The 144,179-nt window shown below is 40.2% G+C and overlaps 1 protein-coding gene across 2 annotated transcripts; it reads left to right on the forward strand.

Moving 5' to 3' along the window:
- The first annotated feature begins 18,873 nt into the window (after positions 1–18,873).
- Positions 18,874–106,956, forward strand: RYBP (RING1 and YY1 binding protein). 2 transcript variants are annotated; one of them, XM_053654793.1, is made up of 6 exons: positions 18,874–18,997; positions 19,724–19,849; positions 49,541–49,624; positions 102,271–102,447; positions 102,542–102,640; positions 103,049–106,956. In XM_053654793.1, the coding sequence occupies exons 1-6, from the start codon at positions 18,972–18,974 to the stop codon at positions 103,299–103,301; spliced, it is 765 nt and encodes a 254-aa protein (XP_053510768.1). In that variant the 5' UTR covers positions 18,874–18,971; the 3' UTR covers positions 103,302–106,956. The 2 variants fall into 2 exon arrangements, with proteins under 2 accessions (XP_053510768.1, XP_037006141.1); XM_037150246.2 differs by lacking the exon at positions 49,541–49,624.
- The last annotated feature ends 37,223 nt before the right edge of the window (positions 106,957–144,179 follow it).

Below are 144,179 nucleotides of genomic sequence, written 5' to 3' on the forward strand. Positions count from 1 at the left end.
CATTTTCTTATCAACTCTTTCTAGCAGCCCTAGGAAGTAAGACTTAGTGGTTCCACTTTACAAACAAGGAAAGTGAGGCTCTGAATGATGAAGGGATCCTCACCCAGGTCATACTGCTAGCAAGTGGCAGAACTGGAATTCCCATCCACATGCATTTGAATTTAAAGTCATGTTCTCAGGTATTTCATTGTAATTTCTCTTCTTCCGGTAGCTCCTTAAATAAGAGTAATCTCTGGAGTTCTGTGTGGCCCCTTTTTCTTCTTTCTGCCCTTGTCCCTGTAGGTTTTCATCCCTCCTCTCATGTACCTCTTTGATATCTTCAGCCAAAATCTATCATCTGATCCTCAAATCCATCTGTTTCCAAGTTATCTCTATTTGTGCATACCACCATAACCTTGTCAACTCCCCCACTATCAGTCCTGATGATTGACCAAAACCATGAATGCTTAAGGAGTGGGCATGTGGCCCAATTCTGCCAGTCAGACATGATGGGGGAGACTGCTAGGAATATCTAGAAGAGCTTTTTCTCCTTCTTAAAAAGATACATTAAAGATAGTTTTATTTAGTCCTCTAGATGTTGTGATATTGGAGTGGTGACAACCATTTGCACCACTGAGGGTTAAGTTGAATGCAATCAGTGAAAGAACTTGGATCCCTAATGACAAGCTGGTTGTATCTTATCTGGAACAGGGCCTTCATATTATGTTAAATAATACATTTTTCATTTTCTTATGGGTTTTTATTTTGTAGTTGATCTTCCTTTCAGTCAAAAGCCTCCTAAATGACACATCAAATTCATCGTATCCACACCTCAACTCAACAATTCCTCTTTTAAACAGCCTCCCTTCTTATGACTCTGTATCTGTTAATGTTACTGTGATTGACTCAGAAACCTGGGCATCATTCTTGACTTGTTCCTTTGCCTCCCCACGGCTCAAGGTCCAATCATGAATTAAGTCCAAGAGATTCTACTATTCAAAATCTCTTGTCCTTTTTTTTTCCATGAACACTCTCCTTGTTCTTTGCAGTTCTTTGTCACTTTTACTGGTTTTCTGCCCCTATTCTCATTCTGACCCCAGCCACTACCATCTACATTGCTCCCAAAGATATTTTAAAAAGTCAATACTAATCCTGCAACTACCTTGATTAAACTGTGTCCATAAGCTACCTTTATCTTCAAGACAAAATTCGATAGATCCAAATGGTTTGTAAGCTGCTCTAAGACAGAGTTTACCTCTCCAGCCTCTCCCCTCCACAAATACGCTAAGTTTCAGCACACTGATATCCTTGTGGTCTAACAGCCACTGCTCCTTAATGTTACTGCAGGTGTGGTGCCCTGTGCCAGGGATGCCCTCACTGACTAGTCTCCCTAAACAATCCTGGCTGACCAGTGCTTTCCAATGCACCTTGGTTTGCCTCTGGTACAACATAGCAGGCGTAGATTTCAGGTATGCCAGAAATATCTTTCCTTATTTTTGTCTCCCTCCCCTTGATTTTTATTTTGAATTCCCTTCTCATTGCACAGTCAGTTTGGTGCGTCCCATTTCTCCAGTGGTGTATCTAAGTTCTAGTCTCTAGTGTCAGCTTGCTGAGGGCAGTGTCTGTCTGGTGTCAGAGCACCTCTTCATCACAGGTTGACATAGAATTGGTTTCCTTTTCACGGCTCCTTCAAGTCCAGGGATCATCTTGACAATGCCTATTCCATGCTGGGGCCCTGGAATCTCTGCAAGGCAACCGTGTCTTTTTTTTTAGATTTTATTTATTTTTAGAGAGAAGGGAAGGGAAGGAGAAAGAGAGGGAGTAAAACATCAATGTGTGGTTGCATTTTGCGCCACTCTACTGGGGTCCTGGCCCACAACCCAGACATGTGCCCTGACTGGCATAGAACCAGTGACCCTCTGGTTTGCAGGCCCATGCTCAATTCACTGAGCTACACCAGCCAGGGCATCTCATTACTCTTGCTTTGAGGTCTTGCCACCCTCCTCGGGCTCTATTTGCTGACAGACCACTCTGCTCTCTGTTCCTCAGCCCCTCTTTCTCAGTACCTCCTTGCTTTCTCACTGCCTCCGCCAGCAGCTGGGAAGACTTTTCTTGTTCAGAAAAAGCCCTCCCTTCTACTTCCTTCTTCCAAACATTCGTCTGTCCTCCACTTTCCCTAAGGAGAGGTTAGGGCGAGGCAAAGACTGAGAGGACTTTTTGATTCCATTCTAAAATGTTTCTTCCTTAAGACAGAGAACACAGGCCCAGTAAACTGCTTGGGAAAGAGAACAATACCAGGACACAAAAGAACATAGAGAAATGATTGCCATCCCCTGACCCTCAAGGCCCTCTCCACCCTGCTATCATTATCTGCTAATGTGCCCATTTCTACCAGACTGCATTCTAAAGGCCAAGGCCTACTGTGGTCTTTATGTTAGTATTGTCAGCACCTGGTATCTGGCACATAGTCAGTGGCCCACAAATAGCTCTCAAAATTAAAAATAAAAGTAAGAAAATAATGAACTTTGACCTGAATTCAAGGACACCTCAGTGAATACTGCCAAAACTGCCTTCCTGCCCTGCCTCGTGTGGCTCAGTGGATTGAGTACTGGCCTGCAAACCAAAGGGTTACTGGTTCGATTCCCAGTCAGGGCACAAATCTGGGTTGCAGGCCAAGTACCCAGTAGGGAGCACTCGAGAGGTAACCACACATTAATGTTTCTCTCCCTTTCTCCTTCCCTTCCTCTCTCTCTAAAAATAAATAAGTAAAATAAAAATCCTGCCTTCCTAGTTGTATGACCTGAGGCAACAGGAGGAAAGGTCCCCAGCATGAGAGGAGGGACACAGTGCCCCTCAGAGTTCTGTCATTCGTCCATTCCCCTTTTCCTACCCTTCCCAGGTTCTGGCTCAATTTCACCACCTCCCCTCACTCTTCAAGTGGCCCAACCTTCTATATCAGATGCCCCTGAAAACTCATTTTGTATAGACACAGATTTTTGCTCTTAGCTCTCCAGGTGGACCCCCTCCTTGCCTCCAATTAATAATTTTTTAGGATTCTTGAGTTCGAGGGATTCAGTATGTTATTAAGTACAAAGAACTTGAAATTATGGTTCTGCCCCACCCTGACTGTGGGATGTTGGACAACTATCTGAATCTCAGTTTCCTTATGTAAAAAATAGGAAAAACTAACTTTATTACATTTTTTTTAGAGAATGGGCTCAGGAGCCCAGGTCTCCTGGGTTTAAATTCCAGACCTGTCACTTTCATAATATGTAGCTCAGGGCAAGTAACATTTTTGGTCCTACTTTCCTTATTTATCAAAGAGAGCTCATTATAGAACCTACCTCACAGGGTTGGTTATTGTTTAGCATTCATTGAATTAAAACACCTAAAGTGTTTAGCAGTTTGCCCAAGTAAACATTCCATATATATTGGTTAGTACTCCACAGGTAATGTGTCCGTAGCTATACACAGATTGGGGATATGTGTATTAATTTGCTTGGGCTGCCCTAACAGAATACCACAGACTGGATGGCTTAAACAACAGAAATCTATTGTCTCATGGTTGTAAAGGCTGGAAGTCTAAGATCAAAGTGTTAGCAGGGTCAGTTTCTCCCAAGGCTTCTCTCCTTGGTATGCAGATGGCCACCTCCTTGCTGTGTCCTCACATGGCCTTTCCTATGTGCATATATAGCCCTGGTTTCTCTTCCTCTTCTTGTAAAGCCACAGTCAGACTGGATTAGGGCCCATCTTAGTGGCCTAATTTTAGCTTAGTCACCACTTTACAGGCTCTACTTCCAAATATAGTCACATTCTGAGTAACTGGGGGTTAGGCTTTAATCAATTTAAGGGGAATTCAGTCCATGACAACATTAGATATTCCTATAGGTGAGCCTCTTTCTTAATCTAACTCCTAATTAATGAATCCCAGGATGTTTGGGTTCCAGGGATTCTGTTTGTGGTAATAGTAGAAAAAGAATCTGGAATCAGAAAAGCAGGTTTTGAGCTCAGTTTTTAAGCCCAAGCTTCAAGCCTGCTCAGAGTTCTATGACCTTGGGCCAGTCACCTGCCCTGCTGGAGCCTCAGAAACTGTTCTCTTCCTGAGAAGGATATGGTCACTTAAAGCAACTGCGGCTGTGAAGATCATGAGCAACAAGTGTGTGAACGCATTCCATAATCATACCCCTGGGTTTTTGCCTCTGAACTCAAAGGATAAAACTAGATGAATTGTCTTGCCTCTCCTTTCCATCCTCCGCAAGTCTATGACTCTGATTCTAAGGGTGGAAATTCAAGTATCAAAAACCAGCTACTAGGTAAGGAATTTCTGGGCTTAAGGCATCAATAGGTATTATTGAGTCAATGAAAGAAATCATGCCATTATAGGAACCCTCCCCAACTCTTGTATATTCCTAAGGCCCAAACTGGAAAAATGGCCAAGTGTATCATTCATTCCCTGTGTTCTGCTATATGTGGTGTATCTACTTTGGCAAGAACTCACAGTACTATGGACTTATAAACTAGGTGTGTGAGAGCCAGTAAACCTCCCTATCTTTAAGAGGACCCTGGGATACTGTGTCAGAAAGGACCCCTTGAACTTCCCTGTCTGCTCGCCTTTCTCAGGCACGCTCCAAAACTGGCTGATTCCTTTTCAATAACAGTGTGCTTTAGAAGCAGCATAGTGAAGAGAGATATTAGGGATGAAGTTGGGAAGTCAGATGCTGAGAACGTATTCAGATTTTGACCCTGATTCTGGGCAAATGACTGCACTGATTCAGTTTCCTCATCTATCAAAGAGAGTAGGGTAACGAGTTTTACTCACTGAGTCATTTGGGGTAACATATGTAAAAATGCTTCATTCATTCTAGAAATAATTTTTGTGTTCCTGCTATGAGTAGGAACATTTACTATACTGCTCTATTTACTAGAGATATAGAATGGCACAAAACAAAATCACTGCCCTTACAGAAATTAAATTCTAGTGGAAAAGTCAGGCAAAAATAGTAATAATAATACTAATACATCACAAAATGCCAGGTCATGATACGAATATAAAGAAAAATAAAGTAGGATAAGGAATGGCACTGACTAGAGGTAATTCAACACAAAATGTCTTAGTCAGGAAGTTCTTCCCTGAAGAGGGGGTAGGTTAACAGATGCTTGGATGAGGAGAGAGATGTGGTCATGAGAATTTCTGGGGGAGAACAGGTGGAAAAACCCTAGGAATGGCCAGGCTTGGCAGAACATCACCCAAGGTCAGTGTGCCTGGAGTTGACTAGTGGATCTGGAAACTGAGGGTCAAGATTCTGAATTTTAATCTAAGTGTTATGAGAAGTCATTCAAGGATTTCATCCAGGGGGCTGATTTTTGTCACATACATCTTAAAAGGACCCCGTGACTGTATGAAGAAGAGATTTTTAAAGAATCATAGTAATAAGAAAACTGATGGCCAAATATTTCCAGCTCTCCAACTCCAGGGCATATGGTGGGCTACACTTTCTGTTGCCGAGTGGGGACATGTAACTTTGACCAATGATCTATGAGCAGAAGTCACAAGTGCCACTTCCAAGCCAAGCAGTTAATTGTCAATGTAAAGCAATCCCAAGCTCCTGCTTCTTGTGTCCCAGTTAATATTCAGGTGGAGGCTGCTCCTTCAGCCTGAGTATCATGGGGAGGAGATATGGGACAGAGCTGTACTTGGCCTGAAGTGAACATATCACTTCAGTGAGAATTCAGCCTCTTCAAGGAAAATCATGAAGATTTGGGAGTCATAACCATAACATAATCTAAAATATTCTATCAGGTTCAAGGAGCAGGAGAAGTGGGGAGGCCAGTTAGGAGACTGAAAGATGATCCTTACCTGGAATGGAGTGACAGCAACAGAGATGAAAAGAAGAGGTCAGATTCAGTGCACTCATGTATAGTGAAGGTCAAAAACAAAAGATTTACTGATGAACTAGTTGTAGGGTATAAGGGAAAGTGAAGAGCCATGGACTCCAAGATTCTTGACCTAAGTACTGAAAAGAACACTTAGAAAAGCACAGAATTATCCACAGTGCTGGAAACTAAAAAAATGCTAGCTCTTGTGGTTATTACTATTAAGAGAACAGGCAGTATAGAATGTAGAGTCTTGGGGACCTCTTCATCCAGAATGATTAAAAGCCATATTTATTAAAGTGTGATTTATATACAGTAAAATTTCCTCTTTGTGGCATATAGGTCCAAGTTTTGACAAATACATTTTGTCTTGTAATCACCTCTAAAATCAACATGTAAATTCTTCCATCATCTCCCAAAAGTCCCTTCTGCTGCTCCTTCCTTTGTAGTCAAAGCCTCTCTCCACCATCCCTCACCCCTAGAAACCACTGATCTGTTCTCCATCCCTATAGTTGTGCCTTTTCTAGAATGTCACATAATAGAATCACGAACTCTGTGACCTTTTAAGAGTGACTTCTCTCACTTAGGATAATGAATTTGAGACTAATGTGTGTTGCACATGTCAATAGTTTCCTCCTTTTTCTTCCATGGGGTAGACGGCCCAGTTGTTGTCTATCATTCACCAGCAGAAGGCCATTTGTGTTGTTTCCAGCCTTTGGTGGTTATAAATAAAATCATAAATATCTGAATACAGGCTTTTCTGTAAACATATGTCTTTATTTCTCTTCGTAAATTTCTAGAAGTCGGATTGCTGGTTCATGTGATAAGTACATGTTTAACTTTACAAGAAATGGCCAAACCATCTTCCCAGAGGAACTGTACAATATTGCATTCCCACCAGCATTGTGAGAGGGTGACTCCATATCCTTCCCAGTACCTGGGGTTGTCAGAATTTTTTTTAAAAGATTTTATTTATTTACTTTTAGAGAAAGGTGAAAGGAGGGAGAAAGAGAGGGAGAGAAACATCAATGTGCAAGAAACACATGAATCAGTTGCCTTTTGCACACCCCTAACTGGGCACCTGGCTCACAGTCTAGGCATGTGCCCTGACTGGGAATCAAACCAGCAACCTTTCAGTTCACAAGTTGGCACTCAGTGCAATGAGTCAAACCAGCCAGGGCAGGATTTTTTAATTTAAGCCATTCAAAAGTGCGGCGATATCTCACTGTGGTCTTAATCTGTATTTCCCTAATGAATAATGATGTTGAGCACATTTTCATTTGCTTATTAACTATTAATATATCTCTATTTTGTGAACAGTCTACTTAAATCTTTTGGTCATGTTTTCCTTAGATTGCTTATCTTCTTATATTCTAGATATGATTCCTTTATCAGATTTGCATAAATATTTTGCAAATATTTTCTCTTAGTTTTCACTTCTCTATTTCATTTTCTTAACAGTGTCCTCCAAAGAGCAGAAGTTTCTCATTTTGATAAAGTCCAAGCTACCAACTTTTTCTTTTTTAGATTATGGTTTTGATTGTTTAAGTCTTTGTTTACCCAAGGCTACAGAGGCTTTCTTCTATACTTTTTTTTCTAGAAGTGTCATAGTTTTAGGCTTTACATTCAGGTCTGTGATCTCTATTTTGAATTAATTTTTTAATGGTGTGAGTTATAACCCAGGAAAATTTTGATGGGTGATATTACCCACTGTGCAAGAAGCAGATCAATAAAACTTCACATCTCTGATAAGCATGTGCACAAGTGGCGTTGCAGCTGGTTGCAAAACCTGGTTAACATTCAAACCCAGATGGTCAAGGAAGCTCACCTCTCTTTGGCTCCAGGGCTGCTTCTTTATAAATGACTTCTATCTTTACTATCACTCTGCAGAAGTCTCCAGTGGCACTAATACAAACCTGTGCTAGTAACACTGATACTAGCACAAGCCAGGTTCTTCTTTTTTTATTTTTAAATCCTTTTTATTTTACAGTTATAGTTAACATGCATTATTATATTAGTTTCAAAAATACACCCCAGTGATTAGAAATTACATAACTTACCAAGTGATCATCCTGATAAATCTCCCACCCATCTGACATCATATATAACTATGGCATTATTGACTATATTCCCTATGCTGTACTTCACATCCCATGACTATTCTGTAACAACCAACTTGTACTTCTTAATCCTTTCACCTTTTTTTACCCATTCCCCAACCCCCCTCCTACCTGGCACCCCTCAAAATGTTCTCTGTATCTATGAGTCTATTCCTTAGTTTGTCTATTTTGATTTTTAGGTTTATTGATAGATATATAATTATTGCCATTTTATTGTTCATGTTTTCTCCTCCTCCTCATCCTCCACTGTCTTCTTCTTCTTGTTCAGGAAGAAATGTTAAAGGTTCATAAAGGTTTCATAAAGGTTTGGTGGTAATGAACTCTTTTAACTTTTTCTCATCTGGGAAGCTCTTTATATGTCCTTTGAGTCTAAATGATAGCTTGCTAGGTAGAGTAATGTTGATCGTAGGTCCTTGCTTTTCATCGTATTGAATATTTCTTGCCACTCCCTTGTGGCCTGCAAAGTTTCTGTTGACCCCATAAGCTGACAGTCTTATGGAAGTTCCCTTGTTGGTAACTGACTACATTTTTCTTGCTGCTTTTAAAATTCCTTTTTTTCCTTTAACCTTTTGGATTTTTATTATGATGTGTTTTGTATAGGCCTCTTTGGGTTCATTATGTTGGGGCTCTCCGTGCTTCTGGACTTATGTGTGTATTTCCTTCATCAGGTTAGGAAAATTTTCTGTCATTATTTTTTTAAATAGGTTTTCAATTTCTTGCTCTTTCTCTTCTTCTTCTTCTGGCAGCCCCATTATGTGAATGTTGGTATGCTTAAAGTTGTCCCAAAGGCTCCTTACAGTATCCTCATTTCTTTGGATTATTTTTTTCTTTTTGCTATTCTGGTGGGGTCTTTTTTGCTTTCTTATATTCCAAATCACTGTTTGATTCTCGGCTTTATCCACTCTATTATTGATGCCCTGTAAGTTATTCTTCATTTTAGTTAGTGTATCCTTCATTTCTAACTAGTCCTTTGTTATGCTGTTGAGTTTCTCACTATGCTCCTTGAACATCCTTATAAACAGTGTTCTGAACTCTGCATCTAGGAGATTGCTTTTTCTGGAGGTTTGTTCTGTTCTTTTATTTGAGCCATGTTTCTTTGTCTCCTCATTTTCACAGCCTCCCTATCTTTGTTTGTGTGTATTAGGTAGAGCTTCTGTGTCTCCCTGGCTTGGTAGAGTGGCCTAATATAGTAGGTATTCTGTAGGGTCCATAGCACAGCCTCCCCAATCACCAGAGCTGGGCACTTTAGTTGTGTCCCACCATGTGGGCTGTGTACAACCTCCTCTTACAGTTCAGCCTTGATTACTATTGGCATGTAAATGAGAGGATTTACCCCCAGGATGATCACCTGCAAGGACTGGCTTCAACCATGGAGCATTGACCTCTCACCACCCTGGAGGATTAGCTATGCAGAAGCCCAGCCCATGGAGCAGGGCTTATTTCAGTGAGGCTTTGGCACCTGCTTAGTCCACCCCTTGAGTATATCTCTTGTGGAGGTGGTTGGGTGGTGAAGCTTCCACATGGTGTGACGCTGTCCACAGGGTATGCTGGCTCTGGGGCCTCCCAGGAGGTACAGATCAAGGTTAGCTGCTACCTGTGTTCTGCCCAGGACCACCCAGCATGAGCTACAAAGTGGTATGCAGGTGGCTGCTACTTGTGCTGGGCTTATATGTGCCCAGGTGAGGCCAAACTATAAACCGAGGCCAGCTGCTGCTAGTGCTGGACCTAGGGCCACTTAGTGAGAGATCTGGGCACTCTGAGGTCAGATGCTGCTTGTTTTAGAGATTTTAGGAACATCTGAAGCATGAGCCAAGACGGGCCATTTATTTGGAAAAGCCATTGGAAACAGCCTGTGGTAGGGAATAAGTTGTGTAGGGACAAGCCTGATTGTTTAAGTGAAAATGACCTAGGTTCTCCCCAGTTCCTTAGATACTCCAGGTAGACAGTTGCTTCAAGAAACAATGTTCTCTCTTAAATCACTGAACTAACATTCAGTACAAAGCAGGGCATTAAATCTTAGCAATTAGAATCAAAATCTTAAAGATTCCTAGTTACTGTCCTTCTTGGGTGGCTTTTTTAGCCACCAAATGATAATATTTTTACCTTCCTCTTCCCCTCAATAACACTGGTTCTAATATTTAATTAAAATCATTTAGATCTTGGTTACTTAAAACTTGAAGAATAAAATTGGTAAGGTGAGAGAATGTGAGGAAGTCAACACAGAATTATCAATGTGTTGATAATGTCCAATTGAGTACAACTTAAAAAAGGCAACTACCATCTACTATTACCATCACTCCATTAAAAACATGGCATTTAAATTGCCCAACCATCTTGAGGGCTCTCTCTCTCTCTCTCTCTCTCTCTTTCTCATGCCTGTGCCTTTCCCCAGCCCTTTCTTTCCCCAGACACATTCTCTCTGGAGCACCTGCACCTTTCCCAATTTCCTTGCTCCAGGATGATTCTTTGCCTTCCTTTCTCCTAAGCTCCAAGAACCACACTTTCACCTCTGTAACTTGTTTCCTGAGTTCACACAGCTCAGCTGGCTCCTTTCTTCTATGGCTCACTTCTACCTCTGTGGCTTTCTAAATAAACTTTAACTTGTATTTGAAAAAAAATACATATACATATATAATTAAAAAAAATAAATTACCCAACCCTTGAAGAAAAGAAAATAATATGGAAGGATATAATCTCCAAATACAAGTATTTCCCAAGAATCAACTGTGGGTAATTTACTTGTATGTAGGAAAGTATTTATACAATTATCCATTAGTTTTCTCAATTTGTGCAGATTGGTACGAACCCCACCCCAAAGTACATTTTGGCACTCAGACCAAAAGAAGATGTAACACGGGTGGGGTGGTTAAGCCCTGAGCTATTTGGAGAAAGCTTTTTACTTGTTAACTTTATTGGGTTTTCCTAAAGTTCAAATCCAGGTCTTAGTGAGCATTTCTGTTTTCTGCCTGGAGTAGTACTTGCAAATTTAGAGTCAGGAGGAAGTTGAGCTGATAATGATCCACACCCTTATTTTGGAAGTCACCAGTAGGTTTTGCTTTCTTGAGTAAAATAAAAGAGGGAAGCCCATGCAAGCTGCACTTCCTGGTCCATTTCTCTGGCCAATGTAAAGGTCCTCTCATGACCTCCTCACTGCAAAAGGGCTGCATTCCCCAGCATCTCATTCATTAAGGAAGACCACAGACAGTCCAAAGTAGACAAATATTCTTAGGAAACTCATCAATGGTATGAAGGAAAAAGTGGTGTTGTAATAAATCATAAATTTCTAACTGGGCAGTCATACCCTAGGCCTATAATTTCTTAAATGAAAGGTTTTTAAAGCAGCCCTATCCATTTATTGTTCTGGAGCATCTAGTTTAACACACCTTTGAAATGTCAAAATACCCCTCAAGAATATATAATTTTAACTATCTTGTAATCCAATCCACATCTTGCTTTCTCTCACTTCCATGTAATCTTTCTTATGTTCTCACCTTAATTCCAAATGCATAAAAGAAACTGTAAACTGTTATCCTCCAGAGTATTTGAGATCTTGCTTCAAGCAACTGCTGTCATTTTGGGCTCAAATAAAGTCATAAAAATTCTCTACAGGTTTAGATGTTTCTTACTGACACAATGGCTTCCATGCATTCAGGATCAAGACTGAAGACCCAGCTAAGCCTACCCTCCCATACAGGATATAGTCTGAATGTACCTCTTCAGCTTTATATCTCCTCTCCTTCAGGGCTCTGGTTACAGCTACTTGCCTTCAGCTCTTCCCAAAACACCACATCTGGGAGCAATCTCCATTCCCTTCTCCTATGTGATCTTAACTTTTCCAAGGATCCTGCCATCCCTTACAACCCTTTTAGCAATTGTTACAATCATAATTAATTAATTGTATAAAGTTTGGTTTCTCAACTAGAATGTCGACTTCAAAAGAATCGGAATCAAGTCTGACTTGTTTATCTGATCTTCTAGTACCTAAAATGGCGCATTGCACCTAGTGCTACTCAATAAAGTGCTATTGTATTTTTAAATTACATTTTATTGATTACACTATTGCAATTGTCCCAATTTTTCCCCTTTATCTCCCTTTCACCCAGCTTCCCCCAACTCCCTAAGGCAATCTTCACACCATTATTTATGTACACAGGTCATAAGTATAAGTTCTTTGGCTATTCCATTTCCTATAATGTACTTTACAGCCACACGGCTATTCTGTAACCATGTATTCATACTTCTTAATCCCCTCACCTCTTCACACATTTCTCCACACCCCCCTCCTATCTGGCAGCCATCAAAACGCTCTCTGAATCCACGATTCTATCTCTGTTCTTCTTGTTTGCTTAATTTGTTTTTTAGATTCAATTGTTGCTGGATACCGTATTTTTAGAACTATAAGACACACTGAACCATAAGATATACCTAGGTTTTATAGGAGGAAAATAGAAAACAATTTTTTGAAGCAAAAACTGTGGTAAAATAAATAACCTGTGACCCTGCTCCACCACTGCACTCCACCCTCCCCCACACAGAGCAAGCCAGGTAAGCTACATTTGGACTATAAGATGCATCACCTTTCCTCCCAAATTTGGGGGGAAGGTGCATCTTATAGTCTGAAAAATGTGGTATGTATTTCTTGCCATTTTATTGTTCATACTTTTGATCTTTTTCTTTTTCTCAAATAACCACCTTTAACATTTCATATAATAATGGTTTGGTGATGATGAACTTCTTTAGTTTTTTCTTGTCTCTCAAGCTCCTTATCTGCCCATCAATTCTAAATGATATCTTTGCTGGATAGAGGAATGTTAGCTGTAGCTCCCTGCTTTTCATGACTTTGAATATTTTTTGCCAATTCCTTCTAACTTGCAACATTTCTTTTGAGAAATCAGCTGATAGTCTTACAGGAATTTCCCTGTAGAAAAATTCTTTTCTTTTGCTGCTTTTAAGATTCTCTATCTTTAACTTTTGGCATTTTAATTATGATGTGTCTTGGAGTGGGCTTCTTCACAGCCTTCTCGTTTGGGATCCTCTGTGCTTCTTGGACTTGCATGTCTATTTCCTTCACCAAATTAGGGAAATCTTCTTTCATTATTTTTTCAAATACATTTCTAATTTCTTGCTCTCCCTTTTCTCCTTCTGGCACCCTTATGATGCAAATATTAGAATGCTTAAAGTAAGTTGTCCCAGAGGCTACATCATCCTTGTTTTTTGGATTCTGTTTTTCTTCTTGTTGTTCTGATTAGTTGTTATTTGTGTCCTTATGTTTCATATCATTGATTTGATTCTCAGCTTTATCCACTCTACTGTTGTTTCCCTGTAAATTGTTCTTTATTTCAATTAGTGTATCCTTCATTTCTAACTGGATCTTTTTTATGCTGTTGAGGTCCTCACCGAGTTCCCTGAGCATCCTTATAACCAGTGTCTCAACTCTGCTCTGATAGATTGTTTATCTACATTTTGCTTAGTTCTTTTTTTTTCTTTTTGGAGTTTTGATCTGTTCTTTCATTTGGACCATGTTTCTTTGTCTCATCATTTTGGCAGTCTCCTGAGTTTGTTTCTGTGTATCAAGTTAAGCTGCTTTGACTCCCTGTCTTTGTAGTGTGCCCTAATATAAGTGTCTTACAGGGTCCAGTGGCATAGCCTCCCCTATAACCCAAGCTGAGTACTCAAGGTTCACCCTTCATGTGGGCTGAGTATGCCTTTCTCTTGTACTTGAGCATTGATTGCTATTGACAGGTCAGTGGGATGGATTTACCCAGGCCAGTCAACTGTAAGGAATGCCTGTGGCCACTGAGCACCAACCTCCACCCTCCATGGAGGATCAGTTATGCAGGGACAGGGTAGTGGTGCTCTGATGTGGTCTGTAGCTGTCCACCGGTTTTGCAGGCTCCAGGGTTTCCTGAGTAGTGCAGGCCAAGGACAGCACCCCATCTGTGTTCTGCCTGGGGCCACTCTATCTCAGCTATAAAGCAATCTGAGATAGCTACTACTTGTGCTGGACTCGGAGATTTCCAAGTGAGGTTAAGCTGTGAGTAGGGTAGCTACTGTAGTGCCTGGTCACCACACTTAGCAAGCAGTATGGGGATCTGGGGCTCACTGAGGCCAGCTGTTGCTTATTTGAGAGGATTAAGGAGATTGTGCAGCATGAACCAAGACCTGCCATTCATATGGAAAAGTCACTGTTAACAGTTTGGATGTTGCTGGTAAGCAGGCTGAGATGGAATCTCAGGGTAGGGTAAACAGTGTTAGCCAGGTCGATGGAGTCTCAGCTATGGTACCTACCTGACTGCTCCTTGGCTCTGTGGTGGGGAGTGTTTAAATAGAGGACAATGACTTCTGCTCACCTTTCTGTTTAGGAGAAAGCTGTCCCCCAGCTCTTGCCTTGATGCCAGATACTTCATTCAGTTCATCCCTGTATGCCACTGGTGCCTTTCAAGCTGCTACCCTGGTGCTGGAGCTCAGAGGGAATAAATCTCAGTAAGTCCATTGGTAGGTTTTTTAAAAAGGACTGCTTGGGATTCCAGCAGTTTCATCCTCTGACTCAGTCCCCGCTGGTTCTTGCAGCCAGGAGTTATGGGGACTTATCTTCCTGGCACTGGAATCCAGGGCTGGGGTGCCTGATGTGGAGCTGGCACTCTGCATTTCCGAGATGTCCCTCCCGAATTTTTATCCACCACACATGGTTGTGGGTCCAGCCTGTTCCGCATCTCTGACCCTTTTACCAGTCTGGATGGATGCGATTTCTTTAATTCTGCAGTTGTTGGATTTCCATTCAACTTGACTTCTGATGGTTCCTGGTGATGGTTGTTCTACATTTTAGTTGTGATTTTGATGTGGTTGTGTGAGGACATGAGCCATGTTTACCTATGCTGCCATATTGACTGGAAGTTCCTAAACTGCTATTGTGAAATAAAAATATTTCATTTTGGGGGAGGAATGAAAAGAGAAAAAAATCCTTGCCATGTATGTAGCTTATAATCTACTGGGGCAATTTTGCTAAACAATAAGTAAAGTACATGGTATGTCAGATGGTGATAACTGGTAAGGAGAAAAAAGTGAAGTAGTAAAGGGGGACATGAGGCATTAGGCTATGGGCTGATGCATGAAATTTTTATACTGGTTGACCAGGGCAACCACACTAAAAATGAGGCTTTTGAACAAAGACCTGAAGGAACTGAGGCAGGTAAAAAGGTGGTTATCTGGGGGGAAAGATCATTTCAGGCAGACACAACAGCCAAGTGTAAAGGCCTTGAGGTGGGAGAACAACAGTTTGAAGAATAGCAAAGAAGCCACTGTGACTAAAGTAGAGGGACTTGGACAGAATGTGGTCTTTAAAAAAAAAAGTTTTTATTTATTTTAACAAAGAGGGGAAGGGAGGGGAAAAGAGAGGGAGAGAAGCATCAGTGTATGGTTGCCTCTCCCGTGCCCCCTACTGGGGACCTCGCCCACACCCCAGGTATGTGCCCTGATTGGGAATCAAACCAGTGACCCTTTGGTTTGCAGGCCAGCACCGAATCCACTGAGCAACACCGGCCAGGGCAGAATGTGGTCTTTTAATCTGTGGTATGTATCAGTGGAATCATTCACATGAGACACTTCTTGGGTAGCACTTCTAACCAGCATCTGTTTTTAAACCATGGGTTTCAAATAACTTTTAAAGCAGTAGAAACCTGCCTTCAAATGAAACATGAAGTAGAAGTTCAAGATAGGATTCAGAGGAGCAGGGGCGGGCTCTCTGTCAACCCCCACTCATCTCTGCACAACACACTGGTTCAAGGCAACATTGTAGAGGAAGGTTTGCCCTCCTCCCCCAGCTCAGGTTGCAACCATGACTCTAAGAATCATAGTCTGCTGTTCTGCTTAGAGCCATGCTATTCTGCAGCACACTGCTTCAGAAGTAGTCTTGTCTGGCTCCTGTCACTAAAAGGAGACTTTCAGTAGATGATTTACCTCCAACATGCAAATGAAATTAAAGCCTCTACAGTTACAACCACATGGTAACATGTGGGTCCAATATGTTCCTAGAAATTAGTTCTCTATACTGGAACTTCTTTTTTTCCTTAAAAATGTTTTTTAAACTATGTCTTTCTTTGCAAAGGTAAAACAGGCCAAAGATTTAAAGACACACTAGAAAAGTCAACCTCCTCTAAATGAGTAAATTAGCTTGTATTTTAAATGGAATTCTAGACACTTAAACAAAAATGAACTAATGATGTGGACACAATATGGATAAATATCAGAATTATTACGTTGAAAAAAAGGTGCCAGCCTTATGAGTACATGTTATATGACCTGTGTATACAACATACAAGCAAGCAATGCTAGTCTTTGGTAATAGTTAAAATAGTGGTTACATGCAGAGAAGGGATAAAAGGATGAAAATGTTCTACATTTTGATCTAGGTTGTGGGTACCAAGGTGTAGTAGATACATATGAGCCCAGCACACATAATGCCCCATTTTTATTACAAAATATTTTATTACAAAATTATAAGCATGTAATTCTGTAACATAACAATATCACACTCAAGCACAACATGATATTTTAGGTGAAATGTTCAAATTAAAGCTATAAATTATCACACCCATATTATTACCTTACCAACCACATTCAAGCAGGCATTAGTTCTGCCAGACCCTGTATAGAAGCCCTGAGTAGCTCAGTTAGTCAGAGCATTGTCATGTTACGTCAAGGCTGCAGGTTTGATCCCTGGTCATGGCACATACAAGAACTAATCAATGAGTGCATAAATAAGTGGGACAACAAATTGATGTTTCTCTCTTAAGTCAATAAATAAAAATTGAAAAAAATTCATGGGCTTTGGCTGGTAGCTCACTTGGTTGGAGCTTTGTTCCATACACCAAAAAGGTCAAGGTTTGATCCCTGGTCAAGGGACATACCTAGGATGTAGTTTCCATCTCCCCTCTACTCCTGGTGCATCTGGGAGGCGACTGATGTTTCTCTCTCCCATGAATGTTCCTCTCTCTCTAAAATCATTAAACATAACCTCGAGTGAGGATAAAAAAATTCACAGAGCCTCAAATGATTTGTGCATTTTACTCTACATAAATAATAATAAAGTCAATCTTCTTCCCACTACCTGTGGCTCCCAGCTTCAGTTCCTCTCCCCAGAGGCCACTCCTAGAGCTGGGATTTTTTACCCCCCCTTTTATCTCAGTACCTTCACTTCAGGGGAGGCATCCTGGAAGCATGCCATGCAGCTACCAGAAGCCAACACTGTGGGCACTGGGGCCATGGCTTGTATGCATGCCCCTTGGCTTTCTCTGGCCCCTTTGGCCCTCTGCCCCTTGTCTGCTTCCTCTTCTTTCTCCTTTCCTCCCTCCCTTTCTGAGAAGACAAGTGGCAGAGAGAGTGTCCAGGGGGGCTTGTTGACCCTCACTAAATAGTGCTGTCCCTTCTGGCCCTCTAGGGTGTATCTGCTTAGAAAGGACAGCATGTGCTGATCAAGCTTAGAGTTGACACATTCCCTCCCTCTTTTTTTCTCTGGCTTCTGATCCTTGGACTGATCCTAGGACTTTCAGCTCCCTGGGCACTCAGTCTGAGTAAGCTTCCCACTTTACATTTGCATATGAAACACGCTTATCACAGTGAATGCTGAGGACTAGTTTTATCTTCCCTCTACATCTTTCTCCCTTCTCCTAACCTCAGGTAGCATTCTCTGACTCTGCCCCTACCCTCACTCAGGGCTTCACCTCAGCTAAGCCTTTTATCTTATCATCTGGGGTCCTGCTTCTACTAGGACTCCCCAGTGCCTAAGAGCAGAGGGACCTGAGCCACATTCATGTCAATTTAGCAAGCTTTCTTGGAGCAGGGCAGAAAGTAAAGGGAGCTGCACGTTCCTTGTCAAGAGTCTTCTAAAGTCGGGGAAATGGTGTACAACCCAAGCCATTGGGTTGGCAGTTCTCAACCTAGTATTTTGTATCGGTCCTTCTAAAGTGTCGTGCACTAACCCGCATGCTTTTCGTGCATTGTGTCTCCGAATTTTCCAGTCCTAGGAGAATTGTTTTGCAGATGCAGGAGCTGAGGCCCAAGGTTTTACTGCTGGCACGTGACTGCCAGGAATCCAACAACTACTTCCCTACAGAAACGCCCTATTTCGGCTCAGGGTGGGCTACAGAGGGCGTTGGCACGCGGGAGCTCAGGGTTCAGCCTTGGGAAACCTTTACTTGTGCTACGTCCCTCTGCACAGTTCCCTCTTGCGTCAGGGGCTAGGGTGGGGGCTTTGGACCTGAAGCAGGACTTAAGGAGAAGCAGATACAAAGCAGGGCATAGCAGAGGAGCTTAAGGGCGCATGCGAACACAGGCCAAGTGGGCCCTGCTGGCTCGCCTGGCACTGCAAACCTTGAGGCGTAGGAATCAGCGCGATTGTTGCAAGCCCTAGAAGCGCACGCAAACTGCTGGGACCTACTTCCCTGAGGCGACTTCAGGGTCCAGGCCCGGAGGGCAGCCACAGCAGGCCACCCTAAAGGTTTCAAAGCCCACCGCGAGCTCTCGGTCTTGGCCACGTGCGCCCGGCCAGACTCCCACGCTCCGCGGCGCGGGACAGCGGGAACGCTAGCAGAAACGCACGCCCCCGGCGTGCACACACTCCAGGGCACGCACAGACACAGCCCTGCCCAAGTCCACCACGCCCCGCCCTCACCCGCGCCCCGCCCATGCCCCGGCGACTCAAGCTGCCGCCCTTTCATTGGCCGCAAGGAGCGTGACGCGAGGCACCCGGCCCCGCCCCTCGTCAGTCACTCGGCGGAGGCGGCGCTGTTGGGGACTAGTCTTGTCCGGGGACTGGCGGCGGCGGCGACGGCGGCGGCGGCGGCGGCGGCGGCTGGAGCTTGAGCCCCAGCGGCTGAGGGCGGGTGCGCGCGGGGGAGGGAGGGGGGGGTCGGTCAGCGACGACTTCCCCAGACGGCGTTTCTCCTCGGAGCGGCGCCGGTTTCGACTTTGTGGGGGCGGGGGTCCAGCCCATCCCTGACCATGGGCGACAAGAAGAGCCCGACCAGGTACCTGCTGCGAGCCAGGAGGCGGAAGGGGAGGGAGGACTGAAGGCGGCGGGGGCCGACGACGACTAGGCCTCGGAGCAACCCGGGGCGGGGGTGGGGGAGGCGCTGCTAAGATGGAGATCTGGGGGCGGGGGTAGGCGGCCACCGCAGCGGCGGGAGGCGGTGTCGCCTCGCCTCGCGGCCCGCGGCCCTGCGCGCCGCAGCCATGGCGGCCCTCCTCTGCGGCCCTCCTCCGCGGCCCTCTGCCGCCGCCACTCCTCCCAGACAAAGGGAGATTTAACCAGGTGGGGAGGGGGGAGGGAGGGCGGGCGCGAGCCTGGGAGGGAAAGGGAAGAGAAGGGACCGGCCCAGTCACCCCGGCCGGCCTAGGCGGCCCCTGCGCGCCCCCTCCAGATCCGGCTGCGGCTCCTTCCCGGCCCCCCCAACTCCCCACAAGGCCCACGCTCTAGTCCACAAGTCCGCCCGCTTCCTGCGCCCGCCGCGGTCCTTCCCCAGGAGCCGCCACCGAAGGCCACGCGGCCCAGAGGTTTCGAAGGGCCGGTCGTGGCCCCAGTCCCTCTTCTAGTTACAGAAAAGGGTGGGTGGGTGGTCACCTGAGCGAAGTTTCCAGCCCTGCGAAATTAAGACGGCTCACCAGCGCTTGTGATTTGCTATCTCCCCCCTTTTTCCTGCTCCTGTCTCTTCCCTTCCCCTTTCTCCCTCTGCTCACTACCCACTCCTCCGAAGGCCAAAAAGACAAGCGAAACCTGCCGCAGATGAAGGCTTTTGGGATTGTAGCGTGTGCACCTTCAGAAACAGCGCGGAAGCCTTTAAATGCAGCATCTGTGATGTGAGGAAAGGCACCTCCACCAGGTACTGAAGATCTGTGTTACCTTTTGTTACAGGACTTTTCTTTTTCTTAGAGTGGGAGAGAGGGTTGCGGGCTATTCATTTTGCCCTCTTTCCCACTTGTTGATTATGGCTTTTTCTGCATTTCTGGGGTGGGTGATGTATGGTTTGGGTTGTATTTTGTGTTGGATGCAAAGCCTCATGTTGAATAAATGTGGGAGGGAATTTTTTTTCAGATTTTCGTCTTATTTCAGACAGATGCTGAGTTTATTTTATACTCGTGTCCATTGGCTCACTGGTATTGGCTCATAAAGAGGAAGCGCAGTACTTTTTGCTGTGAATAGTAGGACAGAAGACCTTTTTACCACGTGCAGAATGTTTTTAATTTGCCTGTCTTGAATTATTTTTCTCTTTTGAGAAATTTAGTGATGGTTGTATAGTAATACTGGTTGTGTTTTTCATGTCTTGAGCTGCAAATGTCTGTTACTTTCTTGCACTTGAAAATAAACGTTGAGCTTTGATTTTTTAAAAGTGCATTTTTTGGAAGGCTGAGCTGTTTGTTTTTTCTGATTATCTTATGGAAGGCGATTTTGCAAAAATGAAATGAATAGTGTGACTATTGAAGTTTGTGTTTAAAACTTTATTATAATGAAAACATTTCATTTTGGTGAAGGAAGTAAACTGCATTTGGTATCAAAATGAGTAGATATACTAGAGTAGTGTATGAAAGCTCATTTTGTAGTCTTCGAATCCTCTTAACATATCTTGAATTTGTTTCAGTGATGATAGAGTTCGAAGTTAAGCTATTCTTGATGTCATATAATGTTTAGATATTGGTGTGTGTAAGAGACAGAATGAGTAAATTCCTTGGTTTATCCTTGAATACTTAATTTTGATTGCTTAAAGTCTCATATCATCAGGTACTTACTTCTATTTGAATTGGTGGCATTTTAACATGGCTGTTAGTTTTAACTGGGTATTGTTCTTTGACTAAATGAATGTGACTATTAGGATATCATTGCTTTATTTATACCTGGGATTAAATATGATATTGGGCAACCTAAAGAATATAACTCAGATGAATTGGTTTAGTTACTGATGGAACAATTCTGTAAATTCCACTACCACTGTAAATAATGAGACTTGAATAAAAACACTCGAAAAGTGAAGATATTTCACCATAAATAATCTTTAAAGTAAATGCATGTCAATTTTTTTAAATTCCAGATTTACTTAGTTCAAATAACACTCATTGTGGCTTAATTGATTCTGTTTTGCTGTCCAAAACAGGGAATTCCATCAAATGGCATGAAAGTTTAGAAATGTATGTTATTAAAAGCAATAGCAGATATATTTTATTTATGAGTAATTTTTTGTTTTTACATGTAGAATCCCACAGAGGCCATAACTCTTTATTGTGGTTTTGCTTTGAGTGTTCCTGTGGCTAATGTTCAAGTAAATGACTATGAAACTCCTAAGAACTTGAAAACTTTACTGGTGAAAGGAAAGTTAGGTCAAATTCAAAAGTTACACATGATGTATTGCTGGGAACAATTATGTCACATAATGAAATGCATTTCAGTTTCTAAATGTATTAAAAATCTGACTCAACTTTTTGTAAGCACATGGTAGATTTTGACTTTAAAAACAATATGATGTTTAAAGTTTTTCAGAGTCTTATGATAGTGAAATTGTTTTTTAAGCAAACATTAAATGGTTTAATGAAAATATTTTAAAGTCTATTCAGAAACAGGATACTCAGGGTCTTTAAGAATCTTTTAATTATTTTTTGGTGTGTGGTGTTGAGTAGGTTTTGAACACAGATTTCAGAGTTCTGATGACTTAAACTCTTTATCAACTTATGATACCTAGACTAAATTTGTATCAACCTAAATTTGTTTTATTTTGGTTATTGCCAATATTTTGGTGTTTTGGTGTTTTGGAGCTATTCTAGAAGTCATCACTAGTTGAAAGGCAAATAACATTTGTACTTCATGCAGGAAGGTTACTTTCACAGGTTTCCATTTGTCTTATCCAGTCTATTGGTTAATTTCTCTGCTCCTAGTTACTGCTGTATTCTTTTCTTGGGCCCTTTTATAATTTCTGCTACCTCAAAGGTTTGACATTTTCTGCCTTGTATAATGTTTTAACGAGACTTGGTACTGATGGCAGTAGAAAAGCTTGTTTCTGGGTTTTGGATGGTGGATAATATGCAAAAATTTGTGATTTTTAGAATAATATCTAAATACTAAAAGGGTTGTTCTAACCTGTTGACTGGCATAGGAATTGGATTTTGTTTTTCTAAGCTGGTGTTTGGTTTTAGAATAGTGTAGCTGGTTGGCTACCCTGTGATCATTTTTGAGGTAGTTTATCATTCTTGTCATAATTGTTGCTATCATTTACCAGTCAACCAAAGAAGTCAGTGTTGAATTAGCGGTAGTCCAGTAGGACACAACTGTACTTACCCTCTGAGGATAGAATTAATATTCCTTAATTTGTTTAGGAAAATATTGCCGCCTATCCAGAGAACATTTTTAAGTTCCCAAGATGTTGAAAGCCACTGCTCAAGACATTGGGGAGGGAAAGAGGGTGTTCAAGGTTGGTAAATGTACCAGAATGATCATACTCCAAAGTTACAAAGTCCCTAGGAGACATATAAAGAGATGTGGGAGGTCGGCACAGTCTGGCTTGGGGATCAGTTAGGAGTCCCCTTCCCCTTATTTCTTCTGGACAGGACAATTGATTTCTACAGAATAACCTGCCAACCCTTCAGTACTATTGCCGTGTGTATGAAATATTTTTAATTCTATAGGTGGAATCATGAAAGTGATTCAGGAGGTATTCTTTTTGGAGCAGCAAAGCAAAATGAAAGGAAGGTCAGAAACCCTTAAAGAACATGTTAAAGGAAGGAGGGAATACTTAATAGGCTACTTGGAGGTTCAGGGGGAAGTAGAGATCTTATATTTTTGGATGTATTGTGTCAATTATGTATTAGGTCTCTACCTCTTGCTGTTTATATTTTTATAGCTTTATTAAGGTATAATTTATACACCATAAAATTCACCAATTGTAAATGTATAATTCAGTGATTTTTAGTAATTTTAAAGAGTTGTGCAACCATCCCTACAAATCACTTTAGAACATTTCCATCTCATCATGTGATTTCCTCTTGCCTGCTGTGTGATACACTTTTAAGTATTTTTAACAGCAGTACGTGGAGGAGTCACCTGCAGTTGGGAAGGTTGCCTCTACACATGCCCCTCCTCCCCAGGTTGCTCTACTCTATACCTTTCAAGCTAAAAATAAATAAATAAATAAATAAAGGAAGGAAGGAAGTGTGTATGCAGCGTGGTGTTAGGTGGGGGAAAAGAACTATCTCTTCCTGGGTAATAGCTAGTAGTATTTCCCAGCCCATTTTGCCAGTTTCATGAAAGAGGATACCAGCTTTTACAAGAAAAACAACCCACAAATTCATCACTTTATCTAATCATTGTTAAGTTGAAGTTCTGAGTATTGGGCAGAATAACTTTTACACTTGGTGATAAATATATTTTACTTTTGGCCTTGTAATTTCTTTGAATGCAGTGATGTCTTGATAAAAATTACCAAGATGTTGCTGATTAATGGTTCTTTGGTAATAGTGCTGCATCTTGACCTTCAGCTACTGCTTAAATCACACTCACTTGAAAAATTGGAGAAATTTTGCTTTGGGTAATTGCCATAGATTTAGAACTTGATTAATTTTCACCTTTAGATTTTAACATGGTGTGGAGTTGAAATCATGTTTTATTTAATCCCTGATTATTTGAATACTATTCTTCTGAAAAGTGGTCTCTTTTTAGAGATTTTCCAGACAAGTAAAAGTGAAGAATTTACTTTAGATGTATAATAAGTATAGCTTAATCGAAAAGTTGGTACCTAGGATGTTGAATTGGAAGTTGATAGTTGTTTTGTGTGGAAAGTATTTCCCTTGTTCCCTGATTCTTTGCAGTTGAACCTCTGGACTTTTTCTCCCCTTAAATTCACACACCTGTACTGACAACTTGAAAGTGTCTTTAGTCATGAAGTACTTTGGAAGTTATATGGGAAGACACACATAATTAGTGATAATGTCAAAGTTTGGATCTTTTCTGGGAACTTCAAAAGCACATCTTCCTGTAATACTTTTTAGATTAGGCAAAATCCTGGAAAGCAGAGGGAGAAGGCACCTAACCTGTAGCAGAGCCAGGCCTCTTCAAGGTCCTGGGTCATCTACCACTGTGCTTTTTTTTGGTCCTTTGGTCATAGTGATTTTGATTTATTTTAATACCCAGGGATACGTTTGTTTGTTTTTTGAGAGAGAGAGATGATGTGGGAAATATCGATGTGAGAAAGGAACATCAATTGGTTGTTTCCTGGATGTGCTTTGACTGGGGATTGAATCCATAACCTTTTTTTTTTTGGTGTAGGGAATTACGCTCTAACTAACTGAGACCCAGCCACACGTTCAGGGCCATATTGGTTGTGCTATAGTGTTTGTCTTTCATACAATTTCTTTATAAAAGACAGAAAATTACCTGGCTTGCAAAAGATCAAACCCTTCAGCCTCAAAGCTGTTACAAAAGCTGGACCAATTACTCTTACCCAGAAACAGGGCGATAATTTATTTTGTATTTGCTATTACATTGAACCTACTGATTTATTGGTACTGACTTGATCTTATGTATACTTGGTGACCTTAGAGTAAATTACCTGAGTAGTTGCGGTTATTTGACAAGTTTTTATTGAGCACACAGCCATGTGGGTTCTGGCTACAGTGGTATAAAGACAAGTAAGGTCTTGTTCTCACAGAGCTTGAAATGCTGTGGAGAGAAAGAAAATAAATGAGTAAACAAAAACAATAATTCCAGCTAGTGAAAAGTGTTACAAAGAATTTAGAGTAGTGTTGTGTTGGGGAACTGTAGAGTAATGAGAACTGGGTGGAGTGACTGCTTTATAGATTGTGGAGATACACGTTTGTCTTTTTAGGAAACGCTAATGCTGCTTTCTTTTGGAACAAGGGGATAGTTATTTCTGTAAGATTTTTACCTGTACCATTTAGCTTATTTGGTTGGGGACAGTTTGGAGCTGGATGGAACCTTTGTGCACAGGTGACTCAACTGTTTTTAGTTGTTTGTCACAGACTAAACCCAGGCCAGCTGACTTGCCAGTATATCTTATTAGTTTATCTTATTAGGGATGATTCAGTTACGTATTTTTTAATGTGACATACATTTACTGTGTGCTTCTGTCGATGTTGAAGAAATTTTAAGATGAATTATAAACTTCCTTAAGTAGCAATAGTTTACCAAAATAGTTATCAGCACTAATTCAATTCATTAGTACTTTAGGTAACTTGTAGGTCTTTAAATGTCTGCTTTCCAACTTGATCTAAAATATTCGGCAGTCTTTTTGGCTCTTATTTTCTGCTTTGCCCTATCACCAGGGACATCTTCTGGTTTGTGGAATCTTCCTTTATAGTCCTCATCACTGGTGCTCCCCTCCTCTTTTTTGCCTGGTGATATTTAAGTAAATGTTTTGAAATGTAGCATACTTACAGAGAAGTGTGTAAATTAATTGTAAGGCTTGAACTTTCACAAAGTGAGGGTTCATGTGTAACCAGCACCCAGATTAAGAAGCAGAATATCGTGAGAACCCCAGGACTCTGTAGTCAGCTACTCTGTAGTCAGCTACCCCAGCTACTCTCTTGACTTCTAACTGCAGAGATGAGTTTTGCTTGTTTTTAAACATTATGTAAGTAGAGTCATATGGCCTGTATACTTCTGGGTTGTAAGGTCTATCCCAATGTTGTTTTTGCTTATTTTACTAGGTCTGTTTAATCCTAAGAATATTTTAGAGCTCAGGTCTTTTCATGCAAACCCTTACAGGAGTGCATTCTAGAGATAGGGTCTCTTTTCAGTGTCTCTTAATCACCTGCATGCTTGGACAGGAAGGAACAAAACCTGGTGTGTAGAACTTTTTTCTAGAGTGCATAAATGGAGTAAACTTTGTTTCTCATTGGTAGTATTGTTCATTAGTCATTTTTATTTCAAGGTGTGTTGGTTAAATAGACAGAAAATTCCCACTTTCAAAGAACCTAACAAACTTGTTGAAAAGATAAGACCACAAAAAGATAACTAATGATGTAAAGCACTCAGTGATGTGAATGAATTTCACAGTACCCATGGAGTGAATGAGTACATGGTAGAGAACATAAGAGTCTTTTAGAAGAGGTAGAGACAGTCAGTCTGTGGGGGTGCGGGGTGCATTGAGGAACGCCTCACACAACCTAGGTTTTAAACTAGGCCTTTATGGTTCTTGGACGTAGGGTTTGCTCTAGTCTAATGGGTGTCCAGTCTGTGGCCCAGGATGGCTGTGAGTGTGGCCGAACACAAAATCGTAAATTTACTTAAAACTTTTTTTTTCTTAATCAGTTTTCATCCGTGTTTGTGTATTTAATGTGTGGCCCAAGACAGCTCTTCTTCCAGTATGGCCCAGAGACACCAAAAGGTTGTATATCCCTGCGATAAGCTGGTGCAAGTTAATTACTTCTTTGCTTCCTTGTACCTACTTATTAACTCTTCTCTCTTCAGATGTCATCTGCACTTATCTCCACAGACTGGCAATTCCCCAGTATTGTTTATTAACCACCTGTCAGCACCCCATGCACACATACACATGACAAAAATCTAATTGGCTCTTGGGCCTCTCCTCTTGGACAACTTAAATTTATCTCTTGGTTTTAATTGCCATTAGGATACAGTCCAAATCCTGATCATCACAATGGACTTCTGATTTGGTCCTTTGGAATTTCTGGTAGCAGCCTGCTATCACCCCATCTGCCCTCCATGTACAGTGTATGTGTCTTTCATGCCAAACTGCTTGGTGCTTTTGAGCCACTGACAAGGATGTATTGTTTCTATACCTTTACACATTCTGTTTTCTGGATTTTTTCTCAAATGCTTTTTCTTTCCTTTTGTGTCCTGGATGATTCCTGATTGTCCTTTTGGATGTCTCAGGGAGCCTTTCCATCATCGCCCTTGGTTTATACCTCATGACAGTTGAACTATATATTCACTGAATCACCTTTGCTGTTGAGGGCAGGACCTTTCCTTTCATAGCTTTATTTTGCTATGTCTGTTACTGTGTTTGGCACTTGGCAGTGGGTCAGTAAGTATATATAAAATAAATGAAGACTGGGGGGTTCAGTGGAGTCCCCTTTAAAACTATACTACTTAAGAGTTCTAATAAGTGTTTGTTCATATTAGGGCTTGTATCTTGTGTATGTGAATATTACTGGGTTAGAGAAAAGTTGTCTGTATGAAGTATGTCCTTAAAAGTAGTATTCCTTCCCTGGCTGGAATGGCTCTGTTAGGTGTTGTCCTGTAAACCCAAAGGTTGTGGGTTTGATTTTTGGTCAAGGCACATGCCTAGATTGCAGGTTCTGTTCCTGTTTGGGGTGCCTGTGAAAGGTCCCCTCTCTCTACCTCCTTCCCTAAAGTAGTAGTCCTGTTTTTCTGGTTTTGTTTTCTAAACATGTACTAGAAATTAAACACAGAACTAGAGCCTTGAAGGCTGTAGGCTGCAGGTGGCAAATACAGGCCCGCAGGCCGAATCTGGCCCTCCACCTTGTTTCTACCTGGCGGCATCACTGAACTCCTTGCCCCTAGTTAAGGAGTAGTTACATTTATACAGCCCTAAAATTACAATTGGCCCTTTGAAGGCAACTGCAAGGCTGATGTGGTCCCCGGTGAAAATGAGTTTGACACCCCTGTTGTAGGCAGTGCATTTCAGTACTTCTTGGAGTGGTTTCAGTTTTAGAGCTTTTAGCACACTCAGCTAAAAAACAGTAACTGTAAAATGCTTCTTAATTTCTTCTGTTTGCCCATTTGGTGGTTTAAGCAACCAAAAGTCATATTGAAAAGTCTGGTAATAAAGCAGAGGCTCATTTTGTTGTGCAAAACCAATTTTGAGGTGTAATAAGGAACTAGATGGTATATTTGTAAGCTGGCACCTAATGGCTGCAGAGCATTTTGAGTGTTAACAGTGTCATGCTGTCCACTTGTGTAAGCTCTTGTGTCGGTATACCCATAACTTGATAGTTGTACCTTGTACATAGTGTACATTACTATTTTGTTTAGTAATTTGGATGAATTACTTCTGTTAGGTTGAAATTGACTCATTCACGTTTTTCTTTATTTAGCTATAATTTCACTTCTATGCAGTAATTGACACAGAATGTGGTGTCAAAGGTGAATTCTCCATAAAGGCAACACAGATGAACTGTGTTACTCAGAAATCGTGAATAGTTGAAATCACAGGGTAAACAGTGAAATTTTAATTTTTAATAGGATTAGTATTTCCCCCCTTTATCAATTTAGAAAAATGTACTTAATTTTTCCTTTATTTGGGAAAAGAAACTGGTGGAAGGGATATGTAAAGTGTATCTTTAAACTTGTTCAAAAGATTTTTCTCTAAGAACATTAGGAATACAATTTAAGATGAAACTTGGATAGTCTTTGGGAGGGACAGGAAATTAAGGATGGTAGAGGATACCAGTTTCATTATCAAATTGGGTCTTAAAACACATCAAGTAAGTACATGGTGTTTGGTCAAAGGGAGAAAACAAACCTGGTGACTGCTTTCTAAGAACAGATCAGATTTCATATGTAGGTTATGAAGTTTATGCACTGTTTTTCATTCTTTTACAAAACTAAAAGTTGTTTTAATACTTTAAGTGCTGCAAGAATATTCAAGGTTGCAAGAGATAGGAATTTAACTCAACTACATTAAGTCAAAAGAAAATTTAAAAAATGAATTTACTGGGCCACATAACCAACAAATGACAAGGATACCATTTGAACTCAGAATCAAATGAATAACAGCAGAAAGGAGGACCCCTGCCACTTGCCCAATTCTTGGACCATTTTTGGTTTCCTGGAGGTCGGGATACTCTGGCCAAACCTAACACATCTGCAGGTTCTTACTTGAAAGGAGATGGGACATTTAACTAGATGGATAGAAAGTAGCTACAGTAGCTTAGTACAACTTTTGGGTTGTGTTACTGGATTAATACTCATGATAAGTTCAGTTCTAAATTTGAACTATAATTAATTTCTTACTGTACTACCTTGTTAATTTTTATCACATAGAAAAAAAGATTGTCTATGAGCAGTGCTATAATTTTTAAAATGCTCATGTTCTATAGGTTGATTTCCTATATCATCATACATGGCCAGCGATTCTTTGTCCTTTATTTTAGTTATGGAGGTAATACTTCCTTATCGCAGAGAATTGCAGGGAGGGGAGGAAGCATACAGTAGGCCACTCATAATCCTGCCATCCAGAATTATTTTTACTTAGCAATTTATGTGTCACTGAACCACAGATATTTAAGAAACTATATAGTTTTCCATGTGTTGTGCTTTAATATACTAGTTCATTGAATTTTCAAAATGATGTACGTGGTAGTTCCATGTGGGAGTTGGGTAATCAGGCAGTATGTAGTATGAGACAAATAGAGTCTCTTGGTTTAAAAAATATGTATTCTGATCTGTTTATATGGTTCATTTTGTATTCTAAGAAAATTTTTGTGAACACTTGGTGGTTTTAGGATTTGATTTGTAGGAAATAAGGCTAAAATCCAGGTTATGGTTTTGTTTTTGGATTGTTTCCATTTGAGGAATAATGAAAATGTTGAGGAATAATTAATATCTGTAGCATAATTAAGTTTCCCAAATTTTTTATTGAAGGACAATTATGTATAAAAGGCAACCTTGATTCAATGTTTTTATGTTAAGTTTGTTTAGATTGGTGGTTCTCAAACTTTAGTATGCATCAGAATCACCTGGAAGGTTTGTTAAAATACAAACCTTGTTGAAATTCTGGGATCCAGCTTCCAGAATTTTTGATTAAGTAGGTCTGGGGTAGGGCCTGAGAATTTGCATTTCTTACAAGTTCTTAGGTGATGTTGATGCTACTTGTCTGGAGATCGCATTTTGAGAACTGCTGGTTTAGATGACCTTACATTCTCAAGAAGAGCCAGCCAGGCTTCCTAATGAAGCCGATGACAGTTTTTGATGTTGGTTGTGGAAAATTATGTTTTGGCCTTTCAAACTTGTCAAAATGGAGTTACAAGTAAGTGATCAGCATTATAGGGGCCATTCTGAAGCTGGCACAAAATCTGATGCCTTAACTATCAATACATCATGTGAAGTGTGGGAATGTTTATAAATTGGGTTACTATATCAGCTAAACTTGTATCTTTTTTACATCCTAAAATCAGCTGTTATCTTACATTGCTGACACTTGCATTGGATTTCAGATATATGTATTTTAAAATCCTGTTTTTCATAATATGTTAGAGAGATAAACAGATCTTTATAATCAGTAAATCAACATGTTGGGAAAGAACATGAATAGGTAACTCATAAAAGAATATAAGTTAAGTTAGGAAAGATAAGAAATATATAACTCCCATTTCTCAAGTAAACATAAAACAATATAGCATATTTTGGCAAGTCAAATATTAAATATTTAAAAAGAATTTTAGTACGGCTGGGAAATGGGCATTCTCTCATGGATGCTTGATGGGTGGGTAAGTTGATTTAAATTTTCTGAAGTCCATTATGATGGTTGGTATCAAATTTCTTTAAAATACATAAATACAAATACATAAATTTGTTCCCTGATCCCAATAATTTAATTTCTAGGAATTTGTGTGATCTGTATGTAAAAATTTCTGTGTAAATACAGGTATATTAATTGCATCATTATTGTAACCAAAAGTAAAAATTGCCCACATCTGAATCAGCAGGAGTTGTTAAAAAGTGTGAAATAGTCATGAATATTCTGCAGCTCTCTCATCGGGGATGGAAATGTAAAATGGACAACTCTGGAAAAAAGTTCGGCAGTTTCTTACAAAGCTGAACATTTACTTACCTTACCATATTACCTAGCATTTGCACTCACAGGTACTTACCACAGGGAAGTAAAAACTTACGTTCACAACAAACCTGTTTGTGGCAGCTTTGTTTATAAAAGCCTAACATGGTGAACAACCTAAATGTCTTTCAGTAGGTGAATGTTGTGTTCATACCGTGGAATGCTACTCAGTGATTAAAAAGGAGCAAACTGTTGACACATACAACTGTCATGGGTCTCAGGAGCAGTATTCTGAATGAAAAAAGCCAATCTCAAGGTTACACATACATTCTTGAAGTGACAAAATTAGCCAGAGAGAACTGGTGGTGGTTGCTAGGGTTTAGGGCTTAAGGGGGGGCCTGGGAAAGGTGAGTGTGACTCTAAAAGGGTAGCAAGAAAGAGATCTGTATCTTTTTTTTTTAAATGATGTTTAATAGAGTTGTCTCCGTTTTCCTATCACCACTTCCCCCTGCCCTACCCACTTCCACCTCCCACCCTCAATCCTACCCCCAGATCTGTATCTTAAATACATGAATCTACATGTGTGATAAGATGGCAAAGACCTATATGCACATACATTGTACCAATGTCAATTTCCTGGTTTTCATATTGCACTACCATCAGGAAGATGGAACCACTTCAAGGAAACTGGGTGAAGGGTATATGGGACCTGGTATGACTTAATAATTTCCTATAAATCTGTAATTGTTTCAAAATAAGAATTTCAGAAAGAATCTGTAATCAATGTCATAATAGAAAACAAGTTGCAAAATGATAAGCAGTATGATCCTACTTTAAGTAGTATTCATACTATAATTGTTAACCACCTAGAAGTAATGACTAATCAAAATATTGATTGTGAGTGGTGGGGTGATGGATTCTTTTTTGTGTGTGCACTTTTCTGTAATTTCTACAGGGCGGATGGGTTGGTATCATTTTTATAGCCCAAAAGACCAGTTTTCCTATGAGCGCATTTAAAAAAATGATCTAATTGTGGAATATTGAAATTTAAATAGGTGGAACTATATTTTTATTGTGGGATTTTAAAGTTTGTTAATATTGATTGCACTACCTTGGTATTATAACAGCTATTAAGGTTGGAAAGCATCTGTACTGTAAAACATGTTGTTTTGTAAAATCAGAATTGTTTTATGTTCTTTGTATTTACGAGATACCCTGTATGATGTTGTAAATCAGTGCTGTCCGGTTTAAAATACACATTGCAAACCACCTGTGAATTTAAAACTTTCTAGTAGCCACAGTAAGAAAAAAAAAAAGAAGCAGGTGAAATGAATTTTAATAATACATTTTATATTTAATCTCACTATATCAAAAATATTATAATTTCCACATGTAATCATTATAAACTTGCAGCAAGATGTCTTGCATTCTTTATTTTATACTAGGTCTTCAAAGTCTGGTGCGTGTTTTGCAGTTACAGCTCAATTCCAGACTAGCCACGATTTAGTAGCCACATGTGGTTAGTGGCTACCATATTGGAGAGTGGTTGAGAGCCAGGTCTTTGGTGTCAGACCTGCTTTGCCAGCTTTGTAGAGCTTTAATGCCAGCTCTGCTATTTGCTATCCTTGTGACCTTGGGCATGTTACTTGAACTTGTGCTTTAGTTTTTCATTTACGGATAATGACTTCTTCATAGGTGGTAGGTATTGTAACGGTTAAATGAGTGAAGGTGTGTAGTGTGCTAGGCACAGGACTTGGCACAGAATGCATGCTGTAAACAGTATACAACTGTTGGTAATGTTATTTTCATTCCAGTAGAGTGTGTCTTGGATTGAATGACTAATCATTCTAAAGACATGACTGATTTCTTTATAATATTACCAGTGAATAAATATATAAATAGTACATGGGGTAATCTTCATAATATGATTGATGAATAGACAAGTACCTGAGCACTCATGTGCAAAATACTGCGCCAGTCACTTGAACTTTCTGGCTGTAAGTCTTGAGAATAATACCCTCAAATACTATGTATTTGCATAGTACTTTACATTTTGCATGCCACCTTTATATGTATTTTCCCAGTGTAATACCCAAAGCAATCCTGATAGGTAGTCATTGTTCCAACTTTAATAGTTGAAGAAGCTGGGGCTTAGAACAGCGAAGTGACTTAGTTGATTTCATACTCAGTAGAATAGAAGAAATAGAAAGGTGACTTAACTAAATGGACAAATTAGTGTGGTACCCCATGTGTCCAAACTGCATTCTTTCGATTCTTTCCCTTCCACCTTTGCCTTGTCCAGGGCCATTTGAATTAAAAGAGGGAGATAATAATGTCAGTTGAATAGCTACCTCAGAATTATTCTGAGATTATTATCTTAATCAGATCACGTATGGTGTAAAAAGTTAACATAAGCCTGTATAGATTACTAGTTGATTTCTTTTGCTTGTTGTGATATTTCTGTTTATAGTGTTTATCATTCTTTTTCTTGGTTAAATATATCCAAAAAATGGGCTGAGAATATGTAATATATGCTAACCGTGTTAGTGAGGTTGTGAATGAGTGACTCTCTCAAGATAGGGAGGGGTTCAGTGGAAGGCACTCGTCTCCTGGGCAGAGTCAGATGTAGCATATGTCATTAGGTGTTCATTGTTCATGTTCTAATATGTAGAGTCTGCTTTCACTGTTTACATTGTTAGCTTCCGGTTTCTTCTCCAATTAGGAAACTTGAGGACATGACATTGAATTTATTGTTAAGTACTCTGGGACAAAAATGTATGATAGTAAACAGCTTTGTTTTTTAAAGATTTTTTTTATTTATATATTTTTGAAGAGGGAGAGAAACATTGATCAGTTATCTGTCATACATGCTCCAACCACATACTAAAGCCCCTACTCAGTATGTGTCCTGACCAGTTATCTAATTGGTGGGACAGTTAGGTTTGCAGGACCATGCCCAACCAATCCACACTGGTCAGAGTATCAGCTCATTTTTACAAGTTCTTTTGGTGTGCATCAATAATCTATATTTATAACAGGAATTATATCTTGGTGTTCTTAACCAGAATGATAGCGGGAAGTACATAGGTAGTGTGTTCTTTGGCCCCCTGGTTCTCTACATTTTCAGATTTTTTCCCCCCTTCAGCTCAACATGATTTGCCTGACAATGTAATCTTTCTCTTCCCTTCTACTCAACTTTAACTGTAGATTTAGGACTATAAATCTTACGCAAAGAACCCATCAGAATCCTATAGTAAGTACTCATCATTTCTAATCTTTGTGAATCTTAGCCATATGAAATTCTGCATTGGTGTTTTACTGAAGGACTGTTATGAAGATTGTGAAATGTAGCCATCCTGATTGAATTTCGGGATGAAATTTTATCTAATGCAATCATGTTTCAAAGATTTCTGTTTTGGCGGGGGAATCTCAAATGCCTAGGATTTCTTAAAAAGTCTGGCTGCAAACAACTTATGTTACTGTAGTTATTGTCAATAAAAACTTTAAAAATAATCTCATTGTAAGATATTATGTATGTACAGATAGATGTGTATGCTAAATTTGCATTTTAAAATGTGGGTTGCAATTAATATTTGAAATGTTTTGAAATTTCCAGAACTAGGTGATTTCTGTGTCTTCTTCAGTTCTAAAATATTGTGATTTGTTGTATCAGTTCTGGCAATTCATAATAAATATCAATAATAAAATGACTATTAACTATCACAGTGCCAAATTACTTATCTAAGAACATATAGAAAATAATTTATTTGTAATTTCTCACCTGTTCTACCCCAAAATGTATCAGTAGGTATTTAAACATTTCAGAGTCTCTAAGTAGGAAAGCTTTATTTTTCAAAATATTTTGGCATTACAGAGTTCACATGTAGCTGAACAGTTTCCTTATTTAAATTATAGTTAATGTTTTTATTTTGAAATCCCACATGTATAGTTAACAAATCCTTCTGTCTGACTTTTCTCAGTCTAAGAAATTAAATTCATTACAGACTGACCAAAATACTATAAGCAGGAGTGTCTAACCCGTGGGCCCAGGATGGTATGAATGCAGCCTAACACAAAATCGTTAGTTACTAAAAAAGTGTTTCTGGTCATCAGTTTTCGTTAGTGTTTGTGTATTTAATGTGTGGTCCAAGACAACTCATCTTCCAGTGTGGCCCAGAGAAGCCAAAAGGTTGGGTGTCTGTGTGTGACTATAGATTGTTGTTAATTATTAATACCTGAGTAAAGTTGTTTAAGATAAGGGCTTCCCCTCAGAACACCTGGTATAGAAGATGAGGTTTTTTTTGTTTTTTTTTTTTAAGTACATACAGGTGTATTGAAGCCCTAGGGAAGTTTTTACTTCTTATATTACTTAAAAGAATGACTCTGGTTCATCCTTTTTTTTTTTTTTTTTAAAGATTTTATTTATTTATCTTTAGAGGGGAAGGAAAGGAGAGAGGGAGATAAATATCAATGTTTGGTTGCCTCTCATGTGTCCCCCTGCTGGGAACTGGCCTGCAACCCAGGCATGTGCCCTGACTGGGAATCAAACCTCGATCCTCTGGTTCGCAGGCCTGCGCTTGCTCAATCCACTGAGCTACATCAGCCAGGGCCATCCTTTTTTTTTTTTCTTCTTTTAAACGTTTATATTATTGAAATGGTTACTACTTGGATCATGCCCCAGAGCAATGCCTGGTTCTAATAAATCAGATGTACAGTGGTAATTTTTCATGCCTAGCAATTTTGAACAACTTTTACTGAGTTCGGTGCTGTTAAGGGTAACACAGACCGAGAAGGAATATCATTAGTTCATAGGAAGAAAACAGTGGGACACTGCTCATCAAAAGCTTCATTGGTGATCTGCATCCAGCCCACTAATAATGATTATAAGGGCCAACCTTTAATAGGCCTTTAACATAGTACAGGCTCTATGTTAAATCCATTTCATGCATCCTTATTTAACCCTTGAGTCTATGATATATACATAGATACATCCCATTGTACAGATAATGAAATGAGACCTAGAGCAGGGGTGTTCATCCTGCACCTTAGGATGGCTATGAATGTGGCCGTACACAAAAGTGTGTATTTACTTAAAATATTACTTTGTTTTATTACTGTTTTGTTATTTAGATATGTACATTTTCTATATTAGTGATTACAAACTTTGGAACTGCTCCATGATCTTAAAAGATTATTGACAGGGCCACTGCATAATTAGGGTTATTATGTGAAGACTTTTTTGCTTATCTGTGGTGGCAGATAATCAGGAAAATGATGCACGGACCTTTGTTTTTGCTCATCAGTTTTCATTAGTATTTGTGTAGTTTTAAAAAGATTTTTATTTATTTATCTTTAGAGGGTAAGGGAAGGAAGGAGGGAGAGAAATATCAATGTATGGTTGGTTGCCTCTCATGCGTCCCCTACTGGGAACTGGCCTGCAACCCAGGGATGTGCCCTGACTGGGAATCAAACTGGGATCCTTCTGTTTGCCGGCCTGCCCTCAATCCACTGAGCTATACCAGCCAGGGCTAGTGTTTGTGTATTTTAACATGTGGCCCAAGATAGCTCTTCTTCCACTGTGGCAAAAGGGCTGGACACCCCTTGACCTAGAGCTTATATTCCTAACGCAAGTGACATAGCAGAGGTGCCCTTGACTCTCATCCTTCCTAGCTTCACAGGATTACTTGTTTATTGTTTCACCTTAGGTTCCCCCCCTCCCTCGATAATGGCATTATGATCTGTACAGCCACCCAATCTATAGACTACATTTTAGACATTCATCCATAGCAAGCAGACAGGGGAACCCTTGTGTATTTATGTTAAGAAGATATTAAACATTCTCATCACAGGAAAAAAAACTTATGTATTATGTTGCATGTTAACTAGACTTACTGTGGTGGTTGTTTCACAATATGTACAAATAGGGAATCATTATGTTGTACACCTGAAACTTATATAATAAAATTTATATTTATTCAGTATAAAATAAAAAAAACACTTGGTAAATGACTTGGAAATAATGCCACACTAGTTTACTTCCTCCCTTTAGTTTCTATTTTTACTCTTTGCATAGTTTGTTGTACTCTTAAGATAGGTCTCTCAATTATCTCCCTATCAAGTTTATACCTACCTGCTTTACTGCTCACAACTGAGATAGGAATAGATTACAAAATAGAATTCTTCAGAAGCAATGTTTTAGAAAGTGATCCCTCTCAGGAGAACTCTTAAAGAATGCCTTCCTCTTAAATTCCATTCTGTTCTGTGCTTGCTGGCTTAAGGTTGTGGAAACAGGTATCTCAGAAGATTTGTAAAACATTGACTATTGAGATTAGGAGAGGACCTTTCTAGACTAAGGTAATAGCTTGGAGGGGGTAAAGGTAAATTAAAATTGGCATGATCCTGAAGTCTATTTTTCTTTGAGATTTTGCAGCTGACTTAGGACTTAGAATGGTACTAATTCTCTTAGTAAAGGATTTTCCAAGAGGTTAACCACAGAAGTTTTTTAACTTACTAATAGTTTAGATATTGAAATTTTACCTAATATTTTTCAGGAGTGAAGTCCTAGATGATCTTTCCCTTTAGGCTCGTACTGTTTTATAAATGAAGCCTTAGAATTGTATGTTTGTATTTTTAGAACTCTCCGACCTCAACATGAATATCATGGAAGAATATATTCCTCATGATGAATTGTATGTTTTCTTAAAAAGAGGATTTGTTACATTTTAAAATAACCTATTCAGTATTAATTATTTACTGGAGTACAAACTTTGAGAATAAATTGTCAGTGAAAATAGAGATTAATGTCGAACCTCAGAGTTGGTTTCTAAATAATTATTATATGGAAACTTTTGTTGAGTAATACCTAGTCTTTACAAAGTATTTACAAACTGGAAATGTACTATTCAAAAATGAATAAATTCAGTACATAGCAACCAGGTTGTTCCCTAAATGATGATCTTTCACAAAATTTAGTCTTAGACCTAATCCCAGTAGTTAAAACTATGAATGGTAACTTGATGAGTCATTTTGGAAGTTGTATATTATTTTCAGAATTTGAATTAATTTTATTGATAATACAATCACAGAAAATTGGTATAAGGATATAAGTTTGTCTCAGTAACAAGTATAATCTTTAAAGTATACTTTTTAGTTTTGTTTTGTTACCACCAGAAGTTTAGTTTATTTCCTAAGTAAAATGTCCTAATTTGTGAAGTAAAAATGTCCTAATTACCTTGGCTGGTGTGGCTCAGTGCATTGAGCCCCAGCCTGTGGACCAAAGGGTCACTGGTTGGCATCCCAGGCAGGGCACATGCCTGGGTTGCCAGCCAGGTCCTTAGTAGGGGCCTCAGTTGTACTTAATTCAGCTTTATTAATTCTCCATCAGCCACATATTGATGTTTTTCTCTGTCTTTCTCCTTCCCTTCCTGTCTCTCTAAATAAATATGTACTAATTATCTTTTTTTTAGTTCTTTCCTTTATTAGGCTCTATAGTTTTATGTGGAATACTGCTTTAGAAATCAGATTTTTATTTGTAACTCTTTAGTACTACTGTCTTGTCTATAAAGTGGAATTCAGATTTACAGTAATGTTTATTCTCTGACTTAGTGTCCAATATTTTGGACATTTTTGTGTCATTGTAACTTTTCCTAGTGGTAATGAACCAGCTTTTCAAGGAGAGAGGTATGAAATAGATAGCTAAAGCTTCTAACTTTGATTTTATGGTGATGCCTACTACTTAGTTTTTTATTTTAAAACTCTTTTATCGCTATGTAATTGAGTACATGTATCTGAATTTTAGAAAGTAAGACACAGTATGTGGTTTTCTTGTGTCCTTTATGTTTCTTCCTTTACAGAATAGACTTCGACTGATGGATTGTTCCTTAGGAGTTAGAATATGTGTAGCAGATAAATCAGACCTTTTATAGTTATGTTCTTGAGTATATAATTTGACCTTCAATTTAGTCAAATTGCGAATTTAGGTATTCGCATTAAGTCATGGAATACTTTTTACTGTATATGAATGAACGCATTTTTAATTCTTAACACTGGCTATTTAGAATCAGAAACAGCATCTTGTTGGCCTCTCTTCTGCTTTGTATTAGAAAGCAACATAAGAATGATGAATGCAGAGCAGTTAGCCCCAGTTTCCAGTTATCTTACATGATTTAGAATTTCCTCATGTAACCTTAAAATTCATTTCAGTCATTAGTTTCAACTTTTTCATCACCATCACCACCACCTTTCCCCTGGGGGGGGGTGGCAAACCCTGGAAATGAACAAAAGAAGGCTTCTGGCAAATAAGAATTGATTTACTGCTTTTTTTCTTTACCTTTTGTGTTTTAAGACTTAGAGATCCAAAAGTCTTAAGCCCCACTTCTCCTCTTGTCCAGCTGCATGAAAACTGTTAGGTGACATGAAACAGGAAAGAGCTAACTAGGTAGATAATTGACTTTTGAGTAAACTCAGCCTAGCTGTTTCTTTTCTTTCACATCTTTTCTTGTGTTGGACAGAAAAATGTTTAGACCAGATACTGGTGTGGAGATAAGGAAGAAGAGTAGAATTACTCTACTGTAGGGAATATGAGAAATAGCATACTGACCTCAATTACTTGAAGTTGTAAACAAGCTAGATTTATGATGTCTTCCAGTCAGGAAAACCGCTTTATGCTGTGGTAAAACTCGGCTGTACAGATTGTTTCTGAAGGGATTCATGTTATAATTTCTAGGGTGTGTGTGTAATAATGGTATTGATAGTAAATTTACAGCTAAAGAGTTAGGATCCATTGACAATTAAAATTACTAGGAATGAAAACAACATTTTGAAAATATAAGCTAGTGATAAAATACCTTGCTGTCTAAAAATTTGCTCTATTTGTAGCACTTTTAGAATATATCATCAAATACACAGTAATAAACAACTACATTTTTATCTCCTGATACTGAAATATGATAAACAGTAATTCTTACATAAAGTAAATTTTGCACACCAATGTATAGTTTCTGTATTACTTGATCTTTGTATTAAATAATCCTCAATTTTAATGAGCAAAACAAAAAAGGCATAATATTTGTACTTCATTCAGCTTTATTAAAGAATTGGCATATAAGAAACTTCAAAGACTAACCAGAATAACGACCAAAAACAAGATAATGATCCTGTCACCCCTAAAAATTTTTCTCTTGCCTTTCAGTAATTCCTATTGCCCTTTTCTGTCCCTAAGACAACCACTAATCTGCTTTCTGTCACTATTAATTAGTTTGCATTGTCTTAAGTACTCTTGCTTCTTTGGTCTTTCTTCTTTCATGCTTATGTTGATTCATACATGTCCATCCTCTAATATTTCATTGTATGTGTATTCTGCTGTTTGTTTATCCACTCAGCTGTCTGACAGATCTCTGGGTTCCCAGGTTCTGACTGTTAGAAATAAAGCTGCTCTGTACATTCCTGAACAAGTCTTTGTGTAGACTTCTTTTACACTTCTCTGGAGTAAATACCCTAGGAGTGGATTAGTGATTATGTTTAACTTAACTGCCAAACTGTTTTTATCATTTTCAATTCCCAAAGCACTGTATAAGAGTTGCGATTGCTCCACATCCTTCTCAACTTTGATGTGGTTATTAGTCTTTTTAATTTTAGACTGAGAAAGCGTATCTCATTATAGTTTTAATTTGTGTTTCCTTAATAACTATGTTGAGATTGTTTTCATGTGCTTATTTGCCGTCTGTATACATTTTCTTTTTCTATATTCATATATGTTTTCAAAGTCTTTTGAACAGCAGACTAATTTTGATGAGGCCCAGTTTATTATTTTTTATACTTTTTAGTTTGTGTCATTTAAGAAATCTTTGCCAAATCCAACATTACTAAGGTTTTCTCAGCTATTTACTTCCAATATTTTAGTTTTATCTCCTACATTTAGGTTTTTACTGTTTTTTGGGTTTTTTTTTTAGTTATTTTAATACAAATTTGTAAGGGTGAGGTAAGTTTTTATTATTTATGTCTATATATTTTTTCCAGCACCATTTATTGAAAAGATGGTTCTTTCCTCATTTAGTTGCCTTGGCATCTTTGTTGAAAATTGGTTACCTGTATATTTGCTGTGTTTCTGGACTCTTATTTTGTTCCATTGACCTATTTGTCTTTTTTTTTTTTTTTTAATGTGGGTACTGCTGTCTTGGTGTAGCTTTATATAATGCCTTGTAATCAGAGTATAAGCCTTTTAACTTTGTTTATTCCCAAAGTTAGTGTATTTTGGCAATTCTAGATCCTTTGCATTTTCGTATAAATTTTACAATCATCTGGTGAATATCTACCAAAAAAGCCTGCTAAAATTTTTATTGAAATGCATTGAATTTATAGATAAAGTTAGGAAAAATTCATCTAAATAATGTGGGATTCAGTGTTCTAATCCCTGAACATGATATAACTCTCCATTTATTTGTCCTCTCAGCAATGTTTTTAGATTGTCAAGTGTACAAGTCTTACATATCTTTTGTAAAATTTATCACAAAGTGCTTAACATTTTTGATGCTATATAAATGTTACTGCTTTAAGTTTCACAATTTCTGGTTGGTTGTAGCTCATTTATAGAAATAGTATAACGCATTACTCCCTTAGAAGTTAGGAACAATGCAAGGATGTTCATATTTACAGCTATTTAACACTGTACTGGAAGGGTTTGTCAGTGAACTTGGCAAGTAAAAAAAAAAAGAAATAAAATTATCATAGCATCCAAATTAGAAAAGAAGTGTAACCACTTAATTCACAGACATGAACATCTATGACAAAAATTCTGCAAAAGCTACAAAAGCTGCTAGAATAGCTAAATTTAGCAAGGTTCCAGGATACAAAATGTGTAAAAATCCATGTTATGCTACATGGGAGATAGCTGACATTCTCAGAATATCCAAATCAATAAAATTATTGGTGAAAATGAAAAGCATGTTTAAATAGACTTTTGGGGCAACCCAATATTAAGTATGGTGTTAGCTCTAGTTTTTTGTTTTGTTTTGTTTAATTTAATTTATTTATCTTTAGAGAGGAAGGGAAGGAGAGACGGAGAAAAACTCCATGTGTGGCAGCTGCCTCTCATGAGTCCCCTGCCGGGAACTGGCCTGCAACCCAGGCATGTGCCCTGCCTGGGAATTGAACCTTGATTGTGTGGTTCGCAGGCCCGCGGTCAATCCACTGAGCCATACCATCCAGGGCATGTTTTTTGTTTTGTTTTTGTTTTGGTAGGTTGAGGAAGTTCCTTTCTATCCTACTTTGCTAAGAATTTTTATTAAGGAATTAGATGTTAGACTTTGTCAGATACATTTTTCCTCCTGTGTCTATTAAGATAATTATGTGGTTTTTCATACATAATGCTGAATTACATTGGTTAATTTTAGAATTGTAAAGCAACTTGCAATCATGGGATAAATCATACTTTGTCGTGATGTATTCTTACGGCAGTAATCCATGTTGGATATGTTTGGTGGAATTTACCAGTGGAGTCATCTGGGCCTAGAGTTTTCTTTGTAGGTATTAGGTTTGCCAAAATGTTCTTTTAGTTTTTTTCCAAAGATAAAATGCAGTTTTTTTTTCATTTCCACCAATATCTTTATCGATTTGGATACTTTGAGCATGTCACCTATCTCTGTATAACATTGATTGTTCTCAATTAATGTCTCAATTTGATTGCTATCAGCTTAACTGGTTTACCCAACCTTGGGGCATCATCCAGTGAGAAGTCTCCAGCCCAAAACTTCGCACACCACTTTTGACACATTCAGTCAGTCACACACAGTACCTTCTTTATACATCGCACATATTTCTTTTTGTGTTTCAGTTGCATTTTTACCTTTCTTGAAATAATGAAACATAATAAATATGCCAAAAAAGTTGCATATTTTCCTCCATATTCAATATTAAAATGGCTACAGAAAAATTCACCAATTTTGATGTTTTTTTAAATGTATGTTGATATAACAGCTGTCTCAGTATAGTCTAACAAAATTGTTTTGAATGAGGTTAAAGATAACTTAGTGCTACTAGAGCCATCTTATGGGGAAAACCAAACATTTTAGGCAATCCAATAGGTTTTTATCTAGAAATTAAATTTGTTTAAATTTTATAGGAATATTGAAATTATTTGTTTTTAGTGAACTTTGGCAGTTTGTGTATTTCAAGAAATGTAGGATTTTGTTCATTTTATAAAATAAAGTTGTTTATAATATTCTCGTTATATTTTTAGTATCTGTAGAGATGTTACCTCTCTTACTCCTCATTGGTAATTTGTTCTCTTTTTTCTTGATTAGTTTGGCTTATCAGGATTTTATTGCTTTCAACAAGCTTTTGATTTCACTGATTTTTCTTTGTTTCACTTTTGTATTTTATTTATATATGGTTCCATCTTTACTATTGATTTTCTTTTGCTTATTTTAGGTTTTAGTTCTTCTATCTAGTTATATAAAGTATAAATTGAGGTCATTTTTTTGAGAACTTTGATTTTCAAATACAGGCATTTGGTGCTGTAAATTTCTCAAGTATTTAATTACACTCCATGAAATTTGATAATGTGCTTTCATTTTCATTTAGTTCAAAATACTTTCTACTTTTGTCTTTAGTTTTTTAACTGATACAGTCATGCGCTGCTTCATGACTAAGATATATTCTGAAAAATGTGTCTAGTAATTTTGTCATTATGCAAGCATCATAGAATGCAGTGAACAAACCTAAATGGTATCACTACTATACTTCTTTGTACTGTACTTTTACACAACTGGCAGCTCAGTAGGTGTGTTTGTACTGGCATCACCACAAGCAGTGTGAGTAATGTGTTTCAGCATTAAGACAGCTGTGCTGTCACTAGGCAGTATTAATTTTCAGCTCTATTATAATCTTAAGAGACCAACATTGTATATGTGGCCTGATGTTGACCAAGATGCTGGTATGTGGTACCTGACTTTATTTGGAATTATGTTACTTAGTTTCCCTTTTTTGTTGTTGTTTAGAATTATGTTGTTTAGTTTTTGAATGAGGATTTTCCAGATAACCATTGTTTTGACATATAATTTATGTCAGTATTGTTATTAGACATATGTATTTTTTAGAATTAGTTTTATTTATTTATTTATTTATTTATTTAATTTTATTTAGTTACTTTTCAAGTACATTTTTTTTCTTTTCTCTTCCCCCCCCCCCGCCGTCTCCCCCCTCCCTCCCATTCCCCCCCCGCCCCCCCAGTCCTCATCTCTGTGTCTTTCATACTTGTTCCTCATAGAATTAGTTTTTTTTAAATATATTTTATTGATTATGCTGTTACAGTGGTCCCTTTATTCCCCTGTACCCTGTCCCACCTCCTACCATCATTCCCCTACCTTAGGTCATATTCATGGATCATACATATAAGTTCTTCAGCTTCTCCATTTCCCATACTATTCTTAACCACCCCCTCTCTATTTTGTACCTACCATTTGTGCTTCTTATTCCCTGTACCTTTTTCCCCGTTCTACCCCCACCCCTCTCTGCTGATAACCCTCCATGTGATCTCTATTTTTGTGAATCTGTTCCTGTTGTAGTTGTTTGCTTACTTAGTTTTTTTTGGGGGGGGGTTGTTGTTTGTTTGTTTTTTGTTTTTTTTAGAGGTTCATTTGTTGGTAGTTGTGAGTTTGTTGTCATCTTACTGGTCAGAGTTTTGGTCATCTCCTATTTCTTAGGTAAGTCCCTTGAACATTTCATATAATAAAGGCTTGGTGGTGATGATCTCCTTTAACTTGACCTTATCTGGAAAGCTCTTCATCTGCCCTTCCATTCTAAATGATAGCTGAGCTGGATAGAGTAATCTTAGATGTAGGTCTTTGTCTTTCATGGCTTTTAATACTTCTTTCCAGCCTCTGCAAGATTTCCTTTAAGAAATCAGCTGATAGTCTTATGGGAACTCCTTGGTAGATAACTGTCTCCTTTTCTCTTGCTGCTTTTAAGATTCTCTCCTTATCTTTAACTTTGGGTAATGTAATTATGATGTGCCTTGGTATATACTTCCTTGGGTCCAATTTCTTTGGGACCCTTTGAGCTTCCTGGACTTCCTGGAAGTTTATTTCCTTTGTCAGATTAGGGAAGTTCTCCTTCATTATGCTTTCAAATAAGTTTTCAGTTTCTTGCTCTTCTCCTCTGGCACCCCTATGAATCGGACATTGGGACATTTAACATTGTCCCAGAAGTTGGTAAGCTGCTAATTTTTAAAATTCTTGTTTATTCATTGTGTTCTGGTTGAATGCTTATTTCTTTCTTCTGCTCCAAACTGTAGATTTAAGTCCTGGTGTCCTTCCCTGCACTGTTGGTTCCCTATGTACTTTCCTTTATTTCACTTTTCATAGCCTTCTCTTTTTCCTGTACTTTGCAACCATACTCAACCATTTCTGTGAGCATCCTTATGACCAGTGTTTTGAACTGTGCACCTGATAGGTTGGCTGTCTCTTCATCACTTAGTTTTTTGTTTTTGTTTTTTTTCTGATGCTTTGATCTGTTTTTTCATTTGGGCCTTATTTCTTTGTCTTGGTGAGCCTGTTATGTTGTATGGGGTGGAGCCTTAGGTAATCACTAGGCTGGGTAACCCACTTTGCTTCGTTGTAGCACTGTATGTGGGGGAGAAATCTGAGAAGGAACAGTGAGGCTTTTTCAGACCTGTCTGGCTGAAAAAGTGGTTGTGTCTGGCTGTGGTTTAGTTACTCCTCCTGCTTCCCACGCAGAAATTGGACCCTTCTGGTGCTGATTCCTAGGTAGGTGGTTTTATGTACATTCTAGGACCCTATGGATCTCTCCAATGAACTGGCTGGGAGTTTCTCCTGATGCCTTAACCTCCACAGGTGCTTTCAGCCAGAGGCTTTGAGGCTTTATTTCCCTGTGCTGGAACCCTGTGTTGCACCGTCTGTCTCGCTCCCCAGTTGTTCTTCCTAGTTTATCTGCACACAAATGTGGGACCTCCCACTCCACCAGCAGCCACCTTGCCAGACCCAGTCCTCCAGCCTTGGCCTTGCCCCTAATCCTCTCCACCACAGCTGCCCATCTCTGTCCCTCCTACTGGTCTGGATGAATGTTTCTCCTTTAACTCCTTGGCTGTCAGACTTCCCATACAGTTGGGTTTCCTGGCAGTTCTGGTTATTTTTTGTTTTTAAATTTTTTGTTTTGTTCTTTTGGTTGTATGAGGAAGCAAAGTGAATCTACCTACACTTCATGTTGGCCTTAAATTTCTAGAATAATTCTTGATAGAGCCCTTTGTTACTATGAAATGACCTTTATCCCTGGTGATTTTATTGCTCTGATACCTACTTAGTCATGTATTAATATGGCCACTTTTTTTTTAACTAGGGTTAGGATGGCATACATTTTTTTCTGTGTGTGTCTGTGTATTTGAAATGGGTTTCTAATATATAGTTTATTTAAGCTGTATGTAGTTGGGTTTTGTTTTTCTAATCAAATATCTAATATTTTAATCTTTGTGTTTAAATTGTGATGGTAAGACTATTTAAATTTAGTGCAATTATTGATATGACTGGTTTTAAATCTACTTGCCTTGCTACTTGTTTTCTATTTGTCCCATTCATTCTTTGTTCCCTGTTTTTCCTTTTTTGGGGATTTTTTTAACCCCAATATGTCCTTCTTAACTTCTTAGCTGTAACTCTTTGTGTAGTCAATTTTTGCTTTGTGTAGTTAATTATCTTTTAAAGAGATTTCAAAATATAATGAAAAGTCTTTTTTTTTTTCCTCACACATTTACCATTTTTGGTGCTCTTCATTCCTCTTTATAGATCCAGATTTTTATGTGGTAATATTGTCCTTCTGCCTAAAGGACTTCTTTTAACATTTGTTACAGTGCAGGTCTGCTGGTGGTTGATTTTTTTTATGTCTTACAAATTTAATTTTTTCTTTATTTAACCAATTTATTAAGATACAATTGATATAGTATATATGGTACATCATATTTAGAATATGTAATTTAGTGGGTTTTTGTATATTCACAGAATCGTGATTCCGTTAGTACCTCCCCCACCCCCCAAATCCATGCTTTGTAGCTATTAACCTTTTGGGTGCTCCAACCCCTGCCCCATGCAACCATTCCCAGTCCTACAGAACCATTAATATACTTTTTGTCTCTGAAGATTTGCCTATTCTGGGTATTTCATATAAATGAAATAGAAATATGTGGTCTTTTGTGACTGGATCCTTTTACTAGTATAAGGTTTCCAAGGCTCACCTTAGAAATGTGTATGTTGTTCTATGCATCATTGCTTCATTCCTCTTTATAGCCAAATAATACCCCATTGTATGAATGTATGCTACATTTTGTTTATCCATTCATCCATCAGTTGATGGATGTTTTGAATTTTTTTATCTTTTGGCTATTTTGAATAATGATGTCATGAAATTTGTGTACACTTTTTTAAGTAGACAGATGTTTTAATTTCTCTTAAATATGTAACTGGGATTGGAATTGCTGGAGCAAATGGTAACATTTTGCAGTTTGCCATACTGTTTCTCAAAGTAGCTGCACCATTTTACATTCCCAACAGTGGTGAATGAGGCTTTCAGTTTCTTCCTCTTGATTTGGAAGATATTTTCAATGGATGGTAGAAATCTAGGTTCAGTTTTGATTTTAGCACCTTTAAGGAGATTTCATTGTCTTCTGGGTTACATCATTTCTGATGAACAATATGCTGCCATTCTTACTCTTTGTTCCTTTATAAAATACATCTTTTCTCTTGACAACTTTTAAAGATTTCTCTTTATCACTGGTTTGTGGCAGTTTGTTTATGATAGGGCTTGGCGTAGTTTTCAAGTTTGTTGTGCTTATGGTTTATTGAACAGTATTTTGCTTTCTACTTAAAACTCAAATTCTGTTGGGCAATAAATATAGTCATAAAAAGTGAGGTGCTGATAAATCTGCTACTGGTAAGAAATAACGTCATAAAAGAGCTAGAGTGCTTTGTATTGCCCTAGCCTACTCTTTCTTACTCCAGAAAAAATTTCTTTAGATTGCACTTCAGTGATATTTTTTTCCAACATTATATACAAGAAAACTAGAATTCAGTGAGGTTTACTGGCCCATTGTCATGGAGCAGATTAGTAGTATTGAACTGGACTGGACTTCTGGGCTAGCCTTGTCCTCTTCCTATCATTTACACCACCTCTGATAGACCAAACATTAGGAAGATGGCCAGAGGTGTATACCTTTGAGCTCTTAATGCAGTAAGATTGTTGCTGTGCTCTCTATTTCAGGATTTCTTTAACTCTTAAGATTCAGAATTATGGCAGGTACGTGTGTATTTCATAATGAAATAACAGTTTCTTCTCAATTTCAAGCTCCCATTTTCCCCCATACAAATACTTATGCGAAGTATTTTCTTTGGTAATTATAATTGTCTTAGACTTTCAAAATGTTATCTTAGAAAGTCTGTTATTTGGTTTGCTTGATAAGGTAACTTCTTATTTGATACAAGGGGGCTTTAGGGTATGCACTTACTTTCTCTCGACATGTTTTCTGTATCACATTCATAGTACTTTCTTTCCCTTTGTTTTTAGAATCCTTCCATATGAATTATTCTTTTTGATGACTTTCTTGCACTTGCAGTATTTTTGCAGTGGTAGAAGACCTTACCTGTCTCTATCTTTTTTTTGAAGCTTAACCGGTTGGTTGTACATTCCTGTGCATTTGAAACATTGTTTAATAATGCAGGAAATGAGGCCATCTTGTCTTTCAGTGTTGAGGTTTGATGAAACTGGTTGTATGAGGTCCTCAGAAGGCTATTAGTAGTATATGATGAGCAGAGTTTCTGAATGGAAAACCTAAATAATTAAAATATTTCAGAGAAAATAACTTTAAATTTTGATAATTTTTTAAAAGTTAGTTTTACTGAGCTATTTAAATATTATAAAATTGACCCTTTGGAATACAGGTTTATGAATTTTGTTGAACTAAGTCTTGTAATTACAATCAAGAAAAAGAGTATTTGTGTTGTCCTAAAACGTGCCATTTTGCTCTCTCATCAGCAGTTTAGGAATTCTAATTTCTGTGCATCCTCCTCACTGCTTGGTATTGCCAGTTGTTTTGTCTTTAATAAGCCAGTATAGTAGGTAGCATCTCATTGCTGTTTTAATTTACATTTCTCTGATAACTAAGCATAAGCCTCTTTTCATGTGCTGATGTGAATAATGCATATATTTTTTTCTTGACGTGACTCCATATTGGCCCATTGAAAAATTTTGTTGGATAACAGTTCTTTATCAGATACATGTTTTGTAAATGTTTTCTACTTTTTCTGTGGCTTTTCTTTTCTTAATAGTGCTTCGGGGGATGGGGGATTGCAGGAAGGTGGTCAAAAGGTGTAACCTTTCAGTTATGAAATAAGTACTAGGGATGTAGTGTACAACATGATTATAGTTAACCCTGCTGTATGATGTAAAGGGCAGTTATGACAGTAGATTCTCCTGTGGCCACAAGGAGAATATACATACACACACACACACGTAGCTATGTGACAGATGTTAACTAAACATTGTAATCACTTACAATATATATGTCAACCATGCTGTACACCTTAACAGCTATGTATGTCAATTATTTCTCAATAAAACTGGAAAAAATTGTGTCTTTTAAACAGCAGAAATGTTTAGTTTTTATGATCATAACCAGTATAACATTGTTTTTCTTTTATGGTTTATGTTTTATCTAGGGAAACCTGGATCATATTTTCTTTTATGTGTTTTTAGGTTTTGTTTTTTAAAAATTTTACTTTTATTTTTATTTTTATCCTCACCTGACGATATGCTTAGGGAGAAAAACATCAATGTGAGAGAGAAACACAGATTGGTTGCCTCCTGTAGGTGTCCTGACCAAGGATCGAACCTGCAACCCAGGTATGTTCCTTGATTGGGAATTGAAACCGTGATAAGATGGTACGCCAAATAGCTGAGCCACACTGGGTTTAGAATTTTTCAAAGTTTGAGGTTTTACAGTTATATATATGATCTGTTTTGAGTTAATCATTATCTTATGGATAATAGGTATGGATTGAGGTTCTTAATTCTTATACATGGATCTTCTGATTTGTTGACAAACTCTTTTTTATCTAATGACATTGGAATTTTTGTTGAAAATCAAATGACCATATGTGTGGATATGTTTCTGGACTGTTGTTGTTCCATTGAGTCTCTGTTTCTGCGCTTTGGCATTTGCCAAAACCTCATTGTCATTGACTACTATAAGCAGTCGGCATAAATCATGAATTCAGGTAGCACTAGTGTCTCGACTTGGTATTTTTCAAAATTGTTTTTGACTATACTAGGTACTCTAGTTTTTCATGTAAATTTTAGAGTTAGCTTGTCAAGTTCTATGAAACTTGCTGGGATTTTGATGGGATTGCAATAAATTTATAAATCAGAACTATTTGGTAGCAATATAGCTTTCTGTAATGATGGTCATGTTTAGTTACTAGCAACATTTGACTATTGACTACTTAAAATGTGGATAATGAGACTGGAAATCAATTAAAATTTTTTTTGTTTGTTTTTTTGAGAATTGATTTCTTAACAATAGAGTCTTCCAATCCTCAAACATGGTATATCTGTATATATGTTATTTTAAATCCTTCTGTATTTGTTAACTGTGATGTTAGAATGTTGAGAAGGTATAATCTTTTGGACATACTTCTTTGAGTTATAATTTGAACTTTGGCAAAGTCAGTCCTTCCTTCCTCTCCCCTACCTTCCACCTCTTTTCCTGCCTACCTTCCTTTCTCACTCTGGGGCATGTTTGCTGATTATAGAAGGAGAGGGAAACATTGGTGTGAAACAGAAATATCTATCAATTGCTTCCTGTGTGTGCCCCTACCTGGAATAGAACCTGCAATCCTTTTTTTGCGGAGGGGAGGTGTACAAGACTCAGTCCTACCAACTGAGTCATCCTGCCAGGGCAAAAGTCTTTAAGTCCTTTCCTTTAATTTTTTTATAGTCTCTTCTCATGTTTTCTATTCTTTGTCTTTTAGTTGTCTGCTTGGTTCTGGGTACAAAAGGTCTATAGTATAGTATGTGCATATCTTGCTTTTCTTTGTATGGTTTAAACTATCAGGCAATGTAAGATTTTTCAAATGGGTCCTGTACAGCTCCTTCTTTGTTTCAAATGGAGACCCTCCATTTCACCTTGACTCGCATTCCTCCTTTTCCTGGCAACTGGCTATTCATTACATTTGAAGACTGGCAACTGGCTATTCATTACATTTGAAGACTTTCTGGGTACTGTCAGTAGGTCTCCATATTCAAGAGACTTAGCTTTGCACTCTTTATGTGGGGATAGTAGGTGGAGATGAAATCTTGCTCCCAAAACACTGGAGTATAAGGAGAAGGACAGTTTCTTGTGATAGTTCTTTCCACTAAACGCTCAGATATCCTGTCACATGTACTTTATGTGTCAAGATGCTAAGAACACAGGTTGGTGATTTGAACTTGCTTGATGAACGTGGAATTTTCTTTTGGAAGATTATATTTATTTTCAGGGCGAGGGGCAGGGAGGGAGAAAAAGGATAGAAGCACTAGTGTAAGGTTGCCTCTCACACATCCCCTATTAGGGAGGGATGGCCCATACCCAGGCATGTACCATGGGAAGTTGAGCCTGTGACCCTTTGGTTCACAAGCTGGCACTCAATCCACTGAGCTACACCAGCCAGGGTTAAACCTGGAATTTTTAACAAAAGATGTGCCTTTTTGGTGTGTCTTACAGTCTTGAATGCTCTATCCATCTCACACCAGAGAAAATACTTTTCTGATTGATGAGATTGTTCTTTTGTTCTGTGAAAATTTATAATCCACCTCCAGAGATTGTTTTATGTGGCTTCATATAGAATTTTTAAGTGCTGAATCTCTGTTCTACTTTTTTACCTCTAGTTAATGATTTTAATCACAGCTTTTGTTAGGTGTATTTTTTTAGGAAAAGGTTTGTGCCTCATAGAAATAATAATATATTACAAGACTTCAGTGTAGGTTAGCCACACATGTTGTGATATATTGGTATTCCATAGAAGTAGTAGTGCATATATAATATGTTGGGTGTTTTTTAACTCTTGAAATAATTGTACATTCATACATGAGAAATACTGCAAGGAAATCTCATATACCCTTTAACCTGTTTTTCCTAGTGGTAACACCTTCCCTTAGCTGTAGTGCAATATCACACCCAGTAAATTGACACTGATACAATCTACAAACTGAATAAGATTCTTCTCCTTTTATTTGAACCCGTGTGTGGAGTTGTAAGAGCAGTGTTGGAGAATATGAGAATGCACATCTACATTTATATAATGTTACATATCACATGTCTGGTTTGCGTAATACTATCACAGTCAGATTTAGAAGAGTCCCATCATAAAAATTCCTCTTGATGCTGTTTTATAGCCACAGTCACCTCCCCCACCACCAACTTCCTTGGAAACTACAAAATTTTCTCCACCTCTATGATTTGTTCACTTCAAGAATGTTGTGTAAATGGAATCACATACACAACCTTTTCAGATTTTTTTCACTCATCATAATACCTTTGAAATCCATTCAGATTGTATGTATGAACTGTTCATTCCTTTTTATTATTGCTTAGTGGTTGGTATCCCATGGTATGGTTGTACTGTACTTTTAACATTCATCCATAAAAAAGGTCATTTGGGTCATTTCCAGGTTTTGGCTACGAGTGATCAAAGCTGCTATAAACATGGCTATACAGATTTTTGTGTGACTATAAGGTGGATAATACAAACCTACAAAAGTAGATTTATCATTGTTCACATAGAAAATAATACAATAATTAAATAATAATACAAGAATAAACTCTGTGTTGCACACTCACAACTATAAACCTATGTTTGCCCAACCCTGTATATAAGTTTTATTTCTCTAGAATAAATGCCTAAGAGTACACTTACTGGGCAGTACATTGAGACTGGAATATGGGTGCTGTGTTAGAAATTTCTGAACAACATGACTTAACATGGGGACTTTGACCATCTCCAGTTTCCTTTAATTCTAACAGTTTAAGTTTGAAAACATAATTGTTTATTGGTAAATAAGGGGTAAGATAAGAATATTTTCAAATGTAAATGAACTTCAATATTAAAAATTTTGAGGGAATTCAGTTGTTAGTATTCACTTTTAACAGTTTTCTTAGAATTTACTGTACAATTCACCTATCAAATAATTCTGTGTTTTCTGAACTTAAATAGTTTTACAGCTATCACCATAGCCCAATTTGAGAACACTTAAAACACTTCAAAAAATTGCTTTGTGCCTGTTCACAGTCAGTCCTCACATTGTATATCCAGAAATTTTATGTCAGTGGGATCATTCAGTATAGTCTTCTGTGTCGGGCTTCTTTCAGTTGGCATACTGTTTCTGAGGTCTGTGTACCTTGTTATATTACTACAGTTCACCTGGCATAGGTAAACTACTTTTTCTGTATTTACCAGTTAATGCATTAGGATTGTTTCCAATTCGTGTGTGTGTGCATTGTTATTTTTCTTCAAGTAACCTTAGGAGTAGATTGCCGACTTAATGTGGTAATTGTATATTAAACCCTTTAAGAAAATGTCAAAAGGTTTCCAAGTGGTTGTGCTATTTGTATATTAACCACCAGAAATATGTGAGAATTCCAGTTTCTCCCTTGTTATCACTCACACTTGGTATTACCTTTTTGATAAAGCCCTGTTAGTGAGTATATTTTGGTACTGCACTGTAGTTTTTTAAAATTATATTTTATTGATTATACTGTTACAGGTGACCTGATTTGTTCCTCCTTTGCCCCCCTACACCCAGCACTACCCACTCTCTCAGGCAATCCCCCATAGCATTTTCCATGTCCACGGGTCATGTGTATAATAAGTTCTTTGGCTACTCCATTTCCTATACTATACTTTACATGTCTGGCTATTCTGTAATTATCCATTTGTATTTCTTAATCCCTTCACCCCTCTCCCATTTGGCAACCATCAAAACGCTCTCAGTATCCATGATTCTGCCTCTGTTATTTGCTTAGTTTTTTGGGGTTTTTTTAGATTCAATTGTTGCTAGATAGGTATTTATTGTTCATAATTGTGATACTATTTGAGTCCCTTTAACATTTCTTATAATAATGGTTTGGCGATGATGAACTCCTTTAGTTTTTTCTTGTCTTGGAAGCTCTTTATCTGCCCTCCATTCAACATGACAGGTTTGCTGGGTAGAGCAGTGTCGGCTGTAGGTCTCTACTCTTCGTGACTTTGAATATTTCTTGCCAATTCCGTCTAGCCTGCAAAGATTGTTTTGAGAAATCAGCTGACAGTCCTGTGGGAACTTCCTTGTAGGTAACTCTATGCTTTTCTTTGCTGCTTTTAAGATTCTCTCTTAATGTTTAACTTTTGGCATTTTAATCATGTGTCATGGAGTGGGCCTCTTTGTATGCATCTTATTTGGGAGTCTCTGCTTCCTGGACTTGTGTGTCTATTTCCTTCAACAAATTAGGGAAATTTTCTTTCATTATTTTTTCAAATAGATTTCCAATTTCTTGCTCTTTCTCTTCTTCAGCACCCCTATGATTTGAATGTTGGACCTCTGGATGTTGTCCCAGAGGCTACTTACATTGTCCTCTATGTTTTGGATTCTTTTTTCTTCTTGTTCTGATTGGTTGTTATTTGCTTCCTTATATTCCATATCATTGATTTGATTCTCGGCTTCATCCACTCCACTGTTGTTTCCCTGTAAATTGTTCTTCATTTTAATTAGTGTATCCTTTGTTTCTGGCTGGATTTTTTTTTTTTACGGTTGTTGAGATCCTCACTAAGTTCCTTGAGCATCCTTATCACCAGTGTTTTGAAGGCTGCATCTGCTGGATTGATTATCTCCATTTCACTTAGCTCTTTTTTTTTTTGGAGTTTTGATTTGGGCCATGTTTCTTTGTCTCCTCGTTTTGGAAGCCTCCCTGTGTTTCTATGTATTAGGTATAGCTGCTTTGACTCAGTGCCTTGGTCGTGTGGCCTAATGTAGTAGATGTCCTGTAGGATCCAGTGGCACAGCCTCCCCTATCACCTATACTGGGTAATCGATGTGTGCCCTCTGTGTGGGCTGAGTACACCCTCCACTTGTGGTTGAGCCTTGGTAGTTGTTCGCAGATCAATGGGAGGGATTCACCTAGGCCAGTCAGCTGCAAAAATTGGCTTTGGTCACCAACCTTCACTCTCCATGGAGGATCAGCTGTGCAGGGTAGGGTAGTGGTCTTCTGACATGATCTGTAGCTGTCCACTGGGTGGGTTGGCCCTGGGGTTTCCTGGGTGGTATAGGCCAAGGTCAGTGTTTTGCCCTGGGGCCATCCTGGCTGGAATAGAGCAATCTGAGATGGCTTCTATTTGTGTTGGACTTGGAGACTTCCCACGTAAAGCCAAGCTGTGAATCTAGGCTGGTTGCTTCAAGTGCTAGGCCTGAGGCTCGCTGAGGCCAGCTTTGCTTGCTTCGGAGGATTTAGAAAGTTGTGAACCCTGAGTTAGACCAGCCAGTCATGTGGAAAAGCAGCTTGGGTGGGGTGGAGTCTCAGGTATGGTTCTGGGTTGTCAGTTCTGTGGGAGGAGGGTTCAGAAAAGGGACAGTGGCCTCTGGTCACCTTCATGCCTGACACACAGCTCTTCCCTGTGTGCCATTCAAGCTGTTAACCTGGGGCTGGAGCTCAAAGCAAGTGAATCTGAGTAGGTGAGTCCACCTGTGAGGTCTTCAAGGGGAACTACTTGGGGCTTCAGCAATATTCCACCAACTCAGTCCCTGCTGGGTTTTGCAGCCAAAAGTTGCGGGACTTAAGAGGGGACTTAAATTCTTGACACTGGAACTCTGGGCTGGTGGGCCTGGTGTCAGGTAGGATTCTTTGCTCCTGAGATAATCCCCCAATTTTTATCCACCACATGTGGGTGAGGGACCAGCCCTTTCCGAATCTGCACCCTTCCGCATCTGTGCCCCTCCTACCAGTCTGGATAGATGTCATTTCTCTAATTCTGTAGTTGTTAGACTTCCATTCAACTGCATTTCTGATGGTTCTGAGTGATGTTTGTTCTATATTTTAGTTGTAATTATGACATGATTGTGCAAAGAAGTGAGCCATGTCTGCTTACAGTGCCATTTGATTGGAAGTCTACCTCATTGTAGTTTCAATTTGCATTTCTCAAAGAACTAATGATGAACCTCTCGTACCCATTTTTAAAATTGGGTTATAAGCCTTTTTAGAATTATAAGATTTCTTAAGTATATTCTGGTAATAGGCCTTTTTTTTCTTCCTGATGTTTTTTGCAGAGGAAATGTTTTTAAATTTGATGAACTTCAATTTATCCTGTTTTTTCTTATAGAAATATTTTTTAAGAAGACAGTTTTACTAGTGAAAGAATGATGTATATGCATTATAAGGTGACTTAGTCTGTTTATAAAACATTATTGGGTTACTGTCTTGATTGTTTTCTTGGGTTTTAGTCCCCCCCCCCAAAAAAAAGGGAAAAAGAACAGGTACTGGTATCTATATTTTTGCCCCATAACCTCTTGAATGTATTACACCTGTGTTTGGTTTTGCCATATTACTTCATATTGAAAAGGCAAGAAATATTTTCACCTTAGAACTGTTAAGGAATGTTCTTGCAGAGCAAATAATAACCCCCCCACTTTTGTGTGTTCGTGTGGGTGTATATCTGTTACTGTCATTTCATTTAGAACTCATAGCAGAAGAAATAAAAATGCTCTTCATCTTTTCACTTTGTAAGTTTTTAATGTAGTCTTTTCTTGTTGCAAGCTTCTTAAAAATTTGCTGTCTGAAGATTTATTACAACACTATAATTTTAGCGGAAGAGACATCAGATTTTTGTCATTTTTCCCTCCCTTCATGCCTGTATACATCAGTTTTTTGCTTCATTTGCCATTGGTTCACTAGTAATAAATTATCAAAGTGCAAGGTAAATCTTGAGTAGATTCTTTTTTGTGTGTAAAGGAAGAACTTTGTTAAAGGAAGAAATGCAACCGTACACTTAATTGTAGTTAGATTTCTTAACCAGTCATCTTAATAGGCAAAAGGCAACACAGTGATAACACTTAATTGAAAGTGAACTCTCTGGGGTGAATTTCACAATGAGGATAGAAGTTAAGGAGATTGAGTGCTTTTTTTCGTATGCTTAGCAATGCTTTGCATCACTTTTAAGATTCTCCCCTGTGCAGAACAATCTTGGCTTTGGGGCACTGTGTAAATATGTATAGACTGCAAGCCATGTAAGTGACTGATAATGAAGATCAGAAACTAGAGGGGCCTGAGATCACCTTTCAGAACAAATAGCATGAACTAAGTAGTACACACTTGCTAATTTATATGTATATTGTGTCCTCCACAAGCTACAAATCTTTCTTGCTAAGAAGTAAAAGGACATAGCTAAACTTGGTGATAAGATTAGGGGAGGGGAAGATAAGGGGAATTTAGGTGTTGCTTCACTGGAAATATTTTGAGAGAATTCTGTGAGGGAAAATGTGGCATGTTGCTGGAGTAACATAAGCTCTCATGGAAGATTATGTCTGTCAAAATTAGCTATGCCTTTTTGCAAGGTTTCTCCTTTGTTTTATTTGTACACAATTAGAGGATTTTGAAGGTGGAATGCCTGTTTATGTAGACATTTAACTGTATAGTTTTTTAAAACAACACTCCTGATGCACAGAAGTGAGGAAATGGAAAACTGTTGTAATATGCATGTTATAATTCTTTAAACATTTACTCTCTTTGAGTTTGTTGGAAAGGATTTCAAGTAAGTGTTCATGCCTTCTGTGGTGATGGGTCCTTCTGAGTTAACCACAAGTTTTTTGTTGGGCATTTAGCAGCACCTAGCTGTATAGGTAGTCTGATCTGGTCCTCTTATCAGCCACACTTCAACTATCTGTTTGTATTTGTTGGTGTAGTATTTGTCATCTGGGCTAGACTTGATTGGTTTCTCATTTTTAAAAAACATATACACTGTATTAGGTTTGTATTTTCCAATGTCTGTATATTTTGAAGTTTCTGAATAGATCATGGGAAAACTTAATAACTACTATTAAAACCTGTAGCACAACGAAAATAAATTACTTTGGCTTAAGCCAAGTAAATTCATACTTTGCTTATACCTTCCAATAAAGCAAAGATGTTAATTAAAGTTGAATTTGTGAAATATCTTCTTATAGAAACCTCAAAGATGGAATTTGTATTTTAAACTTTAATTTTTAAAAAATTGGCATAGCACCAATCTGTGTGGCTCAGTTGATTGGCGTCATCATGCAAAGCAAAAGATAACTGGTTCAATTTCTGGTCAAAGCACATACATGCCTAGGTTGTGGGTTGGGTCCTAGGTTGGGTCTTGTATGAGAGGCAGACTGATCAGTGTTTCTCACATCGATGTTTCTCTTTCTCTCTTTCTCCTTCCCTTCGCCATATCTACAAATGGAGAAATAAAATCTTTTTAAAAATTACAACAAAATTGGCTTTTTGTAAGTTAGATGTTTGGAGCACATTAGAGAGTATTTCTCCTGTGTAACCAGTTTCTCAGTGAATAGAACAGGTATGTCAAACTCATTTTCACAGGGGGCCACATCTGCCTTGCAGCTGCCTTCAAAGGGCCAAAATAATTTTAGGGATGTATAAATGTAACTACTCCTTAACCGTTAAGGAATTGAAATTACATTCACGTCTTTAAAGGCAACCTCGAGACTGATGTGGCTCCCCGTGAAAATGAGTGTGACATACCCTGGACTAGGGTATCTACATCAATAATACAGTAGTAAACAAATTTAAAAGTATTTCAGACTTTTAAAACTTAACACATAAATAGAACCAGATAAGCCTAGCTATTACAATGCAAGGTCAAGTGGGTATAAATGCTATCTTTAGAAAGAGTTATAAAATAATGCTTTTTCTTCTCCATCATTGCAATTTCTATTATTAATGCCATTATAAATCCCTTTTGTTTTCAAGTACAGTATGTTGATTGAAAAGAGGACAAGTAGTAAACTGAAAGGGAGAGTGTCTGGGAAGTCTTGAGCTCAGTGCTGCCTCTGCCTGAGCAAGTCACCTAAATAAACCTTCTTTGGCTTTGGTTTTCTGATCTGTACCGTGAACAGTTTATACTTATTAGATCTCAGCAGGATTGTAATTTTTTTATAAAGCTGTTGTAAATAAATATACTATCTGAGATACTTAGTAATTATTTGCAAATATTGTACAGACTGGAAAATAACGAACTATACTGCTTATTCCATTTTAAGCTCAGAGAAAAATAGAGCATCGATGGAAATCATTTACTAGTTTTCATATAAGGTCACAAACCTCAGGTTGAGTTATCTCTACTGTCAGCATGTGGGCATTGGCACCAATTCAACTCCAACATGAATTCCCACTTTGGGATACAGAAAAGAAGGAAACTTTATTCAGTACAAACAGCTTCATTGTGATACAACACAGCTGTGGGGGACAGCTCAATTATGAGACAGCAGGGCTATGGTTCTGAGGTGGCCCTGGGGCTAGACATCTTTGCTTTACTCCTTTTTGCTCAGCTGCCAGGAAAATGCAGTCCTCAATTTTAGATAGAAAGGGGAAGAAAGTACCCTCTTAAAGCCGGGGGAGGGGGGGCTGACTTATATAGAGAAAAGTCCCTGCTTCTGGTCCCCAAATGGTCCATCCTTACTTATGTAAGTAAAGGAACGCTCCAAATCTTCACAGTTCTGTGCAAAATCACTGTCCTGATTGGCTAGTGAAGATACTAATGGGGATATAGCCGTGCATCTCCAGTTGGCCAGGGAAAGTCTTTAGTTCTGTTGGTTGAACTAGGATTCCAGGAACTCTTTTAAATGGGTTGGCTTAGACTGCAGCAACACAGTGCAGGCAGGCAGTTCAGTGCAGGCTTCTCCCTGAAAAGCAGTTTGTATAAGAGGCCCCTAATTTAGCAGTGGCTGCTAGGCTCTATTTATAAATTTGACCCCAGTTAGCCACCAGAGGCCTTCTCAACAGGTGCATTCATTCTTGGGGTCAGTAATATGTACTGGGTTGTAACTGCAAAGACAGATTTCTTAAACCAGGAGCCTTTCTTAACCAGTTTTGAGATAATGGGGTTCTGCTGCTGTTAGGCTTCCATTGGAGATAGTGAATCACCTTTTCCCCTCTGCATTTATAATTGTACTGATTATGTATATTCTTGGGAGAATTAAGAAAATAATCAGTGATTTCATTTTTTTATGTAGTATGGTTCAGGTTGAGAAAGACTATGGACGTAGAAGAATATAGTGATGTAATCTATTATGTGAGTTTACAAATGCAGAACAAATCTGGCAATAAAGATGTTCTTTGTAATTGGCACATCACCCTTCCCCCCATATACTTTTTGTTTCCATGTAAACCCAGATACTTAGCGAACACCTACAGTCCTCAGTATCATTGGTAATGGTGTACTTTGCCCAGATCTTTTGGAGTTCCCCACACTTGTTTGTCTCTCCCTTTACATATATTTTCCTCTCTGGGGATATTCCCTTTTTTGTTCACCAGAGTAGCTGATTGAAGCCTCCCTCGTCATTTGTTTATTCATCTCTTAGAGCAAAGTTGGTATTCCCTGTTTTTTACCACAATACCTAGTATCTTAACCAGCATCTTTCACTTTTAAAATTTTCTCACCACTGCTAACCTTATCCACCCCCAGAGGGCAGGGACTATTAGACTTGTCTCTACCTAATGTATGTTGGTTGAATATTAAATAATTCATTTACACGCTCATTGTGTAATGATAGGCATGTATAGTAAGGTTTTCCACTAGTAGCAGCAGCAGCAGTGTATCTTGGCACCAAATAACAGAACATTCAAATGAGCTGAACCCATAACTACTACTACCGGGGCATAATGACAATAAAACATGTCCCGAGTGCTGTGCTTGTATTAATCACTAAATACAAGTATGTAATTAGTGACAGAGAACAAGTTGATGAGGTCTTTTAAAAAAATGGATGGATGCATTTAGAATAGATAAGGTGGATAGCTAGGGCTCCAAGGAGTTACATACCCAAAAGATTCAAATGAGACTGCTTTTGTTGTCGTTAGTTAGAAGGTACCATCTCTGGGTCTCATAGTTTTCTTATTTGGGAAATTAATTGTTTTAAGAGTATGTATGAGCAACTGGAAAGGAGAAAGCAACATTATAGAACTGTGAAGTACAGGGAAAAGAAACAAATCTAGGTTTCTAGTTACCATTTTTTCTTTGTCAATCAGACAATTTAGTTAATATAGTGGATGTTTAGTAAATATTTCTTGAGTGAACTAAAAATTGAGGCTTCAGGATAATAGTTAACAAGAAAGACACTATATATTGAATTGTGGGGAGGCAGAAAGAGTAGCCCAGCTAAAGGTACCTCTGGAGAACTTCTAGAAGCACCACTGAATATACTTGGGAGTGGATTGTGAAGTTGAGAACCCAGACCTGGCCCATAGTGCATGTGGGAACTCGTGCTGATACTTTGGAGGAAGGGAGTGGTATAATTAATTAGTGGCAGTGGGGGGGTGACTTTGCCCTCAAGTCCCCCCATCCGCCATGGATGAAAGTAAATGCTACCAAGACACAATCTGCTTGGGGAGGAGAGGTGGCCAGTTTCTCAGAGGAAAAAGGCCAGGAGCCTCTTCCCCCAGGGGCTTTTATTGGGTTGTAATACACAGGAATACAGGGTGGCAAGGATCAATTCAAAGAAATCTCTGAGGGCTTAGTCTCAGTCAGTGTCTGTCAGGAAAGGGTTGCAGAAACTTTGGGAGACATACTCATTTTCTGCTTGGACCCTTACCATATGAATGAAAGCACTGTTAGCAAAGCAGGTTTCACAGGATTTTTTGGAATTCTTTCTTATGCCAGATTTATCTGGATCCTGCTCTAGCAAGGCAAGGAGCTGCACGGCCTCCCCATCAGGTTTTCAGGCTTAAGTGGGTTAGAGCCAGGAAGCGCTTCTCCCAGAAGACATGGGGACTCGGGATATGTCAGAATAGCTGGGGGGCAAGGGTCTGTTGCAGCCCAGAGTCCTTCCATGATGGCCTCCCAAGTGATCGTGTCTGGCTTAGGTTGCCCCTTGCTGTGAGAAGTCTTACCCATCATGGACATCAACCATGCTTCGGGGGTAGGGGGAGGAAGCTGAGGCAGTGTTTGCTATCAGAGACAAGCTTTGTCTCCTGTGGCTTGCATTCTGGAGGTCACTGGCTCATCCTTAGCCATGGGGAGTAGTTACAATTCCTGAAACCAGGCAGAGTGGTCCCCAATGGCACTGGAAGAATAAATTTTCCCATTTTTTTTGTGATAAACTAAAAAAAGGACACTAAGTTTTCTGTTCTTGTGTCCTAGCCTTCTTTGTATTATCATGTATTTCTGAAATGCCTTATATCAGCTTGTCAGAGTCCTCAGTAACTCAGGATTTGAATTAGGTAGATTTCTGTCATATTAAGAAGTGTTCAGGTGTTCTGTAGGAGTTGTTATGATTTATTGCAATAAACTGCCATTTACCTTTTACCATTTTATTCACCAATTCATTGAATGTGCTATTTAGCTTGTATCAGATATTTTGTTTTTTACTTGTGTGCTCTGAATATTTTGTGTTGCTAATAGATCATAATCTCCAAAAGGGAATTGTAATATCTTTCATTTGTTTAGTATTGGTCTCAGTCCAGTGTAAACAGACAGGTTCACTACTTTAAACAAAGTTTTAGTAAAAAGTAGTAATTTAGTTTAATGTTTTCTGAATGCCTTCAATTGGTGAAATACTAAAGGTAGAGGAAATGGTTTGGGGAGTATTAAATTACTGAGTTTATAGAAATAACCTTTAAATACCAAAGAGGAACATGTTTGGAAAGGATTCCTGATGCATGATAAAGTAATTCTCCATTATTTTTTTCAGTCCCAAGATTTATATTGTGTTAATTTTTTAAACACAAGGACATATTGTTGCCTTAGGCTGATGATGAAATAGAACACATTTCCAAGAACGTAGCCATTGTTAGAAGTGCTGGATGATGTCTTTAAGTCATCTTTCCCCCATAGTGTAACTGTGTTTTGAGAAGGATATAAAAACCTGAATGAAATATGTTTTAAGTTATACCATCAAAAGGTATAATGAAATCTTCTTATTCTTGGATTGGATTTAAAGAAAAAATTTCATGTACGTTTGAAAGTTACAGAAGCTTGGAGTTGAAAGGCATTTGCTGAGCACACTTTATTTTTTATTTCTTTTATTCATTCAAGAGTCTCCGTAAAGATACTTTATATTAAGCTGACAATTCCACATGTGTTATATAGTTAAGGCACAATGCCAAGAATTCAACCTTTAGCTAACAGGAAATAATGGCATTAAGAAGCCCAATATTCCATTCCCATATCAGCTCTATACTCTGGTCAGTGGAACTAGGGAGAGATTGTGGGCATAAAGTGGGGTGGGTAATGAAAGGCACTTCTGTCATTGATGTGAGACTCTTTCAGTGGCTAATGACTTGAAATAATGGTGCCTGGATGGTGTGGTTTTACAACTGCTCAAGTTTCATTTTAGAACTGAAAAGTCTTAGAGCTTATTTTTCTCACTGTCACTTATAATTATTCTTAGGATGGGTTTAGTTTTAAAATAGAGAGAGTGAAAATTTCATTTCATCTTTTGTTAAAATCTCCTTTATGCTTTGCATGTTGACCTAATACAGAAGAGATGCGCACAGATAATCCACAGTAGCTAGTGAATATCAGATTTAATTTGGAGTAATAGTAAACATTATCTTTGTATATAAACAGTAGTAGGGGTAGAATCTTATTATTACAGATGTCACCCAAAGGTCATTGGTATTAATTCAACACTATCACGAATTCCCAATTGGGATGCAGAGAAGAAGGAAGCTTTATTCAGTGCAAATAGCACACTGTGAAAATAGAACTTAGGAGGCTCTGGGGCCAGGCATCTCTTTTTCTGGTAGACAACCCTGCTCTGAACTGGTCTGCTCCAATGAAACATCTAGGGCAGGGGTGTCAAACTCATTTTCACAGATGGTCACATGAGCCTCACAGTCGCCTTCAAAGGGCCGAATGTAATTTTAGGACTAGATAGATGTAACTACTCCTTTTTTTTTTTTTTATTGATTATGCTGTTACAGTTGTTCTATTCCCCCCTTCCTTCCCCTCCACCCTACCCCCCATCCCCACCATCACCATCACCCCCCCTTTAGTTTATGACCATGTGTCTCAAGTCCTTTAGATTCTATATTTCCCATGCTATTCTTGCCCCCCCCCCCATCTATTTTCTATCTACTGTCTATGCTACTTATTTTCTGTACCTTCCCCCCCTTCTCCTCCTCCCACTCCCCTGTTGCTAACCCTCCTTGAGATCTTCATTTCTATGTTTCCACTCCTGAGCTAGCTGTCCTTTTAGTTTGCTTTCGTTTTAGGTGTGGTTGTTAATAACTGTGAGTTTGTCGTCCTTTCACTGTTCATGTTTCTTTAACTTCTTTTTCTTAGATAAGTCCCTTTAACATTTCATATAATAAGGGCTTGGTGATGATGAACTCCTTGAATTTGATCTTATCTGAGAAGCACCTTATCTGTCCTTCCATTTTAAATGAAAGTTTTGCTGGATAGAGCAATCTTGGTTGTAGGTCTTTAGATTTCATGACTTGGAATACCTCTTTCCAGCCCCTTCTTGCCTGTAAGGTCTCTTTTGAGAAATCCACTGACAGTCTTATGGGAACTCCTTTGTAGGTGACTGTCCCCTTAGCTCTTGCTGCTTCTGGGATTCTCTCCTTCATTTTAATCTTGGCTAATGTAATTACGATGTGCCTTGGTGTGTTCCTTCTTGGGTCCAACTTCTTTGGTACTCTCTGAGCTTCCTGGATTTCCTGGAAGTCTATTTCCTTTGCCAGATTGGGGAAATTCTCCTTTATTATTTGTTCAAATGCATTTTCCACTGGTGGCTGTGTCTTTCCCCCTTCTGGTACCCCTATAATTCGGATGTTGGAGCGTTTAAAGATGTCCTGGAGGTTCCTAAGCCTCTCCTCATTTCTTTGAATTCTTGCTTCTTGACTCTTTTCTGTTTGGCCATTATTTGCTTTCTTCTGGTCCACTCCATTGATTTGAGTCCCAGTTTCCTTTTCATTGCTATTGGTGTCCTGTGCAATTCCATTCATTTCAATTAGTTTCGCCTTCATATATTTGTCTAATTTGTCCGTATAATCGACCAGTTCTGTGAGGATCCTGATCACCAATGTTTTAAACTGTGCGTCTGTGAGTTTTGCTATTTCTTCATCGCTTAGATTTATTGGTTCTGGGGCTCTGAGATCCTCCTGTGCCATTCTTGGTCTGTTCGGGCCCTTTAAGTGTGAGAAGTGGTGCCTTGGATTCCCAGGTCGCTTGGTTGTGACGCTGTATGGGGGGGCGTGGCCAGAGCGGGGAAATGTAACTACTCCTTAATAGTTAAGTGAGAGCTTGGCGCTGCTGCCAGGTAGAAATAAGGTGCTGGGCTGGGTAAAACAAGGTGGAGGGCCAGATTTGGCCCATGGGCCTTGTGTTTGCCACTTGCTATCTAGGGAAACAGTCTTCACTCTTCTGTGGATATGGAAAGTGTGCTCTCAGAGTCAGGGGGGCTGACTCATGTGAAGAGAAGTTCCTGCTTCTGATTCCTCATTAGTCTGTCCTCGTACAAATTAGGGATCCAGCTTCTCAAACTCTGATTGATCCAAAATTCACTGTCTTGATTGGTCACAATGGAGCTTCTCCGATTGGTCAGTGAAGAGCTGATGGGAATATAGCAGCTCTGATTGCATAGGGAAAGCCTCTATCTTACTGGTTGCAGTAGGACTCCAGGAACTCCTTTGAAAAGGATGGCTCAGGTCAGCAGGAGTGCAGTACAGACAGGCAATTCAGTGTAGGCTTTTCTCTCAAGCAGTGTTTACAGGAGAGGCCCCTATTTATAGAAATGACTGGTAGGGTTTTTTTAAAATTTTGAGTACACTTAGCCATAGGGAGTCCTCTTTGGTGGGTCTCTTCTTTCTCAGGGGTCTATACACAAAACATTGACTGGCATTTTTCTTATGTAACGAAACTCTAGCTATAACCAAAGTGTGTGTGTGTGTGTGTGTGTGTGTGTGTGTGTGTGTGTGTGTATTCAGGCAGTTTTGTTAGCTTAGGAGTTGAGTTGTAACTGTTACTTGCTTATAACTTCAGAAGCCATTTTCAGTGCACTCCTCTCCTATAGTTTCTTGAGATACTGCGGATTAGTGTTCCAAGTTTGTCAAAGGTTTTTGCCTGGGACACAAGTGAACATGAGTAAAGTAGTTCTTTTTCTGCTGGTGGTAAGGGTGAGCTTTTCTCTCTCTGACAAAAGTCAACTGCCTTACGGATTTTGCCCCTCTTCCACAAACTACAGTTGTGACTAGAGTATTCAAGACTCACCTGCTTACTGTCACAGTGGTTTTATTGTTTCAAATCAGCACCTCACTCTACTCCTACTCCATTTTTTATTCCAATTTGCGTATTTGAAAGGCTGTGGAAAGAAAGAGTGTTTTACCTGGGATTTAGCTACTCATGTGTTTGGGGACCACTGCAGTTGGGATACACTGTGGGGGGGAGAGGGGCGGTGCAGGAGGTGGATTGTCCACGTTTAAGGGTTAAAGCTATTACTTTAAAAGAAGTGCACAGCTATTTCTGAGGAGAGCTTTTGATAAAACAAACGGTTCTTTACCCAGACTTCACATTAGAGTCTCTTGGGGAGCCATTTAAAATAACTTTCTCCTCAGTGAACTTCATGTCAGACCCATTAAGTGATTGACACTGTTGGTGGGGCCAGAGCATCATTGTTCGTTGAGAGCTCCCTGGTTGATTCTAATATTCAGTCAGATTTGAACATCATTGATCAGAGGGTAAGCATGGATGAGAATCAATGATATGTAGTGTTGTCTACCAAGCTGCTATTTCTTTAGCAACTTGGGTGTATTTTGTTTAGGATTTTAGCACATTCCTAATGATGTATGTAACTTTTCATTAAGTAAATGAGTTTTAAGTTTCCAACTATTTAGTACTGTAGTAAATAGTATATGGGATTTATAGTAGCTGAATAGTGATTCCTAAGTAGTAGTGTTGATCTAATCTCCTTGCCCTTTCTACCACAGGCCCATTTTCCATCTTTACCCTACCTGAGACTGCCAGTCCTTGACTCTTCCTCCCCTCCGTACCTGGCTAAACTTGCTCACCCCAAAACCAGTTTTTAAAAATACATTCCTGAGGTTGCTGTTCTTTACAACACTTCCTCAGATGTAATTTTCTGTTTGTGTCTGATTGATTTTTTTTTCTTGCTGCTTTGTCTTCCTATTTACACCTAGCTCTTAAAAGAGCAGGAATTCCCTATTTTTTATACACCATTGTATTTCTAGTATCTAGCACAGTGTGTGAGATACAGCATATGTTGAATGAATGAATGAATGAATGAAAAAATAATGCAAAGCACTGGATAAGAATTACATTAGCTATATGTGTTTATAGAACCAACTAAATAATAGAGCTCATAGGAACTTAAGGACTTCTGAGGCTGTAGATACCATGTTGGACAGGAGCAATCAGGAAAGTCTTTGATATAGATAATAGAAGTAGGAAGCAAGGGGATATGAATTGTCAGGTTCGGGGTGAGGGGAGTCAGTAGCCAGACGTGTTTGTTTAGGGCCAGTGTGCCACAAGAATTGTTTAAATATGTAATACCTGACTATTTAGTCAGAGGCACTGATCTCTTTTTTCCTTAGATTGCTCCCCTCCCCCCACCAAAAAAAGAAAAGACAACAGCCAACACAATAGCTGTCCAGTGTGAATGAATCAAACTTACGCCTATTTTTTTTGTTGGATTGGCAAAAAGCATATATTTTGGGGAGTGCTGCAGGATCTCAGTAGTTTATGTGTGCCATGAGATGAAAAAGGTTGAAAATCACTGGTTTAGGGTATAGTTATCAGGCTGGGAAAAGGCAGGCATTAGATTAATGTTACATTGTGGACTTTAGGTTTTCACTTCATACATAGTTGAAAGACATTAAAGATCTTAGAGGAAGGATCAAAACAGTAATTTTAAAGATGAATTTGGCATTAGGGTAGAGGCCAAAATGGAAGAGTCAGAAGGAACTGGAGTATAATTTTGATTGAGGGTTCTGGAGCCCCATTTGTGCTCTATTATGTTTGCTCTCTGTTTGGAAGGGAGAGCATTTGTGCTGGGATCTTGACATCCTTGAGCTTTGCTGGACTGCCGGATAGACAGGAAGGAGTCAGTGCAGGAAACCTGTGGAAGAGGAATAAAGAGTGATTGCATTTTTAAGGAATTGTTATTAAATGGTAGCAAAATTTGACTTAAGTAGTGTGACTTTTCTTGGTGGATTTATTTTTTTTTAAAGATGGGGAAAATCCATACCTTTTTTAATTCAAAAATTGGTTGGACAGGCAAACCAATTCTTTGATGCTTCTAATAGCAAATGAATCTTAGGACAAATTTCTAATACTTAGGAATGTATTTTCACATCTATGAATAACTTAGGATATTTATATAAATTTTATAAGGAAAGCAGTGTTACAGAATTACAAAAGCAAGCCTACTATACCCAGGAGTTAGACACTGACATTAAACCTTTGGCAAATCACTGTCTACATATCATATTTGTCATCTGTAAAACAGAAGAAATTAGACTAAATATTTTCTGAGTGGGAAGAACCAACAGAACATAGTCCGGACTTCACAGCTGAAAAGAAAACATATCATTACACATAAACCAAGGTAAAAAGATGATCATGGTTGGCTTTTTTTTCTTATTAATTATTCCTGTTTTGAATTGTCTAGGGAATAAAATGCATTGGGATTTATTATTGTTCTTTGCTAATGTCTGGTTCAGTACACAAAGCATTGGCAAAACCAGAATATTCACAGCAGCACCCTGTACACCTTTTTTGCAATCCTGGTGGGTTCCTCTTCTGAAAATTTTCTAGACATAAATCACTTTATGTGGCCTGTCATGTAGAACTATAGAGGGTCAGTTTAATACTTGTGCTGAGGTAGGCTCTCTAAATAACAAAAAGAAAAGAAAAAAGAAACTGCCTGTAGCTGCCTCTGCTGTTCACAAGGCAGTGGATGGCCTGGTTTTAAGTGCCTCTTAATAGCTGTCATGCTTTAGCATCTACCTACTCATCTGGTTGCTAGTATCTAGGACCTGATTAGAAAACAGCACCTTTAACTGATTCTTCTCCCAAAAATTGCCCCCCCAAATACTGATATTAAAGGAAGATTAGAGAGACTACTTAGTCCATTTTTGTTTCTAAACTCTCTTCCTTAAGGATCAAGAGGCTCTAAAGGCTGTTATCCAGTGGTTTTCAGAAGTATCTAGGGGCCCTGGGAAACTTAAGAGCTAGATAGTAATTTAATTAACTATAGCAGCAATTTTCAACTGCTGTGCTGTGGCAGGTACATGGTGAACCACAAGAATTTTTAAAACTGGAGTATCTGACTTTGGGCACAGGCACTGTCCTCTTTTCCCTTAGATTGTCAAATGAAAAAATGATGGCAGCCAACACAATAGCCATCCCATGTGAATGAATCAAAATTACACCTTTTTCTGTCATTGGTAAAAAATATATTTTTAGGTTGCCGCAGAATTTTAGTTAATTTAGTAATTTATAATTTTATGTGTGGCACAAGATGAAAAGGGTTGAAAATTGCTGAACTATAGCAACAGTGTTGCATATTCTTGTTCCCTAGTCTTTGATTTCTGTATTTTTCATTAGCATTGATTTTTTTATATAAATATTTAAGGTTAAAAAATTTGCAAAGTCTCACCCTTTGTAGTACACAATGGAGGGAGAATAACATAATGGTTACATATTTTTAAGTACCAAACTAGCTCATGAAATACTAGTTTCATGTCCACTTTTTACTCTGAAACATTTAGTTCTTTCCTATTCTCTTCAATCCCATTGAAATAATATACGAAACAGTTTTATTTGCAAGAAGATGATTACTCATGGTACACCACTAAATTTATTAAATAAATTTAAGAAAATGTAAGCTTTCTTACAACATCAAGTGTTCCTAAGGTACTTAATATTTTCAGTTTTACTTAAGTATGTATATTCACAACTCCTAAAATATTGAGGACTTTAAACAGTACTTGGATTCATACTGGATCCTAACCTGTCACTGGATGCCAAGATAGGATAATGAGGGCTTTACTAAGTACTCTCTGCCACCAAGAAAGAGACCGTGTATGTAGTCAGATGAGTTGCAAGACTTTATAATTTCATAGTGAGTATGCAGCTATTCATTTGTGGCAGATGGAGCTTAATTTCATCTTTTTTCCAGTGAGGGTTTTCTGGGTCATTGATTGGCTCACCTGGCTGATTTTAAGTGCTTTCAGTGATATTTTCACTTAAAAGAAGAACATTCAACAAGAAGCTTTTATCAGGTGGAAAAAGAATTCTGAGAAGATTAATGGGTCTATTATTTTAGAGACAAAACACTGTCTTAAAGCAAATTAACCAAGGAGATTGTTGTTCCCTTTAGAAAACATTTCACTGGCTTCTTAGAAAGAGAATTTTCCTAATATGAGAACCTAAGCAAATGGAGTACTTTCCAGACCTTAATTTCTTTTCATTTCTTTGCCTTCTTTTTAGTATAATAAGAGCAGTGCTAACTTACCAAATAATGTCAGCTAAGTAAAAGGAATTAAATTATTTTAGGCTTTTTCATATTTAAGTGTAAGTCATGGATTTTTGTCATTCAGAGGAATCAGATTCAAATTCTAGCTCCATCATGTGGAATCTTGCCAGGGTCCAGGGGTCCAGCCTCGGCAGGGCTCAGGGTCCCCGAAGGATGGACGGTGCTGGTGACGAATGAAGAGTCAGAAACCCGATTGGATGCCGGAGAACAGCCAGCCTCTGTGGATCTGACTGAACTCTCAGAGTTTGATTTAGGCTTTATTTTTATAGAGATTGTTGTATAACATTAAAGGAACAGGTGCATGGCTTGATCAGTTAAGCAGAAAAAACGAATACAGAGGTAACCAGGAAAAGTACAAGAATTTCCATAGTTTCAGTTATGTTAAACAAAAGTTGTTTTGACCAAGAGAGCCATTAATCAGATAATTAGAAATAGCTGTATGTACAGAGTTTAGATGTCTTATTGTTTATTAAGGTTCTTAGAATTTCGCATGGGGCAAAAGGATACACTAAACTGAGCAGAGGTTATAGGAAATTTATTATAAGGCCTTTGTGATGTCTAACTTAGCTATCTTTCTGTCTAAAATGTTTCTTCATATAATATGAACTCTGACTCCTTGGTAATGGTTTCTACATGCTTAGTTTGTAGTAACTGACCAGCTTCTCCTGTTTCTTTGCCTGTCTAATTCTAATTAATATATATTCCTGTCCAAGGTAGAGGAGGGGCTGTTACTCTATAAACTTTTAGATATTCAGGGGCTACTTCATTAGGGGGGGACTTTGTTCTCTGGCCAAGAAATTATTTTGTATAACTTCATTGGAATTATGTGGATCATTGGACCTGAAATGCAGGTGTCTATTAATCGCAAAGACAGACATGCAAGGAGAGATAGACAGGAAATCCAGCCACAGTTACCTCTGTTGTGCAGATGCATCTCATCCCTCCTGACTCTGTCGAGGGACAGCTACTGGTCAGCTCCCGACAGAATCTGTATCCCAAGAACACAAATGACTGGGCAAAGGTTGAGCAGCTAGTCACAGAGGGACTACACACTGGAGGTTTCCTATCATTGTTATTGGGGATTAATTAATGATTAACCTCATTCCAACCATCCATTGGTCCAAATAAGTTGTATTTACAGAACTGCATGTACTTAAAAAATAATACTAAATTAGGAAACTTTAACTTGTGGAATTTTTAAGGCAGAGGATATGAAATGGTATAGTTGAGGATGAATTGCATGATTCCTTGCTGTACTGGGTAATCAGTATGTCATGTTTGCGGCTCAAACCCTGACTTGTTTATAATAAATTTAGTTGCTGGAACATTACCACCATCACCATCTTGCCTCTAGTATTCTGACCGAAACAAATTTGGATTTCTTCCAGTTTGCCAGCAATGTGTCTGTTATTAAGACTGTTGAGATATTGTTAATTTTGGAATGGCAAACCTTGCTCTCATGAAAAAGCAGCTATTCTGTGTTGTTCTTTCATTGAAATTTGCATAATGTGCAATCTATGGGGAAGTCATTTGAAATATAGATACTGAACCCTGGCCGGATAGCTCAGTTGTTCAGCACATTGGTCAATATGCCAAGATTGCAGGTCCAGTCCCTGGGCACAACAAGAATCACCCAATGAATGCATAAGTGAAGCAACAAATTGATGTGTTTTTCTCTCTCTCCCCTTTTCTCTAAAATTGTTAAAAAATTTTTTTAAAGAAATAATTTAAGTACTGAAAGTTTTGGATTTGCTTTACTGTGAGAAACCATGTACTTTTTGTAGTCTAGACTCTAGTCAGCAAACTGTGGCCCACCACTTGTATTTTTAAATGGTCATTAATGGAAGTGTCTACATAATCATTTTGATTTTGCCTCTTGGCCTACAAAGCCAAAATAGTTTGCTGACCCCTGGTCTAACGAAATGCTATAATAAACATTGACAGTATTTGATTTTATATCTGAAGAATTAAGTATGAGGTCAGGGCTGGCTGGGTGACTGCATTGTTTCACTTCTGGATTCCTCAAATTAATTATGTTTAGGTAATGTGTAAGGCTTGTATCTATTAAGAGTTATCTATTGCTGTGTAACATATCCCCAAAATAGCAAATTAAAACAAATATTTCACACTTTTTTTTTCAGTTTTAATGAGAGACACTTGACAAATAGCACTATATAAGTTTAAGGTATAGCACGATATGACTTAACTATGTTGCAAAATGATTACCACAGTAAGTTTAGTTTAGTTTAGTTTAGTTAACATTCATCCATCATCTCATTTAGTCCCCCTGCCAAAAAATGTTTCTTGGTGATGAGGCCATTTAGGATTTACTTTCAAATATATTATTTAACAGTGTTAACTATAATCATGTTTTACATCACATCCCCACTTAATTACTTAGTTTTACAACTGGAAGTTTGTGTCTTTTGACCACTTTTATCCAATTCTCACCCATTTTTAAGAGTTAAGAATTTACGAGTGGTTTGAGCTCCAGGTTCCTAATGAGGTTGTAGCAAGATGTTGGATGGGATTGCAGTCACCTGAAGACTTAACTGCAGCTTGAAGATGTAACTTTTCAAGGTGACTTGTGTGATTTTGACAAAGATTTTGAGTTCCTTGCTAGCTGAGGGTAGGCAAGGAAGGAGGTCTTAGTTGCTCACCATATGAACCTCTTCTTCAGGCTTTACAAGTGTCCTCATGACATGACTCCTGGCTTCCCCCAATGGTCCAAAGGAGAGCAAGGAAGAAGCCACAGTGCCTTTATATATAAACTCAGAAATCACTTAACTCATATTTTGTTTGTTAGATGTATGTTATTAAGTATGTGTGGTTCACAGTCAAGAAGAAATTTAGGCTCCCGAGGGTTTTTTTTGTTTTTGTTTTTTTTAAGTGAGAAGTATCAAAGAATTTGGACAGATTTTAAAACCAAGCATGATCCCTTTCAATTGTGATAGTGGTAGAAGCAGGGGCTTACACATGCTTTGCCAGGTGTGAATGGAGTCTGTTCTTGTATGATTGAGTTACATGAAGTATATTGGCAACTTTTCTAGATAAGTGATGGACTGAAGGTGTGAGTATGTATCTTTTAGGAGGAAGTGAGAGTACTGGTTTATTTGGGTAGTCTGTGTATTTTATTAGTATCAAAGTATGTGTATGTGAAGAACCTGTGCATTTGAGGGATGTGTGTTCTTGTGTGGGTTGCTTGAGGGGTGGACTTGGGGGTTGCGTGAGGGGTGTGGGCAGATACATGTATGTGTCTGTCCAAAATAGTATGTGCTGCTGGTGTGTCTGAGAGGAGGCTGAGGCAGGGTGACACTGGAGTGTTGTTTTACATGAAAGTAAGGCTGATTGGTGGGAAGGGGTAGATTGAGACTCATTTGGAGGCCTCCAGAAGAGGCTACATCTCTGCTTTTGGGAGCTGTCTTTGCCCTCAATTGGGATTATTTCATTATATACAAACACGCATATGTATGAAATTTATGTGAATGGCTGTACTACACAAGCCTGTGAAATTCATCTTACCCAAGCCACCCCATTTTAGTTTGCCCCCGTCAGTTCACTCAGGGATCTGCTTCAGGTCACCATACTCTCTTCATGATCAATCATGTTTTCAGGGTGGCCTGGATGGATTTAGCTATGAGGGAGATTGACCAAATCTTTGTATTATAAAGACGCATTTTCTCCTTTTGGAATATATATATATGTATGTATGTATATATATATTTTTTAAAGCAAGGGAAGAACTTTTTTTTTTTGAAATTTTATTTATTTATCTTTAGAAGGGGAGGGAAGGAGAGAGGGAGAGAAATATCAATGTATGGTTGCCTCTCGTGTGTCCCCTGCTGGGAACTGGCCCCTGCTAGGAACTGGCCTGCAACCCAGGCATGTGCCCTGACTGGGAATCGAACTGCGATCTTTTGGTTCACAGGCCCGCGCTCAATCCACTGAGCTATACCAGCCAGGGCTAGAATATATTTAAAAACAGTTTTTGCGTGGACTTTAAAGTACAAATTTTGAATTCAGAGCTATGTTCAAGGTGTCAGAGGAGAAAAGAAACATGTCTCTCAATCCTGTAATAGTAGACATTGGTAATATTAATGTTTGAAATAATATTTTCCATAAGCTCAGATTTTAAAGAAAGAATGTGAAAACTGTTCTAGATCACAAAAATATTGGGTTGGCCAAAAACTTTGTAAGATGGCTTTAGTAGTACTTAGTTGTCTTTAACTTCATTCAAAACAGTTGTTAGATTGTATTGTGACAGCTGTCATAACAGTGTGTATTCAAGAAAAACTTATCAAAATTGGTGACTTTTTGTGTAGCCATTTTAATATTGAAGATAGAAGGAAAAAAGCAGCATTTTCAATATATCGTGCTCCATTGTATCAACAAAGGTAAAAACATGACTGAAACACACAAAAAAAGATTTGTGCAGTATATGGAGAGGGTTCTGTGAATGGTTGAAGGTGTCAAAAGTGTTTTGTGAAGTTTCATATTGGAGTTGTCTCACAGGACAATGATGCTCCATGGTCAGGTAGGCTAGTTATATATAACAGTGATCAAATCAAGACATTGATTGAGAACCATAAATGTTATGCTATGTGGGAGATAGCTGACATATTCGAAAATAGCTAAATCAAGCATGGAAAATCATTTGCACCAGCTTGGTTATGTTAATCATTTTGATGTTTGGGTTCCACATAAATGGGGAAAAAAGACTTCTTGGCTACATTTGTGTATGCAGTTCTCTGCTTAAACGTAATGAAAATGTTCTGTTTTTAAAACAAATTATGATGGGCGATGAAAAGTGGATACTGTACAATAATGTGAAATGGAAGAGATTGTGGTTCAAGTGAAATGAACCACCACCAACCACACCAAAGGCCAATCTTTGTCCAAAGAAGGTCACATGTATATGGTGGGATTAGAAGGGAGTCATCTGTTATAAACTCCTTTAGAAAAACCAAACAATTACTTCCAGCAAGTATTACTCCCAATTAGACTAACTGAAAGCAACAACACTTGACAAAAAGCACTCAGAATTAGTTAACAGAAAACATATAATCATCCATCAGGATAATATAAGACTGCATGGTTTTTTGTTGTTGTTTGGGGGGGTTGTTTGTTTGTTTGTTTGTTTGTTTTGAGGACCAGGCAAAAACTGTTACAGCTTGGCTGGCAAGTTCCAATTCATCCACTGTATTCACCAAACATTGCTCCTTCAGATTTCATTTATTTCAGTTATTAAAAAATTCTCTTAATGGAAGAAATGTAAATTCCCTGGAAGATTGCAAAAGGCACCTAGAACAGTTTTTTGCTCAAAAAGATTTTTAAAAAAATGATGGAGAGGGTGTATAAGGAGACTAAATGGTAATTGGGCAAAAATAAAGAGTAAACTTTTTTTAAAGATTAAAAGTTTTGGTAAGTGGAATTATGAAGATGCTTGAAAAATGGCAGACGGTAATAGAACAAAATGATGAATACATTGTTCAATAAAGTCATTGGTAAAAATGAAAAAAGTGGTTTTGCTTAACCTAATGAACTTTTTGACCAATCCAATAAAGTACACAAGGCAAAACTTTATTTACAATGGGTAAGCAAGTTAAAAATATAAAATCTGTGTTAATTCCTCTGTAATGAGAGGCACTGATGAGGCGAGAATGGAGAAGGATGGAACGATCTTGGATGTGGCTGTTAAATTGCATCCTAAGGGAAAAAATGTCTGTGACTATTTATGGAGGAAAAAGTAGAATGGCATTTGTGTGTGGCCATTTTCAGTCATTTTAATTTAACCAAGTTTTTGGATACTATTCAAGGTATAACCCAATTTACAACTTAAATGCTGAATCTTCAGTTCTTACAGTTGATAAGAGAAAAATGAGACAACTTGAACAGAAACATCCTGAGATCCGCAAGTTCCAGATGGGATTTTAGCCATTCATCCCTGTTGTTCTCGTTTGTTTTTATATGAACTGGTATTTACTGTCTCATAACCATGGGGCCTACAAATTTTCTGAGATTCCATGCAGACATTTATTGTTGTGTGTGCATTTTTTTCCTGATGAGGTTAATAGTTTTTATCACATTCACAAAAGCTTCTGAGAAAGATCCCACCCACCCATGTTAAGAATGACTGAAGAATTTAGATACAGGTACTTTCTTTATCTAAATTTCTTAAGCACTTAAACAGTGAATAAATATGTTTCGGGGACACAAGTCTTGTATTTTTGTGGGAAATTATTGTAGATGTCCCATAATTCCTTCCATTAACCCATATTTTTCCTTCCTTTGTCTCCTTGAGCCACAAAACAACAGAACAGAATGCATAGCACTTTACAGATAGTACTTTTCCTGGATTACTTTTAAATTTATATTTTAAAGGTAATTGGTAGATATATCGGTAGAGAATATCAGCCACTTCCCTAAAGCTTTAGTATAAATGTTAATGAAGGTTAACTATTTTTGGAGTAAGTAGGGGGTAGAGATTGAATCTTAACTTTATAATAATAAGAGTATTTTTAAAGTAATTCAGTTTTATTTTTAAGCACTGTTATCTTTTTATTGTAGTGGTAACTACTCTAGGCAAGTATTCGGTGATCATAGGAGTAAATCATATCACACCTTGTTTCGCCTGTTCTGGTACATCAGTCCCATATTTTTTATTTTTTTAAAGATACTATTATTTTTAGAGAGGAGAAGGGAGGGAGAAAGAAAGGAAGAACATCATCAATGTGTGGTTGCCTCTCAAGTACCCCTACTGGAGACCTGGCCTGCAACCCAGGCATGTGCCCTGACTGGGAATCAACCAATGACCCTTTGGTTTGTGGGTGAATCCTCCATCCACTAGCCACACCAGCCAGGGCCCAGTCCCCCCATATTTTAACCTTTTTGAAATGGTGATGCATACTAACATTGTAGATATTTCACTTGGTGTGAGAAAGTGGTAGTACAAACATTTCTTTGACACTTGGTAAGAATAGGAAAACATGACATGACTTGGGTCCTGGAGTAGAGGTATGAGAGTTTTAGTTATCCACTGACCCTTTGTTACAAACTGGGAAAAATATTTTAGGAATCTTGGTTAGCCACTTACCTGGTTGGTAGTCTGTGGAGGCATATTAAACCCAGATTCATGGAAAAAATTGCTCATTCTCTCAAGGCCAGCTTACTCACCTCACCTGTAAAATAAAGGGAAATTTTCATTATCATGAAACACCAACTGAAAAAGTTACTTTGAAACTAAGCATAAGGGAGAGAGTATCCAGCATACTCCAGCAGTGTCTGCAGAAATTCTCTCTCTGTAGAAGTTCCCCCCCACTATCTGAAAGTAGAATGTTCCTAGTAAACCTTTCTTAAGTCAAAAGTCATAAAACAAAGAAGCAGTCACCATCACCTTATATGGGACATTTTTTTGAGCGATAACTTCTCGGAACACCACTTCTTGTACACACATCAACCTAATCATGCAACACTTATTTTCTCCATTACTGGATATGGACTAAAAGAGACCACTTTCTGAAGTGGACTTCTGCCAAGATGGAGGTGTAGGTGGAAGCATTGCACCTTCTCGCACAACCAAGTTTAAAAACAACAACGTTTTAGCAACAAAAACGCAGCCAAACCACAGAAAATTGAACTACACAGAAGTCTGACAACAACGAACCTTCAGCCAAACCGGTAAGAGGGGCAGAGCCAGCAGCACAGCGGAGTTGGGCAGGAAAAATCCACCAGACTGACCAGGGCGCGCACCCCAGGTGCGCCAGCAGCCATGGGCAGATCCCAGGTGAGGAGAAGCAGGCAGACCCACTAAGGGCGCAAGGTAGTGGACCCACTGAGGGCTGATCGCAGTCACACATTCCAGCACAGATAAACCGGTGAAGGAGCGAGCAGTGAGACAGACCGCACAGGTCCCAGTGGCAGGAAGCGGCAGAAGGAACTGCCATTGTCCCTCTCTGACCCTGCCCCCACCCCCACATACAGCATCACAACCCAGCAACCTGGGTGCCCCCGCCCTGGTGAACAACTAAGGCTCCACTCCTCATACATAACAGGCACGAACAGATCAAAACATGGCTCAAGAACAACTCAGAGCCCCTGAGCCAATGAATCTAAACGATGAAGAAATAGCCAAACTTTCAGATGCACAGTTCAAAACACTGGTGATCAGGATGCTCACAGAACTGGTTGATTTTAGTCACAAATTAGAGGAACATATGAAGGCTAAACTAATTGAAATGAATGGAAATGCACAGGAAACCAATAGTAATGGAAAGGAAACTGGGACTCAAATCAAAGGAGTGGACCAGAAGGAGGAAAAAAATGACCAAACAGAAAAGGATGAAGAAACTAGAATTCAAAAAAATGAGGAGAGGCTTAGGAACCTCCAGGACATCTTTAAACGCTCCAACATCCAAATTATAGGGGCACCAGAAGGGGAAGAGGAACGGCCATGAGTGGAAAACTTATTTGAACAAATAATAAAGGAGAACTTCCCCATTCTGGCAAAAGAAATAGACTTCCAGGAAATCCAGGAAGCTCAGAGAGTCCCAAAGAAGTTGGACCCAAGAAGGAACACACCAAGGCACATCATCATTACATTAGCCAAGATTAAAATGAAGGAGAGAATCTAGAAGCAGCAAGAGAGAAGGGGACAGTCACCTACAAAGGACTTCCCATCACACTGTCAGCAGATTTCTCAAAAGAGACCTTACAGGCAAGAAGGGGCTGGAAAGGAGTATTCCAAGTCATGAGATCCAAAGACCTACAACCAAGATTGCTCTATCCAGCAAAGCTTTCATTTAGAATGGAAGGGCAGGTAAAGTGCTTCTCAGATAAAATCAAATTCAAGGAGTTCATTATTATATGAACTTACAAGCCCTTATTATATGAAATCTTAAAAGGATGTATCTAAGAAAAAGAAGATAAAAAATATGAACAGTGAAAGGACAGCAAACTCACAGTTATTAAGAACCACACCTAAAACAAAAGCAAACTAAGAGGACAGCTAGATCAGGAGCAGAAACATAGAAATTGAGATCTCATGGAGGGTTAGCAAGAGGGGAGTGGGAGAAGGAGAAGGGGGGAGAAGGTACAGAAAATAAGTAGCATAGACTGTAGGTAGAAAATAGATGGGGGGGGCAACAATAGTATGGGAAATATAGAATCTAAAGAATTTGAGACATGTGGTCATAAACTAAAGGGGGGAATGGTGGGGGAGGGGGTGTGTAGGGGTGGAGGGGAATGAAGGGGGGAAATAGAAGAACCGTAATGGCATAATTAATAAATATATTTTTTTAAAAAGAGACTACTTTCCTATCAGCAGAATCAACAGTGATTTCACCAGCTTTCAAGATTATTTCTCTTTGCATATAAATAGTGTGAATGGTGGACACAACTTCAAGCACACATGATATATTTTATACACCAAGATCAAAACACTTAATTACATCCAGTTTTATGCCAAGCGTAACACCCATATAAGCTAAGATCTCTTAGGCTTTGTGATACCTTAGGACAGTGTTCCGAAGGATGCACAGAATAAATGGTGGTAAAGCATAGATGCTCACACAGTTCAAAGCCCTGACATCTGGATGCTGAGATGCTATGCTGAGTGTGGTTCCCAGGGAAGGAGCTTGGCAGGGCCCTTCTCGTTGCCAAGGGTATTTGTTGCACACTGTTTCTGTAATGGCTGTGGTAAAACAAATACTGAACGTTATTTCACTTTTCACCTTTCTTCATAAAACAAAATACTCTTGGGATTTTTCTGAAATACTAATGTAGGTCTTTTGTAAAAGCAAGTGGCATATACAAAAAAAACTTACAAAAAACGAGGCATACCAGTATTAGCATTCTTGGACAGCATTTATAATACAGCTGCAGTAAGGTTGCCCTTGGAATCGTAATATGTAAAATGTGAAACTCACTACCCTGTTGGTTAGTAACTCTAAAGTCTAAAGTTGGTTAGACTTTTAATCACTTACCACATTTTTTAGTTAACTTTTATTACTAGAAAATAGGAAAACATGAACTACAACTTCCTTTAGGTTAACAGAGAGAATGCCATCTTCATCTCACTCTCCTCAAAAGAGAAGACACCAGTCCTCGTGCTTTAGTTCAACAGGTGAAACAGATGGAACACCGAAATAAAACCTTACAGAAGTTAGAAACTCAGTCCGTATAAACAGGGAAAACAAGCAAAACCAAAGATTAGGTGATCAAATAAAGGCGGAAGCACTGGGTAAAGACCAAGCTCAACAGATTTAACAGCATAAGTCTTTAGGTCTTTAATACTCACTGCCTATTTTGAACCTTACAGAGAATACTGTAAGGTAGGTAGGTTTCTCAGATTTCTTCAAGAATTTGCACATTGCCAAGCAGTACTTGACAACCGCTGTAGGTTTCCATAAAGTCGTATTCTGACTACAAGAGCAAGCTAGATCTTTAAAGGTTTCAAGATCTTGTTTATTCCTTACAATCCATTTGAAGCCTCCTAAACAGGAGGCCTTCTCCCCCCTTTATTTTCCATCACACCAGCTATACCCGTTTTCCGCTTTATGTGAAACTCTGATATACTTTGTACTTTGTTGGTATTTATCCTGCTGTGGTTCATTGTAGTCCCTGTCTTACCTGTTTTCATTTTCTTACAGCACCTAGTAGGGAGTCGCTTTTGCATTTAGGAAACTCCTAAATGTGTATAGATTTGAAACTCCATCCTTCCTAATAAAGAACACAAGCCAGAGACAGGCACCTGTTTTTGTTTTGTTTTTTTCCCTAAAGCACTGTTGATTTCCTCTATCAGTGGTACAGCTGTACATGGACAGAATTGGGGCTTCCAGCAATATCCTATTGATCCACAGATGGGCTGTTCAGGAGCTTAGGTGCCACATGGAAGCTTGGCTGTCAGCCCCCTTTGTCCAGCCTGTGGATCTTGGACCATGGATAACTACTCACAGATCCACAAATTAGATTGGGAGTATTGCTCTGTGCCGTACCTCCCCATAGTTAAACTACTTATGACTCTCCTTATCACTTCTCTATTTTTAACATGTTTATTTTTCTTAACTTTATGGGATAATTTGTTCAGTTTTGGCGACACCTAATCATCAAGGTTCTAAAGTAGCTGAAAAAGTTGAATGAAACTAGTTCTGTTATTCACAATAAATAAATTAAAATGATAATATTATTTAGAGTTTTGTGTTTTTGTAAAAATTAGGAATTGAATTTGCTGATTTTTTTTTTCAGGAGAAGATGGGTCATTTGTTGGGTAGGAAACACCGCTTCTGTGATTAAAATATTAATGGTTAGACTGCTGTGTCTTCACCCATATCCCTATCAATCAAAAAAATATATCCCCTACCTGCTGTTTGAAGGGGAGGTTTTTGGTCTTGAATTACTATATTGTCATTCTCATAGTTTTTCTTACTTACAGAACTAATGAAATTCTTGATGTTTGTATCTTCTTGAAGTTTTCCTTACCAGATTTAAGTTTGGGATGTTCATATATACGGCGATAACATGACTGTAGCTTGGGGTTTTTTGTTTGTTTAGATTTTATTTATTTACCTTTAGAGGGGAAGGGAAGGAGAGAAGGAGAGAAATATCAATGTGTGGTTGCCTCTCGTGCGTCCCCTGCCAGGAAGTGGCCCACAACCCAGGCATGTGCCCTGACTGGGAATTGAACCGCAGTTGTTTGGTTCACAGGCCCATGCTCAATCCACTGAAGTACACCAGCGGGGGGGTGGGGGGATGGGTGTGGGTGTGGGTGTGTGTGTGTGTGTTTGTAGCTTATTAAGAACGGTTAAGTTTAGGAGGAAGTTTTGAATGTGTTTTTTATGATTGGTGGGTTTAATACAGTAATAGTTCCATTACAATAACACTTTTTTTTTTAAGGACACTTGTAGGAGATGCTGAATTAGTGGTCAGAAATTGAATGCATTATAATTTGCTTTTGAAACAATTATATTCTCAATCCTAGCATATTATTTTAAATACATTTCAGTCTCCTAGAATGACAGCTGAGTGTGGGTGTGGATGGCTCTTACGTTAACAGCAGGAACAATGGCCAGCTCCTAGGATAACAGAAATGGCTTGACTGTAGGATGGTCCATACCATACAGCCGATGGCATGGTTAGAGAGGGCTGGAGCAGCTGTGCATACCTCTCCAGGGAATCTCACTGGAATAGCAGGCTAAAAGAATGAATTGGAAGGCTAACCTGTTGTCCATGTGGTATTCAGTAATATGAGGAACGTGGAATACCACTTTTTAAAAATAATTTATAAAAACTATTTGGCACTGGACAGATTTACTTTTTTGTGAAATTCACTCATGAGTCACCAGTGGTGCTCAATAAATATAGGATGCCAATTAACGTGTGTCATTTTTTTCTTGTTAGAGTCTTTATGTAGTATCCATCAACCCTCTGAGATATATATTGGTATGAAGCTTGGAAAAATACTCTTTTGTTTTTACTAAAATGAAAGTTTTTAAAACTTGAGTTCACTTTATGAATACGTGCATGTGTGAATGTGAAAACCAAAATGACTCTTCTAGACTTTGCCTTCCACGTGTTTATTTGGCTAGTTCCAACATTTTATCCTCAACCATATTGAGAGATATGTAGGGACAGGTATTCTCTCACTTTTAACAGTTGGGACAAGTGAGGCTGAAGACTGGTTCTTTGTTATAAGTCATTCTGCAAATTGATAAGAAGAACTAGGGCTAAAATTTCGCTTTCTTAACACCTGTCACTCTTCACAAGACCAGATAGAGTCAGATAAAGAAATACAGCAAGCAGATTATCTCCATAAATATTGCTATCCTCTATAAACCAGTAGTCTGATCTCAGATTCATTATTAGAATTTGCTGAACCCCTTCAGATTTTCATTCTCTCATCTACAGTGCTGCATATCCCTCCGGCGATCCTTTCCAGTTTGTCATTTATGTACTGGTTTTTTAAAACCTTGATCATTTGGGTCAGTTGGGTAATTTTTTAAAGTTAGTTGATAGTTTTTGAAAAGCTGTTTAGATCAGAGTCTAAAAAGCCCTATTTCATTATTGTGCCTGGATTAGACAAGTAATTGTGTCTTTACTTTCAGTTTCTTCTTCCTGAGTCCTTGTAACCTCAGTTAAGACATTGAGACACTATCTGGGTGTGACTTCTGGTTTATGTATTTTTAACTTTTTGAAATGGACACAGTTTAAACACAAAACTAGAGACAGTAGTCTTTCCATCATCCAGTTTTGATCGTTACCATATTGGCAAGGTTGTTGATCCACACAAATACTGTAAAAGTCATCAGCAAAAAGTTGGCTCAACATCATTGTTCATTGGGGAATTGCAAGTTAAAGTAGCACATTGAGATTCTACTGTATGCCCCCTGGAATGGCTCAAAATAAAAACACTGATCCTACCAAGTGTTGTTGAGGATGTGGAACAGTTGAAAGTCCCATACTTGGCTGGAGGCAAGTAAGATGGTACAATCACCAGTTTGGTAGTTTCTTTTAAAGTTAAATATACACTTGCCATAGGTATTTTAGCCAAGAGAAATGAAACCATATCCACACAAAGACTTACATGAATGTTCAAACAGCTGTATTCATGATGCCTGGAAATTGGAAACAGCCCAAATGTCCATCAGTAGGAGAGTGGGTAAATAAAATCACAACAATACAGATGAATCTAGACAATATTTTGCTCAGTGAAAGTAATCATACACAAGTGAAAATCATAAGCCATATAATTACATTTATGTGGAACTCCAGGGAAAGTGTAATTTAATCCATAGTGACAAAACAAATTGGTAGCCTTCTGAAGCTGGGAATAGGGACACAGAGGAACCTTGATTGGGTATTGTGATTACACTGCTGTATACATGTGTCAAAATGTAAACCGTACTCTTAAAACTACGTGTATTTTGTTTTCTCTAGATTGTATCTCATTAAAATTTATCCTGTACAAAAATTGGCCAAGTCAGCAAACCTCGGCACTCGTTTGTGCTCTTTTTCGCCCTCTGTTCATGTGTCTGTAGATGGAGGAGAGCCTGCAGCTGTAAGCAAGCAGTGAGTGATTTTAGAAGTACTGCTAGCCTTTAGTTCTTTCAGAGCTCTGGAGAGGGCTAGAGTCAGAAAGAAAGTTTCTTTCCCACACTATGGGCTATAATCTTCTTTGGAACATGCTTCCGCTCTGGTACCCTTTTTCCTGGGCAGAATACCTCCAGATTGTTACAGAGTTTGAAATCTTTTCTTTCCTGCCTCAGAATACCAGAAAAATATATATTCTAAGAACACTTTGTGTAACTGACACCTATCAGCATTCCTTTTGGAATTTTTACCCCTGATTGCAAAATGTGAGGATCAAATATGTCTTTAGAACACAGCAGGTTTCTGTTGAGGTTAGTGAATACATTCTGAAAAAAAATGTCCTCATTATGAGATCCAAAGCTCCTACTTTCTTTTATTTATTTATTTATTTATTTATTTATTTATTTATTTATTTATTTATTTAAATTTTTTATTGATTATGCTCTTACAGTTGTTCTATTCCCCCCTTCCTTCCCCTCCACCCTACTCCCCCATCCCCACCATTACCCCCCCTTTAGTTTATGACCATGTGTCTCAAGTCCTTTAGATTCTATATTTCCCATGCTATTCTTGCCCCCCCCATCTATTTTCTATCTACTGTCTATGCTACTTATTTTCTGTACCTTCTCCCCCCTTCTCCTCCTCCCAGTCCCCTGTTGCTCACCCTCCTTGAGATCTTCATTTCTATGTTTCCACTCCTGATCTAGCTGTCCTTTTAGTTTGCTTTTGTTTTAGGTGTGGTCGTTAATAACTGTGAGTTTGTTGTCCTTTCACTGTTCATGTTTCTTTATCTTCTTTTTCTTAGGTAAGTCCCTTTAACATTTCATATAATAAGGGCTTGGTGACGATGAACTCCTTGAATTTGATCTTATCTGAGAAGCACTTTATCTGTCCTTCCATTCTAAATGAAAGTTTTGCTGGATAGAGCAATCTTGGTTGTAGGTCTTTGGATTTCATGACTTGGAATACCTCTTTCCAGCCCCTTCTTGCCTGTAAGGTCTCTTTTGAGAAATCTGCTGACAGTCTGATGGGGACTCCTTTGTAGGTGACTGTCCCCTTAGCTCTTGCTGCTTCTAGGATTCTCTCCTTCATTTTAATTTTGGCTAATGTAATTATGATGTGCCTTGGTGTGTTTCTTCTTGGGTCCAACTTCTTTGGGACTCTCTGAGCTTCCTGGATTTCCTGGAAGTCTATTTCCTTTGCCAGATTGGGGAAATTCTCCTTTATTATTTGTTCAAATGTTTTCCACTGGTGGCTGTGCCTTTCCCCCTTCTGGTGTCCCTATAATTCGGATGTTGGAGCGTTTAAAGATGTCCTGGAGGTTCCTAAGCCTCTCCTCATTTTTTTTGAATTCTTGCTTCCTGACTCTTTTCTGTTTGGCCATTATTTACTTTCTTCTGGTCCACTCCATTGATTTGAGTCCGAGTTTCCTTTTCATTGCTATTGGTGTCCTGTGCAATTCCATTCATTTCAATTAGTTTCGCCTTCATATATTTGTCTAATCTGTGGCTATAATCAACCAGTTCTGTGAGGATCCTGATGACCAGTGTTTTAAACTGTGCGTCTGAGAGTTTTGCTATTTCTTCATCGCTTAGATCTATGGGCTCTGGGGCTTTGAGATCTTGCGACATTTTTGGTCTGTTCTGGCCCTTTAAGTGTGAGAAGTGGTGCCTTGGACTCCCAGGTCGCTGGGTTGTGAGGCTGTATGTGGGGGCGTGGTCAGAGCCGGGAAATGGCGGCTCCCTCGCCTGTCCGCTTGCGCACAAATGGGCGACCACAGTCCACACGCAGCACTGCTTCCCCGCTGTCTCCTCCGCAGTCGCTCACTAGGTCCAACCCTGCACCTGGATTCCGCGCGTCTGGATTCTGCGCCTGAGTCCGTCTGACTGAGTCCTCCTGTGCAACCCCTCACCAGCCGCTGGTTTCGCCCCTTACCGGTCAGACTGAAGAGTTTGTTGTTAACGGACTTCCGAAAAGTTCAATTTTCCGTGTTCTGGCTGTGTTTTCTGTTGCTAGTATGTAGTTGTCTCTAAACTTGGTTGTGTGAGGAGGCATCGCACATCCACCTATGCCTCCATCTTGGCGGAAGTCCCAAAGCTCCTACTTTCTTAGACACCACCCAGCTTTTAATGGTTTTGCTGTCTGGAATATAAAGCTAATTGGGATAGGATGTAAGGATTTATCACTGCACAACTGACAAGTTAGAGTATTTTATTCCTGTTATAGCTGGTCTGTAATGGTTTTCTTTTAGTACTACAGTGCCTAGGAGTGTAAAATAGCCTAAAGAATATTATTTGTTTCTAAAAACTTCTCAATTCTAAGGGTTAAACAAGGATTGGGGACTATTAAAAGACCTCAGCCTGAAGGAAGAGCTCCTGGTGGTAGCTCCAGTGGAGCAACTTGAGCCACAAAATAAATAATGGTAGTGCAACCAGGCAGCATAGGGTCTGGCCACTTGTTGCTATGTATACACATAACACAGATTTGTGTGGAAGGAAATAGGTTTTTATTAACAGGGTTTCCAATTTGAGGGGCTTGGGAGCATTCCTGCTTCTGAATGAAGCTGCTCTGCTCTACTGCAATACACAAAGTCTGTCTTACTCCCCAAAAGATCGATAACCGAAGCCACACCCAGAAGTCCCCCCTTATTGTTTATCTGTCCTTCTAGAGCTTAATCCAGCTATGCAGACAGGTCTCCATCCTCACTGGGGTATGCATTTGTGGGTTTCAGAGTCACCATTGTCTTGCAGCAGCAGCTCCAATGCTGTGTAGGACCCATGTGCCCTGATGCACTGGGTTGTAACATCTCAAAGGCAGAGTCCCAGTGAGGCATGTATCCCAGCATGGGCAGCTCTCCCCTCTGCCTTCTCCTGGCAGGAAGGGGAACAGCCTCTTGTGCCAGGTTGGGGTTCCTCTGGACTGGGGTCTTCCCCGGTTCTCCAACAATCTCTGGTGTTACCTACCTCATTTCAGTAGCACTGGATGTTAACTTATAGGGTAACATGAATTTATACATACAGATAATTATATGAGTAAATAGGAGAGCAGAGACAACTCTTACATAAGAATTTTCAAATAGCAAATGGAGATGGAAAGGAAGAACTAGAAAATTGCCATTAGGCCAAAACAAAACAAAAAACAGTAATTTTTGTAGAGTCCACATTTGGATGCTAAAGTTAGTGAGTGGACCTTTGAGGGAAAACAGCATATTTATACATACAGTCTCAAAATGTCTCTTCTGAGATGTTTATTTAAAGAATAGTAACTTTAAAGTGAAACGTGACAGGCGCCACCATAGCCAAGTGATCATGGTTAACATCACCAGTGATAAGATATAGAAATATCATGAACCTCTTGATAATCATATCCCACTTGATGCCACAGCGCTTACTCTTGTGATAATGTAGTATGTGAAAAACACCTAAGAAGGCATACATCTTTGCTGTGTTACTGTTAAAATGTGAACCTCATTCTACCATAAGAAAACATCAGATACGCCCTGGCCGGTGTGGCTAGGTTGGTTTAGTTGGTTGGAGTACTGTCCTGTGAACTGTAAGGTTGTGGATTCAGTTCCCAGTCAGGGCACATGGCTAGGCTGTGGGTTTGGTCCCCCATTGAGGCACCAACAAGAGTCAACAGTTGGATATCTCTATCTCCCCGTCCCCCCCACCTCCCCCGTTGGGGGGCCCCCCCAATCCCTTACCTTAAGTATGTTCTCAGGTGAGGGTTTATTTATTCATTCATTTATTTATTTATTTTAAGACAGACTGAGGAGCAGTTGTAGACAGGAAACAAAAAATGAGGACAGAATGTGATGTGGGAGCCTAGACATGATGCTGAAACAGAAAGGACATTCATAGGGAAACTGGTGAGAATTTTTTAAAAAGTATTCAGTTTAGTTAACAGTATTGTAAACTAAACCAGTGTTACTTTTCTGGTTTTGATAATTATACTATTTTGTATGAGATGTTAACGTTAGAAACCGGGTGAGGAGGTAGGTATATAGGAACTCTGAAATTATTGTAGTTAAAAATTGAATGTTTAAAATTTATTTTCAGAGTTCTAGAAAAGCATTAGAGAGATCTGTTTTATCTTTGCAAGTTAGTCAAACATTCAAGAAATCTTTGAAGAAAGTAAACTTGTAGCAACTTAGTTTAAGAGGAAAATGTCCTTTTCAAAGTCATTTATGGGACATAATAAGATCCTTACCTTGTTGCAGATGTATTACAAGGCATGCAAATTGGCTTAGTTGGATACCAAAGGGAGATACTTAATTGAGTGTGATACCAACTTAAAATAAACTTCTGGTATCGGAATGATGGCAGATGTTTGTTTGCGTGTGTCTACTATACTACCATCCCAGTTTATCCAAATATCCCTTTGTGTAAGCTTAGGATTTAGGTATATCTTTGTAATTGGAGAGCTTGCTGATAATGTGAGATTTCCCCCACTTGATGCTACAGTACTTACTCTTGCGATATTGTGGTTTTTCTGGGGTAAAGTAAGCTTTGAGAAGTCAGTTGTTCCTACCCATAGATCTTTTTTTACTTTGGGGAAACAGAAGATCAAGAGCATTTCTGAAGGACTTAGACTTCTAAAGAATTTTGTCCTAGATCCTCAGACCTAGCTGTTTAAAAAAAAAACAAAAAAAAGGCACTGTGGAACAGAAGGTCAAAGCCTGCTTTTTTCATACCTGTATGGTTGTGAGTGTAGCTGGGATATGTTAAAGTAGTTGGGATAGTTCAGGTAGGAGCAGAGGTGCGAGTAATGGGTGTATGTGTAATCTAGTGAAGGAGCAGAAGAGAAACACCTAGATTGCCAAGCTCAGCTTGGCTCATCTACTTTTTTTCTTGCACTTTCAACATATGAGGCTATAAAAGAATCAGGTCACATGAGAACAGGCAGAGTAAAACTGAAGGAATAACTTTCAGATTCAGAGACCTGTTTTTAGTCCTCCTTTGCTACAGCTTATTTTCCTTCCATTGGCTTCAGTTCATTTCCCTTCTTAAGATTCATTGAGTGGGCAGTGTGGATTAGTGCAAAGAGCATAGACTTGGGTTAAACTCCACTTGCTTGAGCTTTCTTTTCACTGTTGGACCTTTAGACTTTGGTTCCTTCAGTAATTTCAAAAAGTTATGAATATGTAGAATATTCAACACAGTGCCTCCTTACAGGAAGCATTCTATTACTTTTTCCCCCTCTTTTAAACTGGGAGCTCTTCTATCTCTGTGTTAGATGTATTCATTGGTACCCTTTTATGTCCTTGCCTTTTTGCTGGGGAATGGTAGTAGGAAAGATGAGTTATATACAAAGTCCCTTACTTCTGAGGCCCAGAGAGACTGTTAAGTACAGCATTATAATGCACTATGATGTTACATGCTGATGCAGCATCTGCTGTCTGCACCACCTTATACAGAGGACATAACATCCTTGTAGCCAGCATCAAATGAGCTACTGTCAGGAAACAAGCAATTATTTTGAAGCAAGTTTGGGAAGTACAGCATAAAATATAAAGGATCAGTTCTGCCTCAGAGGTGTTCCTAATTGAGTAGGCAGAGACAAATAAACAGGTGATATTATAATGTAGAACATTAAGTAGCAGAAGTATGTCAGGATGGTATGGGAAGCCCCTTAGATCTGGCCACAAACTGTTATTTGGCAGGAGAAATTGGGAAACGGTGGCATTTGAGCTGAGTTTTAAAGTAGGTGTGGGTTCTGCAGGTGATGTAAAAATGTTAGGAATCGGCAGATATAAGTGAGTGGTAAAGTATCTTTTGAAAAGATAAAGTCTTGCCCTGGCTGGTGTAGCTCAGTGGATTGAGTGCGGGCCTGTGAACTAAAGGATCGTGGTTCGATTCCCAGTCAGGCACATGCCTGGGTTGTAGGCCAGTTCCCAGTGGGAAATGCATGAGAGGCAACCATACATTGATGTTTCTCTCCCTCTCTCCTTCCCTTCCCCTCTAAAGATAGATAGATAGATAGATAGATAGATAGATAGATAGATAGATAGATAAAAAGAAAAAAGTCTTGGTGTGGCTTGAGCCACAACTCAGAAGCAGCCTGGGATGGTGAGTGGAGGAAAGGTGAGCTGGTGAGGAATGGTGAAACTACATTGTGAGGATCCCTATTAGATCAAGCTAGGAAGTTAAAGTTTACCTCTGTAAGCCTTAGTTGGTAGCAAAGGTTTCAAGCAGAGAAATAAGCGTTAAATTTTCTTTTTTGGACCTATGGCTTCAGTAGTATCATGTAAGATAAGTAAAGGGAAGATGTAAAGTGACATTGTGGTGTCTTTGAGGAAGGTGTTTAGTTCCTGGACTAGAAGGAAAATGAACAATGAAGATGTAGGGGTGATAGACAGTGACCCTAAAATACAACACTGCTCAGACTAAATCTTTATCATAGGTCTTTTGCTTGCTGAGGATCTGGTCAGAATTATTTGTTCTGTTTCAGTGGGCTTGGTTTTATACAAAAGCTGTGAGAGATCTAAAGGGCACATTTATTATGGGACATTTTGAATGACCACAATAAAAGGAAGGAAGCAAGATCTATATATAGTCTGTGGTTGAAATACCTTAAGCCCACTTCTTGAAAGTTATTCTAGTGCTTACTAAGTTTGAAATGTTTTTTTTTTTCTCCCCAGAATGTTTTCTTAATCTGCAGCTGAAGGTGAGGCTGCTTTTCATGTTTCCTTTTAGAAGTTTTGCTGAGAAAGGATTTTAAGCTTTCTAAAGAAAGTCTCTTCCTGTGATGAAGCAAACTTGCATAGTAAAATATTTGGCATTACCTAGGGTAGCAGTTCTCAAGCTTTTTGGTCAGAGGATCCCTTACATTCTTTTAAAATTATTATGGACCCCAGGGAACTTTTGCTTATGTCAGTTGTATCTATAAATGTGTCCCATACCAGAAATTAAAATAGAAAAATTTAAAACACAAGAATATACAAACATAAATTTTATTAGCTGTCAGAGCAGTGATATCATGTAGTCTTTGGAAAAATAAAAGGCTAGTAATGTCTTAGAATTTTTATGGAAAATAAAATGATTATGGAAGCAGGTGTGCCCTTGTAGACCCCTCCTGAGGACCACTGGGAGTCTCTGAAGCATACTCTGAGAACCACCGGGCTGAGATATCTGTCTGTTGCTGCCAGGTTGGCTTATAAAAATAGATGTTTTGTTTTTAAAAATCTAAACCACTTGTAGCTCCTTTTACTTAACATATGTTCCTGAGTTGTGGAAAAGTTGCAGTGTGTTCACTTAGTGGTGCTCAATTATATGTTAAGTAAGTGTGATTTCAGGGCATAAGAGACATTTGAAAAATGATAATTTTGAATCTAGAGTTGAACATTTCACATTATGCTATTTATTAAATTAGCAATGATATGTTCATTCTGTTGGAACCAGTTGTATCTGGTGTGTGCGTGGTGCCGTGTATATTGTACAGTTGAAGTCTGGTTGCCTCTTGAAGGCATCTTTTAAAAGGAATAGCTGCAAAAGCAAAATTCTGTCATACCAAAATATGCAGAAAAATTGGCAGTTATGTCTGTGAGGATCTTTAGTGCTGCTATTGCTGCTACACACCATAGTTAACTTCAGGAAGCTAATGTGAAGGATTTCTGCCTCTAGAACCATTTCTGGAGGAATGCTTACCAACCTCTTGCACTTAAAAATCTTTACTTCCTAGTGGCTGAGAAAGGGTGGTATATGCATCCACAGCTGGAAAAGTGTGTTGAAGCGTGTATATTTATTTTTAAGAGAAATTATTTCGTTGAACATCTACACATTCTATGTACACATATTATGAGAAGAGTTAAGTAAGCTACCTAATTTAATCTTGATTTCAACTTGTTGAACTAGGTTTGGCCCCATTCCCATTTCAAGTAATTTACCTGAGTTTAGTAGCAGAGCCTGGATGAAAAGTCCAAAGGCTGTCCTACCTCAAAGTCCATATCCTCCCTATCATTTGTGAAGATGACAGAAGGGAAGATATGTGGGGAAAAGGAATGACTTGGTTGTGGGGGAGTTTTTTGTGTGTGGGGTGTATGTGTATGTTTAAGTATATTTTATTGATTGTGCTATTACAGTTTTCTGTTTTTTCCCCTTTATCCCCGCTATGCCCTGCATCCCCCAACCCTCCATTATTCTCCCCCTGCCACCCTTAGTTCATGTCCATGGGCTGTATGTATAAGTTCTTTGAATTCTGTTTCCTATACCATTTTTAACCCCTTCCCATCTATTTTATGCCTACCAATTATGCTTCTTACTCTTGTACCTCCTCCCCTCCCCATTCCTCCCCTTCCCCTCCCCACTAAAAACACTCCATGTAATGTCCATTTCTCTGATTCTGTGCCTGTTCTAGTTGTTTGCTTAGTTTTTGTTTTTGTTTTTTTTTTTAAGGTTCAGTTGTTGATAGTTTTGAGTTTGTTGTCATCTTACTTTTCAGAGTTTTTGATCTTTTATTTCTTACATAAGTCCCTTTAACATTTCATATAATAAGGTCTGGGTGACGATGAACTCCTTTAACTTGGCCTCACCTGGGAAGCACTTTATCTGCCCTTCCATTCTAAATGAAAGCTTTGCTGGATAGAGCAATCTTGGATGTAGGTCCTTGTCTTTCATGACTTTGAATACTTCTTTCCAGCCCCTTCTTGCCTGCAAGCTTTCCTTTGAGAAATCAGCTGGTACTCTTATGGAACATAGGTAACTATCTCCTTTCTTCTTGCTGCTTTTAAGAGTCTCTCTTTATCTTTAATTATGGGTAACTTAATGATGATGTGCCTTGGTGTGTTCCTCTTTGGGTTTAATTTCTTTGGGACTCTGAGCTTCCTGGACTTCCTGGAAGTCTCTTTCGTTTGCCAGATTGCAGAAGTACTCCTTCATTATTTATTCAAATAAATTTTCAACTTCTTGCTCTTGTTCTTCTCCTTCTGGCACCCCAATGACTTTGATGTTAGAGTGCTTAAAGTTGTCCCAGAGTTCCTAGGCCTCCTCGTTTTTTTGAATTCTTGTTTTTTCATTCTGTTCTGGTTGGATGTTTATTTCTTCCTTTTGTTCCAAATCGTTGATTTGAGTCCCCGTTTCCTTCCCTTCATTATTGGTTCCCTATATATTTTGCTTTATTTCACTTTGGGTAACCTTCATTTGTTTCTTCATTTTGCAACTGAGCTCTATCAGTTCTGTGAACGTCTTGATTACCAGTGTTTTGAACTCTGCATCAGATATGTTGGCTATCTCCTTGTCACTTAGCTCTTTTTCTGGAATTTTGATTTGTGCTTTAATTTGGGCCATATTTCTTTGTCTTGGTGCACTGGTTATGTTGTAAGGGGTGGGGCCTTAGGTATTCACCCAGATGAAGCAACCCTCTTTGCTGAGCTGTGACACACTTTGTGGAGGAGGGATCAGAGAGGGAACAATGTAGCTCACTTGCTCCAACGAACTCTCACGTGAGACTGGGAGTTCCTCCTGCTGTGGAAACCCCTGCAGTAGTTTACAGCTAGCTTTGAGTCTTAAGTTTCCTGTTCAGCCAGCTATGCCTTGTCTGCATAGTCTGCTTCCTTGCTGTGAGTCCTCTTAGCCAGCCCCGTCTTGCCCGCATATTCCCTCTGCTTGGTTGCCAGACTCTTACCAGTCTGGGTGAAGTATCTTTAATTCCATGGTTTGTTGGAGTTCCATGCAGTTTGGTTTTCTGGCACTTCTGGTTGTTTATTGTTTTTAGATTAATTGTTATCCTTTTGGTTGTGTGAGGAAGTGAGGTGTTTCTACCTATGTCTCCACCTTAACTGGAACTCTTCTTTTTTTTGTTCGTTTGTTTTGTTTTGTTTTTTTAATTGGACAATTGGAGTCACAGTTGAGGGAAAATGTTGCTTGTCTGGTACAGACAGAGTGGTTCTCCTGAGTCAAGGATATGTACTGGTGAGAAAGAATAACCTAGAATGCAAACTAAGATCCCTGCAGGTTCACCCAGTAGTTCATTCTAGACGAGCCAAAGGATTTGAGAAATTTCAAGAAGACAGGTATTTACATGAGGGAAAAAACTGTTTGGGAAAGAAAATAATGGCAAGAAGAGATGCTATTTGGGGACTGAAGGGAAATTAATGCTGTGCAAGGTCTGATCCTGGCAAAGTTATGTGATAACTGACTTTTTAAATTATCCATTGTATGATGATGATTGTCTTCACTGAGGGTCACATAGAGTCCTTATAACTCTGGTGTGGCATGGCCAGACACTGTGGCAAAAGCAGTGTCTGGCTGTGAGTACTGACTGACCTTTCAAGAGCAAAGCCAGCAGGTTGGAGTAGTGCAGGCGTAGGCCTACACCAGGGACTAACAGCTAGTGTAAGGTCTTATGTTCCTGTCATCAGGGAAGAATAAGGTTGGAGCTGTTGTGTGGTTTTGTCTTCCCGTCTTTAGATTTGTCTTTAGAGAAATCTAGCTGAGCAGATTTCTCTAAAGATTATCAGTCCTTTAAAATAATGACAAAGAAAGCACTAGAAACTCCCTGGGAATTTACTTGTAAACCAAATGATCTACCATATTTTCCTCATCTGTTACTTACTCTTCATTGGACTAGGATACATTGGATTGGTGATTCTTACTAATACCACAGCAGATATGAAAAAGGTACAGAAAATTTTAAAGTATTAAAACCCTTTTCTTAAAAAGCTCTCAGCCTAGTATTGCGTAGCTGAAAGAATATCAGACTGATAACATTCCAGGGATTCTGATTCTCTTTGATCTGATTGTTAACCCTCTCTTTTTTTAGTGACTGTCTAACTTATCTTTTAGAATTGTTGAGGATAAAGTGGCACATTAGTCATTTAATAAAAACTAAAGATGGAGTGGAAAAAGCCCTTTTAGTAGCCTGCTTAAGTATGTTATATACATTTCTAGATTTTTTTTAAGTCTTATGTTACATTTTAAAGTGTCATGGTTATTTTTGTGTGTGATTTATTTTTTAAGTCATTTTTAATTTTTTTATTACAGTTGACAATACAATATTACTAGTTTTGGGTATACACTCCAGCATTCAGACATTACATAAGTGACCATCCCAGTAATCTCATACCTATCTGATGTAAGGTCTCATGTTTATTAATGTTGGAGTTAGAACTCTTCTGTGTTTTGCTCACAGCATTTTCTCCTCTACGTTATCATTGGTATTTTAAAAATAGAATGAATTGTGCGTGGTGGATAACATGAACAGAAAACAAGTTCTTGTAGGCCTCTTTTCTGAATTACTCATCAAAACCAGGAGCCATTCATATTTAGTACTGGGTATTGTTGGGATAGACAAAGTCTGATACTTGACACTTACATTAGAGATAAATGCAAATGTTGACTAATTTGCTAATGTGTTTGCAGTTTGGTTGTTTACAACTTGGAATACATTACTGTATGCAGACTAGTCCAAACAAAGATCTGGTTTATTAACCTCATTGTGGCTTTAACAGGGTACTTTGCAAAGAAAAAAAATTGTGCAGTTTATAAAGCACTTTTTGACACATTTGGCCTGTTCAGTTCCCCGAGGTTGGATTTACTGTTATTCCCATTTTATTTTAAAAATGTTTTCATCAGCAGGTGTTATTGAATAATGGGCATGCACAGAGTACTTTGCTATGTTCCAAGCTGGTATATATGCTTGGGGGCATCAGTAATGGAAAAATTCAGTTATTGTTGGGTAGGGTAAAAATCTATCTTAGCCAGATCAGCGCCATGTATAGAATGACTTTTTGAGTGCAGGGACAGGAGAGTGGACTTTGGAGAGGCTCCTTGTGATCTGTCCTAAAGAATCGGGCTCCTGATAGAGTGAGCTGAGGGGAAAAGTCATTCACAGAGTTCTTAAGCCTTTGCAATTGCTAATTCTTCAACTGACAGATTGCCAAGGCAAGGCAATGTCCAAAGAACTCAAGGGCAATGGAAGCTGACTTGAAGACGTTTTGTAAGTTGTCAAGTACCTCCCTCCCACCTTTTTTCTTTGATGGATGGATGAGTTGTCTGATTTGGGGGCCTTTGGAGTATTTTAATTGAAAAGTGAAATACCAGATAGAATTCTGTAAGTGGGCAAAATTCACAAATGGTCATTTAAGAAGAGCTGGCCATAAGGAAAAGATAGGATTTGTCAGAGATGACTCCAGCTCTTTGTTGCCTGAACAACAAGATGTCTTGGCCTTGTTGCTCTTGTGGTAGGTGGGGGACAGAGAAGCACATGAGAAGCCAGTGGTAAGATTACAGGTTCCCCTGAGTGCACAGATAAAAAAGGCAAAGGGTATATGGGAGAAATACCTCTTTAAAAAAATATGGTTTGCCTATCTTCCCCAAAGTGGCACAAGCATACATACCAAAACAATCCCCAAAGATACTGTTTTGTGTTCTCCCTTATGTTCATTCACTTATGTATGCTGGAACTCTGGAAAATTTTCTTCATTAAAAATTAAGGTGTAACCAGATAAAGACTTACTTCTCTTTTTATGGAATAGACTTTTCTGAAGTATTAGCTGTTTAAATGCAAATAAATAAACATGTTTTCCTGATGGTGTCTATTATTGCAATTTCACAACAGATTTCCATTTGTAAATGCTACTGAAGTAGCAATAGATCTATAAAATTTAAGACAATTTTTCTATTAAAAATACTCTTTATCTTTTAATTACAGTTGACATACAACATTATATTAGTGTCAGGTGTACAACATAGCAATTGGACACTTTATATATCTTAGGAAGTGATCACCACAGTAGTCTAGTACCTACCTTGCACCATACATAGTTATTACAGTGTTATTGACTGTATTTTCATGCTGTACTTCACATTCCCATGACTCTTGTAACTGTCAATTGTGTTTCTTAGTCCCTTCACCTTTTTCACCCATTCCCCCAATCTCCCTCTTCAACTGACAACCGTCAAATTGGTCTCTGTATCTGAGTCTGTTAATTGCTTATTTAAGCTGTGTTAGTTGAGAAACTTAGGTAATTTTAGAGAATTCAGGCTCTCAGCTCCATATCAAAATGTTGACTTTCTACAACATGTTGCAAATCTGCCAGTTAAACATGCTATCTACACTTCATTGTGTGACACTTAGAAGACTTCACTGAGCAATGTAAATCACTGGGAAGTATTTCTCACTGATAAGCAGTTTTAAATGTCATGATAAGGGTTCATTCCTTACAGGCAGTTGTTCCAAAGGCAGTGGAAAAAATTCTTCCTGGCTCCTTCCTGCCCTTTTCTCTTCCCTTAAGGATACCCCACTAGTCCTCTTGCCACAGTAAAGGTGGTGAGACCAATGAGGGTAGTGGGGCTCTTGAGTGGTATTGAGCTGAAGTGTATCCTGGGATTGACCTGGGTTTTTCATCCCTAGTACCCTGTGCTGGAGTCATATCACCCATACCTACCCCCTCCCCCTGTGTACACAAACACGCATAAAAACAAGTCTGGGCTTTTTGCAGGTGGAGAGACTCGAAGCCCATGGAGAGTCCAGATGGATCTGGGTTAAAAATCCTAGCTCAACCACTTAACATAAGTTTCTTAATCTTTCTGCTTCTCCATCTTCTTAATATTTAAAATGGCGGTAAAAATTCCTTGTCTAGAGGATGTGCGCCTTTCCTGTGCCTCCTGTCAGTCAACTATACCTCTCCAACTTCAGGCGCAGTTTGTCACATCTGGTCTGGGGGCTAGCTGGCCTGGCCCCATGGGAGTGAAGGGCGTGTAGCTCTATTACTGGACATTGGCCATTTCCATTCTATCACATGGTCAGAGTGTATTAGCCTAGAAATCAGGAGGGAACAGATTGGAAAAGTTGCCAGAACAGTTCGGATATGGTTGCACCCTCTTTGCAAGAACAGGAGACCATGTGGGAGGTCTCACACTGGAGGCTCTTCTAGTTTTACCTGCCGCTTCCAAGAGGTTTGCACTGCTTTTTGAACCAGTAAGTGTTGGTATGTTTTTTGTTCAGAAACACCGTGTGCCTTTTCTAAATTAATTAGGTGTATTTTCCTACCTCATCTGCAATTCCCTGACCCTGGGGGAATAAACATGAAAAAGCAGCTGTAATAATTAAAGTAATAAGCGCTCATCTGTTGTTGAAATTCGTTTATGGAGAAAGGTTGAGTTATGTTGTTTGTTACTTAGGATGTAGACATACGACATTTAGAACACAGCAATAATTTTGACAACACAGGTAGATTTAGCAAACAACCCATATTTTTTTGTAACTATAACCTTGGGTCCTTTTCATTTGTGAAATTTTGCTTTGGCTGACCATTAGAAGAGAGGAATACCTAACCATTCTAGTCAAATTCATTTTCTTAGAAGCACATGAGAACATGCATGCATTTTTGCACACATACTACATATTTAGAATTGTAGCTCTTAATTTACCTTTTGTACGTGTAGATATTGTTCTACAGATACTGAATTGTGATGCTTGTGCTGAAGAATTCTGAGGGTGTATTTGCTGAAGTGTTAGAGAATGCCAGTGGCAGAAACATGCAGATGGGTGACTCGCCCGTTGTCCACAGTATACCCATAGTCTTGGCCTACTGGCCTCATTAGAGAATAATCCATTCTGGATAAGTGTGATATCTGGCTAGCTGAGAGCTTTTCTATAAGGCATGCCACACTCATGCCATTAAGGGCAATTTGTGAGATACCAGTGCGGTGACCTTATTTCCTCTCTCTGCTCACCACCATCTCTCCCTTCTGCTGTTAGTGCCTGCTGCTCACCAAACCATAATGTCTATGGTTTCTGAATCTCTTCTCCGATTTCTCGTTTCTGTATTCTGCCCACAACCCCCTTTTACCTAGCGTCTCTCTCCTGTTTCAGAAAAAAAGTGTCCCCATTCCTTTCCCAAGACTTTGTTGAGTGTGTTCTTTATCTCCTTTGTCCAATGCATTCACCCCTCTTACCCTTTGATTTTTCTCCCTCTTTCAGTGTACAACACAGTTTGTCTCCCTTTCCCGTGTAAAAATCCCCTCCACCCCTTCCAATAGTAGCTAGGGCCATGCTTTACCTCAACAGCACAATTCTCTGTGGCAGTTTACTTCCATCATTTTTACAGCCCCGATCCAATGTGGCTTGTTCTTCTAAAAGCTGGCAGCTATTCCTCATCACCAAAGCTTGGGCCCCTCTTCTCAATCTTCATCCTACTTTGTCTTTCTCTGCAGCGTTTGTTTGTTTTTTATTTATCCAATAGACGAATTTATTGACAAAGATGATTGAGATGGCAGTCTTGCCATTGAGGAGTATACAGTTAGTTGATTGGCTATTTAGTGTAACATGGTAAGTGACATCATAAATGTATGTCCTAGAGTATCAGACAAGCTCCTCTTAACTATGATTGGAAGAGCCTTTGATTAAGCTGGGAGTTCTCTGGGGCAGGCATTTGGAATACCTGTGACTGTCTGTTGAAGATACTCTTAGACTGGTGTCCATCTCTGCTCTTGTTTTTGTGTTGGGTTTCCTTGAAGGAAAGTACACGTCTGGTTTCATTGAAATTCTCCATCAAGGAGTAGTTTTTTTTTTCAGTTTTATGGTAGATTCACTGTGTTAACCCTGGCTGAGTCTTAGTGTATGGCACTCTGATTTGATTTAAACTTTTAGGTAATCCCTGCAGACAGCTCATCAGTTATGTCCCTAGCAGTTGCTTGTGAAATGTTCCTGGTGGCACTTAATCTTCTTTGTGAGTATTAGCTTAGTTATATTGGGTTAGCCAAAAAGTCTGTGACTTTTTTCTGTAAAACAAGACACATTTTCACCAATAACTTCATTAATTTGGGTATTTTGAGTATGTCGGCTATCACTCACTATTGGCTTCTAGTGGGTACAGGGCAGGGGTGCTTCTAAACATCTTACAGTGCATAAGACCAGCCCCACAGGAAAGAATTATTTGGCCAAAGTGTCATTAGTACAGAGAAACTTCGCAAACCACTTTTGACATGGTCAGTTGGTCAAAGCACCGTCTCCATACACTGCACAAATCTTATTGTGTGTGTGTTTCAGTTGCATTTTGACTTTTCTTGAAATAATAAAGCATCATATACCAAAAATGTTGCCTATCTTAAAATGGCTGCACAAAAATTCACCGATGTGTGTTTTTTTTTAATGCATGCTGACACAACAGCTGTCACAGTACAATCTAATAAAATTATTTTGAGTGAAGTTAAAAGACAAACTAAGCACTCTAGAGCTGTCATGTGGAAAAAACATAATGGACTTTTTGGCCAACCCAATACTTAAACAAAGTTAGCTTTTCATGTGGGATCCTCTGCACATTTGGGGACCAGGCTTTAGAGTAAGTACATTCCTCCCTTTCTCTCTAGGAATACTTCACATCTGTGTTTGAATCCCTTGCTCAGTGACAAGTGAGGCCATTTGTGATCCAGGCTGAGGTGTACCTGACTGGCATTCATGGTGTGGCACCCCGTGACCAAGGCGTGTGTTGATGGAGGCCAATGGGAAGCTTGCTCTGAGATTGCACCTTTGTTGGTATGTTCTCTGGCAAAGCCACACTACCACCAAACCAGTACTGAAACACTCAGAACAAATTCGGTGCCTTCCACGCTTCAGCTCACTTTGATGTGGTTGTGGAGCAAGCATCCTGCTCCCAAGAGGTGCTCAAATAACCCAGTAACCATGTTTAACTTAATGGGTCAGTGTATCATGTATCTAACAAGTCTTCTTTGTTTATCTTCTTTCCCAGAAAATGCCAGAATTACTTAATACGGAAGCTTTGTTTTTGTTTTGTTTTTCCTAGGTTTGTTTTTCATTTTGTGTAGCCCTCTATCCTGGGAAAAGGAAAGGGAGTTCTAGGGCCTGCCTGAAGGGGGATCATTACATTGTGGCAGCCAGTCAGTTTCACCTCATGAATGGATCCAGTGGGTGTTTGTTTCCCCATCTTGTACTTGGAGAGCTTATGCTGTATTTGTTGATCTAGATGTGACTGTTTTTGAAATTTTAATATTACATCAAAACAGCAGAGAGGATTTCCTTTCTTCCTTTCCCCTTTGAGTGTGAATGATCATGCATTGTAAGAAGTGTTTAGCATCACTTAAAATTTGTGAGCAATAGTGTTAAGAGCCAGTGTCAGTTGGAGATGGGTGGGGACATAATGATTGATAATACAATGAATGTATTGTCTAAGATTCTTTGTATTGACCTTCAGTCTTCATCCCTTTAGGAGCTAGTACGAACCACAGTTACCTTTTATTGCTCTGTGTGTGTTCTCCGAGCCAGTCCACAGAGCTGGAGGGGAGCAGACCAAATTGGAATAACTAGATTGAGGAGTAAATATCACACTTCTGATTTTATTCTTTTCAAGGGATTACCAGTGTCCATTTAATAAAATGAGAGTAACCCTCTGCAGCAGGAAGGAGTATTTGAAAGCTGTCAGTCTATGTAATCTTGACAGCTCAAAGGAAGTAGTGTCCTCAGCACTCTTAGAAAGTGTCCTCTTTTTTATTGGCTGAAAGGCATTTTTACTGTTTTCTGTCAGCATGTATGTATGTCATTAAAGGCAGTCGTACAGAAAGTGAATTTGAAAGAGGGAAAGTTTTATGGACTCATCCATGCTACATAGAAGCAGTAATGTAGAAATAGCACCATGTAATTGAGTTTTCAGGTGCCAAATACAGGGTAATAAAATATCTAAGGAATTAAGAGACCAAAAAACCTGACAGAAATATTCATAAAGTAAATAAGTCTTTCTTTGAATGTTCTAGAAAACCTCGAATCAACTCACAGCTGGTGGCACAGCAAGTGGCACAACAGTACGCCACCCCCCCACCTCCGAAGAAGGAGAAGAAGGAGAAGGTGGAGAAGCAAGACAAAGAGAAGCCTGAGAAAGACAAGGAAATTAGTCCCAGTGTTACCAAGAAAAATGCCAACAAGAAAACAAAGTAAGTTCCTAGGTAACTCAGCATAGTATATTATTTTACAGATGAATCAAAGGTATCTTTAAATGCCTCTCTTGGTATACCTCCCCCTCTTTAGACCAAAGTCCGATATTCTGAAAGATCCTCCTAGTGAAGCAAACAGCATACAGTCTGCAAACGCTACAACAAAGACCAGTGAATCGAATCACACCTCAAGGTATTTGAAACTAGAATAAAATACTTAAATGCTGCTCTGATTTGCTTATTCATAATCAAGAACTCAGATGGTTTTGTGCCTGTGGGTTTGTAGGCTAAGAAGGGGTAGAGTGTGAGACTATTAATTTCATACCCACACACACACTACTTTATATCGTTGTTGTCAGAACAGGAGACAGATCAATTGATGATAATTTTGGAGTCATCCAAGGCTTTGCTTACTGAAGGTGTTTTCTGTAATTGCTAAGATAGCAGCAGATTTTGTGTTAAAGCTTTGGCATGTGTGGTGACAATTTAGATTCAGTGCCACAGTGTCATGAAATATCTGCGTATTAATAATGTCTGCCAGAAATCATTTTTAATCCATAGCTTATTTAATGGGCTCTTCCTCTGTGGTTATTGCTTTCAGGCCCCGACTGAAAAACGTGGACAGGAGCACTGCACAGCAGTTGGCAGTAACTGTGGGCAATGTCACCGTCATTATCACAGACTTTAAGGAAAAGACTCGCTCTTCCTCCACATCCTCATCCACAGTGACCTCCAGTGCAGGGTCAGAACAGCAGAACCAGAGCAGCTCGGGGTCGGAGAGCACAGACAAAGGCTCCTCCCGCTCCTCCACTCCAAAGGGCGACATGTCAGCAGTAAATGATGAATCGTTCTGAAATTGCACATGGAATTGTGAAAACTATGGATCAGGGTATGAAATTCAAATCCTCCACCTGCCCATGCTGCTTGCACCCCTGGAGAATCTTCTGTGGACATCGACCTGTTAGTGATGCTGCCAGGATAATTTCTGCTTGCCATGGGCATTTGGCCACCAAGGAATTTCGCACCCTGACAATTACTCCTGACACTTTTATGTATTCCATTGTTTTATATGATTTTTCCTAACAATCATTTATAATTGGATGTGCTTCTGAATCTACTTTTTATAAAACAAAAAAACAAAAAAAAACTGCTGTGCACAATTTTCCATGTACATTACAACTGGTTTTTTGTTTTGTTGGGTGGGGTGGGTTGGAAGGGACTTTTATTTATTGTGTTCACAAACTTCATCCTTTCAGCATATCCTTCTAAGTTTAGTTCTTCCTTCCAGTTATACTATGTACTATCAGTTTTGATATAACTATATATATAAATATAAAAATATATATAAAGGGTTATTTGAAACCAATCCATGGCAACGCTGGTGCTTGATACACTGTGAAGTGAATACAACATCGAACAGTTACAGATCTGGGACAGTCCCTTCTGCAAAAGAGCTGAAACTCAGTTAAAATCAGTCTTACCTGAAGTGTGTTCCAACCTACGTGGGAACTCGACTCTCTCATCTGTCTAAAGAATACTGGACAATATGAAAATATATATTTTTAAACAATGTGATCTCAAAATAAAGACTGCTTCAGATAGCCTGCATTTGCAGTGGAATAACTGACAGATCACAGGTGGTTTGTGGGGAGGTTCTGTCATTCAGAAGAAACTAAGCTAGCTCCAGAATGCCAAGTATTCGTGTAAATTTACGGTTATGTGTTAACATTGCCGTTCTTACATAAGCGCTCATAAAAATATGGTATTCTATAACTTGAATTCCATCCATTTTCCAGACCCCTACTCATGTCTGGGGTAAATCTATAAATTGTCTCTTAGTTTTAGGATTAAAACTATCTAAAGTATATTTTTGGTCCATACAAGAAGCAAATAAATCCCTATTTCCAATTCGCACATGACATTCCATTGGTGGTTTTGGAATTGAAATTTGTTTGCCTCATGTCCCCTCCTTTCCCTTACCCTACCAGTTCAGTTGCGAGCATGTTTTTCATTCTTAAAAATCTACTCTTGTTTGTTTTACTTAATGAAAATGATTATCATCCATACATTCAGTCCAGACATTATTCAATTCTCTGCTATGGGAAGAACTCAAGTGGTCAGTGTTTGAAGTGGCAGCAGCCAGAGTTACAGGGAGAGCTCATACTTACTGAGAACCTGTGTTCTTTTCTTCCTGGACATAAAGATAGCTTGAGTAGACTGTTTTAAAGTTTATTTTTCACTCATCTTTTTTACTGCATTGCAAACACACACACAAAAAAAACCAAAAACCACTAATGATTCCACACCCCACATGTTTAAAATGTTTTGCTCTGTTTGGATTTAGTCTCGCTTCTATTTAACTGTTACTATTCACATCCAGAGTTTATAGACTTCAGAGTCATTTTCAGGCATGGGGATTTGATGTCACCTGCCTTCTTTGATCATACTTTAGGGATTCATGCAAGGGCAGCTGATTTGTAAGGGAGCACCACATTTTGGTGTGGAAAAACCTGATGTGCTTAAGAATAGAAGTAACTTTGGAGGCAACAAGTTAAAAAAAATTAACAGCTTGATTTGAGTAGCCTTTCACATTTACATTAAAACTCTTCTGTAGTCACTGTTGTACCATAATTTAAATTTTGTTCTGAAAGTCAAAGGTTATAAAGCAGTGCTATTTGTTGCTGTGGTCCCATTCTAAAATGCATGGACAATGTTCCCCTCTTTTTAAAATAATGCTTGTATGTGGGATGCAAGCTATGCTTATCTTAAATACATTTTTCAAGTATTTATTAATGAACCAAAGGAAATCAGATGCCTTCTGTAAGCATCAGAATATATAATACATAGTGATTTGACTATGAATTTTAAATCCACATTTTAATATTAGTGGGATATTGCAAAGACATTCCTTCTAAAGTTTTAATATTCCTTTTATTAAGGGTCTCAGGGAGGGTAAATTAATCAGCCATATTTATTTTCCAGATATGTAAGGAATTGCTAAGTTTCTTAAATTAACTTTTTTGAAAAGAAAAAAAAATGTCACCAAACTCATAATTTGCACTGCTTCTTGAACCAGTAAGTGTTGGTATGCACTTTGTTCAGAAACGCTGTAACTTTTTCAAAATTAGTTTCATGTAAAGTGATTGGACCCCTAGATTAGTGGAAAAAGCTAATTAACCAGCTACTCATAGGCTGCTAATTCGTTGCCAAAGTCTTGGTTTTTGGTTTTGCCTCCGTGATAAAATTAAAGACTAGAGAAGGGTGAGGGAAGGGAGACTTGAAACTGCAGCTGACATTGGAACTTTTTTCAGCAATCAGATGTTACTGGGCCAGCCTTTTAGCTGCCATTGTTTATTCTGTTGAGGTCGTGAGGTGGTAGGTACGTGAGGCTTTTAATTTCTGAAATTGATGATATCCCTCAAGCATGTATTCTGGAAATGGAATTCATTCAACTTACTGCATTTGCATTTTGTCCTACACCTAGTAGGCAGTGTGTAAAAACACTAGTGTAGATTAGAAAAATATATATTAAAAGAGGGCCAGAAATACTTGGTATTCAGTGGCACAGAAAGCAGGTTATAAAAACAAAAACAAAAGCACAGTGTTAACACTTGCAAGTTTCCATTTGTTTTACTACCACACTATTGCGCGTGTGTGTGCATACACAGTTACCTGACATGCTCTGTTTGAGTCATGCAGTGAAAGGAAAAAAGGTAAAAACATCTTGACACACAACATTTTAATCCAGACCTTTCAGTTTCAATATAGTTATTTTAAAACATTGGCAGAAGCTTCTGTGAGTTTAGTTCCACTAAGATGTTTCACCTGCCTTATCAAGACCATTCTCAGTCTACTTTTTTAAGCTACCATATCTTAAATTATTGAAAATTTATTAATTGCTGAATATATAATAACCTCTGCTTGTATGTAACCGAAAATGGTTTAAGAGCCAACATTTAGAGTATGACAATGGAGCTGAACAGTTTTTAATGCGCAAGCAGTTCTGTTCTTGTGTATGACTTGTAACCTTAATTTACTGTGTAAAGATGGTTACATTATTTCCTTAGCTTTGTTTGTTGGAGACAAATAGAGAATGCTTGTTAAGTATGTCAAAACATAATCTTGTGAATTTTTGTTAATGTATTATACGAGCTATATTTTTCATTTGCCCAGAAAGACAGCTTGTATAACGCTTTTGGAAGTTTCTGCTCTGTAACGTCCTTAGAGCTGACAGTCTTAGGTTTGTTTTTTTCTTCATGCTAAAGTGTCAGTTGGTGGTTTTGTGAACTGGTCAGAAATTCACAGGTCTTAAATGTTTTGGGGAAATTTATATTGGACACTGCTCTTTGTCTAGCAAATAAAAGATGTTAATATATTCCTGTTACTGGCATGTGCACGACTATGTTATTAGAAGCCACTTTATCATTTTCTTGCTTTAAATAGAAATGTCTATTTATGAATTCTGCTTGTAGTTTTTTCACAAATAAAATAGTAAAATTTACATTGAAATCTTTTATTTGTGTCTGTGTAGATTTTAGCCTCTAGGGAAATACTTTTTGAACTCAGAATTTTTTAATTTACAGAATATACTCAGTGTGAATAGGAGGCTAAAAACTTGAGTTGTTTATTAAAAGCTAAAGTTGGTTTGCGTATTTCATTACATGGCAGCAGCAGGAAATGCAGTTGAACACAAGAATGGCCAAATTCTGAAAGAAAAAATGTGTTTGAGGGCATCCTTTGAAATAGGCAGCAGGGAACTAAACAAGGGAATGGAGGTGATGGCCTAGTAGGTAATTCAACATGTGATACTGAAAATCCTTGGAAGACAACCTGTTTCTGGCCAACTGCAGTAAGGTAAATGTGTGACTTGATGTAAACAAAAGGCAGTGTCAAACCTGGAAGCCTGGTGGCAAACTGCTGCTGCTTCCAAAAAATATGGAAACCTCTTAAAAACTTCAGGATCCATCCCCAGTTACTCTTCATTTTCCTGAGTTGGCGGCTAAACTAACACTGAAAGGACGAGATTATAAATGGTACAGGATCCTAATTTGAAAATTGGTTTGTCCTGGTAAAAGAAAACTTTGCAAACTCCATTCTCCTTGTCATTGTTCTCCAGGACTGAGTCAACCTTAGTCTGGCTCCTCAGAACTTTTGAGGGGATGTGGAAGGGTTGAAGGGCAGGGAACAGATGGTGTCTGATGTGTACCACTTCCCACTGTGGATACAGATTAAGTGATGGTACCTGAGGAGTCCTCCACGAGGGTCCCTGCTGCTGGTCACACTGGTTTCATCATTTGGGGAGGATTAAAGCTGCCTCCCACGCTAGCTAGAGGCAGCAAGACGTTGGTCCCTACAATGGAAGTGCAAACCTTTTAGGAAGAGGGTGGGTTTTTCCAAGTGTAAGGTTGAGAAGGGAGGCAAAAGCTGGGGTCCACATGTTCAGACTCCTGCTGAGGAATACCATGGCTATATGTGACACCGTTGTGGTCAGAAGCTCTTGCTGATTTAACTTTGGTCAAAGGGTAAGAAAGTGCCCAAGCTTATTCTCTGTTTTCAGTATCTGCCCGAAGCAACAAAGAAAAGATGAGAGATGTCAGAGTCCTTTGGTCTATCTTGTTCCTGGCTTCCCAGGAGTTCTGAAGAGCTACTCAGAAACCTTAAAAGGTTTCGAGCCATCCTTGTGTTAGGATTTAAAATTCGTGATCAAGCTCCTGTTTGCTAATCAAAAGATGCTGAATCTAATCTGGCTGCCTGGTCGTGTCTGTCAGGAAGGGACAATCTTCCCAGCAGCCTGGGCTGTTAGGCACAATAGAAGTGAGCCACTGAAGGCTCTGGTGTTTATAGAAAAGGTTGTAAGAAGAGTCTGGGAAGATGGAGTGAGGCTCAGACCCTACACTGAAAGTACAGTCCATGTGTTAAGATCTGTGTGGTAAACCTGCCTTCTCTCCAGGCTTTAACCATGAGGCTGGGGTTTGGGGGCCTCAGGCATTGCTAGAGTACTAGTTTTGCATCCAGTGCAGTGCTAAAAAGGGCCAACGGAAGCATTTGTGAAGAGGAGGGCACAGCCTGAACATGGCCCACTCCTGCAGGTTCTTGTGACCTACACCTGGCAAAAAAAGTCATGCCACTCCCCACTATTATCCTTCTCAGGTTTGTGCCAGACATCACTAATCAATCAGTAAGTACTCTTTCAGCTGAATTCAGGCTCAGAATCCTCAAAACGGCTGTATGTGCATCACAACCCCTGTTCCTGTGAAGAAAGCATTTGTCATTCCTGCCTTTGAAAAAACTCACCCAAAGCATCTGGGAACCTTACAAGGCAGTTTTTAATCAACTCTTCAATTTTGCAGCACTCCCTGGAACTGTAGCAATTCCAAGAGAAAGGCTGGCTGACAGAGGCTTGCAGGAGTCAGGAAACATGAGAAATCAGTGTCCAACACCCAACTCCTCAAAAGGCTCAGCTTTCTGTTCAAAAGTGGACCAGATCAAGAGTCCAGTATTGAGCTTTAAATGTAAGACCCACAGGCCAGCCAGCCATGTAGGCTAGACAGGGACCTGTCCAAGCAGTCATACCAGTTTGGTCAACCTCAGGAACTATCAAATAACAAAACACAACACCAAAGGGATTCCTAGAAACACCAGCTATATATACACACACACACACACACATATATATATATATATGTGTGTGTGTATATATATGTGTGTGTGTATATATATATATGTGTGTGTGTATATATATATGTGTGTATATATATATGTGTGTGTGTATATATATATACACACACCTTTGGAGTGAACCAATGGGACTACGCCCCCACCTGGTCAGGGGACCTTAGGGAAGTCAGCCTCCCTAGGCATATTTTCTCATCTCTGAAGCACCATGTAGTGCTCTGTTCTCTGTTCCAAGGGGCCATGGGCCAGCGCTTCGGTGGTTGCTTGTATTTTACAGTGTTTTTAATAATGGGGAGCAAGATTTATTTCTGAATATTCTAATGCTTCACAGATGTCAACGCCAGCAGTGAATGAGGATTTATTTTGTAATTGTTTTATCTTGTTTTTAAATTTTATTTACTTATTTATCTTCGTGACAAAGAAGAAGGAGCAGTGGGTGGAAAGGCCACATGTAAATAAAGCTCGGCGGTATTTTTGACAGCTGCACCGTGTTTCTGTTTCTACAAGTAGTGTTCGTGAATATGGCTATTCTTCATTAAAACTTGATTGTTTAAATGTTTACTGTACTGTTATTATTAAAAGAGAAAAAGTTCGGAGTCAGTGGGAGAATTAAAGGTCCACAGAGTGCCTGGGCACCACCACACGGTCGGAACTTAATAAACGTTAGTTACTGTATTACATATACATGAACACACATGTATGGCTTCTTAATTGAGGATGGGATTTGGATACTCTCCAGTACCATCCATGCTGTCACAAAACATACAAATTTCTTCCTGCTGTGTAGTATTCCACATAATCTCATTTATAAGAGGAATCTAATGAACAAAATAAACTAGTGAGCAAAATAGAGCCAAAGGCATAGATTCATGGAATAGACTTGACCGCTATAAGAGGGAAGGAGGGAGGGGGTACTGCTTGAAAGAAGGTGAAGGGATTAGTCAAGGAACATACATGCAGGATCCATGCCCATGGACAATGGGATTGAGATTGACTATGGAAAGAGGGGGGGGGTGGGTGGAGGGGGGGCAAAGGGGAAAATAATTGGAACAACTGTAAAGCATAAATATTCATTAAACAGAAAGAATGGGATTTTGAAAATTGATTTTTCAATTTTCAATTACAGTTGACATACAATATCATATTAGTTTCAGGTGTACAGCCTAGTGGTTACACATTTATTTAACTTAAGAAGTGATCATCCCAATAGATCTAGTAATCCAGAATGGGATTTTTTCATTCAGGCGTAAATGGCACAACTCCCCAACATAGGAAAGTTAGAGCTACGAACCACTAGATGAGCCATAAATACACTCATGATGAGTCAATTCTAGATAACTATTTTATCAGTGTGAGTAATTCAGACACTGCAGCAGCCTCCATGTATGGGGTGAGCAACACAGATAAATAAATTGTATTCATTGCCTCTTCATATTTAAAGGAATTTGTACCCCTTCGGACAAGCTGATAGTGATCTCATAGGCTGGAATTATAACTGCTGGAGTGGAAAATACATAAAGTTTGAGGTATGCCCAAGAGGCAAGACCCTGCAGTAAATTCTACTCTAAGTTTCCAGGGGACTCCTGCTTGCAGAGATCATCCTGACTAGGCACACAAGCCAGCAACAAATGGGGTAATAAGAGGGGGAATTCCGAGTCTCCCATTCACCTTGAGCAATCACGTGGTGGACAGATGGACCGGTTTCCCCATGTGGCTGGCAAAAGGTGAGGACCACTTTGGTGGGCTCCTGGCCAGGCTCACCACTCTTCTGTGGAAGCTGGTAATCCAGGTGGGAACTTTTGCTCAAATGAGTCTGAATAAAGTGGGGATGGAGACACATGTGATTGGGGTTGGTTGGAACAACGCTTCACTGTAGGATCTCCTTTCATGTTCTCAGCCCAGTGACAACTGCTCATTGCATTCTGATTCTAAACCAGCTCTACTCAGCATGGTGGGGCATCACAGCAACATGTATTTAAGTGGCAAAAATGGCACAATTTATGGGTATGTTTCATGTGCTCTAAGAGTATTAACTCATTTAATCCTCACAGTTACAGTATTGAATACAGCTGGGGCAGTGGTGGGGCAAACTGCAGCCAGACCATCCCTGTAGCTCATAAGCTAAGAATGGTCTTTACATTTTCACGTGTTTGAAAACAGTTAAAGGGTAATTTTGTAACAGGTGAAAATCATATAAAATTCAAATTTCAGCATCTATAATTGAAACTTTATTGGCGCACAGTCACGTCCCACTTGTTCATGTATTATTTATAGCTGCTTCCCACTACTACAGTAGAGGGGAGTCCTACTACAGAGACTGTGTGGCCGGCCCCTCAGAGCCTAAAATATTTGTTATCTGGCACCTTAAGGGAAAAGTACTTCTGACCTCAAATGCACTGCCATTTCCTCATGATCTGTGAAGCAGGTGAGCACTGACCCCTCGGTGGCTGGGAGGGGCCTCGAGCATCTGTAACACAGGCTGGGACCCACTACCTGCCCGTGTTACATACAGATGAGGGACCCAGCATGGCAAGGTTAAGGAATTTAACCCAAGCTTACCCAGGTAGTAAGTGGAGGAATCAGAAATCAACCAGGGCTGCCTCATCCATAGTCCTGGCTTTCAGTTGTCCTGAAGTTGAAAAGGTAGCTTGCTCAAAATGTGTGCCTTGGAACTCCATTTAGGCTGGGTTCCAAATAAGTTTGGTAAATACTGCTTAATATACAAGTCCTCTTAGAGCTTTAGTCGTATTGGCATAGCGAAGGCTCTGAGAAGTTCTGCAGGGAAAAAAAGAAAACCACTTAACTTTCTTTAACATGGTGTTTTTAAAACTTATTTGACCTACATTCTACCAACTAATATAACTCGGGAAAGGGTTAGTAAAAAGACTTGTAGATAAGACGTAGTAGATACTGTGACCACGTGAAAATTATTGAGTCTCTCTGAACCTCAGGTTTTTTCCCTGTAGAATGGTGAGGTGGTCATAAGGATTTAGTGAGCCAGTGAGTCCCTGACTCCTGGTAGACACACACAAAATGGCAGTTCCCTGCCACAGGTAGCTTGGGTATCTGTCCCACACAACTGCCAGTGCCCACTGTGTAGGCCACATTTGGAACCACAGTAGCTTTGCAAAGGGATAGTTCATTTCACTCTCAGGTGCCTATTTGGTTACAAATATAAGATTACTCAGAACCATAAAGTGGAAACCCCACCACAAAATACAGAAGGTCTGGCATTATGATTGCAAACAGGAAGATATACCCGGCTGTCTTCATGTCAACAGTGTGGCCGTGTCCTGGTGCCATGAGGGAGCTGCACTCTGTTGTCAGTTCTGGGGAGATGTGACCACACACTCTGTCAGCAGAGCTCTCCAGTCCACTCTCAAGTCAGTCACCCTCCTCTGGAGTGAGTTCTTCTTGACTCCTTGCACACCAGAAGCCCTTCTTCTGGAAAGCAGGTAAGGCTCTGGCAGCTTCTTGGTGGTGCATGTGCACTTCAGCACCTTCCAACGTCTCCCCCCAGCCTCACCGCCCCCCAGGCTGCTGAGGAGTCTGTTGCTGGGGTTGTGTAGAGGATTGGGAGCCCGCAGTGCCCTGTCAGCCTAGGAAAAGCTGTATGTCTCCCTGGAGGGGAGGGAGGTAGCATGATACCTGGCACATAGGAGTAGCTAAATGAACAGTATAATAGGAGCATGGAGTGTGGGGAAATACAACCTCCATATGGATTTTAGAAATAAAATGCAAGACTTCATATACTCTTCTGCCTTGATGGGTGCTTCAGTTAAAAAGTTTGGGGTAGTCTGTTTACTTTTCTGCCTGCCCCCCAGCCACATTGAGCCTAGTTTGGGGAGGGCTAAATATATATTTAACAAGGCACAGATTCCAAGGACCTGCGAGGTACATCTTCTAGTCCCCAGGAGTTGGGAGACAGAGCCAGCCGCCCTCCCACACATACTCCTGAGTGGGAAAGCTGGTCCTTAGCCTCCCTCTGTTTTTAGTTCGTCTCTCCAACCACATAAAGCCAAACCCCCTCAGGAATGCCAGCACCAGCTCAGTTTCTCTCAGGAAGACCAGCATGGCTCACTTGGTTGAGCATCAAAAAGGTTGCCAGTTTGATTCCTGGCCAGGGCACATGCCTGGATTGTGGGCTGCCTTTCTCTTCATTATCAGGGTCAGCACATTTACCTTCACTACTGCCCACCCTTAAGTCTTTGCCCACAAGGAGTCCATCCTTGAAGTGAGAGTCTGAGCTTACCTGCCCCTAAACAGGCACCCTGGACCCTGCACAAACACTACTAGCTTTACATCCAGACAACCCTTGCCCAGTGCACAGCCAGACTGAAAACCAGGTCTATCTGATTAGAAGGGGCTGTATTTGAATGTAAGAATAATAACCTCTCCCAATCATGTGGTAAAGACTCTTAATTGCTGCCCGATTTCTATCCTTCCCTTCTTTTTTAGTAATGGAATTCCAGTTGTTAGCAGGGCAGATTGCCTTCTGGGATAAGACAACATTCCCCAGACTCCCTTGAAACTGAGTCTGGCCATTGGACTACATTCTAGCTGATGGGAAGCAAGCTGAAGTGTCTGTCATGCAACTTGTAGGAAATGTCTTTGACGATGGGGAGGAAGACAGCACTTTTTTGCTTTGCCTCATTCCTCAAGCTTTCATTCTTGGAACTTGAATGTGATGGCTGACTGACTTCTATCAGTCATCTTGGAGTATGATGTAACCTTAAGGATAAAACCTACCTACTGAATAGGAAAGAAAAAGGGGGAGGAGGGATTATAGAAATTGGCTTATGTAATTATGGAGGCTGAGAAGTCCCACAATCTGCTGTCTTCGAGCTGGAGACTTAAGAAGGACAATGGATCATTCAGTCTGAGTCTGAAGGCCTGAGAATCTGGAATCTGATTATATAAATTTCATTCTAAGTCTATAACTTGAGAACCAGAAATGCTGATGTCTGAAGGCATGAAAAAATGGATGTCTCATCTGAGACAGAGAGAAAGGGAAGTCACACTTCTTCCACCTTTTTGTTCTGTTGGGACCCTCATTGCTGTTAAGGGCAGATGTTCTTGACTTAAATCTACTAATTCAAATGTTAATCTCTTCCAGAGACACTCTCATTGACACACCCAGAAATGATGTTTAACTAGCTGTCTTGGTGTCCCTTAGCCCAAGCAGGTTGACAGGTAAAGTTAACCATCATACACTATTATTTGGGGTTTTTCTGTTATATGCAGTTGATAAAAAAAATTCCTAGTGAAACTGATGTCCCAGAAATATATGTCATGTTTCCCAAGCAGTATTATATAACCCAAGTTTGAGTAGCTTGGACTTATGGAGGGTACCAGATCTAAAATCAGTAGATTTAGGGTATAGATCCAGTTGTCACTTAATAGTTAGGTGACCTTGGCTCACAATGTCAGTCAAGAGGTACCTCCCAAAATGGAGGTTGTGTTTAGTCCAATGTACTTTTCTTGATTGCCTACTTTGTGCTAAATATTGTGATGACCTAGAACTGAGTTATAGGGTCCCCATGCTCTAGTGGAAGATTTCGTTTTTAAAAAATATATTTTATTGATTATGCTATTATAGTTGTCCCATTTTTCCTCCCTTTTATTCCCTGCAATCCTGCACCTCCTCCCCTCGCATTAACATTCCCTACCCCTCTTAGTTCATGTCCATGGATTGTACATATAAGTTCTTTGGTTTCTACATTTCTTATACTATTCTTAACCTCTTCCTGTCTATTTCATACCTACCATTTATGCTTCTTATTCCCTGTACCTTTTCCCCAAATCTCCCCCCTCTCCTTCCCCACTGATAACCCTCCCTGTGATCTCCATTTCTGTAATTCTGTTCCTGTTCTAGTTGTTTGCTTAGCTTGCTTTTGTTTTTTGTTTTTGTTTTTTGAGGTTTGGTTGTTGATAGTTGTGAGTTTGTTGTCATTTTACTGTTCAGAGTTTTGATCATATTTTTCTTAGATAAGTTCCTTTAACATTTCATATAATAAGGGCTTGGAGATGATGGATTCCTTTAACTTGACCTCACCTGGGAAGCACTTCATCTGCCCCTCTATTCTAAATGATAGCTTTGCTGGATAGAGTAATCTTGGATGTAGGTCCTTGCCTTTCATGACTTTGAATACTTCTTTCCAGCCCCTTCTTGTCTGAAAGATTTCTTTTAAGAAATCAGCTGATAGTCTTATGGGAACTCCTTGGTAGGTAAATGTCTCCTTTTCTCTTACTGCTTTTAAGATTCTCTCCTTATATTTAACTTTGGGTAATGTAATTATGATGTGCCTTGGTGTATGCTTCATTGGGTCCAAGTTCTTTGGGACTCTCTGAGCTTCCTAGACTTTCTGGAAGTCTATTTCCTTCACCAGATTGGGGAAGTTTTTCTTTTCATTATAAGTTATCGGTTTCTTTCTCTTGCTCTTCTCCTTGTGGTACCCCTATGATTCAGATGTTGGAACATTTAAAGTTGTCCTGGAGGTTCCTAAGCCTCTCCTCATTTTCTGAATTCTTGTTTCTTCATTCTGTTCTGGTTGAATGTTTTCTTCCCTCTGCTCCAAATTGTTAATTTGACTTCCAGTTTCCTCCCCTTCACTGTTAGTTCTCTGTATATTTTTCTTTATTTCACTTTGCATAGCCTTCACTTTTTCCTCTGTCTTGCAACCATACTGAACCATTTTTATGAGCATCCTGATGACCAATGTTTTGAACTATGCATCTGATAGGTTGCCTATCTCCTCATCGCTTAGTTCTATTTTTAGAGCTTGATCTGTTCTTTTATTTAGGCCATATTTCTTTGTCTCAGCTTATCTGTTATAGGTTAAGGGGTGGAGCCTTAGGTATTTGCCAAGGCAGAGCAACACACGCTGCATTGTGGCAATGTATGTGGGAGAGGGGTCTGAGAGGAAACAGTGCCATTTGCTTAGCTCTCTTCCAGCTCTCAGTCACTTCCTCCACTACCCACAAGCAAATTGGGCCCCTCTGGTGTTGATTCCTGGGTGGGTGGGTGGTTTGTATACATTCTAGGATCCTGTGGACTCCAACGAACTCTCCTGTGAGCCTGGGATTTTCTCCCACTGCTGAAATTCCCACAGATTTTTTCAGTGAGTGGTCTTGAGGCTTTATTTTCTCACATTAGAATCCTGGGTTTCATGGTCTTTCTCAGCCCCAGTTGTTCCTCCCAGTTTGTCTGCATGCAAATGCAAGACCACCTAGCCCACCAGCTGCTGCCTTGCCAAGCATCCTCTTTGTCCCATCTGCCCATCTCCACCCCTCCTACCAGTCTGAATGAATATTTCTTCCTTAATTCTTCAGTTGTCGGAGTTCCATACAGTTTGATTCTGGCAGTTTTGGTTGTTGTTGTTGTTTTCATTTGTTGTTGCCCTTCTTTTGGTTGTGCAAGGAGACAAAGTATATCTACCTAAGCCTCCATGTTGGCTGGAAGTTGAAAGTTTTCTAAGTGCTATATCAAGTTTCAGCTTTCCAACTTAGTTTCTGCTGCTGGGAAATTTTGAAGAAAAATGTGAGTTAGAACTTAAATCAAGGGTTGATGAATGGGCTTTCAGAGGGTCTGTGAAGTGAATTGCTTGAAATGATTTACAAAATGTGTGCCTTTTATTGCAATTATACATTTTTATTGGGCTCAGTCTTCAGAGGTTTCATTGGATTCTAGAATAGTTTCATGGCCCCTTGAAGTGCCACTGCAGGCTAAAAAGGATCCAGATAATTTTGGTATAGCTCTCTCTTCTCTTCTTCTAAATTACATCATTTCTGAAAATAAAAAAAAAATCTATACTATTCAGAGAACATGGTGGCCACTTGAGTAAACAGGGAACTGTTGGGCAGATTCTGAAGAATCCCCAGCTCAGTCAGCTCAGGTTATGTTTTGCTGCCATAAGAAATTACCTTAAATCTCCAAAGCTTACAACAACAAAGGTTGGTTTGTCACCCATGCTACAAGTCTTTTACAGCTCTTCTGCAAGTCATATTTATTCTGAAAGCCATGCTGATGGAGCAGCGTCACTCTGGAATATTATGGTCCATCTTGAAGCAGAAAGGATAGCAAACCATGACCAGGCTATTTGAGTTTCTGCTTAGAGATGGCATGTGTTGTGCCTGTTCACATGTGATAAGCTTAAAAAAAATCACATGATCATAGGGGAAAGGGCTGTATAATTATCCTACAGGATAGGTGCCACAGGAAGGGTAACAAATATTTTGAGCATTAATTGGTCTACCATATCATTTTATTAGAATATTGACCAAGAACCAGAAAGAACTAAACATAACCTAGCTCCTTCATTGCACAACCTACATCCTTCCCTACCCGTATCCAAGGAGAGCTCTGAATAGAAAAACCTGGTTTTCCATTCTTGCTGCATTGTTAGAGTTGGAAGCAAAGTGAAGCCAATCATATGTATACTCTTGGTACTAAGGAAGAGCCAGGCTGCAGCTGAACACAATTTTATGTTCCCAGTCACCTCTTTCCTTCTTTCTAGTCAGTTAGACACCTATAAAGTGAAAATTGAGAAAAGTTATTATAGTTGGGGAGTTTTGTGGTCTGAAGTTTTGGATAGGAGGGAGATGTAGCATCAGTTATATATTTCTTTGTTTCTGTTCTAGAAGATCTTTGTGTGGATCTGGTCCATAGTTTTGATTCTTGACAGGGAGTTGCCTGTGATGATCCAAACATAGAATTCCTAAGAAAGGTATGTTTAACAATGTCCATGGTTAGCCCAGCTCTTCACTCTCAGTCCTGGCTTTACAACAGGATGCTTTAACATATGGTGCATGCTCCCCAGATGTACCCCATTCAACATGCTCAAAGGCTAAAGAATTTCCTAGATGAACAAAGAATATTAAGTGTTATGGATTGAATTGTGTCTCCCAGGTTTCATATGTGGAATGCTTAACTCTATTATATATATTGTATGATTCTATTGATATAAAATGTTTATAATTGGCAAATCTATAGAGACAGAAAGTAGGTTAGTGGTAGCCTAGGACTCGGGAGAGGGTTGGAGAGAAATGGAGAACAACTGATACAGGGTTTTCTTGGGGGGGGGGTAATAAAAATGTTCTCTGCAGATTATTTTGGTGATGTTTATACGACTCAGTGAATATACTGAAAATCATTGAATTGTACTCTTTAAAGTGTTGAATTGAATTATATATAAATCCATTGTTAAAAAATACTAATATTCAGGCATATGTATGCCTACAAAAAGCTGCTATGTTACTTTTGGAAGTAGTTGGGCTATGTATTTCATATCAACATAATGACACTGAAGATTTTAAGGTCAGGGTCATAGACAATGGGTCAGGCAGACCTGAGGGGACTCTTGAATGACATCATCAAGAGGGGATGTTGAATGGCAACATCTTCGGGACTCAGTTTCATAGTCTATGGAATAAAATTAATAGAACCGTGGGAAGGGATTTTATGTTCGTAAGCAAAGCTCTGTTCAATTGACTACAGGAAACACTAAGGTGCTTTTTGCCTATCTTCTACCCAGGAAGAACATACTGGAGGGATGGATTAAGCAGGACTGCTTTGGTTGCAAGAGACAGACAACACAATAAAGCAGCTCAAGCAAAGGGAATGAATTGGCTTGTGTTACAGGGAAATCTACTTCAGGTGGCATCCAGGGGCTTAATTGATGACACCTCTCCATCCTTCTCTTGTTCACTCTATGAAAGTGATTAAGAGGAAAGACTCTGGAGCCAGGCTGCCTGGATTTCAATCTTGCTCATCATGGGAACTTTGGCAAATTGTTTAACCTTTCTATACCTCAGTTTCCTAGTTTATTTGAAATGGTGTTGGTGGTAAGAGGAGAGTTGTAGGGATTCAGTGAGGCAATATATACAATATGTTTAGAATAATGCTTAGAACACTAGATACTACATAAGTATTTAACTATCATCACCATTATCGTATATTTTGTTATCTAGTTGTAGCCAGAAATACTCCATTGTGCAAGAAAGTTCATTTCTAAATGTTGGGTCTATATCCCTATAGCACAGAATTTTTAAAAGTTTTTTCTAAAAGGAGGAGTATCTTCACACACTAGCTATAAGTCCCAGAGATTTGGGGTCATGTGCCCATTCCTGACCCCAACAGAGGGATATAGTCCTATGCTTGGCCCAACCATAATGCCCAGGAGCTGGGTATCATAATGACAGTCTGGTGAGACCATATGGAATCACATGGGGTTAAAGAGCCAGAGGAAGCAGATAAAAACCAGTATTGCCTCCATCTTCTACAAGGACATTTCCCAGCATGGCTTGAAAGTAGTGAGTCTTGGGGAGAATATGATGGGCCATGGGAAGCAGCTAATGATGGGAAGGGGCCCAGCTGTGGCACTGGGGCCTGCTCTGTACCATGCCATTCTAGTTATCACTACAAAAATGAGGCCTCCTAGGCTTCCTTGAGGCTGAGCAATGCCATGTGGTGTGTATTACCCACCAGATGGTAGACCATTTACCTTCCCCACAGTCAGGAGAGGTAAACAGACCTTAATAGGTATAGCCACTAGAATATTGTCTCTCATTGTGGTGCCAGAACTAGAGATACTTTTACTTTTACAACCATGTAGAAAAGATGGTGGTCTTTAGTCTATAGGGAAAAACTAGCACAACCTACATTTTAAATGGTTTTGATGGCTTGAAGTGGTTTCTGGTTAATCCCAGCTCCATCAGGCCATTTAAGAGGTTTGCCCCATCTGGGGCTCCTAGAATGAGGAAACAAACTTGCTAAACCAGAACAAGTCTGCATTCCCACATATGGAATTTGAGGATTCCTTTCTCTTGGAAAAAATGAAATAGAAGCTTCCAACAAAAGGTTCTTGAAAGTTAGTTTGAAATTAACTTTCCTGTGTAACATGAAATTTCTCAACTAAATGGAGTGGGGAAAAATAGGTTTAATTTTAATAATTAACAGGAATGTCTAAACAGTAGTTCCCATGAGCTTCACAGAGTATTGGTTACTATATGCTAAGGGTATTAGTTAACAGCCATGTATAAACTGATTCAATCTATCTCTTCTTTTAAATTCCTCCTTGACAAATTGGCTCTGTGTGGAGAAAGATTCTGGAGCCTGGGGCACAAGCATCACAGAGGCCCTGACTCCAATTCCTGCCTCATTTAATCTGTGACCTCACAAACTTGTCTCCAAACCACAATTCAATTCCCATTTAATCTGTTTGACCATGGCTTCCCACAGAGCATGATAGACAGAACATGCCCTGGGAAGCTGCAGGTTGCCACCTGTGTCCCCTTGGCCAGAATGTGGCCTCTGAATGAGTCTTATTTGGCTTACTGGGGTTGAAAAAGATTTTTGAATGTGAATGCCTCTGGATGCTGTATTAGTTTGCTAAGACTGCCACAAGAAAATGTCATAGACTGAGTGGCTTAAAAGAAATTTATGGTCTTACAGTTCTGGGGACCAGAAGTCCAAGAATAAGGTGGTGACAGGGTTTCCTCTTAGGGCTGCAAGGGAAGGATCTGTTCCAGGCCTGACTCTTCCAGGCCTGTAAAGGGCCATTTTCTCCCTGTATCTCTTCACAAGAGCTTCCCACTGTGTCCAAATTTCCAATTTTTTTTTAAAGGACAGCAGTCATATTGAATTAAGGGCCCACCCTAAGGACCTTGTCTTAATCTAACCATCTGCAAAGACTCTATCTCCTAATAGGTTACATTCTGAGGTACTGAGGGTTAAGACTTCAACATACAAATTTTGATGGAACACAGCTCAACCTATAACATGACATGGTCCCTTCCATTCACATTGGTTGCCTTACATTGGGTGTCTCCCACTAAATTGCATGCCTCCTGGCCTCTGTATGCTTTTGGACTGTGGCTCTGCCTGCATTTAAGTTCATTCATCCATTTAGTCATTTCTGTGTTCAATCAATCAAACATAATAGTGCCTACTTTGCAAGATGGCTGAGAAAATGCGATAACATATTTTCATTTTAGCTTAATATCTGGCATATAGTAAGCATTCAACTACATTTATTTAGCTATTCATTTGCCAATATGTAAGAAGCATTACTAAATGCCAGGAACAGGGCTGGACTCAGCATGCCAGGTAAGGTCTTTGCTCTGAAGAGTGTAAGGTGAGATAGAGGCCACAACGGAAGTGTGTGAACCAGATGTGAGAAATGCTCTACAAAGCTAGGAGCAGGGACAAGGCGAACGGGGCCATAGCAGAAAGACAGCTAGGATGGCAAAAGATGGGCTGCAGGGGACAGACCATGTAGAGTCTGTGGCCCACAGAAAGGCAGCTGGGATTCCTCTGAGTGTTGCATAGGGTGACATGGACGAAGTGGCACTAAGGCAATCAGGTTGGAATGGGGCATAAAGAGATCCAGGAGAGCCCATGGAAACCTGCACAAGTGATGTTGAGTTTGAGGCAGAGGGACTGGCAGTCATTTACCACTTCATTCCTCAAGTATTTCTGAGCACATGTACATGGCAAGCAGTGTTTGATGTCAAAAACACTGTAGCAGATGATGCAAAGTGCCCATGTGAGGGGCACTCTGTGGGGAGAAAGACAGCCACCACAGGGGCATACCAATGAGAGTGTTCCAGACAATGATAAGGAAACGAGGCTGAATGAGGCAAAGAGGACAGATTGGGGTGGACAGGAAAAGACTCCCTGAAGTGACATTTGAGCTGAAGCCTGAGTGGTAAGAATGAGCTGAATAGAGAGAGTTGGAGGAAGAATATCCCAGCTGGAAGTCACAGCATGTGCAAAGGCCCCAAGGAAGGAGAGCAAGGCATAGGATGCGGCTGGAGACAGAACCAGGGTCCAGGTGTGGCAGGGACTTCCAGGCTAAAGGAGGCATTCCCACTCTGGGGGCTGTTAAAAACCATTCAAGGAAGTTTTCAGTAAGGAGTGCCAGCTTTCAAAACATCGAAATGGAATTTGAAGGCCTCTGATCCCACATTCCCCTTTTGAGTAATTTGATTTCAATTAAGTTTTTCTTACCAAGGGTCTTTATTAATACACATGGGAAGAAAAACTTGTCTGGGAGGCAATTATCAAAATTCAAGAGTCACAAAATATTGAAGCTGGGTGGAGCCTCAAGGATGAGCTAGGCCACCAGTGTTCCACCAGCTACCAGCTCCCTGGGGAAACTGAGGGGTGCCAAGACCCAGGTCACTCTCATCTGAAACAGCACATGAAGGTCTGCATGTACTTTCACTAGTGCTATTCTTGCCTGGAACTCTTTGAAAACTACTGAGTAGTTTCAGTGCGTAGGTGAGGAGAAGAAAGGCCCCATGTTGAGCTTCTTTCTGGGGCTCCACACCAGACTGCTATGACTCTCCCTGACCCAGCTTCCCCACATACTGGCAGTACCCAGGACCATGGGGTGAAGCCTACAATAGTGTCTTGGGACACAAGCTTTGTCTCATACCTGAGTTCAAGTTCTGAATTTGCCCCTCACTAGATGTGGGATGTGGGCACATCACTTCAAATCTCCAAGTCTCAGTTTCCTCATCTGAAATAAACTGTGCCGTAGCCCCATGGGAATGTGGTTCTGCAGAGCAGGATGTTACACAGTGCCTGGCACTGTGAGCATCAATTTAGCTACTACCATTTAACAAGAATCACTATTGTACTCTGAGGTCCTCATTGCACATCTGGGGGGAGCAAGCAGCAAAAGCAGAGCCTGAGGAAGGTGGGACTATGGTATGGTTTATCTACTCACATTAAAATCTCAACTGACAATCAATTAAATTCCAATGGAAATGAAGTGTGGGAGTTCAATATTTTCTCATGTAATAGAATTGTGACTTTTCTTCCAGTCGTGGCTCTTTCTCATCTGTTAAAATTGTATCAAATGCTATCACTGTTCGCATAACTTCATTTTATTTCCTTAATGAACAATCAAAATAAATAAATTGGCTGTGTGATTTCAAGTAGCCAAAACAGAAAACAAGGATGAAGGTAAAAGCCTGCCTTGCTGATGTTTCAGATTTCTCTTTTCTCAGGCTCAGGCACTGTGGGGCTCTTTCACTGTTTGACACGCTTTATTGCAATATGTTCCCAAGGCTCAGAGGAGTAGACTGAACATTAAAATGCTTCTTTACTTCTTCACTAATTTTAAAAAATAAGTAAATATAAAGCTAACATTTATTGAGCTAGTTCACTGCTTTTATATACTTGTATTTTCTTGACTAGTTCCCCCAAAAGCCAGGGATTGGTATTATTCCCTTTTGCAGGCAAGGAAACTATGTGTGAGAGAGTGCAAATAATTTGCCCAAGGTCACACAGTTGGTATAGACCCTGAGAGACCCTAGATGAAGGGTAGGGACAATTGGGTCCAGAAAAGATGCCAGACTCCTGGGGTGAAGATTTTTGGGGTGTTGAGATATGGCTGCTGTGCTAAAATATGATGGCGACATCTTTCTGGGTTACCAGAACATTTTGGCAGAATGTAGACTGGCCACAGCTCAGAGTACTAACTCACTGAACTGCTTACTTCAAAGAATAGTAGTCTTCTTCAACATAAAACCTCCAAAACTTTCAAAGTGGGATAGTCAGGTTTTGCTGTGATATTGCCAAATGACTAACAACTTTCCCCAAATCTCAGGCACTTAAAACAACCATTTAGCCCTGACTGGTATAGCTCAGTGGATTGAGCATGGGCTGCAAACCAAAAAGTAGCTGGTTCAATTCCCAGTCAGGGCACTTGCCTAAGTTGTGGGCCAGGTCCCCAGTAGGGGGTGTGCAAAAGGCAACCCCACAACAATGTTTCCCTCTCTCCTACCCTTCCTAAAAATATAAACAAAACAAAACCCATTTATGTGTCTTGCTCTTGGGTTTGTGAGTCATCTGGGGTAGGTCTGCTGTAGGCTTTGTATCTATGATCATGTATGTTTCATGTATTTCTTCATTATAAAACCAGTGGTTATCCCAGAGGATAATGATAAATAGAAGGAGCAAACACATTGAAAACTTCTGCTTGCATACACTCACTCCCTTGCTGCTGTCCAAATGCAGCAAAATGACCAACGTACCATCTCTGTGGGGAGATGTACAATCCACTTCCTCTGCAATTCACTCTACTACGTGGCTCATCCAAGGCCATCTAGTGTTGTGGACCACTCTGCCTGGTTTCAGGAGTTGTAACTCTCTGCACCCTGTGGCTAAGGATGAGTCCGTGACCTCTGGAATGTGAACCACAGGAGACAAAGCTTGTCTCTGGTAGCAAATGTTGCCTCAGTTTCCTCTCCCTGCCCCCAAAGCTTGGTCGAAAGTCAATGATTCGTAAGACCCCTCACAGTGGGGGAGGGGCAATCTAAGCCAGACTCGATCACATGGAAGGCCATCATGAAAGGACTTGCAGAGCTGCAACAAAGAGGAAGCAACGGACTCTCACCCTCTAGCTTTGACAAAGCCCGAGTCCCCATGTTCTCTGGGAGAAGAGCTTTCTGGCTCTAATCCCCTTGAGCCTGAATACCTGATGGAGAGGGGTGCAGCTCCTTGCCTTGCTAGAGTGTGTCCAGGGGAAAAATCTGGCACAAAGACTTCCTGATAAACCTGTGAAATCTGCTCTGCTAAGAGTGTTTTCATTCATATGTTAAGGGTTTGAGCAGGAAACTCTAAAACTCTCTGCCTGAGAGACTCTGACTCAGACTATCTACTGTTTGATCCTTGCCGCCCTGTATTTCTGCGTATTACAACCCAATAAAAGCCTTTGGAGGAAGGGGCTCAACGCCTTTTTCCTCTGGGAAACTGGCCACCTCTCCTCCCCAAGCAGATCACAATAAGTCTCAGTCATGTTTACTCCCATCTGTGGCACATGGGGGGACTTGCGAGGAAAGTCGCCCCCACAATCTAGCCTAGCTGCCGTGGTTGAGAGCTTTACCTCTTCTTCCCATGACAATCAGGTTGGAGATTTTCCCAAGGAAATTTACAAAGGCTGAAGGAAGAAACAGAGAGGCTGTAGTAGATTCTGCTTGCCAAGAGTCCATTCTGCTAGTAAATGATTTCTATTTTCCTTTTATGAATCACCTTACCTCATTCTCAGTCCCTGTAACTTGGGAGTGAGATTGCTGTGCTCACCAGTGGTAGACACCTGATCTATTTTTAGCCAATGGGAATACTACATCCACTTGACTAAATTATTGGTTGGGGGCTGGTCATGTGACCCAAGTTAGGCCAATGAAAATGATACCCAGGACTTGTGGTAGAACTATTAGAACAGAGGGTCACATTTCCAGTGAGTTTGTGAAGTGGAGTAGAAGCCACAAGTGACTTTTTTAAAAAGATATCTGGTACCATAAAATAAAGCTGACATTGACGAAAATGAGGCCCAAAGTGAGACAGAGTTGTGAGAATGCTGTTTTACATCTGGGTCCAGCTGAGCCTGAAAGCCCTGACATTTACAATAAATTCTTTTTGGAGATGGAGGTAGGCTTAAGTCAGTTCAAATTGGGTATTTGTTCCTTGCAACCAAAAACATTTTACTAATTCAGAAACAAAACTAAAGGTGATAGAGTGAGATGGCTAAGACCAGCCTTGGGTTCAAATTCTGTTCTTGGCACTTAGAGCTGTGTGGCCTTTTTGAGCCTCAGTCCCCTTATCTGTAAACTGGAAATACTTACCTTGATGACTGTTGTGTTGCTAAACCATGTAAACCAGGTAGCCTGGGTTTGGCACATTGAGGATACTTAATGAATAACTGATGTTTAGTGTAGCCAAATGATTTAGGAGCAGGCTTCCTGTCCTCCCTGGGTAAGTGTTCAGCTTCACAGTTTGTTTGCCAACAAATTCCATAAGGACACCACTTTCCTGTCAACCACAGGAAGATGATGTCGGTATGGGCTTTGAGCTCTGGCAGCTGTGCTTTCTCTCTTAGGACCTCCTTCTTCTTTCTCCTCCCCTCCCTATCTTCCCTCTGGGTCCGGAGGGCTCAGCACCTTGGAAATGCCCTATATCCCAGCCCCACAGACCAGCTCCAGCTGTGCCCTGTAGGGGAGTTCCCTTTCTCTCAGCACCAAGGCTCTCAGAGGCAGGGGATTGAGGAGCCTGGGAATTCCTTCTGCTTTGGTGGAGGGAAGACTGAGGCTCTCAGAGCCAGACACTGGTACCCCAAAATTCCAACCCTGGTCTCCACCTCCATCCCACTGCCCTGCTGGTAACAGGCAATTTTAGAGGACATGGTAATGGACATTTATACTCTTAAACAGCCTTCTATTGATTTGGTCAACTATCCTCCAGCCCCTTCCACATGAGAATGCCAGACTTAGAAGGACAAGGATCCCTATCTGCTTTCTCCTGACTGTATTTCCAAAGCCTTGACTGGTGCCCAGTACAGAGTCGGTGTTCTTAAGTGTTTCGTTGGCTGCATAGTGAGTCACAGTGGATCAGGTGAATTGCAAGTAGTGCTGGTTCTTGCCACTATAGATAAATTTCACTCTCAGATACATTTGAGCAGGAAAAAGGTAGGTCAGTTGAAAGAGAAATATTAAGGGGAAATGGGTAGAGTGGTGTGTGGAAGTGGAAACAGCAGTCAGGTGAGCCTGGGCGCCAGGATTTAGAAAATGCCAGCTGACTCAGCCATGGTGTCTCTCCCTGCAGAAAATTCTGTGATCTCAAAAGCATATCCTTTGTGGGCTGAAGCAAGAAATGAGCCTGTCCTTCTCAGGTGTATTAGTTTCCTGTGGCTGTTGTAACAATTTACTACAAACTGAGTGGCTTACAGCTACAGAAATAATTTTCTCACAGTTTTGGGGGGCTATACATCTGAAATTAGGGTGTAGGAAGGGCCAGACTCCCTGCTGGTCCTGTGGTCCTAGGGCAAAGCTTTCCAGGCTTCTTTCAGCTTCTACCATAGTTCCAGGCATGTTGGGGCCTGTGGCCACCATCACTCCATTCTCTGCCTCTGTCTCCATGTGGCCTTCTTCTCTGTGTCTTAAAAGGACACTCGTCCTTTGGATTTAGGACTAATCTGATAACCCCAAATTATCCCATCTTGAGGTCTTCAACTTAATTATATCTGCAAAGACCCTTTTTCAAAAACAGTCACATTCACAGGTTCCAAGGGTTGGAAATTGGACAATATACATTTTTTGTAGCTACTGTTCAACCCACCTCACCCGGGACCTGGATCTTGTTGAGCACCAACTCCAGTCCAGCAATGTCATGTTCTCCAGGAAAGCCCAGGCTATGTCCAAAAGTCTCTTGGAGGATAGGAATCTCAGGGGAATTTGGTGGGGCCTGAGTGAGGAGCAGCAGACTCCTTCTTGAGGAGGGGGCTGCTCTCAAGGCAGCTGACCTGAGGGCTCCCTCTCTGGCTGCCATTGCTGAAGAAGAAGGAAAGGGTGTGAGCAGGGAGGATTTGACCCCTGGGAAATTCCCTGAAACTAGGAGCCTGGTTGCCACCTCTATGGAGTGGTCGTGTTGCTCTGCAGGATTTTATGAATGTCGCTTTCTGAATGCTGTGGGAAGGGGGGTGGGATAGGAGTGTCTTATATGAGGAGTGTGGCTTGGGAGACCCATAGGCCTGGATGCCAACAGCCTATCACTCAGCAAATATTTATAGACCCCTCACCATATGCCAGACAGTGGCTATACTGCTGAGCAACACAGTGACAGTCCCTGCCCCTGCTGGGGCTTGTAGCCTAGGCAAAGGAGAGATTAGAAGTCAACTATAGATAAACAATGACACTATTATCACTGCTAGAAAGGAAATAGACTGGGTATGGGAATAGAAAATAAAAACAGGGAAGACCTGTCAGAGGAAATGGTATTTGAGCTAAGTTTAAAGCTGGGAAAAAGCATTTCTGACGTGGGATCAGCAAGTTCTGGAACAGGCAAAAGGAAAGGTTCTGAGGTTAGAAGGAGCCCATCACGTTAGATAAATGATAAAGGTCCAGTGTGTTGGAATGTAGGCAATAGGGTAAATGTGGGAGAGGTTAGCAAGTACAAAATCCTGCAGGCCCTGTGGGCTATGGGAAGAAATATGGGTTTTATTCAAGATATTTTAAAAGTGGTGTCTTAAGTTAGCTTTTTAAAGGATCCCTTTGGGGAACAGGCAGAGAAGATTATAGGACAGAGGTTGGCAACCTTTCTATGCGAAAATCTAGATAGTAAATATTTTTGGCTTTGGAGGCTATATAATCTTTGTTGTGACCAATCATCTCTGCCATTATATAACAGAAAAGCAGCCAGAAGAAATTTGTAAGCAACTAGGTATGACTGTGTTCCAATAAAACTTTATAAAAACTGGTCGCAGCTGGATTGGCCTACAGGTGGTGGTTCGCTGTATACTGTTGTAGGGTAACAAAATGGAAATGAGAAGAGCACTGTGGCCCTGAGCAAATGACTTAACCTCTCCAGGCCTCAGTTTTCTCATCTGTGGAATGGACACGACTTAACTCACAGAAACATAAAATTTCTGAGCATTAATGGAGATAAAGTGTGCACAGAGCCCTGGCTTGTGGTAGGTGATAGATAAGCAGTGGCCACACACTGGTGGCAGCCCTATTATCATAAAGAGCCAGGATAATCATGTTTGTAAAACAAAGGCTTTAAAACATGGGGTCAGTAGAGCTAACCAAGTGCTGGTCCCAGTTGTTAATTGAAATGTTTGTGTATGGAACTGAATGAAGGCTGGAGTGACACAACTTAGAGCCCCCTCTCAGGCCAACATTCCTTCTGCAAATCTTGCTTCCTTTTCTCTAATGACATATCAGTCACCTGATGCCATGGCCAACCCAACTAACCCTCCTGTCATCCCTTTATCCCTTTGGGAGATACTTTTGCTGATGCAGAACCATTATGCTGCCTCTCAGGGCTACATATTGATTTAATTAATCCTTGTTTATATCTTTCTGTTGACTCTCCCCCACCCCTTTTCTAATATGAGAGATTTATAGACTTCTCTTTCTGGCAGCTTGGTAGCAAGGAAACTGTACAGGAGGTGAAGGGTCTGTTTCTCTTGAAAATCCTGGCTGGGGAAGGAGTGGGTAAGTACAGAAATGTGGATGATATGAGAGAACACATTTGCCTTCACCTTCTGGCCAATCCTGAGGGTACAGTTCAGGCTGGGAGGCAAATGTGGGGCCATTTTCACCATCATGTTGTTGGGGTCATTGTTATGGGCAGTGGCATCTGAGAGCAAGTATTTCAGGAGAGGGTGAGGGGCTTTCTCCTGAGTAAGACCCTGTTATGAAACCCAGAGAGGCAGGGGCAAGTGGGAAGCACAGAAAAGCAGGGAATATGTCTAGGACCTCAGACAGAAAATACATAGTCCCCAAGGCCCAGAGAAAGAAAGAGAGAGAGAGAAGAAATGGATGGATGGGCCCTGGCTGGTGTGGCTCAGTGGATCGAAGGCTGGCCTGTGAACCAAAGGGTTGTTGGTTCAATATCCAGTCAGGGCACATGCCTGGGTTGCAGGCCAGGTCTGTAGTAGGGGGTGCACAAGAGGCAACCACATGTTGATGTTTTCTCCTCTTTCTCCCTCCCTTCCCCTCTCTAAAAATAAATAAATAAAATAAAATAAGAATTTTTTAAACAGCGACAGATGGATACATAGATACACACATAGATATGTAGCAGTTCTTCTCTATGCCATCAAATGAGAGCCTTTCTTTTATTTGTCAACAAGGATTTCATGACTATTACTGCATGGCAGTACTGATTTTTCTGTGCCAAGTGGAACAGCCATGTTCCCTGCTCTGACAGTGCCTTCAATCTGTGGTGAAATCTAATGTGCTGGGTCAAAAGAAATGACTTTTACTCCTCTGGTTACTCCCTAGAGTGAGTCACACAGCTGGCCAGTCATTCCCTCATCAACCTGGAGAAGGCAGAGGGCAAGACTGAAAGGTCTGGTACCCATATAAACACATTTTAAAAAGGCTAACAGATATCATTGAACCAAACTATTAAGGTATGGGAATCAGATCTGCCTGGGTTCACATACCCAGTTTTGACACTTACTAGTTGGGAGACGTTGGGCAAATCACTCTACCTCTCTGAGCTTCAGCTGCCCCATTCGTTCATTTGTCATTGTAGGTGTTGAGAACACCATAGTGAACAAAATGAACAAAATCCTAGTCTTTGTGCAGTTTACACTCTAGTTGGAGGAGACAGATAATAAACAAATACATGGATCTCTAATATAGCAGTTGGTGATAAGTGAAATGGGGAAAAGTAAAGTAGAATCAGAGGACTGAGGAGTACCAACATGTGGGCAAGAGGTTTTATTTGAGCAGAACTTTGAAAACATAAAAGAATAAGCCTTATGGATATCTGTGGTGAAAGCATTCCAAGCGATGAAGAAAGCAAGTGCAAAGGACCTGAGGCAGGATGTGATATAAGGTGTGATTAATTTAAGGCTCTTGAGATGGGGAAATTATCATGGTCAGTCCAATGTAATCACAGGGTCTTTATTAAAAGGGAGGCAGGAGATTCGAGGAACAGAAGGCAATGTGAAAATGGAAGTAAGAGGTTGAAGTGAAACAAGGAGGGACCACAAACCAAGGAACAGAAATTTCCTCTAGGAAGTGGAAAAGACAAGGAGCCAGCTTTTGTGCTGCGGACTTCAGAAGGAGCACATACCTATGAGTCCTTGATTTTAGACCTCAGACCTCCAGAACTAAAAGAGAATACATTTGTGTTGTCTTTTTTAAAAATATATTTTATTGACTATGCCATTACAGTTGTTCTATTCCCCCCCTTCATTCCCCTCCACCCTGCACACCCCCTCCCCCACCATTCCTCCCCTTTACTTTATGTCCATGTGTCACAAGTTCTTTAGATTCTATATTCCCCATACTATTCTTGCCCTCACCCCTATCTATTTTCTATCTACCGTCTATGCTACTTATTTTCTGTACCTTCTCCACTTCCCACTCCCCTGTTGCTAACCCTCCATGTGATCTTCATTTCTATGGTTCTGCTCCTGATCTATCTGTCCTCTAAGTTTGCTTTTGTCTTAAGTGTGGTTGTTTTTTTAAATTTTTTATTGATTATGCTGTTACAGTTGTTCTATTCCCCCCTCCATTCCCCTCCACCCTACCCCCCCATCCCCACCATTACCCCCCCTTTAGTTTATGTCCATGTGTCTCAAGTTCTTTAGATTCTATATTTCCCATGCTATTCTTGCCCTCCCCCATCTATTTTCTATCTACTGTCTATGCTACTTATTTTCTGTACCTTCTCCCCCCTTCTCCTCCTCCCACTCCCCTGTTGCTAACCCTCCTTTAGATCTTCATTTCTATGTTTCCACTCCTGATCTAGCTGTCCTTTTAGTTTGCTTTCGTTTTAGGTGTGGTTGTTAACAACTGTGAATTTGTTGTCCTTTCACTGTTCATGTTTCTTTAACTTCTTTTTCTTCAGATAAGTCCCTTTAACATTTCATATAATAAGGGCTTGGTGATGATGAACTCCTTGTATTTGGTCTTATCTTAGAAGCACTTTATCTGTCCTTCCATTCTAAATGAAAGTTTTGCTGGATAGAGCAATCTTCGTTGTAGGTCTTTGGATTTCATGACTTGGAATACCTCTTTCCAGCCCCTTCTTGCCTGGAAGGTCTCTTTTGAGAAATCTGCTGACAGTCTGATGGGGACTCCTTTGTAGTGCCCTTTGCTCTTGCACTACAAGAGCAAGAGCTCTTGTCCCCTTTGCTCTTGCTGCTTCTAGGATTCTCTCCTTCATTTTAATCTTGGCTAATGTAATGATGATGTGCCTTGGTGTGTTCCTTCTTGGGTCCAACTTCTTTGGGACTCTCTGAGCTTCCTGGATTTCCTGGAAGTCTATTTCCTTTGCCAGATTGGGGAAATTCTCCTTTATTATTTGTTCAAATAATTTTTCAACTGGTGGCTGTGCCTTTCCCCCTTCTGGTACCCCTATAATTCAGATGTTGGAGCGTTTAAAGATGTCTTGGAGGTTCCTAAGCCTCTCCTCATTTCTTTGAATTCTTGCTTCTTGACTCTTTTCTGTTTGGCCATTATTTGCTTTCTTCTGGTCCACTCCATTGATTTGAGTCCCAGTTTCCTTTTCATTGCTATTGGTTTCCTGTGCAATTCCATTCATTTCAATTCGTTTTGCCTTCATATATTTGTCTAATCTGTGGCTATAATCAACCAGTTCTGTGAGGATCCTGATGACCAGTGTTTTAAACTGTGCGTCTGAGAGTTTTGCTATTTCTTCATCGCTTAGATCTATGGGCTCTGGGGCTTTGAGATCTTCTTGAGCCATTTTTGGACTGTTTGGGCCCTTTAAGTGTGAGGAGCGGAGCCTTGGACTCCCAGGTCGCTGGGTTGTGAGGCTGTATGTGGGGGCGTGGTCAGAGCGGGGAAATGGCGGCACACTCTGCTGTTTTGTGCCGCTGGGTGAGGAGCAGAGGCTTAGGTGGTTCACCAGGGTCAGGCCACTCAGAGTCGCTGGGTTATGACGCTGTATGTGGAGGTGGGGTCAGAGCAGGGAAATGGCGGCGCCCTCCCTGCCACTTGCCGCGGGGACCAGCTGGGTCCAGGTCCAACCGCCCACTCCCTTGCTTGTCTATCCATGCACCAATGTGTGACCACAGTCAACCCACAGCCCTGGTCCCTTGCTGTTTCCCCTGCAGTTGCTCGCTTGGTCTCTTGCTCAGTCGCTCACTAGGTCCAACCCTGCGCCTGGATTCCGCGAGCCTGAGTCCGTCTGACCCCATCTGACTGAGTTTTCTTGTGCGACCCCACTCCACCAGCTGCTGGTTTTGCCCCTTACCGGTCAGGCTGAAGAATTTGTTGTTAACAGACTTCCAAAAAGTTCAATTTTCTGTGTTCTGGCTGTGTTTTCTGTTGCTAATATTAAGTTGTCTCTAAACTTGGTTGTGTGAGAAGGCATGGCTTATCCACCTATGCCTCCATCTTGGCGGAAGTCTCCCTCTTAAGTGTGGTTGTTAATAACTGTGAGTTTGTTGTCCTTTCGCTGTTCATATTTTTTTATCTTCTTTTTCTTAGATAAATCCCTTTAATATTTTATATAATAAGGGCTTGGAGATGATGAACTCCTTGAACTTGACCTTATCTGAGAAGCACTTTATCTGCCCTTCCATTCTAAATGAAAGCTTTGCTGGATAGAGCAATCTTGGATGTAGATCTTTGGATTTCATGACTTGGAATACCTCTTTCCAGCCCCTTCTTGCCTGTAAGGTCTCTTCTGAGAAATCTGCTGACAGTGTGATGGGAATTCCTTTGTAGGTGACTGTCCTCTTAACTCTTGCTGCTTCTAGGATTCTCTCCTTCATTTTAATCTTGGCTAATGTAATGATGATGTGCCTTAGTGTGTTCCTTCTTGGGTCCAACTTCTTTGGGACTCTCTGAGCTTCCTGGATTTCCTGGAAGTCTGTTGCCTTTGCCAGATTGGGGAAGTTCTCCTTTATTATTTGTTTAAATAGGTTTTCCACTCCTGGCTGTTCTTCTTCCCCTTCTGGCATCCCTATAATTTGGATGTTGGAACGTTTAAAGATGTCCTGGAGGTTCCTAAGCCTCTCCTCATTTTTCTGAATTCTTGTTTTTTCATTCTTTTCTGTTTGGTCAATTTTTTTCCTCCTTCTGGTCCACTCCCTTGATTTGAGTCCCAGTTTTCTTTCCATCACTATTGGTTTCCTGTGCATTTCCATTCATTTCAATTAGTTTAGCCTTCATATGTTCCTCTAATTTGTGACTAAAATCAACCAGTCTGTGAGTATCCTGATCACCAATGTTTTGAACTGTGCATCTGAAAGTTTGGCTATTTCTTGGCCACTTAGAGTTACCGGCTCTGGGGCTTTGAGTTCTTCTTGAGCCATGTTTTGGTCTGTTTGCGCTGGTCTGGCTGAACGGTTTGTTGTTGTCAGACTTCCATATAGTTCAATTTTCTGTGTTTTGGCTGCATTTTTTGTTACTAAAACTTTGTTGTCTTTAAACTTGGTTGTGCGAGAAGGTATGGTGTTTCCACCTATGCCTCCATCTTGGTGGAAGTCCTCAAAAAGCAGTATTTTCAATAAAGAGTGTTGGGAAGCCTGAGTGGGGGAGATAATGGTGGGGATCTTGTGTTGTTTTAAACTATTAAATTTGTGTTAATTTTTAATAGCCGTAATAGGAAACTAATGTTATAAGTAGCTTATTTGTAAAATGGGGCAGTGATAGACTCTGCCTTTGGCTCTATAGACTTAGTGGTGGGGTAGGGGTGGCCAAAAAGCCCTGGCCCAGGCAGAAGAGCCACTCAGAAACACCAGAGAACCTGACCCAGGCTGAAAGAATCACTTCCATGGCCTTCATGGGAGCCAGTCACGAAGGCCTCATTCTCCCCCATCCCACCCCAACCACAGGTTGAGGGCAACTCTTCCTGCCTCCTTCCATGGTCACTTTATCTCCAGCCCCCAAGCAAATCCAGACACTCCACATTCTCCTGTCTCTCTAGCTTCCAGGTCTTTTAACAGGCAATCCCCTCTGCCAGAAATTCCTAGCTGATGAGGTCTGCCAGGACCCAGCCAACCCCACAAAGTCCCTTGGTTTAGCCCTTCATGTCTCTGACCCTTTCCATTCCTTCCTCATTTCTCCACTATTCCTCCACTAAATGGAGGCTCCTCTTCTGCATGCTCACCACATCTAAAATGAGACCTTAGCATACCCTTGGTATTTAAATGCTGGTTTCATTCTTTGCTTCCCCCCCCCAAGAGTAAGACAAATAGCTCCTATTTATTTAGCCCTTATTGTGCACTAGACAGAGACACTATGAAGAAGGGCTGAGGTGGTGACTAATCAAGTAGGATGTGAGTATCAACTTTTGGAGCTGTGCAAGGTGGTGGCAACTCTGCCAAATTCTTCTGAACTCTTATAATGACCCTGGGGGAGTTTCTTACACCAGTTTCCAGAGGAGGAAGCAGTTGTGGGGCAGAAGAGACACACTCTCAGCTCCCTAAGTCTTACATTTTTTGAGCTCTTATTGAACATTTTGTCAAATCCTCACCATGACCCTGTGATATTGGTGCTATAGTTGTCATCCATTTATAGTGTGAAAAAATGAAACTCAAGAGGGGAGAAATCACTGGCTCAAGGTCACCGATCTAGGAACCAGCTGAGGTGCTATTTCAATGTAAGTCTCCCTAGTTCCTGAGTCTAAAGTCTTAAGCCTCATAAAGTAATTAATGAGGAAGGAACAAATCAGGAGGCAACCTTCTGTTTCTTGGTTGTGAGCTTGGGGATGCTTCAGTATCTGGTTTGTTATAATTCACAGCTATTGGTAGCTATGAAGGTCAAATGACTTCATATCTTCAGCAGCCCCTTGGGAACAGGGCAGCACTGTTAGATTGGGAGGGATTTTTTCTGGGCTCATACTCAGGTTCTCAGACAACTGGGGAAATTCTGCCCCTCTGCCCACCCTGACTCAGAGGACATCCTGGCCTTTTCTATTGCCCCTGGAGGGTCTGAGACTGTGGGCTTTCCTGGAAGAGGCTCCTGCCCCACCAGGGTCTATTCATGACAATTGAGCCCTTGCTCTTCCCAGGGAAAGCCCAGAGAGTTTTATCCTATTGTTGTTTCCCTTTACCTGTGGGCCAGAACCCAGTGGATGTTTGGAGCAGCAAATACTGCCCCAGAGAGTCTGTGGGAGCCTTTAGGGGGATTGGTAGATTTCAGGGTAGCTGGGGAGGGCCTAGCCAGGCTCAGTGAAGGAGCCATCGCCAGGTTGTGCAACTGCCTCTCATCACTTTTGGGGGCGAAGTTCATGGCTTCCCAAGTACATTTTCATCAAAGACCTTCATTAATCCTAATATATTCCCCGTGAGATGAGTACTAATAATCATGAAAATTTACATTTCTTGGTTGTTTACTAGATGCCAAGTACCAAGCTGAAGTATTAGGTTTTTTTCCCTCTCTTGACAAAGTTACAGAGTAAGAGCTGTTATCGATACTACTCCCATTTGTGGGTAAAGAAACCATATGTTCAGTAGGTGACAGACACATCTGTGAACCCAGTGAGTTCTGCCAAGTAGCCTCTGTTTAACAGATGAGGACACTGAGGCTCAGAGAAGCTGAAAGTTATCAATGCTGTCCTTGAAAACTTGCTGCATGATGCCATTATGGAGAGTTAAAGAGAGTGGAGTTGACTATTGTCCTGTGGTCTGATGAGTCTAAAGTCTGATGAGTGGCCCAAGGAAGGCTGGGTTTGGGGAAATGCCCTTGTCCCTGAGGGCCACACAGCTCTGCTTCCTCAGCTATGAAACGTCAGAGGTAACAGAGGTGGGCCTGACAGGTACATTGCTCCTTCCTAAGTTTTCTCCAGCCCAGCATTACAAGGCCTGAGTTTACTAGGGCAGCAGTTTGGCCCTAATCCAGACCCCATAACCAGCAGTCAGCAGCCCCACCCCTCCCCCATACCAAACTCCTATAACTGGAGTCCTATTGGTGTGTTACTGGCTCAATATTTTTATAGGTTTTCCCTGCTTCTCTCTCTCACCCCAAACTCCCAAAAGCAGTTATAAGACTTGAGCCAAAAACATAGCCCACAGAACATGTGTCAGCACCGGCCCATGCGAGGGTGAAGTGGGGAGCTTCCCACCCTGCACAGGCTTGGCCCATTGCTGCTCTCTCTCTGACTGCTTTGCCCCTTTCTCCTTACCCAGCTTCTTGACAGAGGCTGCTCTGTCCCCTCAGGCTTCTCCAAGTTCCAGGAGGGACTCCAGTACTTCTGGGACAGGTAGCGAATGTGTTCCTGGGCTGACCCAGGGGCAGTTAGCCAGAAAGTCTGTCATTGTGTCACAGTCAGACTCCAAAACACAATCAGAGCCATGCTGTGAGTCAGGGCCATTCATAGCACAAATCACAGCTGCAGTCAGCCAAGTAAACCAGTCAGCCAGTTAGGCATTGTCTCACAGTCACACTGAGATATACAGGGAGGGGGATACACAGCCAGACATGGCTACTCACAGTGACAATCACAGCCATCGTCTGTTGGTCTCCTGCCACCCAGTCAATCTCCTTCTGTCCAATCAGTCAGTTGGTCAATCAGTCAAGGCAGGATCAGTCAGCCCACCTAAAACAGCCAGCCTGTCACCTAGTAGTCTTCTGTCAACCCACAGCCAATCAAAATCAGTCAGCAGCCACCACATTCAAGTCAGTCAGTTGGCAGGACATTGTCTCACAGCCAGACTCAATTATACTACCACAGTCACCCAGTCAGCCAGTCAGCCGCAGGGTCATCAGACAGTCTAGTTGATCTCAGGCAGTGTATAGCAATTAAGGCCACTGGACAGTCATTTTCAGCAACAAGGGCAGGTAGTCAGTCCACATAGCCAGACCAGTCAATTAAACATAGTCAATTTCTATCTGTTGAACAGTCAGTCACGGTCATAGGCAGGCACAGTCAGTAGCCTGGTCAGCCTCAGGCACAAAGAAACACCAGACAGCCAGTCAGTGAATCTCAAAGTCTGATGTGCAATAAATGTAGTCAGTCAAGGCTCTGTTGTCACAGTCCAACATCCAGTCATCTGGTCAGACAGTTACTTCCCCAGCCAACTACATTGGGCAAGATCATCACTTCAGACTATTGGTTAGGAGATCATAGTCGCCCAGTCAGTCTGAATTAGCCACCAGTCACACTAAATTAGTCAATCACAGTGGTCAGGGAGTCAAAATAGTAAGTTACAGTAAGTTGCCTAGTTATCCAAGCATTTTGAATTTGGCAACCAACCGAATACCAAGCCCATCGTCATTACCCAGACAGCTAGCCAATCAGTTGTGTGTTAGTGAGTCCATCTTCTAGTCAGCCAGGCACTTAGCCTGTCAGACTCAATCTCTTAGCCCTGTTTCAGTGGCCCAGGTGGTAGTAGTCAGTTAATAGGTTTCCACAGTGTAAGGCCCAGTCAATCCCTACCACAACCAGCCAGCCATGGTGAAACCCTTCATCAGCCATCAGTCAGATACTCATCTAACCTTGTCAACACTGAGGCACAGGCTGGCTTCTTACAGTACCAAATGAATCGTTAGTGAATCACTGACAGAAACTCTAAATCAAACAAAAAATGTGCCTTCACACCCTTCAGCAATGTTCAGAATCAGTGGTTCTAAATCAGCCTCTTGCTCCTGATTCATCAGAAAGGAAGTAGCTGAGAGGAAAAATAAGCATAGAGGCCACAGGATGATGGCCATGGAGATAGTGCAGGGGACCGTTGACCAGTTTTTTACTTCTTCCTCCTGGAAGATTTTCTCAGAGCTAGGATCCCCAGTGTCTTCCTAGCAGGGAACAATGAGAGCATGCATTGTCCCAGAAATCCCTGGCCTCCTCCTCTTTCTCCCCTCTTGTTCCTCCACTGCCTCCTGCATCATTACCCCCACCTGCTCTGCCTAGATAGCCACCTACCTTTTCCCCAGTAGCTCAGATCCTATAGCTGACTTCCCATAGTGCCACTCCTGAAAACACACACACATACACATGCATGACAGACTGGCTTCTTGGCTTGCCTCCTCATTTCAGAACACCCTGTTCCAAGCAACCCCTCCTCTCTGCTCTCGGGTCTTGCTGTCCAGCATTGCCATTGCTGGACACCCCCTCCTGGCTTGAGTACCAGTGACCTTGATGTGGGTTTTCCTGCTGTAACTTCTTCTCCTTTAAGTCTCTGAAAGAAAGAGGTAGCAGAGAAAAGCTGGAGAGGGAGATGTCTTGCTCACTGAGTTGCTGTGTCTGCTGGGGCTTTCCCTGGAGCCAGGCAGGGCTCCCCAGGTGATCAGTCATTACCCTTGTTACTGTCAGTACCTGGCAGACACTGGCTGTGGTCCAGCTTTGAGTCAGCAAGGGTTTCTAAGCCTGAGGAGAGAGCTGTGCATCAGAGACAGGCTGCTTTCTGCTGGAATGTAGTGTGCTCTTGGCAGAGGGGATTCTGGACCCCTTCTAGCACCTGGGCTCAACCACCTTTTGGCTTTGTGACAACACTGGGCACATTAGCTAGGTTTTTAGAGCTGTGGCTCCCTCCTTGTTAAAATGAAGATGAGCATGGATCCAACTCCTAGGGTCTGGGTAAGGATGAAACAAAGAAATCCTGGAAGGCATTGAGGGCAGTGTTCTCTTTCTGCAGACCTGAGACTAATTTTTTCTGAGCAGGCAAACTGATGGTTCCAGACCAAAGGGATTCCTAGAGGCTTCTTTCTACACCCTTTCTCTCAACCTGGGTCTATGCCCCCACTATCACAGCTTCCAATCACTGCTGGGCATGCCGCTGGAGGGTCATCCTTCACTCACAATAACCCATGAAGTCCATGCTTTTGCTGTACTCACTTTTGAGAGAAGAAACAGAGGTTCCAGGAATTAAAGTGTTTTGCCCAAAGCCACAGTTAGTGAGTGTCAGAGCCAGAAGTGGCTGACTTGTTAGGCCCATGGGGTGATTGATGGATTTTGCCTCTGCACCCCCACATCCTGCCCCAAACATTTCACTCTGGTGTCTCCTCTTACACCTTTAGCCTCCTTTTCCTTCTGCCACCCCTGTCCATATGGACTTACTACTGCACTTTGGGGCTTTGCTCTTACTTGAAGTGCTTCAATATTTGTTGTTCCAACTTCTTTAGAAATTGAACTCCCAAGTCTCAGATGGGCACATAACTCCCTGGAATAAAGATGACATCCCCCAGCAGGCTTAGCGCTGGCCTAGTGGTGGTTGATAGGACATAATGTCAGAGCTTCTCTTGGCTTTTAGGGTGCCCTCTTGGGGAATCAGAAAGAGCCACTACCTCTGAACACGTGCTGCCCTGTGGCCCAGGGCTTGGTGGGAGGCCAGCAACACTGTGCCAATGAGAAGAGGGAGCTGCAGGAAGATGCAGCTCTGCACCAGCACACATGGGCAGGGGGGCGGGGGGACTGGGCTTTTGGTCTCCACTCTTCCCACGGAAAGCAGTTCTGTTGCTGTGGATATGGGTGAAGGGCTCAGGCCTCAGGCTGCCATGGCTCCTCTCTGTACACTTGAGGGTCCAGAGAGCAGCACAAAGAATGACAGTCCCAGTTTGTGGCATGGGACCTTGTGACTGACTGTGACTGACTGGCTTGGGGCCTGTGACCGTCATTCTGAACTTCCTGTTCCCCTTCCCTTCTCCTTTCCCCTCCTTCCCACTCTTTCCCTCAGTTCTTTCTCCTCACCCTGCCTCCTCTCTTCCCTCTCTCGTCCCATGTCCCTACTCCTCTTGTCCTTCACCACTCCACACTCAACCATCCCCTTTCTTGCCTCACTCTCCTCCCCCCACATTCCTCCTTTCCTTTTCTGGGTTTCTATCTCAGTCTGTAGTTCCTCCATCACTTTCCTGGTCCATCTGCCAGTCTTTGAGCCTCCCTCCTCATTTTCTCCTCCTTCAGTCTGTATGTCTCTTTTCATCTCTCTCTCTCTCTTTGTTTCTCCCTCCCTTCCTTCCTCCTTCCCTCTTTCCTATTTCCTTTCTTCTCCTCTAGTGACTCCGTATCTATGAACTCAGCTTTTCAGGAGATGCCCAATGTCTGTATAGTCTCCAAGAAAACCTAACTCAAACTCCAAACTGTAACCTGTCTGCTGATGGGACTGGGTTAGTATCAGGATTGGGGTGGGTGGGTGGGGAGGCTCCTCAGGGTTACCACTTGGCCCTCATTATCTGCCCCATCCCCCTCAGGCCTGACCACTTCCCTTGGGGGGTGCTCTGAGCATCTTCAGACTCTATCCTCTTTCTAGGGAATCATTCTCTCATCCCTCTGGAAACCCAGCCTAATCTTGTAGATTTCATAGCAATCACAGGAGAGGCTATCTCCCTGCAATAGCCCCAAAGGACCTGGCTCCCACCAGGGTCCCACTATGAACAAGCCACAAATGGACTTGCTTCTTGATTCCTCTCCAGCAGCAAAGACAAAACCAATACACATGAACTAGAACCAAGGTCACAATTCAACTTCTCCCTCTGCCTGCCTTCCCTGGACTCCCAAGTCCCCACTCTGCATGCTCTTTTTTTTTTTTTTGTATTCTAATTTTTTAAATATATTTTATTGATTATGCCATTATTGTTGTCCCATTTCCCCCCTCTTCATTCCCCTCTAGCCTGCACACCCCTCCCCCACCATTCCCCCCTTTAGTTTATGTCCATGTGTCACAAGTTCTTTAGATTCTATATTTCCCATACTATTCTTGCCCTCCCCCTATTTTCTATCTACTGTCTATGCTACTTATTCTCTGTACCTTCTCCCCCCTTCTCCTCCTCCCATTCCCCTGTTGCTAACCCTCCATGTGATCTCCATTTCTATGGTTCCACTCCTGATCTAGCTGTCTGCTTAGTTTGCTTTTGTTTTAGGTGTGGTTGTTAATAACTGTGAGTTTCCTGTCCTTTCACTGTTCATCTTTTTTATCTTCTTTTTCTTAGGCAAGTCCCTTTAACATTTCATATAAAAAGGGCTTGGTGATGATGGACTCTTTGAACTTGACCTTATCTGAGAAGCACTTTATCTGTCCTTCCATTCTAAATGAGAGCTTTGCTGGATAGAGCAATCTTGGATGTAGGTCTTTGGATTTCATGACTTGGAATACTCCTTTCCAGCCCCTTCTTGCCTGTAAGGTCTCTTTTGAGAAATCCACTGACAGTGTGATGGGAATTCCTTTGTAGGTGACTGTCCTCTTATCTCTTGCTGCTTCTAGGATTCTCTCCTTCATTTTAATCTTGGCTAATATAATTATGATGTGCCTTGGTGTGTTCCTGGATTTCCTAGAAGTCTATTTCCTTTGCCAGATTGGGGAAGTTCTCCTTTATTATTTATTCAAATAAGTTTTCTACTTGCTCTTTCTCTTCCCCTTCTGGTACTCCTATAATTTGAATGTTGGAGCATTTAAAGATGTCCTGGAGATTCCTAAGCCTCTCCTCATTTTTTTGAATTCTTGTTTTTTTATTCTTTTCTGTTTGGTCCTTTTTTTCTTCCTTCTGGTCCACTCCCTTGATTTGAATCCCAGTTTTCTTTCCATCACTATTGGTTTCCTGTGCATTTCTCATCATTTCAATTAGTTTAGCCTTCATTTGTTACTCTAATTTGTGACTAAAATCAACCAATTCTGTGAGCATCCTGATCACCAGTGTTTTAAACTGTGCATCTGAAAGTTTAGCTATCTCTTGGTCACTTAGATTTATTGGCTCTGGGGCTTTGAGCTGTTCTTGAGCCATGTTTTGGTTTATTCCCATCTTTTATGTATGAGGGGTGGAGCCTTAGGTGCTCACCAGGGCAGAGTAACCCAGGTTGCTGGGTTGTGACGCTGTATGTGGGGGAGGGGTCAGAGAGGGGCAATGGCATTTGTTCCTCTCTCTCTCAGATTTCTGTCCTCTTTGCTGCTTCCCACAAGTAAATTGGGCCCTTCTGGTGCTGGTTCCCAGATGTGTGGGCCTGTGCACCCTCCAGGACCCTGAGGGTCTCTCCAACAAACTCTCTGTGAGCCCAGGAGCTTCTCCCGGCACCTCGACCCCGAAAGTCTTTCCAATTGGTGCTTTCAGGCTCTAATTCCCATTACTGGGGCCCTGGCCTGAGCAATCTGTCTCACTGCTCACTGCTTCACTTGGTTTATCTGCATGCGAATGTGTGACCACGGTTAGCCAGCCATCTTTCACCCTCACTGGGTCTGCCTGTTGCCACCCCACGCCTGGGATCCGACAACTGCTGCCTGCACTCCTGCACTCCTGAGCTCCTGGGCTGGTCTGGCTGATCTTTCCTGCCCTACCCACTCTGACGTTGACTCTGCCCCTCTTACCAGTCTGGATGAAAGGTTCGTTGTTGTCGGACTTCCATACAGTTCGATTTTCTGTGTTTTGGCTGTGTTTTTATTACTAACACTTTGTTGTCTTTAAACTTGGTTGTGCGAGGAGGCACAGTGTTTACACCTACGCCTCCATCTTGGCCGGAAGTTCCTGACCACTCTGCATGCTCTTGATCTCTTTTGAGTAATGCACCCATGTCCTGGGTGGGGGTGGCACACCTATGTGGTGGGTGTGTGTGCAGCAGACCCATGTGTGGAGCACCAAGTCAGCAGGCTGATTCCTCTCATGACAGTCTCCATTTGGACAGTCCTAGGCTTTAAAGACAACTTTAGTTTCTTGGAAAGAGCTGCTTGGGCCTTTAGAGTAGAATTGGATGCTGTGTTTTTGGGTTTTGTTTTGAGGTTTGGGGTTTTTTTGTGTGTGTGTGCTGCAGTTATACCCTGTGCAAACCCCAACTCTACCTCCTCCATGACCCTGATCCTCCAACCTCCAGAAGCCAGCTTTTTGCTCTTTGTAGTAGTTACCTGACATGATGTTTGTTGAAAACATTTGTTGACCTGGAATTGTGAACAGTCGAGTGGATATCGGTGGAGCTAGGAGGAACTCAGGAGACTGGTGGGGAGAGGTGGTGACTTCAGAAACTCTGAAGGAATTTGGATCTGACAGGAATGTAGGAAAAGAATTTTGGGAGAGAAATAGAAACTATCTTTTCAGAGGGTGCCAGAGATGGCAGGAGTGAGGCCTTGCTCTAGATAACAGGAATCTTAATAACAACCCCTCAGAGGCCCCAGCTTCACAGGGGGCATAAGGGAGTGTCTTAACCTTCCCAGAATAGTAGGCTGCCATGAGGCCAAATTTCTGTAAGGGACCCTCTGAGTGTCACCCAGAAGCTTCTGTGGAGGCCTTTTTAAATCTGGATTTATACTTGGCAGTGATAAGACTTCTTGAGGGGCTGAAGGGTGGAAGTCAGCAGGAGAAGCCCTTAGTTTCCAGACAGGAGGGGGCTTTGCAAATACAATTCCTCCCCTGCTAAGAGCAACCTGCCATTTTCCTCATTTCCTGGCTCTGAGGAGGAGGGCCAGGCCACAATATGAAAGGCTCCTAGGGGAATCCTGCTGGGGTGACAAGGCTTGGAAGAAAAAGGGAGATGGCTCCCCATGGCCCTTGGGATGACATCCAAATGGCCTGCCTGCTAAATTAATAAAGGCTGTCCTCATCTGGCCTCCAGGCATTGCTCCAGCCTGTGTCTTTGCCATGAGCTGCCTATTCTAGCCACTTAAGCTTCTTTAGTTCTTGGTCCAGAAAACAGGTCTCCT

Source organism: Artibeus jamaicensis, unplaced genomic scaffold, assembly GCF_021234435.1.
Source record: "Artibeus jamaicensis isolate MK-2021 breed Jamaican fruit bat unplaced genomic scaffold, CSHL_Jam_final contig_886, whole genome shotgun sequence".
Classification (NCBI taxonomy): domain Eukaryota; kingdom Metazoa; phylum Chordata; class Mammalia; order Chiroptera; family Phyllostomidae; genus Artibeus; species Artibeus jamaicensis.

Coding starts and splice junctions, on each gene's coding strand:
- RYBP (XM_053654793.1), top strand. CDS start 18,972: ATGGGCGACAAGAAGAGCCCGACCAG. Junction 18,998..19,723: donor GACAAGAAGAGCCCGACCAG/GTACCTGCTGCG, acceptor ACTCCTCCGAAG/GCCAAAAAGACAAGCGAAAC. Junction 102,448..102,541: donor AATGCCAACAAGAAAACAAA/GTAAGTTCCTAG, acceptor CCCCCTCTTTAG/ACCAAAGTCCGATATTCTGA.